This window comes from Brachionichthys hirsutus, chromosome 9, assembly GCF_040956055.1.
Source record: "Brachionichthys hirsutus isolate HB-005 chromosome 9, CSIRO-AGI_Bhir_v1, whole genome shotgun sequence".
Taxonomy (NCBI): Eukaryota; Metazoa; Chordata; class Actinopteri; order Lophiiformes; family Brachionichthyidae; genus Brachionichthys; species Brachionichthys hirsutus.
Genome location: NC_090905.1, coordinates 9,812,671 through 9,922,966, shown reverse-complemented (window position 1 = coordinate 9,922,966; position 110,296 = coordinate 9,812,671). Strand labels below are relative to the sequence as shown.

The window sequence follows — 110,296 nt, the reverse complement described above, 5'->3', positions numbered from 1 at the left end:
TGCTACGATAATGTGACATTAGACACACCACTTGAATAAAACAGCGTGTTATTTTACAGAGCTGATTATCAGATGACTAATGTAGATCTGATGTTGTATATTTATCGAGCTATTATGACGCTCCATGTGTAGAGAGTCTGGCTCTGAGGAAATGTGACACACCGGACTTGGGTGAGTTTCTAAACAAGGATCCAGAGGCTTAGGTGGAGTGTTCAGCTGTTTTGTCAAGTTCTAAATTCACTCAACGCATCCTCACATTGCCTTGGTTCCTTTAACGTTTCTCTATTTTTAGCCCATCTGCACCATCAGTAGGATGCTACGCATGTGAATGCCCATGTTTTAAAATCACTGGTCTTCTCCTTTGAAAATGCCCAAAGCGTTATCCCATAAAATGTATGTTCATCTGTGAATGCATGAGTAAAAACTATCCGTTCAAGCTCTTTCAGAGATGAGATCAGTTTAATGACACTAGGTAGCTTCTGTCCATCATTACCCTCTCTGTGATGACAAGTTGTGGTTTTATTTGGCCCTAATTGGACTGCACAAAGATTACCCTGCTGAGATTCACTGGACTTAATAGTGCTCAGTTACACATGTGGCTGTCTGTCAACCTGAAGCAAGCACAGTGCTAACTTTCTTTTGTCATGCTGTTTTGCGGGGGGGGGGGCACTGCACCGACGTCTCTTGAATAGGGTGAGCTCGAGAGGCATGGGATTCATATCTGCTGTGTAACGTGCTTTTTAGAGCTCGCGGCCACTGTGGGAGCAAAATGTCTCCACTTACTGTGGCGTCAGTAAATGACCTTGCATGGGAATACTGATTGGATTTCATTTCAGAGCAGAAATGCGTGGCTCAGTTGCGTTTGATCATGTTGTGACCTCTGAAGTGCAGCCGTGGCAGAAACGGTGGCCTAGGAGGTTTAGCACACTGACGGATATCGGTCAATATTGTATGGACCACTTGATTAAAATCTAATAGAGTGTGTTTAAAGGGCCATTTCAACTTCTCACCCACATCCTCATGCCATGTAAAGATGACTGCTTGTACTAAGTTTGCCTCTCCATCGTTTGCACACTCTAGCAAACCATCAAACACACGACGCCCGTTGTGTACATTTTGATCGCTTTTGATAGGTCTGCTGACGCTGGACGCAACTTGCTGCACATCGTGAAAGCCAAAGCTATCTTTGCCCCCCCCCCCCCTACTGACAGAAGGCTATTTTGGAGGTCAGTGTGTGGGGAGAGATATGTCAGCTGTTTGGCATTACACTCCATCAAAGCAGGAAAAAAAAGAGAAAGCCCTCCAGACTGTCCGCTTTGAGGACTGGGATGAAGATTGCAAAACCTGAGCATGCCTTCCTTTGGCTAAGCATTTGTTGTTAATCTGAACAAAAGTGTTGCCATGGTGACCTTTTCGCATGGAAGGATTTATTCTTTCGATAAAGTATTTCTCTAAAGCGAAGGTGGGTACATCACTGCATGTGATCCGTGCTGTTGGTGATTTCTCTAGTCGATCTATAAACTTTTTTTTGTATCATAAACTGAAAGTCACTCTCGTGGTTTTTTGAATTTGCCATATTTATTTGAATTTAATATTATTATTTTTTTTAAATATTCACTGTATTGGTTAAATTCGTGTGCCATCTTAGAACCAGACCTCTGAAGGTTTGTGATTTTGTCGAGTGACATATTGTGAAATATAATATTTGTCAATAGGTAATGAGATATAGCAACCATTTTCAGTCAATTTAGTAATTGTCACTTCTCATTGGTCTGTGTGCTGGTTTTTTAAGCTTCCCTGTTCAGTGCATGCTGCCTCTTATAGGTGGTATCATAACTGATGCTATGTTATGATACGCCAAGTGAGGTGGCAGCGATTCGTCTGCTCTTCATTACTGAAGAAGACTGGTATGCCACAGGGATCACACATATGAGAGTGACGTCATTTTTATCCATTCTGAACATGTTACTATTTTTGGGAGTGATAGTTACTATCATTATAACCCATAGAAGAATTCCTTTGGCACATGAAGAGCAGCTAAATGGCAGTTCCCTAATTTTCTGAATTATTGAAAGATGGTGGATTTATTGAGTACTATACTTTGAAGCAGCAGATAAAAACAGATATCAGATGTCCATTCAGTCGACCGAGCCCAAACCATTGCAAAATATGTCCTTTTCATCATGTAGCTGTAGTCTTTTGTGTTAAAACAGGTTTAGCAAGCAGGATTGACCGCTCACTCAAAAGAGCAGAAAACATGGGAGAAAATAGACCTGGAGGAATATTAGCTGCTGCAAGTGAGTGCTCCTCTTACACAAAGTTGTAAAAGTCAGTGTACGTCATGCACCATTTGAATCTCCGTTACTGTCTGTGTGCTGTGTGCCAGAGAACCGTCTAACGGTGGTGAAGGGCCTGGAGGATGTGGAGGTGTCTGAGTGTGAGCGCTGCTGCTTTGATGTAACCCTCAACCTGGCCTATATCGAGGGTGTGTGGACCAGAGATGGGCTGCAGCTCAAGTCGAAGCCCAACTGTCACATCAGCACACAAGGGAAGAGACACGCCCTCGTACTGAACAGGGTGGCTTTGGGAGATGCGGGCCTCTTCTCTTTTCAGGCAAATGGCATCCAAACCTCCGGCCGGCTCAGTGTCAGACGTAAGAAGACAACCAAGCGATCATCATGATGCTGTTGAGCCGATAAGCACTTTCCTAATATTTTTTTTTTTTCTGCAACAAAGCTTAGAAGTTTGATCATTTATTTTGGGTAATCCTTTACCAGCTAGGGACATCCGCATTCTGACAGAGCTGGAGGACGCTGAGACAGTGGAGCGTGAAGTCGTCAACTTCTTCTGTGAAGTGAACCAGGTGGACGTGGATGGTCGGTGGTACAGAGACGACTACCGCATTCGACCCGGGGATAACATCCAAATCAGACACCAGGGTACGAGAACAGCCAGTGTGTGTGTGTGTGAGCTGTTTGAGAGAGATGTCAAAAAGAACTTGAATTTGATTTATTTACAGGTAGAACTCACACCTTGATCTTTAAGTCTGTCAGGCCAGAGCATGCCGGAGATATCAGATTCACAGCAGGGCGTGTGTCATCCTATGCGACGCTCATGGTGAAAGGTGAGACAATTTATATCCCAATTTAAGGCAGATATTTGGAAACTATGTCTGACCCTTTTTTCCACATAAGGCCCAAACATCTGGAAGAACCACATTCCACACATAGGACACATCAGTGTGTAATTGCATTATTATTATCATTATTATTAAGGTTTATTCCTTCTTCAGAACTCCCAGTCCAAATCGTGCGTCCCCTCAAGGTCAAGATCGCCATGTATCGCCACAGGGGTCTTCTTGAATGCCAGGTGTCACGGCCAAATGCTCAGGTCAGGTGGTACAAGGACAAGAAGGAGCTCCTGCCAAGTAAGAAGTACCAACTAATCAGCCAGGATATCTTCAGGCAGCTGACCATCGATGATGTCTGCTCTTCAGACGAAGACACCTACACCTGTGTTGCAGGAGATGACAAAACCTCTTGTCAGCTTCTGGTGGAGGGTGAGATAAGATGCCGTCACAATCATCATATCATGTGCAAAGTTTTGCATTCGTGCAACAACACTCAAGATGCTTACTATAGTCACGACTTGTGTCAGCATTGGTGACATGTATTATGGCTGTGCATGCAGAGCAGGCTATCAGCATAGTGCAGGGGATGAACTCAGTGGAGGTGACGGAGCCAGAGCCAGCGTTGTTCCAAGTGGAGACCAGCCTGAAATCAGGGCGACCCCCTCATTGGACTTTGAATGGTGAAGATTTGGAGCCGAGCACAACAGTGTACATAGACAGGAGGGGCACCCTCCACAGCCTCTGTTTCGCCTCCACAGACAGCTCCATGTCTGGCCCTGTGCTCTTTGTAGCTGGCAAGAGCCGTTCCACTGCTCGTCTGACTGTCAAGGGTGAGCTGCCTCAACTTTGTCGGAGTGTGTGAAGAGATTTGAAATTGTCATTAAAGTGGATTTTAATTCATCATAATCAATACTAAGAATACATTTTACACTGGAAAGATCTGGATAAACATCTGGAAGAACCACACTCATAGGACACATCAGTGTGTAAATGCATTACTCTGCAGTTGGTTGAGCAGCTTCAAATCTCTCCTCCTGTAGAGCGGCCCCTTGAGGTTTCCCACCCCTTGGAGGATGTAGAGGCAAAGGAGAGCAGCTCTGTGACGCTGAGCTGTGGGTTTGCTCCCTCGCCCAGGGTGGTGCGATGGTTCAAAGGTCGCACAGCTCTTAAGGCCTCAAACAAGTACGGCATGAAGAGGGAAGGGAAACAGGCGAAGCTGACTATTCATGGCTTAACAGGAATGGATGCAGGACAGTACCGCTGCATGGCTGGGGGTTCACAGAGCACAGCACATGTCAAGATAGAAGGCAGGTTATAAAAATCAATGCAATGCCATGTTAGATTTTGCATTGGATATGCATTTAGATGTTGCTATTACTCTGTCTGATTATGACAATTTGTCAAAATTTATTTTCCCATAATTAAAGTACGAATGCTGAAGTTGGTCAAACACCTTGAGCCAGTGGAAATTGAGGAGGATGGCACTGCCACATTCTCATGTGAGCTGAACTACGTGGTCGCTGCCGTGGAGTGGCTCCTCAACAATTTTAGACTCTATTCAAACGCCATCACCAGAATCCAACACATGGGGACTATTCACAGCCTCACAATCAAGAAGCTGCGACCACAGGCGAGCAGACTCACGTTCAAAGCGGGGCTTCTGTGTGAGACAACTGCATTAAAGGTCAAAGGTCAGCTGGTGGTACATAACTGATGTATAAGATTGGGGGTTGTACGCTACCTATTTCTTTTTATTTTTTTGTCAATTCATTGTTCTCGGCTCCAGAACGCCCAGCAGTGTTTCTGAGATCTCTAGAAGATGCAGTAGGTGAAGAGGAAGGGGAAGTCTCCCTGCAGTGTGAATCCTCCAAAGAGAGAGTGACCCCTGTTTGGAGGAAAGATGGTACAATCCTGAATACTGATGATAAGCATGAGTTTCTCCAGTCTGGTAAGTCCATGGCACTGGTCATCCGTTCCCTGAGCAAGGGCGACGCGGGGAAATACACCTGTGACCTGGGCACCAGTCAGACCACGGCCAAAGTCACCGTGCGTGGTGAGTAATCAGAACAAAAGTTAGTCAGTTTTATATACTCGCAGTGGTCACATTAAAGTGACTGAAGCACTTGTGATAAAGTCGCATTATTATTGTATTTATGTACAGATCTAATCATCACCGTTGCTCAGCGCCTCAAGACAACATCTGTCCTGGAAGGTGAAGCCTGCTATTTTGATTGCCATCTTTCCCATGAGCTCGATGATGAGCCTTCTTGGAGCATCAACGGCCAGGTGGTAGTCTGCAATCACCGTGTACTGATGATCAACCATGGCCGCAAATATAACATGACTATGAGAGAGGCTATGCTCACTGATGCTGGAGAAGTGGTCTTTACAATTAAAGACCTGAGCTGCAGGACCATGCTCTTTGTCGCAGGTCAGGTGATCCTCAATAATAATGAATTTAAGAACAATATGTGTGATGCATGCGAGGATTGCTGTTTCTATTCTGTTTAGTTTGGCCAAAAAGCATGACTGAAAACATTCCCTCCTTTAGAGAAACCAGTGCACATCTTCAGGGACTTGATAAATGTCAAGGCAGTGCCGGGTGAAGATGCGGAGGTGAGCTGTGAGATCACCAAATCAGATGTCACCATTCGTTGGCTGAAAAATGGCCATCACATCAGGCAGAGCCCGAAGTACAAGATGAGTGTGGAGAAGTACCTGGCAAAATTGCTGATCAAGAATACCATCATCAAAGACTCTGGGGAGTATTGCTGTGAGGCCGGAGGCATTGCTTCACGGGCCAAACTGGAGGTCAGAGGTAAGCAAAGACGTTAATCAAACTTCGATGATAACCGTCTGCAACACAGTTCAGGGTCGACTCGTGTTTTGCCGTTTAGAACATCGACAGCGGCGCCAAATGAAGTGAAGAGAAGCTTGACTGAATGTTCTAAACTTTTCTTTCAGAGCTCCAGCACACTTTTGCCAGAGAGTTATGGGACACGAAAGCAGAGGAAAAGGGTAAAGTGACCCTGGAGTGCGAGACAAAAAGGGCAGTAAAGCATGTGACCTGGCGCAAGGGCATGATGGAGCTGAGGTCTGGTCGGAAGCATGTCATCAGGCAGAAGGGCGTTCTGCTGTCCCTGACCATCAACTCTCTGGAGAAATCAGACACAGATATTTACATTTGTGATGTCGGTACCATGCAGAGCCGGGCTCAACTAATTGTACAGGGTGAGACTGCAGGGAAGAGAACACTGAGCCTTACATCACTGTGCTTCAATGGGGCTCATTGAAATTGATCACTCCATCCGTTCCCTACTCCTCTCAGCTCAAAGAGTGTTGATCCTGGACGAATTGGAGGATGTCGTGTGTTTAGAGGATGACACGGTCACATTCGGGTGTCGAATTTGTCCAGATGACTACACTGGGGTCAAGTGGTATCTGGACGAGACCTTGCTGTACACAAATAGCCTCAATGAGATCCAGATGATGCCTGGAGGCCACCACACCCTCACCTTTAGACAGCTGGCACGCAAAGACACTGGCACTATCTCGTTTGCAGCAGGGGACAAGAGATCGTATGCATCGCTATTGGTTAGAGGTGAGGCTTTTGTCCAACGCGGAGTTTCATTGTGTGCTTTAAGTCATATTTCAAATGTTCTTGAAGCATTATCATCTCCTCTCGTGAAACAGAGCGGCGCCCCACCATCATTAAGGCACTAGAAGACTGTGAGGCTATCGAGGGCGGTGGGCTGACTTTGTCTTGTGTGACCTCCAAGCCATGCCACATCCTGTGGTACAAAAACTGTTGCCTGATGTGGAATTCCTCAAGGTATTTTGCCAGTCGCTCCGGCTGTGAGGCCTGGCTGACTATTCGGGAGGTCTGCAGCAGCGATGCTGGAGTGTATGAGTGCAGCGCTGGATCCGTCACAACCAGGGCGGTTGTGACTGTCAAAGGTAGAAATGATTTATTTAACCATTATCGCTGGACTGCTATTGCTTATTTGGGCCCATCATTAAATGCATTATGGGATTCTGAATTATTCAAATGTTGTAAATAAAATGTATATGTACGCATTTTGTGAGAATATTACTCTTTTTATAGCCATCCCAGCCGAGTTCACACAGCCTCTCAACACTATGGAGGCCAAAGAGGGGGAGACTGTGACTCTAACCTGTGAATACTCTCTGCCTGGGGTCCAGTTCCATTGGAGGAAAGGTTTTGAGAATATCAGGCCTGGAGACAAGTATGTGATGAAACAGAGGAAGACGGTTTATTCCCTAACCATCAGAGCCCTGAAGCCTCATGACTCAGGAGAATATTCCTGCCAGTGTAGAAATCACAGCACGACAGCAAGCCTAAAAGTGCACAGTACGTCTTTAGCTTTCTCTTCACACACTTTTCATACCGAATTTACAAATAATCAAGTATTTTCTTTTCTCTTCTGTAACCTTGCAAGATGTTTGGGGTGCACAAGTTCAATCCGCTTTGCACTACACTTTGATGTAGTGCTCTGTAGTAATGCCAACTCATGCACATTCATTTAACCGATAACATATATTGTGGTTGCAAATATTCCATTTGGCCTTTTTACAGAGCAGCAAATTCAGCCTGTTAACCTAAAATAAGAAATGAAAGTAGTAAATAAATAACAGTCGCTTTGGAGTCATTCGAGACATTTCAACGTATGCTGCTTTGCCATTTGCCCCCTCTTGTTTTGCAGCTGTCCCTATTACATTCATACAGCAGTTGAAGAACGTGCAAGCCGAGGAGGGAAACAACATCCTGCTGCGCTGTGAGGTGTCTAAAACTGGCATTCCAGTGGAGTGGAGGAAGGAACCTGAGCTGTTGAAGAATGGGGTTAAGTTCCAAATAAAGAAAAGGGAGGCCATCCTGGAGCTCCTGATATGGAAGCCTGTACCTGAAGACAGTGGCATCTACACCTGTGTGTGCGCTGATCAGATGACATCTGCAACCGTCAATATCACTGGTAGGACATGATGACCTATCAGGTTGAAGGTACAAATGCAATTTGTCAGTGCATCGTCATTGTCAGTAATCCTTGATATCACCCCTTGACACCTCAGCTCTCCCAGTCGTCTTCAAGCAGAAGCTGAGGAGCGTGCTGATTGAGGAGGGGAACACTGCAGTGTTCCGCAGTGAGTTGTCGAAACCTGGTCACACAGTGGAATGGAGGAAAGGCGGGGACGAAGTCATCCGGAATGGAGAGAAATATCACACGTGGCAGAGAGACACGCTGATTGAGCTTCGGATCCCCGATGTGACACCAGAGGACAGCGATACCTACACATGCATCTGTGGCGTCATCGAGAGCACTGCTACTCTGACTGTTAATGGTAGCCGACAGCATTTAATATTTCCACCGTTTTCTTTTATCTCTTTTGGTGAAACACAGAACATATTAATGAAGCAATTCGATTTACTAATCTTTGCCTTTCAGCTCTGATCATCACATTTAAGCAAAAACTGAGGAACCTCCAAGTAGAGGAAGGACACAACATCACGCTAAATTGTGAGATCTCTAGGCCTGGCTTCCCAGCGGAGTGGCGACTCGGAGGAGATGTGCTGGAAAATGGAGACAAGTACCATATTAAGCAGAGAGGCTCGGCCCTGGAGTTAATCATCAGAGATGCTGATCCAGAGGACAGCGGCGTCTACGCCTGTGTGTGTAGAGAGCAGAAGACAAAGGCCACTGTTAAAGTTATATGTATGTTGTGCGCGTTAAAGTACAGAGGAGGCAAGATGGTACTGCGTCCCGCCTTTCTAAAACAGTATCTGTGATTGATTCAATAGCTGCTCCTGCCACATTCAAAGTGGGTCTGAAGAGCCAGGAGGCTGAGGAGGGGGACAGCGTGACTTTATGCTGTGAGCTGTCAAAGAAAGGAGTCCCGGTGCAGTGGCAGAGACATACTCAGGTGCTGTCACAGGAAATATTTGGAGGAAAGTATGAGATGAAGCAAGAAGCGAAGATGGCTAAGATGAAAATTTTCAACATCCAACCAGAGGATGCAGGGAAGTACAGCTGCATCGCTGGCGATGAGAAAACCTCAGCTGAAGTCAAAGTCATTCGTAAGTTTGAATGTTGTGAAGATCAGTAGAGTATGCTGTATTCTTCAAAGTATTAGAGTAGATGACAAATTGTGACATTTTTTATGGCTTTTAGGAGAGTAGGAGCAGAAAAATGTCGTTGCTACCAATAGCGTACTGCAACAGATAGAGAAAAGTGGAATCATTTATCACTGAAATCAGGATTTTCTCATATACAGTGCTTCCGGTGATGTTCAAACGAGAGATCCACAGCCTCGCAGTAAAAGAAGGGGCGAGCGGAGTATTCTGCTGTGAGCTCTCCAAACCCGGCGCTCCGGTAGAGTGGCGGAAAGGCAGAGTCATCCTGAAGCCTGGACAGAAATACGAAATGAAGCAGGAGGGACGTATGACTAGACTTGTTATCAACAATGTAGAGGAGAGTGACGCTGGGAAATACACGTGCAAGACCAAAGACAGTAAATCCACCGCTGAGCTCACTGTCCAAGGTGAGGGAGGTCAAAAATCCCTCTCATGCCGTGTGTTGGATTTATTCTTTCATTGAACACGTTCTTCTTCCTTTAAAAAAAAAACATTCTAATGCAATCAGCAGAATCAGCCAAGCACAGACGTCAAAGAGGTCAGCTCTCATGTAGGAAAAACAATATAGAGGCCGTGGGTAAAGCACTGCGACTGTTTCATATCTTGCCATTTAATATGCTCATCATAACACCCCTGTGTTCCGTGCACTGTCATGCGATATGAGATGTTCAGGCAACATTTTGCACTCGGGTACATCCCCAACACACACTATATTGCCAAACGTATATGCTCGCATGCCTTGGTATGCATATGAACTTCAGTGGCATCTCATTCTAAAACCTTAAACTTAATATGATGTTGCCTCAGTCAGACAAGTGCCCTTTGCCTGGCAACCGTCATCTCTTCCGTCAGATTGCCAGACCCAGAAGAGCGATTCGTCCAGAGAACACATCTTCACTGTTCTAGAGTCTAGTTCCAGATTTGTCTACGCCTGTGGCCTTGGAAGTGATTGGAAGACCCAAATTCAGGGATTTGGAAAGCTGAGCAAATACTTATAGCAATATAGTGTACCTTAGTTATAGTAATGGCTCTCATCTTTTTATTGCAAGTAATATTACACGTTTGACCATTCTTTGATGTGGCATTCAAAAAGACATTTAAACTCACTGTCTATAACGGATGATCAAACAATATAATCCACTGTCCAGTTGTGAGCATTTCTGCCACATGACATTTGTTGTATCTATTTAACATTTATGTAATATTGTCTCTGATTTACAGGTTTACCACCAAGATTTAAGATGCCACTAGCGAACCAGGAAGTGATGGAAGGCAACACCGTGACTCTGCGCTGTGAGCTGGATAAGCCTGCCTCCTCGGTGGAGTGGAGAAAAGGAGCAGAGGTGCTGAAAAATGGAGACAAATACCAGATAAGAAAGAAGGACTTGCAGCTGGAGGTGAAGATCACTGAGCTCGAACTCGCTGACACTGGAGGGTACGCCTGCATATGTGGAGAACAGACGACTACAGCGTCGATTACTGTGAATGGTGAGTGTTGCGTAAGTCGGTTCAGAACGCACAGCGAATCAAGATGCAACCTAGAGTTCCTTTGTTGTTACCTCTAGAACGGCCCATCAAATTCCTTCAAAAGCTAAAGAACATTCAGGTGCAAGAGGGCAACGAAGTGACACTAAGTTGCGAGCTATCCAAACCTGACGCTCCGGTGCTATGGAAGAAAGGAGATGACGTGTTGGCCAACGGTGAAAAGTACCAGATGAAACAGAGCGGCTCAACTTTAGAGCTCCTCCTGAGGAAAAGTCACCCCGAGGACAGCGGCACGTACGGCTGCGTTTGCCATGACATAAAAACGACTGCCACAATCATCATCACTGGTGAGAGTCACTGGGCGTTACAATAACAAACATCTTGCTTAGATCAGTCGCGCATCTCACACAGTATTTTGTCCCTGCGCTATCACTCCTCAGCTATTCCAATAACTTTCAAGCAGAAGTTGAAGAATTTGGAAGCTGTGGAAGAGAGCAGCGTCATCCTGCGCTGCGAGCTTTCTAAAGCAGGAGTCCCAGTGGAGTGGAGGAAGGAGGCACAGCTCCTGAAGGAGGGAGAGAAATATCAAATGAAGCAAGAAGGCAGGCTGGCCGAGATGCTGATCAGAAATCTAACTCTAGCGGATGCTGGGAAGTTCAGCTGTTATGTCGGCAATGTTGTGACGACAGCTGACATAAAAGTAAGAGGTAAGCGTCGGTACCGCTTTTATGGTGATTTGGCCTCTTATCCACAGTAAGACAGAAATTTCCTCCAAATGGAATAATGAAAGAATTTCCAGTTTCAGATTTTACTTGATTTGTATTTCCTCAGAAATCCCTGTAACATTTAAAAAAGAGGTGGAGAACTTAGAGGTAAAGGAAGGGGACTACGGGGTCTTCTGTTGTGAACTCTCCAAACGTGGAGCCCCAGTGGACTGGAGGAAAGGCAGAGTTGTCCTCAAGCCTGGATACAAATACGAGATGGAACAGGAAGGACATCTCACTAAACTGATTATCAACAACATAGACGAGAGCGATGCTGGGAAATACACCTGCAAGACCGACGACAGCCAATCAACTGCTGAGCTCACAGTCAAATGTGAGATGGAGACGCCGCACCGGAAAAACACCTTTCTGACCTTTCTCATGTTTTGGAGAATAACCACTATTTGGTTGTTTTGTAGCCCCGCCGATCACTTTCAAGACAAAACTGAGGAACCAGCAGGTGGAGGAGGAGAACAGCTTGACGTTGACCTGTGAGCTGTCTAAACCCGGCCTTGCTGTGGAGTGGAAGAAAGGAGAAGAGCTTCTGAAGAATAATTTTAAGTACCAGTTAAAAAATCGAAACGCCGTCATGGAGCTGACCATTAGAAAAGCACAGCTGGAGGACGGCGGACTTTACAGCTGCATTTATGGTGACGCCAAGACCGTATCCGACGTCACAGTTTCACGTAAGGCAGGCTCGGAAGTACAAATGCGTGTTTTTACATTTTTAACTATCCAAAATATGGAAATTTTGACATGAAGTTAACTTTGTGATTGTATCGGGTTGAAAGTTGTCTATTAAAGGGGAAGTAGTAAAATGTTGCCCGAAGTGTTTATTGCAGAAAAACCTAAAAATCCAAAAGGGGCATCATTGACATGATAAAAAAACATAAAAATGAGCATGAACTTGATTTTCCGACAGCCATCCCCATCTCCTTTAAAACGGGTCTGAAGAATCAGGAAGCAGCTGAAGGAGGAAATGTGTCCCTTCGCTGTGAACTGTCCAGGACTGGGATGCCTGTCCAGTGGTTCAAGGCTGAGGATCAGCTCCATCACGGGGGGCGATACCAAATGACCCTGAGAGGGAATATAGCTGAGTTGCAAATAAAAAGCATCCAGCCTGAGGACGTTGGGGTCTACTGCTGTGTCCTAGGAGACAAGAAGACCACAGCTGAAGTAAATGTGAAAGGTATGATGGCCCTTTATTCTTACTCAGACCGATCTTCAACTAGTGTGAATTCTTGGACTGCTGATGTAAATTTATTTCACTCTTCTGGCTACAGTGATTAATTCAATTTTGTGGAAATTCCTTCGACGTGTTATTTTAGGCTGACAAGTTGTCTACTTTCCTTCCTCAAACAGCGGCTGCATCCGTGTTCTTTGAGAAGGAACTGGAAAATCAAGTGGTGATGGAGGGCAAATCCGTGCTGCTGTCCTGTGAAGTTTCCAGTGCTAATGTCCCGGTCACCTGGAAGAAGGACAACACTGTGGTGGAAGAAGGAGGGCAATGCATTATAAAAAAGAAAGGTCCCACACACAGCCTGGAGATAAAGAAACTTCATCTAGAGGATACAGGGGAGTACTGCTGCATCACGAGAGGCAAGAGGACCACAGCCAAGCTGATCGTCAGGGGTAGGCGGACAGTACAAGATAGTTCTACTAATATTTATTGTTTGCTCACAAGAAACGCAGCATCAACCAACCCAACAGATCATTTTCATTTAAGAGGTTATAAAATACATTCCATTCCATCTCCATTTCTAAAAATCCAGCTTTATAGCTTCCTCTTCCTCCACAGAGCGCGTGCGGATCGTCACAGGGCTGCAAGACAGAACGGTGACGGCGGGCGACGATGCCGAGTTTGTGTGCGAGCTGAGCCATGCTAATGTGAGTGAGGGTGTCTGGTGGCTCGGGTCCAGCCCCCTGCAGAAGAACGAGATGAACCGGATGACATGCCAGGGTTGGCAGCAGCGACTGGTCCTTACAATGACAACGCCGGAGGAGACGGGCACTGTGGCATTTGTGGTCGACGAGGAGAGGACCTCTGCACGTTTGCTTGTCGTTTCCAAGCCCAAAGGTCAGTAGAAACATGAGATGGAGAGCCTCTTTAAAACTCAGCAATAACTTGCAATTTCAGCTAAAGCAATTTCCTCTGAACCCGACTCTCTGATTTCAACTCGTAGTTTTATTTGAGGAGAAGCCTGAAGACATTGTGATTATGGAAGGCAAGACTGCCACTTTGTCCTGCACGACCTCTGATTTGACCTCTCCGGTCTCGTGGCGACGCAACCACATTCCACTCCAAAATAGTTATAAATATGAGATACGTAAGGAGGGAAAAGTGAACATGTTGCTCATCCATGATGTGGATCCCCTGGATACCGGTATATACTCCTGTGATACAGGAGATGTGCAGAGCAGCGCTAAACTCACTGTGACAGGTTAAAAATAAAGTTGCTTTCAGACATAGTGAAAAATATTAGATACGGTGACGTTTTCCCAATTCTAACCAAATGTCTCAATTCCACTGTTCCATTCTCAGAACTACCTCCATTCTTTCAAGAACAATTACAGAGTTTGGAGGTTGTCGAAGGAGGTTCAGCCTGTTTGTACTGCGAGTTGTCAAAATTGGGGGTGCCGGTTCAATGGAAGAAGGACAGACAGCCTCTAAGAGCCAGCAGGAAGCACGAGCTGAGGCAGGATGGCTGCTTCCTCCAGCTCCACATCAAGGAGCTCAAACCTGAAGACAGTGGCAGCTACTCATGTCAAGCTGGACACGCAGAGACCACAGCAACTGTGACAGTGACAGGTGTGTGTATAGGCAGTTAACAGTTGTTCTATGTTTGATCAGTATGTCTTTAACCACGGAGAAAAAAAAAAAGGCTGCTGGGTTAGGCTCCAGCAACACCCGCGACCCGGATATTGGAAGAAGCGGTCAGGAAAATGGACAAATGAATAAATAAATAGGTAGCTTTCTAAATTCCTTTTCTCAGAGCTCCCTCCATTCTTCAAGGCTGAATTAAGAAGTGTAGAGTCTTTGGAAGGAGATGCAACCTCTTTGCACTGCGAGCTGTCTAAGCCTGGAGTATCAGTGCAGTGGAAAAAGAACAAGGTGCCGCTGAGAGCAAACAGGAAATACGAGATGAAACAAGATGGCTGCTTCCTCCAGCTCCACATTAAGGAGCTCAAACCTGAGGATGGTGGCAGCTATTCATGCCATGCAAGAAACGCAGAGACCACTGCAGCAGTGCTGGTTAAAGGTCTGTGTTTTGGGAATTTGCATTGAAGATTTTAAAGTTCACAACAATGTCTAAGTCATTTCTCTTTCACTGTCATTATCTAAGCATTGTGAAAAGCAACATTATTTGATGTGAAATGGAACAGATATTATTAATCTTCAAAATAAGCAGATTGCAAAGACACGAGTGGAATTTCTTGTTGCTCATTAGTCCTTAATCCTTACATTTCACCCAGAGCTCCCGCCATTTTTCAAAGAGGTTTTAAAAGCCATTGAGGCGGAGGAGGGAGGCACAGCCTTCCTGCACTGTGAGCTGTCAAAGCGAGGAGTGTCTGTTCAGTGGAAGAAGAACAAGCTGCCACTGAGAGCCAGCAGGAAGTACGAGATGAAACAAGATGGCTGCCTCCTGCAGCTCCATATCAAGGAGCTCAAACCTGAGGACAGCGGCAGCTACTCATGCCATGCAGGAAGTTCAGAGACCTCAGCGACCCTATTAGTGAAAGGTTTCAATGCTTTCATCTCCTATATTTTATTTCTCAAAATGTTATTTGTGTTTCACTAAAACATCCCAGCCTGCTACTCCATAAATATTTTATATTCCACAGAGCACCTTCCATTTTTCAAAGAAGAATTGCAGAACGTGAAGGTTGAGGAGGGAGGTGCAGCCTCCTTGTGTTGTCAGCTGTCCAAGCCTGGCATATCAGTACAATGGAGGAAGAACAAATTGCCACTGAGAGCCAGCAGGAAGTACGAGATTAGGCAGGATGGCTGCCTCCTCCAGCTCCACATCAAGGAGCTCGAACCTGAGGACAGTGGCAGCTACTCGTGTCAAGCAGGAAATGCAGAGACCACTGCAACCTTATCAGTGAAAGGTTTATCATCTTTATACATCTTATTTAAGCTTTATGTGTCAAATGTAGTTTGTGTTTCACTAAAACATCCCAATCTGTTACTCCATAAACATTTTATATTCCACAGAGCTGCCTACATTTTTTAAAGAAGAATTGCAGAATGTGAAGGTTGAGGAGGGAGGCGCAGCCACTCTGTGTTGTGAACTGTCCAAGCCTGGCATGTCAGTACAATGGAGGAAGAACAAACTGCCACTGAGAGCCAGCAGGAAGTACGAGATGAAGCAGGATGGCTGCCTCCTCCGGCTCCACATTAGGGAGCTCGAACCTGAGGACAGTGGCAGCTACTCGTGTCATGAAGGAAATACAGAGACTACTGCAACTGTGATGGTAAAAGGTACATGGACTTTGTTAGGTCCTTGGAAAAGTTACAGAAATAACTGTCCAGTCTCCAATAATATGTTCGACAAAATATTTCTTATTTTCTTGTGCAGCTCTACAACTGGCGCCACCGAAGTTAGAGCGTCCCACAACAATGGCTGTTCATCCAGAGAGTGAAAGGTCTATTCCTCCCGAGCCCAAAATGAGAGCTACTCGGAAAGCATCTTTTACAAGTTTAGAAACAGATGTGGAGTCCGTGTTTGACTTAAAACAATCCATGTTAAGGGTGACTAATGAAGGACAAAGGGGCATCCAACCTGCAGGGTCTTCAAAGAAAGACTTTGTTCTTGTAAAGAATCCTACACAGCTGGAAAGACCTAAGGATGAAGACAGTGAGCTGTACAAGACTAGTGATGAGACAATGAGACTATTGGAGAAGGAAAATGAATTTGACTGGAATGTAAAAGAACGATCAAAGCTGTTGGAAAAGGAGTATAATGTTTACGTGGAGGCAAGACAGCCAGGGGGGAAGTTGGAGAAACTAGACAAGGTTGACCCATATGCAAATCAGGCAGACAAAGTTCTTGGAGATGCTTTATTTGAGCAAAATAAACAGCCGATTATAAGTTTGAAAAAGGAAAAAGAAGTTGCACTGATGTCTAAACAGCTCGGACAGACTTTAGAGAAAACTAATCCATCTGCTCAACCAGAGATTGAAAGGCCTGTTCTTCCAGAGCCCAAAAAGAGATCTAATAGGAAAGCATCCATCTCAAATTTGGAAAAGGATATTGAGTCCGTGCTTGACCTAAATCAGTCTATGCTAAGGGAGACTAATGAGGACCATAAGAGCATTCAGCCTCCAAGATCTATGGATGTAAATCTTTCAAAGCATGTAACACAACTGGAAAAGCAAGAGGAGAAAGAAAGTTCAGTGCACAATACAGCTGATATAACAATGAGACTATTGCATGGGGAAGATGAGGCAGACCGGAAGCTGGAAGAACAACCTAGACCAGTGGAAATGAAGGAGGATGTCTTCACGGACACAAGACAACTGTGTCTGGACAGCACAAGTTGGCCAGACACAGATCAGAGAGACACCGTGTTCGAAAAAAAGAGACATATGTTAATAAGTCTAGAAAATGAACATGAACCAGAGTCAAAACAGCCTGGAAAGACTTTAGAGACAGCAAAACCTATAGCTCATCCAGCAAATAAAAGGCCTGTTCCTCCAGAGCCCAAAAAGAGGGTCTATAGGAAAGCATCTGTTGGTTCAGACAAATATGTGGAGTCAGTGTTTGACACAAAACAGTCAATGTTAAGGGAAACTAATGATGAAGGCATCCAAACTGCAAGGTCTATGGACAAAGCTGATGCTGCAAAGAGAGTCACACAAGTGGAAAAACATGAAGAGAAAGACAGTGATGTGTACCGTACCTCTGATCAGCCAATAACACTACTGCAGAAGGAAGATAGGGTTGACAGGGAAGCAGAGGGACCAACAAAGCCTTTGGTTAAGGAGAAACGTATTTTCATGGACACAAGATATCCAGGAATGAAGTCAGAGAACTTGGTCAGAGTTGACCCTGAAGTAACGCAGTCCGGCAAGTTTCTGGGAGACACTGTGTTAGAGCAAATGCAGCGAAATGAAGAGATCTCTAAACAAACCGGACAGCATTTACAAAAAACAAGTAAAGCTGAACGAAAGGACGATCTTTGGAACAAAGATGCAGACGAAAAGCCTGATAAACCACTTGAAAAGTTCGTGAAAGAAGCACTAAATGAACAAAAGGAGTGGACAATAAAGAAAAATAAAGTTGATGAACCAGAACAGAAAGTCAGCAAACTGCCAATAAGAGCTGAGAAAACAGCATCAGCGGAACCAATTAAATATTATCCAGAGGAATGTGTGAAGATCATTGTCCAGTCAGTAGACTCATCTGTCAATGATTATGCAGAAGACCATACAGAGAGAGACCATGTGAGACGAGTGTCCACAGAAGCAGCGGGAAACAAAAAGCTATTGAATATAACGGGGGATGAACAGTCAAAAGGACAACCTGAGGACACAGAAAATGAGGCTGAATGCAGCCCACCAAAACCACCTGTGAGAACAAAAAGCAAAGCAAAAGGGGGGGCCGAAAACCAATATTCAAGGGACACAGACTCAGATCATGATGATCAGCAGCTGGCAAGAGTTGTAACAAAAACAATGTATGATCATCCGATTGAAGAGTCAACATTGTCTTTGAAAAAAGAAGAGAAACCAAGACCTGAGAAGAAACAATTGGTGACAGCAGACATTGAGGTGGCGGAGAGAACTAAGCATCCTATTAACACCAAACAGCCTGTCAAACAGTCAGCAAAACCCATCAGAAAAGAAGCTGAAGTAAATCAAGAAATTAAACTTGCAGTTGAGCCAATGAGAAGAGAGGAAGATCAGCATTCCGAAATGTCTGAAGACATTCCGCTTCTCTACATCTCTGAAGATGAAACTTTCCTAGAAGCACTGACTGAGACACTAGAGCCCCACAGAGATGTCTGGCCCACTGGTTCTGTTGTTGAAGGTTCGGTCCAGCCCTGTTCTCACCCTCCAATTCATGCACCCCAGAAAGAACAGCCCACAAATGATGCAACACTGGAGGCGAATGCCAGCGCTGAGGAAGAGCAACAACTCCAAGAGGCTGCAGTCAAGATACAGGCTGCATTCAAAAGCTACAAAATCCGTAAAGATATGCGACCAGCTTTTAAAGAAGTGTTTAAGAACCAGAGTGCAGATCTCCATGGTACGCTCACACTGGTGTGCACAGTGGAAGGAAAACCCAGCGCAGTCCGCTGGTTGAAAAACAGCCAACCAATCACAAAAGACCATCGTTGTCATATTGAGACTACAGAGAGTGGCGCATGTAAACTAGTGATTAAAAACGTCACCAGTAATGACAATGGAATCTATACATGCGAGGCGTTGAACAAGTTCGGTGTGACCTCCTACAATGGAAATATAACAGTCGTACACCCTCAGAAGCCCGCGGCGACAGTCCAGAAGCCTGTGCACCCACCACTCGCAGCCATAACTCCGCTGCAACTTGCTTATCCGAAGCCTGAGGCCCAGGCCAAGTCACAGACTCGCGACCCTCCTCGGGGTCCACCCCAGATGCCCACATCAGCTACAGATGCTGGGAGCTACGTAGAAAGTGTGAGCGTCTCTCTGTGGGAGGCCTACAACCTGACCGAGCAGCAGAGCCTGCAAGACAGGAGACGCTCCTCACTCATTACTGCCAGCTCCAGTGAGTAAATGCTCTTATTCTCTAACGTACTGCATATTGAAAAGTCAAGTACCTACAATTGTCTTCTTTCAACAGTGTCAAGTCCGTCTGATTACGAGACCGCTCCAGAGACCTGCACGGCTACACCGAGGTCAGAGGGCATAATTAGGAGTTTTGTGTTATAAATTATTAGTATGTTATTTGGTTGCAATGTTTTCATATTGTGCAGGGAATTGACAAAAGCAACAGACCAAGTCCCTGCCAGGGATGATAAAGAGCAACAAGCTACTGCACACCTTCCGAAGAAACTACTAAAGGTCAAAGGTCAGCAATGTTAATTTTATTTAAGCTCTGTTGTTTGACCGCTCCTGTCAGGAGACAAAAGATACCAAAGATGTCGTCCTGTCTAATTATTTAGGCCCTCATGAATGCAGACTGAGGACCGTATCTCCTAAACATCATCGGGGTCAGTCACCTTTGGCTAGTACCGGCTCTGGATCAGAGTCTGAGGGAGAAGAGGACGGACGAGAGGTACTGCTCTGTATCTGTGCACACCTTGTGCTTTATAAATAGTGATGTAATAATCTTTATTGTTACAAATTGCAATATTACTAACATTTTGAAAAAGCACCGTTTCCTATTTAATTGCATTGTACAGGCCTTCATTTATGTGTTTGCTTTTTTTTCTCTTTCACTTCAGATATTTGAAATGTATGTGACTCGAGCTGACTGCATTCCAAACAGTGGACGCAAGGACAGCTTTGTTCTGAAGGAAGGACAGTTTGTTGAAATCCTGGACTCTGTTCATCCTGATACGTGGCTGGTGAGAACTAAACCCACCAAAACTAACCCTGCTAGGCAGGGATGGGTGTGTCCGGCGTACCTAGAGAAGAAGAGAAAGGTATGGACTACAAATCCAGATGTCAACTCCTATACTGAGTAAATGTGTTATATTCTGTAACCTGAATCAGACACTGCGAGATTGTAATGTTGGATTGTAAATAGAGACATGTATTTCATCATTTACTCAGTATAGGAAGTTTTTAATAATACACAAAGCGGTCTTTTTGACAGGAGACCTTCTCACAATTGAGAACGCCTCAAGAAGATCTTGATGGAATTGGGTCAACAGGAGAAGAATACAGGAGAGCTCTGAGGTCCAAAACTCTGTATTTGTATAACTAAATGGGCAAAAACCTATTTTGACACTTGCTTTGGATCATATTAGTTATTTATTTTTAATGATATTTTATTTGGGTGTTTCATGCACTCATTATTTGCAAGTAATGTGGTTTTCATGATGGAGACTTTATGTTTTAGAAACAGTAGACAATAGTAGACAATAAATGAAAATTGCTACAGTGCTTCTAAATCTGCTTTAATTACATTCCCTTTTCCTTCAGCCAACTGATCCAAGGTCTGATTGACGGGGAAGAGGAGTTTGTAAAGGAGATGAAGACTTTCACTTGTCATCAGCTTCATCATTTGGACTCAGGCCAACACGTTCCCTTTAGCATCCTCAACCAGAAAGAGATTATTTTCAGGAATATAAAGGACATTGTATTTCTGCACGAGAGGTACAAGAAATGCATTCTACATGCATTCAATGCTCTTCTAAACGCTTTAAACATGCTGGACAAACATATCCCCTTAGAGTTCTCCTCCCCGGTCTGAGAGGCTGCGCCACGGATGATGACGTAGCCATGCATGTGATCAAGCACAGAGAGGACTTTGAAAAGTATCTTCACTACATGGTTGGGCAAGCACAAGCAGAGGCCAGCATCACAGACAAGCCTACCCAACAGTATTTCAAAGTACAGTACTCCCAAAAGTTGTGCTTCAATGAGAACATTGTGGAAAATAAACTGCTTACATTGATCTAATTTGCTTTTTTCTTTCTTCATTTATTGCTCATTACACTTCAGGAGTTAACAGAGTCTGGAAACCCCGACACTCATTCTATGGATGTCCTCACCTTCCTGCAACGACCAGTGGAGAGGATCCAAACATACCAAGCTTTGCTGAAGGTCAGCATAGAGTCTTATTTTTAATACGGTGGTTTGAAACCTTAATCAGTAAAGTTAGTTTGATGGACACAATGGTACTACGAAATGTAATTATTTAAAGGCTATATATTATGTTTAGCTATTTTCCGCGATCCCAAATAATTTTTGCATTAAGATATGTATATTTTTATGTTGGATATCTTTAGAATGATTTAAACTGGTTCTGCCTTCATTCATTGTATTTTATTTCCAGCTGATCTATTAAGTGTAAATTACGTTTTATTGGCAGGAGTTATTAAAGAATAAAGCAAAAAGTGGCCAGAACTGCTGTTTTTTGGAGGAGGCCTTCTCCATGGTGTCTCGTCTGCCTTGGAGGTCTGACAACCTGCACCAAGTGTCCCTCATTGAGAACTATCCAGCGCATCTAACCACGCTGGGGGAACCAGTGCGGCAGGTATCTTCAGATAGCAGCCTAGCTTTATGTTTCTAATCTGTCTGCTTTAAACAATACATTTTAGTAGTGATGTGTCATTTGGTTTAAACCAAAGGGGGAAAAAAATAAAATAGTGCCACTGCAAAATTGGATGGGATGGATGTAGAACTTGTGCCTATTTGTATGCCACTGGGCCATTTAGTCTTATTGTTCCGGTACTTTTGTGGTTGCAGAAATTTGATTGTCCAGTTGTCTAACAAAGGTCTGCTCTGAAGTGAATCACTTGCCATTTTTCCAGCTCTTAAAAATGCATGTTTTTCAGGTGATGCACATACTTTAGTTTAGTGCATCCACTATCAATCAAAATGCTTTTTGACCCAGCCTACATGTTACTTCACAGAGACATGCAGCAGCCATCCAGCTGTTAATAGTTGTTCATTTGCTTTTATACAGTCAAATTAAGTTGTTGGTAGAGTGAAACGTGAGTCAAAGACCCCCCATCGTAAAGTTGAGTGCTACAGAATTAATGCAATCTTTCTGCACCTTTTGCATTGGTCTGTGCTCAAAATATGTGACATTTAACTAGCAAAGTAGAGTTTCATGTCCTCGATGAAAGTGTAGCCTTGCAGTTCAGACCATGAGCTACAGATGGGGTGCACAGGGTCCTATAACTATGGAGCTACCCATAATACCCAGAAGATTATCAGCATTTAACAAGAATAAGAAGACATCAAATCACAATTGTTCTTCACACTGTATTGTCCATCGCCGTCTTCTCTTTAGGGATTCTTCACCGTTTGGGAAGAAACTCCAGAAATTACTACGACATCTAGAGAACATCAAAGACAAGTCTTCCTCTTTAAGGAATGTATTGTACTGTGTAAACTGAAGAGAGACTCCAGCAACAGTGACACCTACATTTTCAAAAACAAAATGAAGGTATATAATCTGTGTATTAGTATTGTATTAATATAGCCTTCGTCTTATCTTTTTTATTCTTGTTGTAGAAGTCTTTTTTTTTAAATTAACCACTTGATTGCACATTCAGCCAAATTGATGACAATTTCCATACTTCAGAATACTGCCAAAGGTCTCAAAGCTCATATCACTCACTCATCTTTGTCACTTTTGCAATCCACCCAGCTGAATGATGTGGAAATAAAGGAGACTGTGGGTGGAGATGAGAAGTCCTGGGGCTTGTGGCATGAACACAGGGGCTCATTGCGGAGGTACACACTGCAGGGTCGCTCCTCCCTGGTTAAACTCTCCTGGCTCAAAGACCTGAGGGAGCTGCAGCAACGTTCCAGCCTGCCATCGAACAGTAAATGTTTCATTCAAAGACAACAATATGCTGATGATGAATCTTCCCATTTGTTTTCAATTAGCAAGCTGCATTCATAAAATACCAATGGCAGCTAAAGTCTTGCATTAATTGCTGAGCCTGTGGTCTCTTGTCCAGAGACAATTTTTAATGATTGATGATCAGGCATCTTTTCTAGCGTAGGGATTGATTTTTACGTTTTCTATTCTGTGTTCGTGTCTCTCTGCAGGCCCACCAGTGTTCGAGACGCTGCTGTCTGACTGCTCAGCAAAAACAGGACAAACAATCAAACTGACCTGCAAAGTAACCGGGTTGCCAAAACCGGTGGTCAACTGGATCAAAGGTTGGCAATATCTTACACAAATATGTATGTAGCGTATGCACAGTGCTATCCCATAATGCTACCCACTTTTTCCATCTTTATCTTTCAGGGCTGATTGCGTATATGAATTATGTGCATGGTTGACTATGATGGTTTTGCTGTGACGATCTGATTGTTCACCTTTTAGATGGCCTTCCTTTTGAAGATGACCCCCACCACATCATCACGACAGACCGGTCAGGCACCTGCAGTCTTGTTCTGGACAGTCTCACTCCAGAGGACTCGGGACAGTATGCTTGCTGTGCTAACAGCTTTATGGGCAGTGCTGGCACTCTGGCTAAGGTTGTGGTACAGGGTAAGTCTATGGATGCATCTGACTGCAGAGAGTGAGACATATCGGTGTTATGGGCAAATATTCATGCTGTGTATTCACAGAGAAACTACACTACGACCACAATTCTAATTATCATTCAAATACTGCTTCAGTAAGAGCTCATGCATACTCATATGAATACTGTTGCCATTATTTTGATTTCTAATACTACGCTACTTGCTTATTAGGATTATTTCACTCATTGCTGTGTTTCCTGCTTTTCCATAGCATTTTTGAAATTGCTGCAGCTACAGAGATGAGTTCATTCACGAATGCAGTCTATTACTGCTACATCTTGAAAGTCACATTGCTGCCTGTTAGTGTGCATGTGCAGGAATTTCCCTTTGGGATTAATAAAGTAATCTGAATCTAATAGTGATAATACCGATACTATGAATATCACTAGTCTCTTGGTTACTATTCATCCCACTGCCTCTTATAGTCTATTTTTAATTATCGGGGCTCAGATAACATGTTGATGTTTTCCCGCTCCACTCCAGCTCCACCAAGATTTGTGTCTCGGCTTGAGAGTGCTTGTCTGATAGAAGGAGAAGATATACAGTTCACCTGCTCCACACTCACTACTCCTTTACCACGGATCAGGTCCTGTAAATCAGAGCAAATGTAGCTGTTGTAGGATTTTGTTGTTGTTGTTGTGATTTTGCGTATTTGACAGATACTTCTTTGGGTTCGGCAGGTGGTTGAAAGATGGCAAAGAGTTGACTGACCAGGAAAAACACTTTATCCATAATGATGCCCGGAGTGGGATCCTGTGTCTGACAGTCTTCAGTGCAACACAGCCAGATATTGGACAGTATGAGTGTGAGGTACAAACCCTTTTATGTAAAATCCACTTTCGGTATTTGTGACATCAGAGATGCAGTTCATCAGATATTTTCTTTTGTTTAGCTTTGGAATGAGTTCGGATGTGTCAAGTGCAAAGCTGGGCTATGCCCCGCTTATGTACCACCCAATGACATTGAGACTGACCAGCCGCAGGACTTGCCTCCTAAAGGTAGGACAGCCAGACCTAGTGGAGGTGAATATCTTCCACACAGGGTGGAAGTCCACAACAGGATTTTCCTGTGGACATCCCACAATTCATTAGTTGAGAGATGAAGCACATGCCATTACCCGGTTTTGCTGCAGCCCTCCTCCCTTGTGAGCCTGTCACCCATTCTGCATCACATCATCTCTGCACAACAAACTGCAGCACTCTGCATCATATCCACTTCCAGCCACCACCATTCATTCATTCATTCATTCTATTCAGATGATGTTAATCTGGCATTTTACTGACATTTTCCCATTTGACACATACCGGTACTCACATCATAAATCGTTCCAACTACTATGCTAGGTGTTACTTCATCCTCGAGGATTATGGCATGATGTGCGTTCTTTTCAATTATAAGAACTTTGTACAGTAACCTTTATGACCCGCATGTCATAAAGGTTACACTTTCTGCTCAGGGATAACTTTGGAGCAGACAAGGTCAGTTTCCTCCAATACACAGACAGTAGCCCAAAGGTGTCCCTAATCTTAGCAGCAGTAATTTAAATATAGTGATAATAGGCACTACTATTTCTCTGCTATAGTAAATAGTGGTTAAGATTCAAGATTCAAGACTCAAGATACTTTATTATCATTATGCGAACATAATAAAATCGTGTGAAGGCCCACGGCTTAAGGCACACATCATAAATATAATCAAAAACAAAAACTAAATTCTCTCTCTTAAAGAAACAATATATATATACACAAAGAGAGTGTGAATCACAGGCAATAGTGCAAAATAGCAGCAGCAGCACAGCAGGGCCGGCATAAAGCGTCCCAGATCGCTACAAGGGAACGACTGCTTTCACAGCCCGGGGGAAGAAGCTGTTCCTGAGCCTCGCAGTGCTGCTTCTTATTGTCCTGAACCGCTTCCCTGATGGGAGCGGGACAAACAGTTTGTGGCCCGGGTGGGTGGGGTCTGTGGCGATGCATCTGGCCCGCCTCTGGACTCTGGAGGTGTAAACAGAGCCCAAATCAGGCAGACGGTGACCCACAATCCCCTGAGCTGTCCTCACCACCCGGGATAGGTCCTTCCTGTCCTGCGCCGTGCAGTTGCCGTACCACACGGTCGCACTGAGACTGTTTGTACATGGTTAACATTTCTGTAAACAATGTCAGCAGTAGCTAAATAATAGAGTAGAATAGAAGTCCCGGATTCAATAGGATTTTGAGATGTAGATGGGACCGTGGATGATATTGTTTAAGTGGACTGTCTTGTCCCCATTTTCGTCTAGATATTTGATTCCGGTTCACCCTGTTTTCTGTTCCATTGTCTCTAACCTTTCTCCATCTTCCCTCTACTAGTCTTAAAGCAGGAGGTTCCTCACATGGACCATTCCATGCAAGTCATCATTTTCATGATAACACACAACATTTTACCCCGTCTCTTCTTGCAAATGCATGCCCAGCTAACTCTCCATTGCTACAAACACAAGATGGTCATGTGCTGGCCAGGTGTCCCCCTTATCCCCTGCTGGAGTGGGCATACGTCCATTCCTTGTTTGGTTAGTGGGGTTAGGCCCTCAAGACGCGAGGTAAGAAGAGCCTTACTGCACCATGAAGGTAAGGTAATGTATATTTTTCCCAAGATTCAGTCAAGGTAACACAATAATTTAAAACAAGCTATACATGATGAAGTGACGATGTGTTTTCCGTAGATGCGGACTCGGAGGGCTGGTCCACTGCCTTTGTGAAGAAATGGCTACAGACCGATTTCAGCACCTCTTCCATTGCTAAGATTCTTTTTCCTCCCGGACTTTCCAAACAGTAAGTGTCACAAGCAGCTGATGTTAAAAATAAAAAACATTTAATCATTTAAATCCATGGAAAAGCTTTTGTATGAATTTATGAAAGCATTGTGACGACCCCTGCGGGCAAGGTGTCCCCCGGAGTGGTGATCAGGGTCATTGACAACACCTGGCCAAGGTGTCCCGTTTATAAGCCGCCATGATCAGACACTAGGGTCGCTCCTTTTTCTACCCTTCCGTTTTTTTTTATCCCCAACATCAACCCATTCAGCTACCTGCAGCAGCTGTTCCTGGGTAAACTTACGCATCAGGAATCCCTCAGACGGAGTCCTAACAAACTCGGACACAGCCGCCATGACAGCCTGTCGGGTGGACAATAGAGATAATGTTCACACGGTAACCAGATGCACACAAAGAGGCAAATGTAACAAATGAACTCCACTCTAGTCTTCATGCGGTACTTACGCGCTATAACGCAGCGGGGCAGAGAGGCGACCTGCACACAGGCAAACGCCCCTAAATATTCCGCGCATGTGCTCCCGAGACAGATTCCAAAAGACAACTGACACGACAACTGGCACTACAGAAAAAGACAAGCTGACGCACCTGCACAAACACTCACTGAAACTCAACAGCAGACCGAATGCACACCTGATACAAATCAGCTGATTGGCGCACGCCGCATGGAATCCGCCAAAGTCAGTGAGAGCTGCCAAACACCAACGGGGCCAGCCAGGCATGGGAAATTCCCGGACGAGCCCCCACTTGTCACATCCATGACAAGAACAAGGAGAGACGCTGTGTAAAGGAAACAAAAGGGATTAATTCCAGACAACATTACTTAAATAGGGCAAAACGGGGGATCTATCTAAAATAGACAGTGGGGAAAACCCCAAACGAAACGTCTGCGAGGTTTATAACCTCGTCCAGGTGTTGTCAATGACCCTGATTACCACTCAGGGGATGACAAGGTGTGTGTGTGTGTGTGTGTGTGTGTGTGTGTGTGTGTGTGGGGGGGGGGGGGGGGGGGGTCACAGTATTGTATGAAAAACATAATTTACTCCGGCCCATCAGTACTATTTGATAATTCTCCATTCGTTTACGCTTATTTCTGTGCCCAGAGCTGAATGTGCTGCAGAAGAAGCCCCTCCTGCCTCACCACCCATGGCTCAGCTGCCACACGAGCCTCCTTGTTACTTCGAGGATGAAGAGGAAGAGATCTACATCTCGGAGTCAATGCAGGAAATTACAGATGGTATTCTCCTCTCTTAAAGATGGTAGTAAGACTCCTTTCAAAATGGTGTGATTTACTGACTGCTCCGATTCTCTGTTCAGCTTCTCCCTCCATTCAGGTACCGGCAGAGGACATGTGTGTAGAGCCTGGCAAGCCGGCGACATTTACTGCCATCATCACAGGAAGACCCACTCCTGAGATACAGTGGTACAAGGTAAGAGTACTGTGGATCATTGGCTCCTGATTGAAGCCACAACCCAACCCAAGCTTCTTTTGCATCTCATCATACCAAACACACCAAAATGCATATAATACATTTCAAAGGTCAAAATGAAGCACCTCCGTTGATTCAAATGTATAATAGTACTTTCTTCTATTTTATTTATTTATTTTAAAATGAATACAATTACTATTCTGCAAAATTAAAGAGGTTTGGACAGAATTTGTAGACCCGGAAGTTGTGTGTATTAAGTCTCCTCTGTGATTGAAGGATGGAGAGGAGCTTTCAGCCAATGAGAACGTGAAGCTTGTGCAGCAGGGTGCCAGATGTTCGTTGACCATCGTGTGCCCAGAGGGTGGGGACAGCGGCATATACACGTGCTTCGCTTACAATGACTCTGGCCATACTTCATGTCGGGCTCAGTTGACAGTAGAGGAAGGTGAGACACGGGCTAATGTGCATTAACATTTTATATCTATTCATTCAGTATTAATGTATGTATTAATCGGATATGGAAAATGTACTTATCACTGTAGCTTAGTTTTAAAGCATGTCTTATCATTATTTATTGTTATATTTAATATTATTAAGGGTATTGTATTGAGTTCAGTGGAATCAGAGATTTGTTTTTGCTTCAGGCCCACTGGAGTGTCAGGAGAGGGAAGTGGACCTGGGGAGGAGGAGGAAGTTATTCTCAGTTTATGATGTCCATGAGGAGATTGGAAGGTGAGGCCACACTTCATTCTGATTTAGTCCAACCTGCCCATGAATCCATATGATCGATGTCGTCTCTGTGTTTCAGGGGAACCTTTGGAGTAGTAAAGCGTGTCGTCCATAGGAGGACATGCGAAGTGTTTGCTGCCAAATTCCTTCCTCTGCGGAGCAGCATGCGGACCAGGGCCTTTCAGGAGAGGGACTTGCTATCTCGTCTGGCTCATCCAAGAGTGGCCTGCCTGCTGGACTTCTTTTGCACCAGACGCACGCTGGTGCTGATCACAGAAATGTATGTCTTTTGCTAAATGTGTTTCCCCCGCAGTGTTTTCAGTTTGCTGGATTCAATGTGTATTCACTTAGTGTTCTTCAACACCAACTCTAGGTGCTGTTCTCATGGATTGCTGGACCATTTATTTCAGAAAGGATCGGTCTCAGAGAAAGAGGTTCAAATGTTCATGAGTTAGCAACAATTTGTTTTTTTCCCTGCAAATATTATGAATGACTCTTTAATAATATTGAAAATGTCATTTCAGGTCCAGTCGTACATTCAGCAAATCCTCGAAGGTGTCGGTCACATTCACAGCATGAACATTTTGCATCTCGATATAAAAGTGAGATTTCCCGTTGATAGTATATTATCGCTATGATTTTTCCATCTACCGGTAGTTCTTAACTCCATCTTTATGTTCACTTCCTTTTAGCCTGATAATATCCTCATGGTCTATCCGCCCAGAGATGAAATCAAGATCTGTGACTTTGGCTTCTGCCAGGAAATGGATACTTCCAGACACCAGTACAGCTTGATCGGCACGCCGGAGTTTGTTGCACCTGAGATTATTCACCTAGAGCCAGTCACTTTGGCCACTGACATTTGGTGAGTGGAACTATTAATCTTGGGTAGACCTGAAGCAGACAGTGTACATTTTTGTTTTTTGTGTGTATGGATTCTCTTAATCTACAAAACATCGACAATGTGCAACTAAAAACAGTTTTATATTAATATATTATTTGTCTCTGTCAGGTCTGTAGGTGTTATAGCTTATATATGGTACGTAGAATCATTATCTTACATATATATACATTTTTTTTAATGTTGTTCCTAACAGTCTTTCCTTCATTTGACAGTCTCGTGTGCCGATGCCCTTTCGCGGGTGAGACCGATCGTGCTACTTTGCTGAGGATCGGCGAGGGAACCCTGAACTGGGACTCGCCTGACGTAACATGCAGGAGCCTGAAGGCCCAAACCTTTCTCCATATGCTCCTTCAGCCAGATCCAGAGTAGGGAACCTTTGCATTCACGCTTCCCTGAATCCACTTACACTCTAAATTTGAAAGTCATGAAATGTACAATTTAAAAGTTGTACAAAAATACACAATTCCTCTTCCGTACCTATGACAGTATCATTTCAATTATTCAAGATAATTGTTTATTATAGCAAAAAAAAGAAATAAATTCTGTCAGAAATACACTGTATTTGGCACTTTTCAAGCAGTTTTTCAAATCGATTGGATTCGTCTCTGAGCAGCAGCAAAATGATGCAATGATCAATTGAATATTGCCAGTATACCATAACAACATTTTTCAGTGCAACACAGAAGTCTTATTTTTCCTTTGCCTAGGAATCGACCAACTGCCTTTGAGTGCTTGAGCCACGATTGGTTCCAGGTGAGCTAATATGTGTTTTAATCAAAATGATCTTGTTGAAAAAACTGAGACTAACATCTAATCGCACAAAACTTCCTAACTGGTCAGGATGAACATGCAGGAGAGGGAATTGATGAAATCAACACAAAGCTATTGAAAGTCTTCATCTCAAAAAGTAAATGGCAGGTGAGTTACTTCTTGCACAGTCATTTATTGAAGCTACCTCTCTAGGAGGGAAATAAAGCACCAACTGGTTCCCTTTACTGTTGACAATCTTCCATTTCAATGTAAATACAAGACAAAGACGATATGTTTCTTCATCATCATATTTCTAATCTATCTCTCCAGCATTCTTTGACTTGTATTGGGTCAGTTCTAACACTGAGACCCATCCCTGAGCTGCTGGACGCTCCTCTCAGAGAAACCGCAGCGACCATACCGCGGGAGCCACAGGAACACAGCAGCACCTCTCTGAGCAGCGGCTCCTCATCCGAGTATGACGAAGCTGACTCTTGGGAGTTTTTCCAGCACTGCAGCCAGACTGAGGAGGAGGAAGAAACAGAGGAGGACTATGATCCTTTAATGGAGAGAGCACAGATCCCAGAACCCTTTGCCAAACTCCTTCTAAATTCAGAGGAGAAAGACAAAGATGAAGCAACTTTAAGGGATGAGGAGGAGGAGGAGATGGAAGGGAGGAGAAGTTTGGTCGAGCGGAGTACGAGCAGGCAGTCGGCTGCTTCATCGGTAGTGTCGTACCAAGAGACGCCTCAGAATGAGCGCAAGTTCAGCAAAGACAGTAGTCCTTCTCTTTGCTTATCTGATGGGGACGAGGGTTCAGGGAGTGAAGGGGGTCGTATCCCTCGTGGAGCTGTAATCCGAAGCACCTTCTATAACACCTCCCATCAGCTTTCACCCATGTCTGCCAGACACATGACATTACGAGGCAAATTCCAGGCCAAAAAACAGGAGAGAGGTCGAAAACCTCTCCGGAGAAGCTTTTCAGGACGTCTCAACGAGCCTCTTATCGAATACGTGGAGGATGAGACGGAGACAAATCGTGGTCAGAGACGAGCGTCCATTCAGCCATCGATGCAGAAGTCCTGTTCATTGGACAATGGTGTTGGGCTTGCCCACACCAACGTACCGCCTCACAGGAGGAGCAGGTCTCTTGACGAGTATTCACGACGATCTCCCAGCTCACCCAAACACACAAAATCGAGTGAAGAAGAAAGTTCTCAAAGTCTGAAGGAAGAATTCACAGACGATGAAGTAACAGGGAGAAACTTGTTGGCGATCCCAAGCCCCCAAAGACCCACAAGAAGAAGATGTTCTACCACACCAGCACGGGAGAGTCGCATGCTGGGTGGATCACCTGCTCCCACGGGCCTTCTGGGAAACAGACTGAGCCCCAGGTTAGATCTGGAGCAGACCGAGGGCGACACCTGTGAGGACTCCCAGGGGTCTCTTGCTGAGTCGTCTATTTTGGAGCATGGTGGCTCTGAGTCTTCGAGCAGGCTTGGCTCCTATGAGGAGCTAAGTCAAGGTCATCTCAGAGGGTACAGATCGGGAGAGAGTGACAGATATGATGAACAGGGGGCACCTCAAATTTCCCAATCCCCATGCTCATTCCAAGAAGTTAAACCCAGAGGCTCGTTTCCCCAAGCACCGCCCCGGAACCGTACCCGCTCCAACCCTAACTTGTCGAGAAACAACAGAGGTCAGCTGGGGACCCCCATGACGGCAAGCTCCAGTCCTAGCCTCTCTTCTCTCCAGGCTCCAGAGAGACCTCCGAGGGCCAGGGACAAGCAGGAGGGCTATGGACTCCAGAGGCATGCATCTGCTCCAGCCCTCGAACCCCAGCCACCTATGGGAAAGTCACCCAAGCTGGGACTGCTAAAGATTTTCCGCAGGCAGTCCTGGACTGGCCATTCATACTCCCATCTGGATGACTCAGAGTTAGGACCCACACTAGGAGAGATCATGAAGCCAGATACTCCTACAATGTCTCTAAGGAAGAAAATGAGAGCTTCAGCCTCCAGCCTGACCAAACTTTTTTCCAGGTCTTCTAGTAAGGAAGATGTGAGCAAAGGAGGTAAGTGATTGTAAAAATATTTTTTATTTTCTATTTCATATGATGAATACAGTTTGTCATTTAAACAGGTCCAATAGTAAAGGGGTCAACTCCCATCCCACCTGCAAGGGGGCATAGCACTGGTCTCGAGAATCCCAAAAAGAGGACCTCCAAACTCCTGCCATCATTTAAACTATCTGCATTCAAGAGAACAAAGGGTGATGATTAAACTACATTCTGTTCGTGTATTTGTGGTCCAAATTAGCCTGAATTCCTGTTGTAATAATTTTATAATCTTTTTGACTTTGTCATTTTGTTCTTCTGTACCATTTCCAGATCTGCCAGTACGACCCAATAAGGCTGAAGTGCTCCAGTTAGATGGAGGAGGAGTCCTGCTGGTTTGGAGACCAATCCAGTCTAGTGATTCCATCATCTACTGTGTGCAGTACTGTACCGAAGGTGGGGACCCGGAAATGATCCAGCAGTGTAGGAATAGGGTTAGGGTTAGTGTGGTGGCTTGTTTCCAAAGGAAAATAAATGTGAGGCGTCTATTTTGATATTTACTCTAAAATAATAATTATATATATATATATATATATAATCTGGTTTGTATATGTGGTCAAAATATTTCACGTGAGGAACCCAGTATGAATTAAATTCAGCTTTTGTATGACAACAGTCAACAACGAAACAAATCCCATCTGGCATGAATGGCGCTCGCGTTTCGGGGACCGCATCAGATATTTGTTACTCAATCAAAAGTTCAGATCATTACAATTCGTTGAGATAGTTTTACTGCTTTGTCTTCAGAAGACTTTTGGACCACTAGTCCAAAAGTCATTTTAGACTGGCTTCCTTGATACCACAGTTATCAATATTTTTACTATCTGAACACACACTACCTTAATACAGGAAGTAAGCTGAGCTGAGTCAAAGTTTGTAATAAATGTATTAATTTTGTCAGTTGATATAAATTACTCTCCAATAAGACTTCAATCGAGACAGTGTGTGTTTTATTTTTTTTCATTACAGTACTTTGAAACTGGCTTCAATATTTTCGCCCCTATCCTTTTATAATATCAGTAACATGCAGTAACTATAGATTTCATGCTAATACCTCACATAATGTTGGCGTCCTCAGGTGGGGAATGGACAGTCCTATCAGAAGAGGTGACAGACTGCTGCTATGTGGTGAAGGATTTGCCCAGAGGAGCTTCTTATGTGTTCAGGGTGGGCTGCATCACCAAGACAGGAGCAGGACCTTTCAGCGATGCTTCAGCACCGGTCGTGATGGCGACTCATCCTGAGGGCAAGAGCAGTACTACTCTCAGCCATGGCGTTTGCTGATGCACATGTTTCTATTCATTTTTCGATATTTTTTAACTGAGACCAGGTTTTTCAAATGTAGAAACATACCACATTGCCCCCCCCACTGGTTGATTTGAATAATTCACACATCTACAGCAGTAATTATATAAATACCCGATGTGAATATCCAGACAGGTACTGCACGGATGGCTGCAGTGTTTTCACCTGTATCTACTGTTTTACAGAGACTCATATTCCTCTCATCCAGACTGCATCACTGGGGTCAAAGACGCAGGTCGCTACGCCAGGCCAGCAGCGTACCCATAAACACTACAATTTTCTTGCAGAAATAAACAGGTGTGATGTTTAAGTTGAACATGCAATTCTTTCCACTAATTAACTAATATATGAACTGTGGAACTTCCTCGGTGTCAAGGGGGAGTGGAGCCAGTTTCTTCATTCATTAGAAACGTTCTTTCCTCGGTACTAATTTTCTATAAATTGCTGCCTTGCAGTGTAAATCTTCCCGTTTTATCTCCTTGCCTCTCAGGGGCTGTTTCAGTGTGATAACCCTGTGCCGGGACGTTGAGACTAGCCAAGTATTTGCTGCCAAGATCACCCCTTACAAAAGAGAACAGAGGCAGCCGGTGCTGAGAGAATACCAGCTGCTGAAGAGGCTTCATCACCCCCACCTGGTGCAGCTGTACACTGCCTACATCACCCCCTGCTTCGTGGTATTAGTGGAGGAGCTCTGTCCTGGCAAGGAGCTGCTCTACAGTCTGGCAGCAAGGTGAAGGAATGCATGGAAAACATGAAACATGAAATTTTTTATACATGGATTTACTTTTTTTTTTTTTACTGCAGTGATTAAGCTTGGTCGCCATCTGAATAAAAATCTATTAATCTGATCGTTATCCTGATTCAGATGTATTTCATAAAGGGTGTTTGCGTAACCTGTCAGTAGTTTTGGGTAATTCCTGACGTACTGCAGTTAGATGAAACAAATCTGTTTGTGCTCCTGTTAGAGATCTTTATGCAGAGGCTCATGTGGCAGAGCTGCTGGTTCAGATTCTGAGTGCGGTCGACTACCTCCACGGCCGACGGGTCGTCCACCTGGACCTGAAGTCTGACAATATGCTGGTGGATGACTGCAACCACTTGAAGATCGTTGACTTGGGCTCAGCTCAGTCTTTCACTCCTGGTCAGCCTCTCAGCATAGAGCACATCCATGGCATGTCAGAGAGTAAAGGTACTGGCCGTTTTTAAAAGACAATGTACAGTCTGGATTGATAAATAGTAAAAAAGATTCTGCCTAACAGTCCGAATTTAAAGAATTAATCATGCAAGTTTGGCTTTTAGTGTCTACCAGTAACATCACCTCTCTACAACAACCTTGCGTTTCCATTTTTCCAGTTTATATTGTACTTCCTAAAGCGCCGGAAATCCTGGAAGGTCAAGGTGTTGGGCCTGAAACTGACATTTGGGCTATAGGAGTTCTCTCTTTCATCATGTAAGTGCAGTGGTAAAGGTGGAATTGAGATAGTCAACCGTGTTTGCTGGATTAAAATGTTTATTTTAAAGTGACTTATGATGGTAAACGTCAAATTGGATTCCAATAATTCAGTCCAAGTACCGGTATTCTTTTTTTAACATAAATGAAAACCACATCAGATATTATTTTTAAATATCATGCATTCCTAATGCTTTATAACTACCTTCATGACCACGCATAATGTCTATTTCACTATATTTTTGACCACAAAACATTATAGTCATTATAAATCACGTAAATAAAGTTACGTAATTGTTGTTATAGTGCGTTACAAAACACGATCAATGCATTCCTAACGCAGTATAGATGTCTGTTTCTTGGTTTTAATGATGTCAGGCGACTGGATGTTCTTGGGTCGTGAGACGCTATCAGTGCTACTGACTGAGCTACTTTACACAGGTATGCTGCTCTTGTGCGAGTTTGTGTCTTTGAGTAATGCATGCAGTCTTTACTTCACCAGGTTGAGTGCCGACAGCCCGTTCCATGCAGAACATGGCTGGGAGCAAGACAAAAACATTAAGAAGGGAAAGATCCAGTTTGGACACTGTTACCCGGGTCTGTCGGAGGGAGCATTACATTTCATGAAGAGCAGCCTCAACAACAAATCCTGGTGAGTAGTAGTAGTAGTAGTAGTAGAGTAGTCTAAACCTGAATACATGGCTGTATTCACATCCATTGTGTTTTAAGTTGCATCACTTCCAGGCGTGAATGCATTTGATGTGACGTGATTACAGGGGGCGACCTTCTGCAGCCGAGTGTCTCCAGAACCCCTGGCTACGCGCCCATCGTGCTCCACACAAAGGCCGGCACTCTAAAGTGTGTTTCTCAACAGACAAGCTTAAAGATTACCTCAGGCAGAAGGAGGAGAAGCGAGACCAGGTCCGCACGAAGCTGCAGGGTCCCTTCTTCCAGTAAGGACAGCTGTACTGGTCTCTTCTGCATTATAGCAACACATTTCATTTCAGATGAATGTTTCCTGTGTGTCTCTTCTGGCTCAGCCGGAGCCAGGTCAGATTTCTAAAGATCTTTTTTCGTGTTCTCAGATTTTGAAAATGTGATATGTCTTAATGAGATTTCCGATTGTTTCAATGTGTATTTATCCCTTGGCTTGTGTACTGTATGTGAGTGTGCTGAATCTTTGTGCTTTTTTTAATGGAAATAATATAACCAGGGATTTGGTTCAGTTTTAGCAATAAGAGCATATGAATGCATAACTGTGTTATTCTTAGAAAACAAAACTTCTGCTTTGCGCCTCAGTATTAGACACAAGTTGGTGAAACATGATTTCCGTGATGTTTTTACTCATAGAGAAAACATATCATTTTTTCTCAGTGAAATACTTTATTTTGAAACTTGCTTGTTTAACCTTAAAGTTACAATCTATAATGTGAAATCAGTTGGAGTTCTAGTTTTCATTTCGGATGCTTTTGAGTTTCATCGTTCTTTGATTTGAGTTGAAAAATGAAACATGAATTAAACTGTGTCATTGACATGTTCTTTACTCCATTTTATTTGTATCCAAACACACACAGTTGTTTATTTTGGAATGTCATACATGCAGCGAACTTAGATACACTAGATTCTGATAATATTCAAATAATATGCAATACAAGAATATATATTAAAATAAGACCAATCATAAATACAGGCCAAAATGTTCGTTAGTTACTAACCGCTACTAACCAAACAACAGAGCGAAGAACTATTTGTTTTACGTGCTATGTGCTACGTGCTACGTGCAGACTGCTGGTGATGCTGGTAGAACAGACCAGCTGCAAACTTTGGGTCACGATGACCAAATGCTGCAGATCATTAGGCAAGTTTATTGTGCCAGAAATGTATAAGTTGATATTTTCACGCCTTGATAGCAACCATTGATTTGACTAACTAACACAAAAGCCTGTTCCCTTAGCCGTTTTCATGTTTCTCTTTTCTGTTTGGTCGTCATCAAGTCAAAAACCTCTGACCATGTAACAGAGAGCGACAAATCCTTTGTGTGTTTGAGTGTCGGTTCTTCTGTCCCTGAGCGAGACACACTGAGTTACTCTTTTCTTCTTATAATTTTGCTTCTTGAACTTTTTGGATTTCCTAAATAAAAAAAAAAGAGAGGGATAGTTTTACATTTTGGGTGTTTAAATAAATGGTCTCATGCAGACCAGAACATTTTAAACATAAAAAGGTCTATGCAACTGCTGCCAGACACCGTTAGCCAAGACAGCGTGATGATGCGGTTCTACTCACATCGTTCAGGATGTCTTTCAGCTCTTCGTAGGCCTTTTCTACGTCAGCATTGATGATAACAGCATCAAAAACGCCAGGCTCCTTACCTAAGAAAAACAATCAGATGAATCAGATGAAGTGTTTGATTCATCACGTCTGATTGGAACTGCAGAGGAACTCACTGAGCTCCATGTCGACGCGAGCTGCCTCCAGGCGTTTCTGTAAACTCTCCTCTGTTTCCGTCTGCCTGTCCCTCAGACGCTTTTCCTGAGGGACAATAAATGATGGGGCCATTATTTCATTCTTATCCTTGTATCTTGTTACTGGATTAAAATAAAATCTAGTTGAATTAAATTAAATCAAAAAATTACTTTGAAAATATGAAAAAGTAAAAAAAAAATATAGGTCCTAAATTAATTATAGATATATATTTGAAAGATTAATTTGGACTACTTAATAAGATCATCTGAAAGGCCCATTACATTGCATACATTTGTGGAGTTAGATTTTTACCAGGATCTCCATGGAGGGAGGCTGGATAGAGATAAAGATGGGGTTCAGGTCAGTTTCCTTTATCCTCTTCACTCCCTGGATGTCCACGTCTAAGATGCAGATTAGGTTCTTGGCTTGTACGTCTTCTACAGCAGCTTTACTGGAGAATTGACGGACTGTTACATTATAGATGTATACAGAAAACCCTTTCCACCAACCAGATCCACACATCACTGTGTGCACAGGTTTGAGGGTATTGAACTCATTAATCATGCTATTCTGTGCCTCTCATGTTCGGGTGACTAAGAGGTTTGTCAGACCGATTGAAGCCGCTCAGCCTTTGACTGCAGTGAGCATGTGCGATCTTCACAATAAGAGCACCGGATTACACATGAAGTGCTAAGCCGCAGCATTGCTCTTTTTGACGTAATAGGGTTAAGACGCCATCTGTGACCAGACCATTATATATCCTCTTTATGCCTGAGGGTTTTCTCTTGTATGTGGCAACAGTATTTATTTTAAGCTTAATATAGGACTGACAGCGATATCTGTGACAAAAGCTTTTTGTATATTCACTCACCTAAATATCACTTAACTACATACTGTATATGAAGATCCTGCCGGTAGGTGATGTTCAAGCATAATTACTTAAATAATTATATTAACTGGTGAACAACTAAATATTAGATGTGTATAAAAAGTAGAAAATTCAATGATTATGCTTCTCAATCGTTTATCAATCAATATTTACCTTGTCCCATACATGTTGCCGGAAAACTCAGCATTTTCAATGAAGTCTCCTTTCTCGATTCCCTCCTGCATGGCCTCCCTTGTTGTGAAGCGGTAGTCTGCAAGGTAAAACGTTGATAATGAATCCAGCTCTGTCTTGAAGACTTTCACAGGGGAAAAATATTGAAGAGATGATAACAATGTCATGAAAGATGACCTCGCCATAGTTTTGCATGATGTTCTCTGAACTAAATTTAGAACTGGGTGTTGAAATCACAAAAACATGCATTTTATAAGGGCAAAATAAGGCAATTCAGTACTTTTGTCAAGTAATTTAAAGATGCCATTACAATAACTGTCGGCGAGCACATTAGATCAGATCCGTACTGCAGGTCTTTATCCTCACATCAACAAAAAGCCTACATGGGTCTAAAAGAGCATGCAGAGTCTAAGAAACACGTGCTACAATACAGTCATTAGCATGACAACATGAACCTGCTCAGACTGAAGAAAAGGAAATGCTGGAGAGACTCTGAAAATGCCTGTGCTGTAAACAGATAGATAATAATAAGCATGAAAACTGGGGAGGAGAAGGATACTGAGGAAAAACCTGGAATGTTTCTGTGCTGGGTCAAAATCTGGTTTTGGCCCAGAGTGAGCAAAATCCTCTGCTGTGGTCGGTAATGGGTCATGCTAATAAAACGTGTGTCCAATAGTGTCCATAGGGTCAGAGTTTCAAACAGTGCATGGTTCCTGGGAACCGTTTTAAAGTTCAGATGATCATGTCCAATCCAAAACAGGATTTAATGAATGTGAGCCTTACTTCCGATTATATTAAAGGTCCCATATTATGAAAAACTCACTTTTCCCATGTTTCTACACTATTAAGGTGATTTTGGGTCCTTATCAACCCCAAAACAGCTAAATAAACCATGAAGTTAATCATTCGCAGTTTGCGTAGGTCTCTAATCGCCTCCTGAAACGTCTGGAACACATTTGCACATGATGTCAGAAGGGGCAAATGTGCGCAAGATGGGCGTGCACATGCGTGCGTGCGTCCCAGTGTCTGCGTTCTGCCCGTCCACGCTATACGGCATTTTCCCTGCATAAAGTTTATGTTTGGTGGTAATGTTCCGGCAAAAATGTTTTAGTGTGTGGAAAACACTTTGAGCGAGGCTGCTTTATGGAGCGGGAGATGGAAAGCGACAGACATCGGCGCTCCGTCCGCGTAACTGGCGAGGAAGCAGAGCCGAAAGGCGAAGCTCTCCATTTACCGGTCGATCTCCGTTCCTACCCTCACCTGTGGTCACGAGCTTTGGGTCGTGACCGAAAGAACAAGGTCGCGCGTAAACGCGGCTGAAATGGACTTCCCCCGTAGGGTCGATGGGCTCTTCCATAGAGAGCGGCTGAGAGCGGGTGAAGCGCGGAGCAGAGCTCGGCGCGTGTGTATGCGTGTGTGGGCACACGCATACGGCGCGACGCGTGTCCGTGTGTGTGTGTAGAGACACTCTACAACGATTTTACGCGCGACCGACTGTGTGCGAGTGTGCGCGCACACAAGGCGCGATGTGTGTATGTGTGTGTTTAGAGACACTACAATGCTTTTACGCGCGACCGAGTGGAAGTGTGTAAGCGCGATGCGTGTATGTGTGTGTAGACACTCTACAACGCTTTTACGCGCGACCGAGTGTGTGCGAGTGTGCGCGCACTTACACGGCGTGATGTGTGTGCGTGTGTGTGTGAGTGTAGAGACACTCTACAACGCTTTTACGCGCGACCGAGCGTATGTGTGCGCACACACACACGGCGCGATGTGTGTATGAGAACTGAGAACTGCGTTAACTTGTGGAAAAAGGGTATAATATGGGACCTTTAAGGGTTTGTCCATCCATCTTTTATCAGCCACAGGAGGAACCAAAACTCTTTTTCTGGACACAAAACCTCACAGTATGAGGATGGGAGTCACCAACGAGGCATAACAGGGGGCTATTTTCAAACGGGTTTTACTCCAAAGTGTCAACTGTCCAATTCTGATTCCTTTGCTTTTCTTTTATTTCCTGGTGTTTTTTGTGACATGACCAGCGACTGCGAGTTCATTGAAAGCATGCGGGGACGATGAAAGTAACCCCCGTCCCTCTGATCGGGAATCACACTGATGTCACCTTTATCTGTGGTTTCTGATTCATTTGGGCACGAAAATGAGGCTGACATTTCTAAGTCCTCAGAGGGGAAGGCGTCTGCTACGGGCAGTAAAGTAGCCCCCAGAAGCATGGGGAGCATGTTCAACCCTATGGAGAGAGCAAAAAGGCACAGACATTTATCCCTTTTATATCAAGGGAACTTTACAATAGGACAGAATTCGTGCAGTTCACTTGGGAGTAGTAGCAGGAAGTGCTGTGGGGATCATTACTGCGCAGGACACGATAGGTAGGGAATGAGGTACAGGTGCAAAAGGCAACCGCGGAGTGAGATTTTCCAACAGTAGTGTGACGCTGCGAAAGCAACAGCCCACAAATTAGACACTTCAAGGGTCCCTAACTGATTTGAACCAGAACTGCTGTACCTTTGCCGTCTTCCTCTCCTGGTCGAGGGTTTCTTGTTGTGTCTGTGTGGAGGAGACTTCATGATTAAAATCCAGAATCATTATCTGCTTTCAAAAAGTTCAATATTAAGTCGTTTACTGATGTGTAGCACATAATCTGTTAGGACATCCGCCTTAGCGAGTGTTACTTCTCCAACGTCGTCAGACAGTCTTTATCGTCGTTGATTCAAAGCTATTTACAAAGCAGACCATTTATAGCACAAACATACGTGAAACACTAAATCCAAAGACACCCTCATGCTCCCTCATCAGCCTCTTCAGCAGGGTACTCTTCCCAGCTCCGGAGGGGCCGCTCAGAACCACGGGCCTTGGTCCTGACATTGCTCTGAGACAGATAGACAGGTAGAGGAAGACAAAAAGGAGGAATTGTCAGGTTTGCAAAGCAGATTAAAACGTTTTCTCCATCCGTCCTTTTTCAAAATGTATTTGTAATTCTTGATTTTTGACCTTACATCAAGTATTTTAAACTCCTATTTCATGTCCATACCTACTGCAGTGCTAATGAAGCGCAGCAGCTATCCCGTTAACTGGTATAATATGAAGCGAGGCTAATCCTTTGAGCTTGTCTTAACCACTACCCTGTCATAATGAAACATTCCGACATGCACACAGAGGGTCAAAGCAGTCCTTTGCGCTTACATTATTGTGATTCCGATCTCCACTAATAATTAAAAGACACTTGGGGAAATTGTCCTTCCTATTTTCTTAATTAAAATATCAAAGGATGTCCATGTCCTAATTGCTGACTCGTTAGACGGCTAGAGACCCGGGGTTAACGTTAAGAGTGCCTGGTAATGAAGTCATGGCGGGTCAGTCACCAGGATTAATTGGATCTGGGCCCGGTGGCACAAAGGGTCCAGGACAGGTGGCCCATTTACCTGTGGCGCTAAAAGAGGATGATGTGTCAGGAACACATTTGAATAAATCCATTTAGAATTCCAATACAGAGATTTACTCAAAAGATGCCCAACCTTTCCCTTCAACACACAAGACATCGCAAAAATATTGATTGGCTGCACTTCCTGTTTAGGACAAGACATCACTAAACTTTTCATTTCAATCTTCTTTTCTTAATGCTTTTGACTTTTACCGATGTTCTCTTTTCAAAAAGAGTTCAGTTGTGATGATGATGCAAATGATTTATTACCTAAAGGCACCAAGTGACTATTATAGCCCATTCACTGATCAGAAAACCAAAAAAACCCCGATTTGATCAGGTCTCCCTTACCTTCTCTGTGCACGGTGTTGCGTTGTAGGACTGTTCAGCAGCAGCAGATTCTTCAGACACGCTTCATAATGATCTGGCTACAATGAGTGTGTGTGTGTGCTGCCGGAGTGATTCTGTGGAGCAGCTCATTGTCAGTATGAATTACCACCACCTCCCTTCAGCTCGATGACCAATCACATGAACGCCGGCGTGTTTGTAACTACTCGGCGCCATGTGGGCAGAGTAGAGGATTTATCATCATTTCACTGTTGAATGATGATAAAGGAGAAGAATACTAGTTTCCTACTTGTATGCTTGCATTTCTTTGTGCGAGTTAAATAAAACAAAAAAACAAGTGTGTATATATATACAAAATTGTCTAAAAGCACCGTTTCATTTATTCAGGATGTTTCATTTTGACCATTGCTCTTTAATTTTAATGCCACATTCACACACACACACACACACACGCGCGCACACACATGCCTGGAAGCAGCCCTCTACAGCCAAATTCAGTTAAGTAGCTTTGCTAGAGCAGTTAGAGGTCAATGCATTTTCTTACACAGTCTCTGCAAAACAGATTTTGACAAAGTGGATGGAATTCAACATGTAAAACCGAGTGCCCCCGGATTCTCACATTATCCTGCTTTTAATCATTATGAAATTGTGATATTTTACTTTCCCATGTGTTTTGACCTTGTATTGGCCTAAGTGGTCTTTTGTTCCTGACCTGGTAAAAGTTCAGAATAGAAAGGTTTAGTGTCCCACTACTCCGGATGAGCTGCGATAGGCTGCCCAAGGCTAATCCTGCGCCGACCTACTTCTTGATAGAATAACAAAATAAAAGTCTAACCAATGCAAAATGCTTCCACCCACAAACACCTCAATTCAATAAATGAATAATAATTTTATCCTTACTGCTAATGCCATTTTTAACACTTTATTGTAGTTACAGTAATAAAATTAGATTAAATGAAACTTTATAAAAACACATTAATGGCAAAGACAAAATGAGTTTAAATGCGACTAGATAACTAAATGTTTCTACATTTGCTACACAAATGAACTAAATGAAGCTGATCTCTGTACAGTAAATACCGTTGGGTTGCTCTACTATTCAACATCATATACACACATCAATTCAAACATACACAAAAGTATGTACATGTGCTTCTCATTTGATTAAACCCTTTTTTTCCTCTCATTAAAGGGTTACAAAATTGATAAATATTGTCCCAAAGCATTTTGTTTTTTGTTGCCTGAGCTGTTTACAGGTTTATTCTGATGTGGTTGCAATAGAACCATCGATTTTTGTACAGGGATGTGGTGGAAGGTAAAAGGTCACACTCATCCTTCGGATATACAACCGGAAGGAACAGGAATGGGTGGGGAGGAGGAGGTGGAGAATGGGAGTCTCTGACAGGCCAGCTGCCCACAAGTCCATCCCTAATTGGCTAAAATAGAAGAAACCCCTCCTTCTCATTTGTGAGTGGCTGCATCACAGGAAAACCCGCCTCAGGTCTCCGGGTGAAGTGATGGTGTTGCACTGAGGACACAACTTCTTTGCTCCCTAAAAAGAAAAGTGAAATGAGACATTCAAAACAATATGTAAATAAAAAAAAAGAAAACTAAAACGCCTGAGAATAAAAGTTTAATTAAAAGTATAATAATAATAATGGGTACAAGTCAACACAATATTTTACCAGTGTTCGAAGCCAACACTCCTCACAGTGAACATGCCAGCACTGGATGGAGGTGAGGGGGGTGGTGTATGTGTCCTGCAGGGAGAATAAAAGGCAATGAATCTTTGTGACCTGCAGAACCAAAAACTACCACTAGATGTCCACATGAATCGTTTAAAAAAGCTCCCTACAAAATTACGTTTTATTGAAATGGAACGTCCCGCTGGTTTGTTTCGTCATTTTTTTATTATTACACTGTTGTTTTAGTTGCAATAAATGCAAATACAATTAAATTGTTTTAACGATTCTTTGTTTAAATTAAAATCTGAGTGTCAAGAAAAAGTAATCGCTTTTCACAACATCTGTGCAGAGTATTCATAGGGAATAAAACTGAACTAATTAGCTTTTTCAAAGAATACTTTCACTCATGATCCAATAATTCTAATTTTAAATTCATCAGTTACATTTTTTTTTAGTATAAACTGTTAATAAATGAAATATATATTCATCAGAAGCTGTCCATATGTCATGGAAACATCTTGTATTGAATTTGTTTCTACAACATGAGGCAGAGGAAAGTAACATACAAAATAAATGACTTATAATGCATTTTTTTTTGTAGATCAATTGAAAAATCTCTGTCAGAGCTAGTAGGATTCAAAATTAAGATTTATTTTATTTATCGATAGATATTCACATGGAAATGTCACAATTAAATTTTTCCAGATACAAATGAGGGATGTAAAAAAATAAAATTAATTATATAAAAACATCTTCATCCCCATATTTATATTTCATTTGACAAACTGACCAATAATGTTGGGTTGAGATGTTAACACACAATCCCTGCAGGAATACCAGCAGTTTCTGCATTACTGCGCTCTTGTCTCTATTTTGTGTGTCTCCGCTGGGGATTAAATTTCCTTCTGTGCTCACCATGCAGATGAGGCATTTAAATCTGTCTCCTTTAGACAAGTGTTTCTCCAAATCCCGTATCCGAACTTTAAGTGCATCCAGGGTTGTCAGTTTGGAGTCCTCTGAGAGTCTGCACACACACACACACACAGATGAACAGTAAGAGAAGGGGAGATGGGAGAGTTAGCCACACACTGGAGAGTCATTTATAAATTGAAGACAGATTAAATTATTCGCTGGCCAACATGGATATTGAGCATGAAATTTAGCAGCTATCACATTGCCTGCATTCGCTGTCTCATTTATCATAGGTTGAGAGCATTGGTGGGGGATGAGGTGAGGTATTAAAGTCCTCACAGACAGACTCTACGTCCAAACATACAGTACAGGCAGGCTGCAATGCATTAAACGTGATGACATGTATGTGTCGCCTGTTGTGACCTTGATTGATGATGTCATCACATTGATCTAGTATTGTGCATCACGCTAGTAGGCGCAAGGGCAGCCAGGAATACAACACAGAATGCCCGGCAACCAAAATACAGATTCCAGTAAGGGAAAGCAGCCTCTGCTTCGCTCTGACTGATTGATTCGCACCTCACTCTCAGGATTTAGAAAAAAAATGTTGCTTCTCTTTACAGTAAATGTAAAAAAAAAACCTTTTCTCGGTAAGTCATGAAAATCTAATTCACACCCAGTGAACAGTGAGGATGTTATTTTGCAGTGTGAAAAGTGATTCAAAGGAACATTTTAAGATCTGAGTTACCCCAGAAACATATTCTCGAAACTTACATTTCAATCTCAGTATTTTTGCAGGTTTTGGGGAGACTGGCTGGAATGTCATCCGCTTTCTCTCCACTGCTAGTAGACGGAGTACCTGAGTGAACAAACGAGCAAATGAGACAAGTTTTATCTTATTTGTTGTATTATTATTATTATTATTAATTATCCTAAATCATTTAATTAATTCAGAGTTACATGAACTTACCATCGTTTGACCATTTGGAAAATTCAAGGTTCACTCTGGAGTCAAGCAAAGTGTTGCTGCTACCGCTGAATGAAGAGGACAAAACAGACATTAAAAACAAAAAAAACCAATGAAAATGACAAGGAACATTTTTAATCCATCTGGTGGGATACATACTTCCCTGTTGTCTCCTTGGAACTTTCTCCCGTACAGGGAATGACATCTGTCTCAGTGTATCTGAGGGCAAAGGTCAGGAAACACAGGACAACAAAAAGCTAACGGTACTTTATAACCTGTAAAATGCCAATATATATATTTATTTATTCAACTGTGAGATTACAGAATTCTTTTCCATATTCCAAATATTTTAATCATTCACAGTTTTCATCAGCGTGAAGCGGTCTCTATGCTAAACTCAAGTACACTCTGTGTATCTGTACACACTCAAGTACACACATTGTTTTACTGTTTACTGTTAAGGATACTGGGCTCTGCCGTACTCCAGAGTATCATCTCCATCCACATCCAGGTCTGCGTCGCTGTCTCGGCAGTCCTTGGACGTCGAGCTCACCACAACTCCACCTTTGAGACGTTTCACAACATGCATTTTGTTGGTGCTCTTGTGGAACATGTGCTTTTAAATAACAGTTCTCGGTTCCCTGGCTGCAAAAATGCTGAGTTTTAAACTGGATGGTATTAAGACCGTTTCCATCAGCCGCTCCTTACGCCTGTCAGTCAGCGTGTAACAAGTCTGCAGGTCAGATCTTCACACTCAGCCACAGGAAACCATCTATTTTAAACCTTCCTTCAAGGTATTCTGCTCCACAGTAATCGGGACTGAAAAGTTCAGTGATTTTCTAACTGTCACTCAGTCACATTAGTCACCCTTGCCTGAACAGGATCACACACACGGGTACCTTTATGGCACGCAAACACAATTTCATGCTTACCTTTAAATCCGCTGACCAGAGAGGTCATCTGTATCCTTTTCCTTTCATTCCACTCGTCCTCCAGGGGAACAAAGTCCAGTGAACCCTCCTAAAATACACACACACACACACACAGTGTCATTGTCTTGGTGAATATGTCCATATGCCTGCCATTGCCTCCGGTCACATCGCTGTGAACTAGCGCTGGTAGGGTTTTCACATCAATACACGGTGAGATGCCAGTGATTCTGATGCAACATGAACAAAAGCAATCAGAGTCAGAGGCGTTTGGACCATCAACATTCTCTTAACCCTTTCGTTTTCATCTCTGACGAAATTCAAATGTAAAAGATCAAACATTTTTTGTCGTTCTACTTTGAAGAAAAACCCCAAAAGTACCTGTCCCTCTTCTTGTTTCCTCCTCTTCAGCTTCCCGATCCTGACTGGAAACAAGCAGAGGAAAGAGAGTGATGAGTTTTTAATTATAACGCATATTATTAACTTTAACACTTCAGTTCGTCTCTTTTTTTTATGAGGTTGGGAGTTCTCTTAGTCGCACTCTCAAAATTGTAAATCACCTTCTTCCACAGTTGAATAGCACGCCTTGCATTCTGTATTTGTATTTCATTTACACAAACCTGCATGTCTGACTGCAGATAAGAATGAATTAAAAGGAATCAGGGGCTTGTTCTCTTAAAAAAAATCCTAATGCTTTGTGCAAAATTTAAATTTTTATTCGTCACACAAAAGGTGAAACATGGAGGAAGCTAGAAAGTTTCTAATGTAAGAAACAGAAAAAGGCCAGGGTCAATATTAACATGAATAAAGTGGGTGAGGAAAGGGCACAAAGGGCATTTGGATGACGGTGGGGCTTTCTAGCTTTTCTGGGTATCGAAGTACACCGTGTTCTCATCTTAAATTTATAGAGCTGTGCCTTCAAAGTCTCACATCCGTTTCCGGATATCCATCCACAATAACATATTAGTGTGTGTGTGTGTGGGTGTGTGCGTGTGTGTGTGTGTGTGTGTGTTATTGTAGCTGCACTGCCCTCACAACTCCAACTGTTATCTATAATATGACAACCATATTTTTTTAGTTGTGGATACAAACTTGTTCCTCCCATTACCATCCTGTCATCCCTCATCCCCTTTACTCCCCCTCCCTGATATAGGAGTCAGCACGGCAGGACACCTGCACATCCACTCCCACCGTGGGAGTCCCACTGTGACCCGGCTGACTGCAGATTGCATAAGGGGACATTACATTTTAGGGCCTTCTAATTCCTGCTGGATGGCCTCCACGGGGGGAGGTGGGTGGACACACACACAGGAAAAGAAGAGGCCCGGTGGCCGTGACCCGATCTGAACGAGCATAATGAGGGTTAAAGAGGCCGCCATCGATGAGGAAGAGCTCATCAAACAGAGGGAGGAGCGAGAGAGACAGAGGAGGCCCCTCTTCCTTCTCTCTTCTTCCCATTCCTTCCTGACACATATTTAGAAGCTCATTATGCTGTCCTGCATAAAGACCCAATAAAGGCTAACAGACCTCGACAGCGCAGTTTGAAGAGTCCGCAAAGAGCAGCAATAATAAGGAGTGAGATCTCAGCCCCAGCGGTGAGGACTCTCTGCAGGTCTGTGTCAGTGGAAAATCACTATTACATCACTAGTGGCCGGGTTTGATGCCGCTCAACTGGCTCTTGACTATTTAACCGTATTAATTAGTTGATTTACTCGTCATTTCTTTTCAGCAGGCCTTCTTGCTAAAGGGTTTATAAGTTACAAGCAACGGCTTAATTATTGGGTTCTATCATTTCCTCTGCCTCACAGATCATCAAATCGCTTTTTACTTGCAACTTACACCTGCACATAGTTAGGAAGTTTAAAACATCCTGCAGCCTGTAAAGTTAACATTATAGAGATGGTTAGTTAAATTACAAGCCCTTTATGATATAAAGAGGAGCTGCTGGCTGATGAGGATGGAGGAGGTTCTCCTTGGTGTCTTACCAGCTTGTGTGCAGTCTAGGTGGGCTCCTGCGCTGTGGGGGCGTAATGGGGCAGATTTGACGTAGCACCTGCACCAGCAGAGGTCATCGACTGTTAACATATCAAGAAGTCAAAGTTCAAAGGTTAATCGCTCCTCTGCTCGTGTGGGCGCTAGGCCAGCGGAGATGTAGAGGGGAAAGGCGTGATATCTGAACAGCTGCTGAGGCGGTGGGGATGAAACACAAAAATGGCCACATCAGTGTGAACAAAGGCGTGAGAATGTCGGGAGAGTCCACACCGCACAGCAGCGACACGACAGCTATCAGACTCTGCATGCACTGACGTACCGTTTAGCCTGGTGTGTCTGTTGGCACGCACACGCAGAAACGTCTGTAACAGATACACAATATCTTTCATTCACCTATCCATCAAAGCAAATTACTTCTTTCACATTGCAAGACATTAAAATGGAACAGGCATCTTTACTGGACAGCCTTCTGAACATGTTCCCGTTACTTTGTGCGTTTCGTCTCGTACACATTTAGTGTCCATCCTGAGAGAAGGATGGCTTCATCGTCGTTTTCCTGAAGGCATCTTTTTACGCAATGTCAAATATCTTTCATGTTTTTTCAGCTACAAATGAAATTGCCTCGACCGGATTCCAGACGGACCAGTTTAAGCGAGCGCTTAACACCGAGTCACTGGCACTACACCAGGTAAAAATGTTTTTTACGATGTCGTTAACCACTAGTAGTTTGGCGCTGTGTATTAGTGCACTAATCAAATGCACAACTGAACACATTTCGTGATGATTACAAACTCCTGGTGGAAAAACCAACACCAAAAAAACGAACAGAAAAGTAAATCCTCCCTTCAGCATGATGCATTAATTCCTATCTGCCCTAAGAGTCTAGCATATACACTTCTGCTTTGGCTTACTCCCTATAAATTTGATTCCCAGGAAATGTGCACACATATGATATGTGCAGCAATTTGATTTCGTAAATCTGAAACTCCTGATCAGCCTTCCCTGGTTCGTGTTATTTCCTCAACCTCACCTGGTATCGGTCAGAGCCGGCATCCTCAGGAGGTCGAGGGGGCGATGTGGGAGAACCCGCCTCACGCTTGATTAGGAGAGCGAGCGAGAGAGACTGTGGGGGGACAAAGACGGTCAGCAACAGGATGACGGCCCCGGCGCTCACGTCAAACTCATAAACAATAACAACTGTTTACCTTTGGCGTCCTAATGAGGGCGTTTTGCTGCACGGCTGTGGCACTGCAGAGAACAGGAGCAAATAATGCAGAAACTCGTGTCTTAGACAAGCTTGAAAAGCAAACACACACATAAATCAGCTTCAACATGTCGCTGTGAAATGTGTAAATAATACATATTCCTTTAAACGTCACCTCGTAAATAACCTTTCATTGTGTCTGAATTTGTATCGGAGTTTTCTTCCTGACACAGATATGTTTTACACTCATTCACTCGTGCACTTTCTCTCCCCCTCTCTCTCTCTCACACACACACACACACACAGTCCCCGGAGGCCAAGTTCAATTTGAAACCATTACTGTCCATGGAACGGTCGTTAAGCAGATTTGGAGTGTAATGTCTTTATTGGAGGAATCATTCTTCTGATCTAAGCAGCAGGTAGTGTGTGTGTGTGTGTGTGTGTGTGTGTGTGTGTGTGTGCACCTCTGGTTCTCCTTTGTATGTTTTAGGCTGTGCGTGTGCATGTGTGTGGAGCTCAAAGCAGCCATTATCAGGACATTATCTGCCCGCTGTATGATTTGTGGCCTACAGGCCGGAGGCTGTAATATGAAATATGTTGGGAACAATGAGGCAGCTTGTAAACACGGCACGCAGGTGACAGGACAGGCAGGAGAAACCACTTGGGAATACTGGAGGGAGGAAGGAGCATCTAGCTGCAAAAGCTGTCAGCATTAATTATTACCTGAAAGTTGAATATAAAAAAAAGTCGGAATTGCAAAACAGAAAGAAAATTACAAACAGATCGACTGAAAATGAGAAGATGTGAAAGCTATCGATAAACCACCTGAGGACATAACGTAAAATACAAAGATTTATTGACTTATAAAGTGAAACCGAGTGAAATGGGAATGTTAAATGATACCTGATTTGTATCTGAGCGAGTTTAGTCAGCTCCTGCTCCATGTGGTCTTGCAGCTCTCCCGGTCTCAGAATAGTGTGGCAGACTGGACATACTGGAGCCTGAGCGTCATAGAGACACTTCAGCTTGCCTGAATAAAAGGAGAGAGAGTTTTAGTCATAAGGAAATGAACTAAATGTCTCCGACTAAAAATGCATTATAAAGAGAATTAATGCAGCATTACTATTCTAAAACACTTCATTCAAAATCCCCATTTTATTTTTTTTAATATATATTTTCCTTTTACGGTAAGTAATTCCTGAGAAATATACATCTATATCTAAACTATGATGCATAAGTCTGTGTAACTTCACTCCAAATATCTGTGCACATGCATGTGCATCCAGATGGCAAATGGCATCCAGACAAAAATACTGAAATACACAGATTTGTCATTACTTTCATTAAATAAAGAAAAAAGATGAGCGGGGCGGACTCAAAGGTTAACATTGGACTACATGACATCATGCACCTCTGGAACACCTGCCCTCAAAACTCATTTAAATCAGAACATTTATGAGGTTGAGAATGGCCGTCAATGCGTGGACAGGAAACCCATCTGTACTACTGATAGACAGAGACAGTAAAATAAGGTTGCACACAAACACGCACACGCACCGCTATGGCCCCCTGCTGTCAGTGTGCTGACATCATAGTCTGTCAATAGGGAACATTACCCAGAGGGTCGCTCGGCCCATTGGGCCCCACTGATGGATTACTGCCATAAGCAGCCAGCTGGGAGCTGGAGGAGCTCGACTGGATCAAGATTTTACCTAGTAGATGAGGTGATTTACTCCTGAAAGCCATCAATCACATGCAGAGGGCTCGTTGGCAAGATGCACCTATTTTCTGGAATCCGCACAGTCGGGGGGGAAACACATGACAGTCCTGTCAAACAGTTTAACACTTTATATTTAGACACAGAGAAGTAACAGGACGCCACATCTCAGTGTGGATCACAGTGGAGCGAACGTTTTGACGAGAGTTTAATCCAAGCACTTTTCCCAGCTGCACTCCAAAGTGAGGTCTGATGTAAAGTTGGGCAAAATGGCCTCTAAATAAAACATAGGGCGGAAGAGAAAGCAGAGCCGGGTGTCCTTGGAAGAGTGACAGCTCTCTTCGTTTTACCCCCGCCCTCCGCTCTGCCTTTTTTGCATCCTCTCGCGAAAGCCTAAATGACTTTTCCCGACATGCATCGAACGTTCCCCGGCTTTCTGCGCTCCGCCGCCCGGAACATGCAGGCATCGGTAAACAATGAAATCTCTTGGCTGAAATTGAATTTATAACCACATTACCCGAACAGATAACGTCTCTGAATGGCGCCGCGATAAGAGCAATGGGATTTGATTTTCAGGTGTTTTATTGGTCCACTTTTTGGATAAGGCTCCCTCCTCCAACTACAGCCTCTCCCCCACCCTTCACCTCTGCTCCACACAAACATCAGATTTAATGGTGTGAGAGAGGGCATGCATGGATAATGGTGTGTGTGTGTGTGTGTGCGTGCGTGCGTGCTGGACTCTCGTAAGTGACAGTTGTTCATGTGGTGGTTCATGACCATCTTTTTACACGTCTCCATCCCCCTGCTGGCCTGTGCCCCCCCACCCAAATAAATTCTGTCAGTATCAGTCAGCCTCAGCCCCTCTTCAGCCTGGGAGGTCTCAGACACACAACAGGAGGGCTGTAAAACCTGCCTATGAGCCTTCCTAACTGTTCCCTCACTACGGCAACTGGCTGGGATGAATTGACTGTGCTGACTTTGATTGGCCCACCGCCGAATGGATTCCCTGTGTCCCTGATTGTTTCCTTTTTCTGCCTTTGTGTCTCGCCAGTTCAGGACCTCCTTCCCTGGATTCCTAGCCTTTGTCCAGCTGCTATTTGGTCTCTTCACTTGCTGATCCCACTTGGGAAGTGCACGTCGGCTATATCTCCTGTTTTGCTCCAGTAAAATAGAGTGGGTCGATTTTTGTGGTCGCTTTAAAATTCAATAGCCTATTTCAAAATCATCTCACAGCAGTGCCTCCATGTAAATCTAGGGAACAGTTTTCATTGTAGAAAACGACTTCACATATGTGGTACAATTTCTACCGACCCTATGGATTTAAAAATAACCCTTTCAGGTAAAAGAAGCACACGGCGCGCTGACAGAGACATCCTCATCTTCCTCATGTGTGATTGATGGTCAAATCCAGTTTCTGTTGTTTTGCATCAAGGCTGTCCCACATTCAGTGCTCACCACAGAAGCCAAGATCAGGATACCGCTGACAAAATCCTCAAAGCATCGAGTCCCCCCCGAGGGCCTGGGTAATGGCTGATGCCAGCGCCCATATGACGGCTGCCAGTTCTGCTGATGCGGACAGAGCGGAGATGCCTAACGTGACCTTTAGTGAATGCCACATCACATCAGGTCCGGATGTCACCCGTTGACATTATGCTGGGGCATGAAAAGGCTGTTCTGCAGGGAAGACACGGTGATGAGCGTCCCCCTGGTGACAAACCTGTGGACACGGTATAATTCTGATTGACATGAGGAGGACCGGATGGCTTTGAAAGACAGGGGACATACAAGCAAGCACCCGTGGAGGGTGTGGCGCTTGCTTTGTGTAAACTGGGTCTCGTTTTCTTCCTTGTTCATTAGCGATAAAGTGCTGAGACAAGTCACTTCAACTGGCATCATTATCCCAATCATCAAACAATTCTCTAAGCACATCAGAAATCCCTCTATAAAGCCATAACAAGGAAAGACTCTATATAACCAGTAGGCATGTAGCATTAGGGGAGTGAAGTCAATGCTTGGCGGCTCCAACGCTGGTAGTGGGTTATGTAGGCAGGTCCTTGGCACAATTTCAGAGGAGTTGGAGAGCTATAAAAGCCAACTGGCTCCTGCCACACCTGTACTCCACCTTATCCCGCTGCCTGCTTCCTATTTAAAAGCATCGCTTGCAGGATATTAGTCAGGGTTTTTTGCCGTCTGTGAGGTCGAACTAACGTCTAAAGCAAAGGGGGGTGGGGGGGGGGGGGAGTATACGGGCCGCCGTTTGTTTTTTATTGGGGAAATAATGGTCTATTGAGAAGTTGGGTATTTAATGAGCAACATAATAGGCCCTGTACTAACACATCTGCTACGAGCAGTCATTTCCTCTGCTTTCAAAGGCTGCAGCTCTTGCCTTTGAAACAGCAAGTCCACTTGCCTTTGACTTAGTACTCCAAGATATCTGCTTTTTATTAATTGCAGAATTGCTACACCGGTAATAGATGAAAAACAAATGTGCTGCTGGGATCCAGGTTCAATCCAAACCTAGTTTAATGGCAGAAGAAGGTACACGCACTTCCTCTCGTGGCTTGACCTCAAATCTCTAACTGTCCAAACTAATTCCAGCATCCTTCAAAAATATCCCCCCTACTCTGCAATCAATTGTGTTTAATGTATTAAAGACACTCACCACAACCTTTGGCCCTTGCACAAATCAATGCCTCGTTAGACCACTAATGATCATTCATTGACTAATAAGATCTGTATCAACCTCTTGTAGCACATTGATTGGCCTTTGGCCCCTGTAGCGCTCTCTGCATTAGATGGACACAGTGGAGATGGCAGCTCTAAATCCCGGGGAGTCAGATGATGAAAAAGATCCTGCTGGGAATGGACAGGAATCCTAAACCCCAAATAGACTCATTCTGAAGCGCCTCAGGCCGAAGCCCTTTTCTTCTTCCCTACAGATCAATGCACATAACTTCTCTGACCACAGGTCAATCAGCGCACAAAGCCCTAATACCTCTCCCTTTCCCTATTGTTCTTTCTCTCTCTCGTCTTCTTCTGTGGTCTCTACAATTGCTCCATCAGGTGCAGGCGTGGCTCAGCATGCATGTGTGCAATCATCTCATCGACAGAGAGTGGACTCGGGAGCTGCGTGACTGTGTCCATGTGTCCATATTCTCCTTCTCAGGGCCAGAGGGCAAAGATCGGACCCTGCCTCTGCTTTGCTCCAGCCAATCAATCTGGCCCTCATTGAGATGCAAGGTACAGAGATCTTTGACGGTGACATACAGATCGCCGGGTGGGTGTCGACGTCAGGGCCAAGTTAGGGCTGTCCTTGCCCCTAACATGGGGCTAATTAAATGCAGCCCAATGCAAATATCTTAAGCAATGTCAAGTCTGTCTATTCCATCCTTTTTCCCTTCCCAGTATCCGTTTGACTGCCATGGATGAGGGGGATAGATTGTTCCACCTCTGTGACGCCTCGGGACATAATAAAAGCAAGTTGTTTTTTGTGTGAGGCTTCACTTACTTTCCTAGCTTACTAATCCAGTCCACCACAGGAACATTTATGTGCCTCCAAATGTTGAAAACGAAACCAAGCTCCTACTCTGGGCAGCAAATGTCAAATCCAGACTGTGACATCTGCCTGCTGTTTGCTGTCTGTCAGTCATGTTGGATCAAGGAGCCGCTGACGGCGGACAGCGACAGAGCCGTTCACTGGCGGCATGTCACTCACTCCGATGTCATCAACCTGCATTCGCTGGAGAGACGGAAAGACAGAGATCCAACTCCGTCACCCTGTATCCTGCTGTCGGGACAAGAACCCGTCTCAGCAACACTTCAGAGAATCAAACGCCATCGTTTGACAAGTTAATAATATTGACTGAGGACGCCGTTTCGTCGCATTGTGCACGGCACTCCAAGCTGAGAAACACAAAGATCGCTCATTTACATGAGGATATACTGTACATATATCCTCCACCAGAGAGCGAGAGAGAAAGAGAGAGAGACAGAGAGAGTAATCAAGAAGCTAATAAACAGATCATGATCCCTCATTAGAAGATAATTAGATTGTTTCCAAAAATATAGATCATCATTACCCGGACCACTGATTAATACACATTAATAATCTCTCTCTCTCTCTCACACACACACTCTTCCTGTCGCTCTTATTATTTCTCTCCTTATCACTTTGCTCTCATTTTCATTTCCCCTCTCGCTCTCTCTCTGAATTAGTGGCTAATAAGGAGAAAACGAGACGATCGCTCTTTTGCCTGCATCAAGTGTTCAGCTTTTGTAAACAGTGTGTGGAACTCACTGATGAGTGTAATTAACACACCCTCAGCAGTGGTACTTGATCGCCTGCAACAACCACAGTTCTTACCTTAATACTGATCCCAGACCATTTCCTTACAGAAGTGGCCCAGCAAAGTTCACGTTCAGCAGACTCCACTGAACGTGAACTGCTGGTACTTCAACGTTATTCTTCTCCAAGCAAAATCAATCAACAATCAATTGCACCTTATTTCATTTATTTCAACTCTTTCGATAACGAGCGAGGTCATCTACAAATTAAATATGAACAACTAAATCCTGTCACACTAAACAATACTGATTCAACTTTTGTAAAATGGGTGAGCCGGTACAGGGTAGCACAAGATGGGTTTTTGAATTTCACTGCATAGGTGTATAAGCCACAATGGGAAGACTAAAAAAAACAGCTAATACCAGTCAGCAGCTTCATATGAAGGAGACTGCACGAAGTCCAGGACATTCTTAGAGGCTCTTTCTCTTCGAGAGAAGGGTTTACAATTCCTAAAATTCCATGGAAATACCAACTCTAAATATTTAGTGTTTTACAAACAAGTCTCATTCTCCGACCTAAACCCTCGAAACAAACATCACTCTGAACACATACATTTTGTATTCCAACCTTTAATTTGGGGAAGCTGATGAACACACAAGGACACACAGATCCTTCAAACAAGTATCCATTTTTATGACCCAAGAAGCCTCGCATTGATCGCTGATCACAAAGCACGAAGAGCTCAGACCAGTCAGAACTTGTTGACACCTCCCCACAGCATCCCTCCCTCCACCCTCAAGAGCGGGCAGCGTTACAAATAAACCACCTGTACCTCCCACTTCTCCCCCAGATAAGATCTGATACTGTCAGAATAGTGTGTCGGTGGCTGCTGGTAGAAAAGCACCACAAGCACCTGGCCCTCTGTGATGCGCCTGTGTTTGGGTTTGTCACACTTCCTAAAAGGATGTTATTTAGTCTGTCTGGGTGAGAGAACAATAATAGCAGATGAGGATGGTTTTAGTTTCAAATAGCAGAAAGATATGGCTGATTGAGCTGCTTATCTCCAGTAGCTCACATTAAAGGAACGAGGAATCCGGGTCACTTGAAGCACTGGGGTTCACAGGAATGAATTAATTTCAAAGGGTTAATAATAATAATAATAATAATAATAAACTGGGAGATTTTTTTTAAGTATCTGTGCAGTTTGTATGTTCTTTCCATGTCCACGGTAGAGAATGAATGAATGAATGAATGAATAAGTCACAGCAAAAGAAGAAGCTGGATGGCTGTGGTTCAGGAGGTAAAGTGCTCATCCACTTATTGGAAGGTTGGTGGTTCCGTTCCCAACATCTCAACAAGTCGTGGAATTCTTCATCAAAATACCAAACCCCTATTTGAACCCCCTAATGCTTGGCTGAATGGTGACATTTATTGTAAAGTGTTTTGAGTGGTGAGTCAAGTCAAAACGATAAAGGTGCAACACGAATACGTTTTTAAAGACTCATACAGAAGCAAAAGCACCAATAAATCTGAGGAAAATTATTTTGATGACACCAGCATTCAAGAAATCGCGTGTCTCCACTGTCTGCAGTCTGCAAAGGGCTTCTTGTCACCGTCTATTGTGTGGTTTATGTTTTACACGGCGGAGAAAGGTGAACAGTAAATAAATGTTTCACACTTGTTGATGTTGTCTTTCCACAGATAAAGGGTCCAGCATCCCTGGATGCTCTGTGAGGTCTCCCAGCACCAACCTGACTGCACTGTCCAGACCTGGAGCCTCGCTGAGAGGAAGTTATATTGAACTTCAATACATCGACTGAGTGGATAGACAACCCATCAGACAGGAAACCGCTGTGCTGTATTTCAGCGTTTGACAAAGTACAAAGAGAATCTCAGTGGGGAAAAAGACACATTGGAATGCTTTGTCTGTGTGAAAGTGGGATTGTGGTAAATCGTGTACAAACATATTTCTAAGTGGGTAAGTGCTCATGCGTGGATCATTTACACACACACACTGCTGTGTAGCCCCGGTGAGCGCAGCACAGCGTGATCCCCGTCGATACGCCCCTACAAACTCCCCCCGTCAGCAGACACAGGAGAACAAAGCGGCCTGTGGCGGTGCCAGCGGGTGTAGATCTTCTCCCCTGTGTTGTCGCTCAATGAGGTCGGGCAGGACCTGCTCACAGTTCACGCTCCTCTCCTTGACTGATCAGGAGCTCTGAGCTGCAGCTAATGAGACTGGACCCTTTCCCGTCTGAGGGACCCAGAACGGGCCCACCCAGACTAAATCTATGTAGAGTTCAGAGTCCACTCGGAGCACAAGGAGCTGGAATTCCAGATAAAACTCATTAATAGTGATTATTGGTGATGGGCATTATCAGTCAAACAGCATTGTAGTCATTTGCTTAATAGAGAGAGACATATTAGGACTCTGTGATATGGAGGTTGTAATAAAATTTAATTTATTTAAAAAATCAGAACACATGCAACTTAAATACTGCAGTGATGCCATGCAAACTCCAACATTTTAAATAGGTTTGACTAAAACTGATATTTTAAAGACATTAATATTTTCCAGGGTGGATTTGAGCAATTTCTATTTTAGGGAAATTCAATGCGAACTATTATTATTCATGTAAAATTATTGGATTCTAATTTGCCAGGTTCAGGTCAAGAATACTTCATCGTAGCACCCAGTGCAGCACTTCCTTCTTATTAGAGACAAACAAAACACACAGGATGACAACAGAATTCTAGCTGGAAAAAATAACAATATTAGCCAAGCATATCATCTGTGAAAGTTTATTTAAAAGTAAGTAAAACCAACTTTATATTTGAAAACACAGTGTACTTTAGGGGACAACCATAACTAGCATTATTTTACAGTGAAATATCGTCTTCGTGTTTTTCTTTTATAAAAGAATTTCATTTGTATTTATTTTTTGAAGTAGCTGCACTGCTGTGTGAAAGCCAGCTACAGCAGCCACTTGATGCGTTACTGTACAATGGTGTAATTTACATTGAAACACTCCCTGGCATGCACCCCAGAATCCGCCAGTGATTGATTTGTAATTGTACTAATAGGGTCACGACCGAGACAATAGCAATGTGCAAAGCTCAGTTCTGGCTCTTACTCAGCATCACACACTCACAGCGGGCCGGCTGAGCACTGCATGTGTGGTCTGTGGAGACAATTAGCACAATCTCCATACTAATGGCAGCCTGTAATGGACACTGCTGGGCCTGCCAGCCATTGTGTATGTGATCCCATGAGCTTGCATGCGTGTGTTAGGGAATGTGTGCATACTCGCATATTCTGCGTTGTGTGCCTTCCTGTGTGTCTGCCTGCATTGTGGTGTGTATGTGTGTGTGTGTGTGAGAGAGAGAGAGAGAAGCAGCAACCATTATTGCTGGGGTAGAGCAGCCCCTCCACCCTCTTTGCACACAGCTCTAACCCTGATCAACTGCCACTCATTAGCACCATAATAAAGAGTTGAGACAACAAGTAAAAGGTTATATACTGCTGAACGGCTGTTTTCCTATCAATTACCCGGCCTGTGATTTATGGCCCAGACTCGATGCTATTCTCTGAGGAGAATTGGGGGAGTGTTTACACCCTTGCACAGCAGGGGGTGAGGGGTCAGTCCTGGTAAACTTCGACCTCTACGCCGAGGTGCACCATCAAGACCGATGGGAGTTTGCAAAGCATCACTGGAAGTGACTGAATAGATGATTGGATTTCTTTTAGGATGCATGTTTAAGTGATCTGCCTTATATATATATATAAACACACACTCTGTGTTAAATGCTGATCTCTGAGCGTGTGATATATATGGGAGTCAAAAGGGAGTAAATATAGTGATACAGAATGAGTCTAATTGTTTAGTCCTGTTCTCTTGTTCACATTGGATTAAAGTTCAACAAATTAACAACACATTTCATTCACCCTTATTGAACCACTGAAATGTGTTCAGCTGTCTGACTTGCAATGAGCATGGGTGAGCTGCTGTGGAGCATGAATGAGGCAAACAGATATCTGACCAACATGCACCTGCTGTACGTTACATATATGTGTGTAACTTCCTGGCTGCAATTCAAGGATGCAGGATTGCGTGGTCCGTCTGCACTGCTCCTCAGGAGCATGTGTTTAACCCCAGCATTTGGCCTTCCTGGCCTCCCTATCTGCCTGACTGATTTGTTGGACTCTGGGGAGTGAGGGGGACTGTGTGTGTGTGTGTGTGTAGGTGTGTGTAGGTGTGTGTGTCTTTGTCTTTCCTAATCTAATGAAATGGTGAATGAGGAATCCCTTTCTTCCTTTCGTCTTTATTTTAGATATAAAGTAATTAGTATTATAGATTTTATTTTAGCCCAAATAAGCGGCTCTGATCTTCTGCTATGCTTCCACAGTTTGCAGATGTCTGTGGAGTTTCATCCAGGTCATGGTAGGTCTGAATGTTGAATAAAGTCAACTGGACTTGCAGGAAAAGCTTGAAGAAGTTCTGAACAATGTAGAACTGATAAAGCGCCTTTGATGAGACAAGAAACTTCAAGCTTTTTTTTTTTCTACAAGTCCATTTGAATTGATTCAACATCATGACCCAGTTTGCAGACATTCTCCATCGGTCTAGCGTTGAGCTGCTAACTGCTGTGTCATAAAGTCGCGATAGATCTATGCTGAAAAAGCTGCAAAGAAGGGCCTGTCAGGGTACCCCCCTTCTCCTCTTTGTGTAGATAACGTGCTGTAGATCTCGGCCGATGGCATCGGGCAACGTCGGAAGAGACAACAGCTAAACTCATTTAAATCACCAGAAAGCTGCGGGCTTCGACAGCCAACACTCTGAAAGGTTTCAGCATTCATAAGCAAAGATTGTGTAACTTTCACAGCAATAAAAAGGAAAACTACAAGACGAAAGTGCTTCCACGCTCACGTCTCTCCCAGCCACTATAAACTAAAGGGAGGGAGGTAAAAAGCCAAAGAGAGTTTCCCCCCCTGCCAGGATGAAAGCATCTTTTACTTGGGAGAACATTAGGAGAACAAACTACCATCACAACAGGAGGGGGAACAGTCATCCATAGCGTGCTCTCACATCAAACGCAGCCACCATTAGTATTGTAATGCTTCCTCTCGGTGTGTTTGAAATCAAGAAGAAGACTAACAGTGTGGTCGCCGAGAGAGGCTGGGAGCAGATGTCGCTTATCCGGTAAGATGGAGCTTCAAACAGACGGAGCAACGCTGTGATCGAGCTGAACGTTGCTGCCAGGAGTTCAGTTTCTCCTCTTTCACAGTTCCTTTTTTGAGTCTATAAAATGTCTTGTAACCTTGATTGGAAATGAAACAGATTTTTTTTTTTTTAAAGATAAAAAGAAAATCCCCCCTCCCCATTTATTTGTATTTAACTTTCCAAAAAGTCTTTTTTTTTTGGTCACTGTGGATGCTAGATGGTTTAATCTGTTTTGCTTCTTACAAAAAGAAGTCCCAAACCAAAACTTGTTCACACCCTTTCAACACTTCAGTTTTCTTATTAGAGTTTATTTATGGCCAAGCAAACCATCACAAAATCACAACCGCAAAAGCGATACTGAACATGTGGCACACGCAACGGCCGATCCGTCTAATGCACATGCAAGTCGGCCCGGTTTAGAAGTTTAAGCTCCGGGAATAATAGCAGGCATCAGCTACTATATGTGTATGCATGAGTATTGACTGCTGCTATTGATCGCTTGTGGTCTGTCAGTGGGATGTAAACACCGCGTCTTTCAACGGGAAGCTCCTCTCAATACGAGCAGCCGTCAACGGCTCCACGGAAAACACCCCCCGTTGTCAAATCAGCACACGCTGCTAGAGTATACAATCTAGAGTCTCTACATGTGCACCTGTGTAAGTGTGTGTGTGTGTGTGAGAGAGAGAGAGAGGGAGGGAGAGCTGTCAATTTACTGTCCAAACTTACATGTATAAAAATAAGCGGATGAAGAGTATGTATAAACAGACCTGCTGGACAGAATAAACTGATTTCCTCCAAAAGACGGCTCAATCACGCAACGTTTCATCGTGCATTTATTGTCTTTATATATATGCAGTAATAACATCTCAAAACCTTCTACCTTAAAACATAACATGTTCCTTCATGCCTGTAAATATGAGGCTTTTATTTAAGTCACACAGCATATTCAAACTTTACTATAGAGACAGTGCAGATGGCAGACATGACGTGCGTCTTTGTTTCACCGATTCTGCTTTGGAGCTGCACCAGACCGCTACCATGGAGGACCCTCTGAGCACATCTGGTAGGAAACGCTCAGGGCAGTCTTTACACCGAGGTGTTCTGGTCCCAACAAGAGAGGTTTCGGGGGTCCTCGTCTCATTTAACGGCACCATAACAACCCAAATTCTGCGACGTTGAAGTGTTTTGTTAAGCTTAAATTCCTGCGGCCAAATTCAGCACTTGCTGAGAATACGTTTTTTTTGTTCCAACCTAGAAACACACAGTTTTGAGTTAAATTAGTATTGTAATTTTTTATACCACCAAATGTCGCAAGCAGCCAAAAGTACAATGAATACCAAACAGTAACCCACAAACCCGAATGGTCAAAATAAAATAAAAACGAAGCATCACAGAATGGCAACTGTAAGAAAAGATTTACAATTGCAATTTGCATTCGTGTGTAAATTTTCTCAGAATTTCCAGTTACATTCAAAGTGAGACAGGAGGTCGTAGCTGTCACCATAACATGGCAGGGGGGGGGTTACAAATCTGGAACACACACACCACAACATCACGATTTTAACGCCTCATCCTTTTGACATGTTTTCATTCATCAAAATAAACTACTTATTTTCTGCACACACAAAAGGGAAAAGAGGGAAGTGAGAAACTCTACTTCAAGCTCTATTAAACAGCTAAACTGACAGCAACACACAAGAGTGCAGCGTGTTACAAGGAATCACAGAGCCCTCCGACATCTGGCTCCACTTACCACAACTCTCACTTCGCTTTGCCACCGCAGCAAGATGCAGACTCACTCACACACACACTCACACACACACACATACACACACACACACACACACTCCACTCAGCATCTGGCCACAGTGTATTTTGCCACTCCACTCATCAGGTTTCCCCAACTGGTGTGCCTGGTAAAGAACCATTTTAGGTCCAGCTCAGGCCTGGAGCGGAAAGCATCTCCCAGAGGAAAATAAGCATGACTCGCTCCAGTGAAGACATCTGCCCTTTGAAAGCAAGTGGGGCTGTTTGAACAGCTGTCAGAGCACGCTGCGCATCTCAAGCCTTCCCTGATGAAACAGAGGCATCCTGGGAGTGAAAACGTACAGAGACAAGGCAACGCTGAGGGAACAGAAGGAGGTGTCCGCTGACAATAGGAACAGGTGCCCTGCCTGCAGGTTACAAAGGGAAGCTGCGTGTGAGAAGGATGACGGTGGCCGGTCACTGCACTCAGACCCGGAGAATAAATGTGACACTTCCTGCAGATGCAAACGAGAAGTGTTGAGTTGTTCAGATGAAAGCAGATACGAGCATTGCTTCATGTCAGATAGGCAGCACAGGAAAGTCTTATTAAATCATGCCTTCATCAATCCATCCATTATGATGGAGGTATGGTTTATCCACACCTCTAGAAATAATGCACGGAATGAATCCATGTTCTAAAGGTCTGCTTTTTGTAACCAGTTTCTTCTGTTTTTTCAAATCTAACCTAACAAGGAAGTCTCAGATGCAGACCAAAGCGCTGAGAGGAAAACCGTACAAAAAAGGGGAATACGCACGACCCCAACACAGAAGGCCATTTCAATGACGGGAAACCTTTAAAAGGATAAGGTGAAGTTTTTATTTTTCCGTGTGTACTGGAAGTACTTGTTCCGTGAGTACTTGCATAGCTCGTGCAGCAGTACATGAGCAATAGACGCTCGAGAAGCCCAAGAGGATTTCAAGCTTAACACTCGAGACTTTTGGTCCTGAAGTGACTGTCTGTTACCCAGTGAAGAGGAACAAGTGTATGTCAGACTTACACAAGTGCTGGGAGCTCAATTGCATTAAAGCTCTTAGTTTGCCTGAGCTCCAATCTAATTGGATAAAGCTGGAAAAGCCGCTTCCAATGTGTGGAATCCATTTTTTTCTTTTATTCCCCAACCTGAGTTTTTGTGAGGAGAGATGCCCCCCCCCCCCATGTTCTATTCCACCCAATCTTTTGTCCTTGTCAACATTCCCCAAATGAGATTCCAAAAATCAGGAGGTGAGGGGAGCATGCATGCTCGAGTGCACGGAGCAAACATTGTCAGACAGACACACCTCTCCACCAGCATGTTGGCTGGCTTCTGGCTCCTTTCCTGTCCTTATTAAAACTCCATATTGAGATTCCTTCCTGCCAGTCCGCCTTCCTGGCCCCGTCACTCAGCCACCAACCAGGGACAAGAAGCGCAAGTTTCAACAAAGACGCGCACATATGCACGGAGACACAAACGGCACACAATTCAAACTTTTCTAAAGGCAACTTGTCCCTGCTCCCTCCTTTATGTGTGGGATGAAAGTTTCCTTTAGGTGATGTGTGCGAGAGCGAGCATCAGTGTCTCCCCCCTCTCGCCTTCACTTCTCTCCATCTCTGCCCCCCCCCTCCCGTCTCATTGTCATTATTTTCGATGGTGTCCCCCTCTGATCTGCTGAGCCTTTGGGTGCTCTCTCTCCCCTCTCTCTCTTTCTGTCTCTCTCTGGCACCTTTCATCTGTCAGACGCTCCCCTTGGCGACCGCCACTGAGGGGGTTTGATTTCCCATCATGCCTAGCATTGCCTCTCTGACTTCGGCTCCCCCCGCCCCCCCTTTTCCTCTGAGGCGAGTATTGTGCCCCCGCATCGTTGGGCAATTATCCCCAGGAGTAATGAGGAGCGTCTCTCCCTCCACGGCACACTGACTGACACCTCTCCCACTCATTTGTCAACAAATCAGAAGGCTGGTGTGGGTGGCCATATTGAGCCGAGGGTTTTCGTTGGGAAGCTTGGGCTGGGGCGCATCACTGCGTCGCGCTCTCTCTCGCTCTCGCTCTTTTTTCCATCCTCCTCCATCCCTTCGTCTCTATCTCTGCCACCTCGTTATCTCTGACAGGGTGTCGTTCGTTCTAACGCTCACTCCTCCTGTGTCAGCCCTCCACACGCTTCAATGTATTCATGTTCCTCAGCCGCCAAGGAAAGTCTTACTTCCAATAGACCTGATGGTCACATAGAGCTAATGATCACTAAGCTGAGCAAGTGACACCGTGCAATTTCATCTGACTTTGTGTCAAAGTCTAACACAGGCAGTCCCTGTAAACACTTTGTCCAACTCGACGATGGAGACTAGAAAGGCAAATGGAAACTATTTTCGGATGAGTTCTTACTCATAAAGGTTCCTTTGCCTTTGTCAGATCGGTCCAGCGGAGGAAGACGTATAATTGTGATCTGCCGCGTCATGTCACGGTGAGCCAGATCACTGGTGTACCAGTTAACGCTGAACTAATATGCATTGTAAGTGTGTGTCTGTGATTACGGTGTGTGTGTACTCACTGTGCTCCTTGCGCTCCTCTGGGCTTGATAAAGCCTCTCCATCAGACAACAGGCCGGACATGGAGAACAGCCTTCGCCCCGAGTCCTCCACAGCTTTGAGGGAGCCTCCCGGGGAGCCAAAGTCAAACTCCTTCCCCTCCACCTCCGGAAAGCAGCTTTTCAGCCTTTTGGCAGGTGTGAAAGCTGAATGGTAAAGCCCTGACTCCCGCTCCTCTTGTGGAGAGGAGAAAGGTCGGAAGGCCCCCACTCCACTGTGGTTGAGCATGCTCAGGGTGGAGCAGTCCAGGTTTGGTGGGGTGAACTGCGGGTGCAGGTGAAGCAAGGATGCTGGGAAGTCTCGGGAGGGAAAAGTACCTGACATGGGCGCCTGGCGCTGATACATGGAGGTGAAGGTGTAAGAAGCTGAGGGGAAAGGAAGGTGGAGGTCCTTCTCCACAGAGACGGGGACACCGAAGGGTCTTGGAGCCTGGCAGGGGACGGAGGCGTCCCGACCCGCTTCGGCAGTTGAGGCGAGGACCATCAGGGCAGGGGAGGCCAGTGGAGCTGGTAGATAGGAAGGTCTGTCCATCTTGAAGGGGCGGTGGAGGTCCATTCACCTCCCTGTCTCTGGTCCTGAAGAGAGGAGGAGGACACGGACAATCGGAGGATGGGACATGAAGAGTCATGACAAATAGTTTTAAATTATGCTCTTTTTAATTTGACATAAAAAAAATATTATTGTTATTAATTTGAGGCTTTTAGAAGGAAAATAAATATTTCTTTTTGCCAGCCTTACAGGTTGTTGTTTTTGTTTTTATGATCCAAAAGTCAAAATCAATACCTTAATTTTGTGAAACACAACGAGATGAATCTGGGGCCTTTCGGCACATAAAGGTTTTGGACTAATTTCAGTACTAATTGTTTGGTACAGGTCTGATAATAATTAGGGTGGGATAAATTGCCAACAAAACATGGAGGAAAATAATGTTCAGGAAAATCCTGAAAACCTGATGGAGGAAAAAGAGCAAGTCCTTTTAGATCTTCTCTAATTAATTAATTGTCTCAATAAATCAGCAAACTGTAAACAGTGTCTATTAAAAACACATTTAAGTATCCCAACATTTGGGTTTTAAAACGTGAAACAATTATCTGCACAGAAACATCCGGCAATTCGTGAGTTTGATACATGTTTTATTTATTTATTAATTACAAACATTTTAAGAAAATCTACTTTGCTGAATTAGTTTGCGATGTATAGCTGAGATTTAACAAATTTAACAGTTAATAAACTAAAATAAACCTTGTTCTTCTGATTCAACACTTCGGTCGTATATTATTAAAATTATAAAAAGAAAAAATAATATGCCAATTATTATTATTAAAAGACAAGTCAGCGCAATTCATGACTTTAAAACAAAATAATAGCGCAAACATCGAGCTTTGATTCCGTTATATCCCAAAAATGTAACATTTCCCGGTTTGTTTTTACATCGTTTAAAACCCGACAAGTTTTCCAGCGAGTGCGTAAAAGTTCCCTCAAAGCCTCGGACGCGCTAATCAAAGAACCAATTAATCAATTAGAACGGATCGAATTGTTATCGCTTGTGTTATTATCGTCGCACTTACCTTGGACGCAACACGAGGTTTAGTTTCGCGTTAAAAAAAAAAAAGAAAAACGAAAAGAAATTCTCACTCTCCTTTAACTTTTGGAATTTCACAGCGACACTTTCCTCTGGCAGCGCAGAGGGAAACGCGCACGGCTTTCCAGCGCTCCTCCAGATGTTGCGGGAGTTCGCAGCGATTTGAGGCTGAGGCGGGTGAAGTTCAGTGAAGTACAGTCGCCGCGTCTCCGCGGAAGGATCGAGGCATCAGTGAGTGAGTGGACTGGCTGCAGGTCGGTCTCTGTAGGTCTCTCGTTCGTGCGCTCCGCGTGGCAACCCCCCCCCCCCCTCCTCCTTCTCCTCCTCCTCCTCCTCCTCCTCCTCCTCCTCCTCCTCCTCCTCCTCCTCCTCCTCCTCCTCCTCCTCCTCTTCACTTTCCCTGCCCTCTTTCTCCCTCTTCCCTTATTCCCACTGAGACAGACTCATTCAGATTAATGTGTTCCAGGGAGGCAAAAGTAAAACAGCAAAGACACAAACAAGTTTTTGTTGCAAGGTTTTCCAACCACGTAGAATAATGATCTTGACTTATATCAATATTTTGAGGATGTAATCTCCCAAACAAACCCGTATTGGTAAGGACATACATGAAGCACCATACGAGGAACTTTCCTCTTAAAAACCTACTTTTGACTGAAGTTATTATCCTCCCTGTGACGCAGAGATCAGTGGCTCCACGGTTCTCTCAGCACGCACCGTCTCCAGCCGGCGTGACTGACACTCGGGAACATTCCCTTTTGATGAGACACAATGCGAAGCAATGGTATTATTATTTGTCACAGATAATCCGCTTTCAACGCTGACACGTTACACGCTGCCTAATACCCACATTATTCACATCTTATTTCCGCCTCATCGGCAGAAAGCGTAGCGCAGAGTTATCACAAATCAGCCCAAATCACTCTTAATTTGTTTTTATCGGTATTGGTATTGCTTTAAAGAGTTTTTGAAATAATGTAATTGAAATAATTCCTTATTCCCCCGAGCCAATCCGGAGGCTTTACACTGCTAATCTAATGTGACACGCAATTTCCGTCTCTCAGACGATTGCTTCCCCTCAGGTCCCTGTCTTTAATGAACAGCCATTTGGCTGTGAGCCCGTGTGTGTGTGTGTGTGTGCGTGCAATCAGAGAACAAGAACGGGTCCAGCGATAAGAAATGAGTGAATATCGCAGTCAAGAAACAAGGGAGACAAAAGCTGTAAATTAGAGCGTCTACTGTGCCACGACAAGGGATAATTGGGATATAAAAATAAATAAATATTGACTCTCCTGTCTAGATAATATCACCGAAGACCGAGGAGACCCATGATTTAGGCTGGACAGTTCATCTGACCTGCTTATCCATAGTGTGATCGCTGAGATGGAGTTTCCTGCGTGTGTGTCACCGCTCCTAAAGACAGCCGAGTCTGGCGAGAAGATGGAGGGCCTTTAAATGGGCACGTAAACCAGAGGCTGGACTGACTCTAACAGTCGAAGTCACTATGGGGGAATGTCACACATGTCTTCCTTGTGACAAAGCAAGGTCATTACTCCACTTACAGAGCATGCTCTCCCTCACAGATTGTTTTCAGGTTAGACAACCACTTGTCACCACACACACACACACACTGTCAAAGGCACAAACGTAGTCCAGGGTGACACAAGACCGAGCTGTGAAAGGGCTGGAGAGGTTTGGTTCATTATTAATTGCTATAAATGCTGTTTATTCCCTTTAATGGTAATAATAAAAAATAAAAAAAAGAATTCACTGGCTGATCAGTGAACACGCTCACTACAAGTGGCTCCGCTGATGTTTGGATTTTTTACTTCTACCCTGTGCCCCAATTTGCCTGCTAGTGGCTGTGGGTGCTTGTGTGGTTGATGACGGGTGTGTGTCCTGCAGGCCCAGTGAAGTGTTAATGATGCCCCCACTGCCTCAGCCAGGTTATGGCACAGGGGCCGCTAGCCGCCCTAGGTAAACTGGATGGCTCTCAGAATAAATTGCCACCCGAAGCCACGCAGGCTGGTCAGCCAGCCAATTACAAGGCCTGCCCGCTCAGCTGAGCATGATGGGATACGATGTTAATTGTGCATCTTCATTTTCTGGCAGAAGGTGAGTCACTTGGCTGTCGTGTTGACTGACACGGAGCGTGGCATGTCGGCCATGCTTTGATTCAGGCTCTTTTAGCGTGCTTTGTTTTATATATAGACATGTAGAGATTACACACAGTTCTAAATCGCTTTCGAGCAATTCTAATTGTAATATTTTAATGGAATTATTTTTTTTTTTTACAGCATCGTTTCTGCGGTCTTCAGTGTAATTCCCAACAAATGAGAGATGAGCTGAAGTCAATTAAATCCAGACGATGAGAGTTAGCCACTTCTTTTATTACGATACCAGAGGCCATCAGCCGAGTCTGTTAACTTTCACCACATGTAATTGGAGTTTTGAACAGTAAATAGTCACATCTTTATTTTTCTTTCCTAGTTCTTGTTTCTGGGGCATCTAGTAAACTAAGTTACTGCAGTAAATCTCCTCAGACCAATTAGTGATGATTACCATGAGACTCACAATCTCCAATTATAGCTGATTGCAATCAAAATATATAACATTTTCCTAATCGGAAACAAAAGACTGAGAAGATAAATATATATATTTTTATTTTAGCGCCTATTATTTGCTGGAATAGCAGCACATAAATGTGATATCTCAGAAGGTGCAGCAGCAAGACAGAGGGGTCGAGCAGGATCCTCCCAGTGGCGGTGATGAAGACTGCTCAGTTCTCTGGAGTCAGTTGGGTAGGAGTCGGGTGGTGAAGGGCAACGTGGAGACTGCGTGGTAGTAGCGGTGCTATGGAGAGAGAGGTTAGCTACTATATTAACATAGGGAGAGACAGCGCCAGAGCAGCGGCAGTGAGAGCGAGAGAGGCCATCGACCAGACCGCTACAAGATGGAGTGGAAGGCAATGTGTGAGAGATGAGCTCTCGGACATGTGACAGTGCATGTGTGCGTAGGAAAGAGAAGTGTGTGTGTGTGTGTGTGTGTGTGTGTGTGTGTGTGTGTGAGAAAGAGAGAGAGAGAGAGAAATCCCCAAAGCAAGCAGTGAATGTGAGGAGGAATACAGAGAGGTGCATTATGGTCTCAATCATTGATCGCTTCCTCCCAAGGGGCTGGTGACTGAACCCCCACCCCCAAACATCACCACACACACACACACACACACACACACACACACACACACTTTGGTATTCTGCATGTTTGCAAATTCACAACACACCCTTGATACTGTTTGCTTGTACTCAAGTTTGCTTCAGTGCTGAAAACTTAAGGTGTACTACTCAAATGAATAAGATGTTTGAGAATGTTTACCTACACAAGTGTTTTGTTCATACATAAGACGATAGCTAAAAAAAGAAAGAAAACACACAGCATATCATCATCTTTACCCTTTTTGAAATAATTGCATTCCAGACCTCTGCGTGTCTTTACAGACCAGAAGCAGGAGCCTCACCGCAAGGCGAATAGCAGAGTGCAGTAACAGCCGGCATCGTCACCTCGCCACTGCCACTTCATCCTACACACATAAACACAATGCTGCCCACCACCAAACATCACACCCTGTCTCATCCCTTCATCGCCGCCTCACCCATCCGTGCAGCCGGGGGCCTCAGTCCTTTCTCCTCTCTCACCGCCACGAGGCTGACACTAATGTGACACTCTGGAAAATAATTACCAACAAACGCACTGCTGACTGCAAACAGCTCGCTTCCCTCAGTGGACTGTCACTAGTCATTAGTCTGAACCCTGGGAGAGGACAGGACCACTTGTGGGGGGGGGGGGGGCATACCACGGGGAAGGAGGAAATAAAGGAGAGGAAGGGAGACCTGCCAGGTGAAATGGATATGATCGGCTTCCCAGTTGTACAGCATGTAGAACAGAGTGTGGTGAGGGCTGTGTGTCTGGGTGGGTTGGAGTCAGTTCTTCTGCTTCATCTTCATCATTGGCTGGCAAGTTTGCGGTATATTTACTGCGGCTCAGCCTCAGCAGCAACACCTTGCCTATATGTACGCAAAGGAGTCCTAAAAGAGTGAAACAACTTGTTCTCCAGCATTGACTTTGCAGCTCTGAAGCATTTTCAGGGATCTGAGGGAGGAATCAACGCTGAAAGGAGCGCCTGAGACAAAATTCAAAAATCTGTAGCGGAGAAATATTCAGAAGTAAAACGAAGAAAGGCTGTTCAGGCAGAAAACTGTTCAAGCAGCAATTTCAACACAATTATCCAAATGCCACAGGGTACATCAATTCTTTGAGCGCTGACCCCCCCCTCCTGAACAGCATTATTTGAGTTGCCTCGAGGGGCAGCAGTGCCAGTGATTAAATATTTTTAGAGCTTCCACAATGGCCAATATTAAAGTGTCTTAATACATCTGCCTTCCTATTTTGATTGGTAACTTAACCCCTGACTTCTTAGCAGAAAAGGCCTGTTCTCAGAGCTATTGTCACCAGGCTGGAGTCTAATTCGTCTATGATTCAGGCTAATGAGCTGGTAATAGGTCCTATGTGTGCACAGATGAGGAGGATATTGCAGTGTAATGCAGAGATGAGGAGGAGGAGGGCAGGGGTGGAGTGTCCCATTGTTCAATAACGGGAGGCCGTGCGGTTCGATCTGCAAGCAAGGAACACTTTCCTCTCTTTTAACCTACAGCAGGGTTTTCATCGACTGATAGTTTCCACGTAAACAAGCCGCCCCGTGCTGAAATAAGAGTCACAGCAAACAAGAAACAGGGAGTTAAAGAGTAAGCGAATGTGTGCCCGTCTGTGTGTCACCCAGCCAATTGCTTGATCCAGCCTTATCCTGAACCATGAAACCATAGTGCATGACACCCTTCTATGCGCGGCACAGATATGGCCATTCACTGTTAGCACAGAGATTTGACAAGCCAGACTGCTCTCACTCAACAGCCCGGGTCAAATGGCTGACTGTCACAATCTTTTTATCTTCCTCCCCTTCTCCATTCCACTCGGCGCTCCCTCCTTCTACTCGCCACTCTGTCGCCCAATCTCCCAACTTTGCTTGTTCAAATTGACAAATTCAGCCAGCGACAAAAGAATAAATGGAAGCGAAAGAGGAGACCCTCTGAAGGGGATAATCTCGGCAGAGGAACAGCCGTGGTTGACTGAGAGACAGCCAGGTGAACACACATGCATTGTAAACACTCAAATGTAAATGTTTTTCAAAACTATCAAAACTGTGTCAAAGATAAAGCATAGAGGAATAAAAAAAAAACAAGAGTTAACAGAGGTTGGGGCTGAGATGGAATAGAACATAAATCATTGTAATTTTATTACTCTCTCTCACCTCCTGGAAACACAGAATTTTGTTTTCTTAACTTTCTTAAGTATAATTAATTAGTGGGAGAGATGAGTATAATGAATACTTCCATGGGTGTACTCTATATTATAATTACTGCCCTGAGTGAAGACCATTAAGGACAGTGGTGTTCAGTGAGGAGATGTTTTTGTGAGGCTGTACTTTTATTTGTATATTTCACACAGTATGTTGTTTTGGGATATTTTGCTGATCCAGTTGTGTAGAAAGAAGCGTATCCACGTGCCGATAACAACAACGAAAAGACGGCATGGAATTTGTTTCTTGGGTCGCTGCTATGGTGCGTCAACACTGTATAACTATCTCCCTCTCAGCCCCATGAAGCCCATTCATGCACCGTGTAGCTTTTGTGTGTGTCAAAATTCTAATCACCACACATTTACAAGCCCCCCCTCTCCCCAAACACACGCACACACACACACACACAGAGTCTATTGGTGTTCACTCAGGTAAAGGTCTCTCAGTTGTGCTCTGTGAGTGGCCTCTGCTCAAACAGATCAATAGGCACTGGCATGTCCCTCCACCAGCCAAGAGAAAACAATTAAAAGCCATCGATCCTGTGCCAGGCTGCGCCATGAATATGCATGTGTCCTTGACCTTCCCTTGGAGAGGAGAGGAGAGGAGAGGAGAGGAGAGGAGAGCTCACTATGTTCTCCTTTGTAATCATAACCAGATTGTGGTTAAAATTAATCTGAATTGTTCTTCTCTGTGAATCCCTTCAAATCAACTCAATTCTTGCCCCCCCCCCCCCAACCAAAGCATCACATTAAAGCTTGCTAAACCAGCTGCTCTTTTGTATGCCGGTTTCAGGCGGCGGTTTCCCTTTTTTGAGCCATATCGGGAACGTGGCTCAAGCGGCCCCACAACAAATGCCCCCTACAGCGCTCCCACTGCCCGCATCTCGTCTAATTACAGATGTGTGACATGCACATAAGGAACGTCTACGTGTTAGCACATCACTGTGCCTGTCCCGACACATCCTGTGGTCACAGCAGCAGGGCTGCCGGGGACAGCCCGGCCCTGTACGCCGTCACCAGGGATTAGCATTAGCATGCTAACATGACCCTCGAGGGAAGGCTGCGTTAAGGGTCAGGTTGACAACTGTCAGCAGCCGGCTTTAATTAGCTGAGCCTGTTCATCGTGGAGCCACGCTAAGGCTGGCTACATCCAAAGTCCTGTTTACAAAGAATGCGTTCCAGGCGGTCGCAAAAAAGGATCAGGCGTTCTTTTGTTTGACGGTTACTGAGAGGATTCGCTCCATCCTCTCCCCCCCCCCCCCCCGATCCAGTGTCTTTTTGCTTTACGTCAACGGCCAACCGCGTGAGTGTTGATATGTCACACACTGTCTGGCTGCTAACCTGACAGCATCACGATAGCGTTGTCACATGCAGGCCTGAGGAAGAGGTGAGAAGCAGAGTGCGGCGAGGAGTTGGAGTGTATCGTCAGTCAGACAGTGCATTATCCAGCTGTTCTGTGGCTGTCTACCTTTTCCTGTGCTGGGGTAATGGGAGTGTCACACACACACTAGCAAGACAGTCGGAGTCTCCCTATTGAGCTGAGAGTTCACATCCATGCACACCGCCTGCTAACTGACTGCCAGCGCTGTCTGCCGAGGATGTCCTGTCTGCCCCACAATGACTGTCAGCGGCAACCTGGGGGCTGCCTGGCGTGACTGTCAGCAACTGGTCACAAGGCATTTACCTGCTGACAGAATTGCAATTAGTCCAGGGAATGTTGTTCTGGGAGAAAGAATAAGAGAGATAGAGGGGGAGCGAGGGGGGGGGGGGTCAGGAGGGAGACATATAGGACAGGAGGCAAAGAAAGACTGGATAGATGGAGAGTGAGAGGTGGGGAGATAGAGAGTAGAGAAGGTGTGTTTTGGGGGGGGGGGGGGCAGTGGGGGGAGGTGAGAGGAGATGCGAAGCGAACAGCAGTGCAGAGTGACGAGCTATAGGAAGGTAGGAGAAGACTGTCAAGAGTGGACAGGTCCGTCCCTTTTGTGTGTCTGTGTGTACTTGGATACACAAACCTAATGAATGTCCCCAGTCGCTTCACGCGCAGCCATTCCCAGAGACCAACTGGAATATCTGGTTCCTTTGTCTCGTCAGAAAGACGGATCTTTTCATACGTGACTGATTTTCAGCACCACGGACAGCGCTGTTTCTCTACTTTCCTCCAAACTCTGGCTCTCATCAGCATCTGCTAACGACCTCCTCCTCTTTGTCTGCCAGCTAGTAAAGCTGCCTTCTTGCCTTTGACTCTCCTCTCTCGCCGTCCCAGACGCTCTTTGTGTGTGCTCGCTGCCTGATAAGAGAGTGACGAGGGCTCCTCCCTGGCCCCCCGAGGGAGAGACGGAGCGTGACCGAAACTGTAGCTCCAAACCAAACACAAGTGGAAATTGGTCTATGGGCCAGGATCAATAGTGAATTAGTCAGTACGCTGGTTCTACGGAGGCTTTTGCAGCTCTGATCTGATGATCCATAGTAAGAGGCGGCGAGTGGAGTCCAGAGACGAGCACAGAGGCAGCGAGTGTTTCATGGTCGTGGCGGTATCCTCTGGTGACCTACTGAAATTGAAATGTCTCTCGAGAAACTTTATACGTATAGCAGGAAGTGTAATAGTCCTCCTCCAAATTCCCAATTCCCAGGAAGTTGGTGTGAATTGGTTGACAAAATATTCAACTCGAGCATCGGATAGCTTATTTGTATTCCATTTCTTACAAACAACCCCACAACTCTGAGCATGTGATTGTCAATAATAATAAAATAGAAAAAAGACAAAGAGCAACATCAAAGCAGTAAAGGTTTAGGGTTGGAATGGAATGAGTCAAGCTCCATGAATGGCAGGTCCTCCAGCCGACCACACCTCCGTCCTGAACGCGTGTCTTTTTTCTCAGAAAAAAAAAGTCTTTACGGATTCAGTGGTTTCCTGTATGATTTATAATGTTAAGGTAATCTGGATAGTTTCATTTCAATCACAGACAAAGAAGAGCTAGTAACAGTAAAATATAGAAATCTGTGTCTCGTCCTCTGAGGCCACGGTCATCGTCTGCGGGTGTGTGGCGTCGCTGAGCGCCAACATGCTTCTTGTGGTGCAGGTGTGAGTGCTGCACTAAATTAACCCCTACTGTTCATCACTGCCTGTACTGATCCAAAAGCCTCTGTGTGTGTGTGTGTGTGTGTGAGAGAGAGAGAGAGTAGATGTGTGTGTCTGTCCAGAGATTAATGGGTAGCAAGTCCTGATGGATTGTCATAATCACAGAAATGACACCACACACACACACACACAGAGTTAACCTCTATCGCATTAGTAATATCAAGCAAATATTTCCATTTGTTGCTTCAGGCAAGTGCACGTACACACGTGTAGACACACGTGTGGACACACACACACACACACACAATGTAAACTTTCTGCACCTGGACCAGCTGACGGAAAGGTTTGCAGAGGTGAACGCGTGACCTGAGTAGGTAGAGATCATCTTCATCTCATCTCTCTTGAAGTTGGTGAAATTGATTCATGCGATTAGGGTTATTAGGGTATCTCTGTAACCTCAGGCAGGAAAGACAAACAAAGAAACACACATAAAATGCACCTCTTCCCTCGGTCCTACGTGATGAACAGACGTAACAACGCACGTTGTGTTGTCTCTCTGCCCTGGGTGTTTCTTTCAATGGATTCAGGCTTTACTGGGTCCAGAGAATCACATTAATAAAATCCTATTTTGCAACACAAACAAATGCAAAGGTGTGCATGCCTTAAAAATACATGCACATTCTCACACTAGTAGTCTGATAAGGTTGCCTTATCGGGAATGAAAGGGGAGGAAAGAGAATGGCGGTAGCTGTGTGATAATGTCTTTCACCAAATCCCTTCCCTGTCACAGATTAAAATGCCGACTTGGAGAGCATTAGCAATCTTTCTTTTTCATCTGTCTTCCCCGCCTCCACCGGCCCCCGCTGTAGGGGAGTGCCTTCGGATTTCTGGGCCAATCTATTGTCACAGGTCTGCCATACATACAAGGAGAAGTCAACCTCAATCTGATAGGCCATTGTCTTATTCTCCCCATCGCTGATTCCTGCTCATAGTATTGATCGCAATGCTGTCCCTCTCATCACTTCGCTCCATGCGATGGAGTGTGTTTGTGTGTCCGTTTGTGCTCGTGTCAGTCGCTCTGATGGTGGAAGATGTGGTCAGTTCCCCCACTGGAGGTGTCTCCTCGCCGGAGAAAACTGTCCAAATTAGGACATTTTCCTGCTATTATCCAGATAGGTGTCTGGGTCGCATGTTGGGACTAATCTGGTCATTCCAGGTATCCTGAGATCACAGAAGGGGCGACGAGCAAGCCGCTCCAAGCTAAGTGTGACACTGCTCAGCCACCTTCCCAGTAATATCCCACCACCACCACCTTCACCTCCTCCGCTTCACTCTTGCGCCTCCTCCAGCATGCCTCACAGGCCCGTCTGTCACCCCTCTATAATTATGAGGAGTGAGAGTAATGTGTTGCAGTATGAATAGGATTGTCGGCCTGATTGTGATGTATAGGCTTTCATTACCATGTCCGGGCCTGTGCCCTTCGCAATGTAGGAAATCCTATTTAGGCCCTAATTTGGGAGCCTCCCCGACCGTCCCGCCTGATAGCAATCACACGCGGTAATTGTCTGCTGGGGCAACTGACAAGAGTGGAGGCACAGACACAGAGAGGGAAAGAAAGAAGAATGGGAGGAGGAGGGGGAGGCCCTGACAATGATCTATCTGCATAGTTTGGTACATTATTCAAGTCTTCCTCTGCACAAGATGCACGTTTTTGTGTATATTGACTTATTTCCAAGTGATTTGTTAGCAACGAGGGAGACATCTGTGTCAAATATTTGACGTGATCCTGCAATGGAGGGTTTCCCCTCTTCCCTCGCTTCGTTCTAGAGGTACATGGCTAATTGGCTGAAGAGGCCACGCTGACTTTATAATCATGATTTATGAGACAATCTTCACTGGGCATCGTGTGCTCGACCCTGATTTGACGAGAACATGTAACCAGCCCTCTAGCAATCAATATTTGTGCAATATTTGTCTAAGTTGTGAACTTTTTTTTAAATATTTCATTAGTTCTTCACACAGACATGTATGCAGATCCGACTCCATTTACAGGCTTGTAGATAATGAATGTCTAATTGAATCATTTAAATACTGTTTGCCTGCAGGAGGGCCTTTGCATTAAATGTTTGATTGCCCTCATATTAGCTGTCATTAATCCCCTCTGCTCTTAATAAGGACTTTATGAGGCTTTCTTTGAAACTTCTCATCTAACGCACTAGGCCCTTTGCATAATTAAGTAGAATATTTAAAAATATGGAAATGAAGAAGCTCTCCTGATTTGACTAATGGCCTCGATGCCACATAATTCTAATTGTAGGCAAATCTTTGCATTTTCCCTTCTGCATTGGGTCATGCTCCATTAGACTGGGTTAATACAGGTCAGGAGAGTTAACTCTTCCGTTTTTATGTCCAGCTTGAGTCATCTTTTAATGCCACGTGCAGCTTTTGATAGAATTTCTGACACCTGCTACTCGCCGACACAAGAGGTAAGACGCAATTCGGCTCCGTCGGTGATATACAGCACAGAGTGAACTTTTGACAGCCATTACAAACTGTCACTGCGCCACAGTGGGTAAGAGACACACAATTGTCTCTGTGTTTATGGCTTAACTGATCCTCTTCTGCCTGCTACTCCTCTAGTCTCTGTGCTCTGCTCTAATCTCTTGGTGGATTTTACTGGCCCAGGATGACAAATGGGAAGGAGAGGCCAGCCAAGCGTGGGCTCTGTGGAGAGGCTCAGGCCGTGGGTCTCACTAAGCCCTCTCAGCTCGCCCCGGATCGTCTCTGACATGGCCTCCACTAACCCCGAGGATGAAGAAGCCACCCTGATCACACGCAAACTCGGGTATGTAAACAAGACCATGTGTGAGTCCACATGTATGAGCACACACGCAGAGCTCTGATTAGTATGCTACACCCGATCGCTTCTATAGCCGGTATCATATCTCATTTTCCCATGGGAGGGCCAGTCCAAACTTTTGACTGGTACTCTACGTACGCCTCCAACTTGTGACACCTCTGAGCTGCTCCAGCAATCCAGAGCAGGTATTTCTGAATGTCAGCTCAGAGCCCTCTGTCACCAGATAAAACCCAGCGAGCTCTATTTAAAATACGCGGTCCAGCTCAATAAGAGCATGTACTAAATGATTGCAATGTAATGAGTGGTGGTGCTGTCCTCGGAGTTGCGACACTGACAGCGCATGAGAAAGTAATGCGTTGAAGCCCCCCCGCCCCTTCCTGAGTTTCACTCCTTGCTTCTTTGCGCCCCACTGCCTCTCAGCCACGGGATCAGCTGCAGGCGCTAATGAAACGTCAGTCAGGTAATTGCAGCTCTGGTGGTGGCGGGCCGGCCAGGCAACCAGTCAGCCTCTGCGGGTGATGACATCAGGACAACAGCAGATACAGAACCTCAGCAACCCCCTATGAAGAAACTGCTCCAGGACCCAGCGGGGTGTAAAGTGTTGCGTTTAGGCTAAGTCTTCTGATTTGTGTTAGGGAGAAATGGGAGCAATGAGTAATAAGGTGTGTTCTGGGTAACTGAGAGGTCAACTCAGCCAGAGATTGGTGACCAGCATGGTGGTGAAGTTGCTGCGACAGAGTCAGAGGTTAAAATCCTTTGTTATTGGACCCCAGAGTGATGCTGACCTGCTCGGCACCCCCATTGAGTTATGGGTAATGTTTAATTCCCTTGCCATGACAGCTGTGGATCCGCATGGTAATTGGATTTTTTGTGTGTGTGTGTGGCGTTGTGCTGGTGCAGATGAATAGAGGGACATTTGCAGAGGTAACTCTGTCACGTTTAGTTTAGAGGCCTCTCTGTCTCTCACTGACAAATCGAGTCAAGCCGGTTGGTGTCTGTGGGCTAACGGGAGAGCAGAGGTTGTTTTATTTATGGCCATGGAATCTCAGGTCTGTTCTGAGTATATCACACTCTGCTCACCCCAATGTCCCCGCCCCCCCTTTCTTTATAGGGCGGTAATAATAATAATTTATATCTCTTGTGTGGCCTACGCAATGTTAGCATTGCTCTGTAGCCAGTTAGTTTATTAATCGCCGGCGTTTGTTCGTCTGTCTGTTTGTCCGTCTGTTAGCAGGATAACTCAAAACGTTCTGGACAGATCTTGATGACATTTTATGGATTCAAAAATATTTTATCAACTCTGATTCACTTTTACTTTTAATGGTTGGTGTATAAAGATACCAAAAACAATTTCGAACCTTTTGATGATGATCCAGATCACCATGTGGACGGTGTAAATCTAATTAGGAGGGGAATGAGCTGCTCAGCAGAGCTCTGCGCTCTCTGAGTACTTTTCTAGTCAATACTATTTATTTGTATAGCTGTAATTATGGCTACTGTACATTTCTGTATGTTTCTCTTCTTACAACCCTTTCCACACACAAAAAAAATCTGTAATACTTGGCATTGTATGTAATTACAGAAATCATTGATGTTTTATCTGCAGTGGGGTCTGCATATATTTTCTTCTTTTAAAGATTAAGGATGAAATATTTAACCCCAGCGTCTCTCGGGTTACCTTTGGTTCATTCGATCTCCGTATTTGACAACACAGGAGGAGTCTCCTTCCGAAAAGCCTTTTTCTTTTCCACCCCCCCCTGCCTCATTCCTTTTTTCAAGAGGACACCTTGAAAGGCACCAACTCCTAACTGGAGATGCTCCTGTGTGCAGCACATTGCAGAGTAATAGAAAGTCTAGATTTCATTGCACCCTCTGTGCTCCACTCCAATCCACTCTCTTGTGCCTCCTCGGGGCTTTAATGTGGGGAGTGGACAGTGGGGTTAATGCGTAGCTGTAAGCACTGCTTAGCACCAGTGATTGGGTTTGTGCTGCAGCAAGCCCCCCCCCCCCACCAGCAAAAATCCAGTGGAAATGACTTTCGGTGTCCAACCCTTTGGGCAGGGATGATTTTTTTTACAACCTTTCTATTCCCGTTCTCTTTGTTGCAGGTTGGGCACCTCAGAGGATGCAGGTGAATGTGATGTGGAGCAGTGATTAAAAGTTTTCAAGGTGACCCGAAAAGTGACCTAAATACTGGAGGAGGTGAAAGTCAAAGAGAGCGACGGAGCCCAGAGAGGGGACTGGAGGTGAAAGTCTGGACATTTGTTCCGACCCACATGAAGCATGCTTTGTCCTTACACTTCTATCGAACCATTTCCGGCTCTTATCCGTCGTATAGTAACCGGTGATCGCCTCCGACATAGTAGCTGTGAAACAGCTAGGAGGAATTGACAATCTAATCATTGTCACATCAATGACACATTGACGCCCTCAAGGCATGATGCCTCTGAACAGGGATCCATCGCATCTACCGTTACCTACATCTTCCTGCCTCGTGGCCCCCCCCTGAGAACGCATCCTTTCCCTTAACTGTGCATTCAATCACCACCACCAGCAGCAGCGGCCTCTGGTGTGGCCGGGCAGCCCCTCGACAGTGACGTATGCCAGCAATTAGCCTGGATACAGTTCAATTATGATAAACAGCCAGCGCGCCTCTTAGGCTGTGATTAAAACCTCCAACCGGCCTTGATAAAGAGATCCCATCTCAGTGCCATCACAGCCACATTATAAGACACTCCAGCATGATGTCCTGCCTCATGCTTTTCACATCAGAGTTGCAGAACTTACACTGTAGACCGGTGGGGGGTGGGGGGGGGGGTCTTCATCATTCACACATGGCCGGTGACGCTTCCCTGCTCACCTATTTTCAATTTAGACTCGCGTTTATTAATAACCGCCACTGTCTTGAAGCCCATCTTACAAGATACCTGCCAAATAACTCAAGGTGGGTTTAGATATCGAGAGATACGGGAGGGAGAAAGAAACCCCAGTTTTGATAAATGGATGAGCAGTGATGAAAAGAAGATATCAGAGGAGCCTGAAAGGAGAGAGAGAGGGAGAGTAAGGAGCAGAGCATTAATCCAACAGCAGACTGGAAGAGAGAGAGCAAGAATAAGAAACAGAGAAATCAGAGAGAGAGAGAGAGAGAGAGAGAGGGGAGGAGGAAGCAAAAGAAGGATCGCCTTTCGGCTGTGTTCTGTCAAGGGAGAAATTACACATTTACGGAGGTTTTCTCAAGCAACGACGGGTTCCATAGATCAAGCCACTGGATTTATGAGCCAATTTTCAACATGAAATATAGACACTGAGAATCCATTTTGCCCATGTTTACTCGGCTTCTATCACTCGGTGCATGCGGATGGTTTTATGCCTCCAGCCTGAGCAGCGCTTATTAGAGTCGTAAATGAAGATGTTTGATGATGCAGCGTTTAGTGACGTGGTCTCACCTGTGACAGCAAAGAAGGGCTTCTGGAGTTAACAAAATCACACCTGGACTTTAAATTGGTACGGTGGGATTAGTGCATTTATTCTTATTTGGTTACGGAGGACGTTAGAGATAGTTAACCTTCACAGCTGCATTCAGCTTACACAAACATGCATATGCAAAACGCACCATATCATATAACTGCTATTACCATGTAAAGGCACACGCATAGACACGGATCCAGGATCGGATGCCTCCCTCTGTGCAGGTGGGATAAAACTAGAGCGCTCACTTAGTTCGGAGTTCTTTGCGGATACTGCCGCGATCCAGATCTTGTAAAATATATACGTATTCAATTCACTCACGAAAATTCAGTCATAAAGGGATCCGATATCATGGAAAATGTCTTCTGGATCTGATCCAGAATGAGGCCAGGAAAACTTCTTAAATGTTAATATTAAAACCACATTAGTGAGGGTTGTTGTTGTTGAACTGAGACACACCTGTTACACATCTCACCTGATCAGCTCCTGCCTCTCTGGACAGTTCTCTGATAGAACATCCTCTCTGTTTCCTCAGTATATTTCAGGCTCTTTCGTTCTTCGTGTCGCCGCGTATTCCCTAGTTCTATCTTTAATACCTGAGGAAACAGATCCAGATGAAATCTGAGTACATTTTCACAACCAAATATTTTTTGTTTTTGGACACTTTCAATAATATCTCTCGTATCTTCTGTTTCTGCTGGCCTTCACCAAGACACTGTGGAGTTATTAGCGGACAAACAGATTTGTTGAATCCACCATTACTGAAAGCGTGCTTTTGGTGAATAACTTCTAAACTAATAATTATATCAATGTGAATCAAATTACTAAAGGTTTGTTTTCATGGTTAAGGAATCTAAAAATATAGATTAAATAAATGTAGGGACATTATTATTGGTGTAAATCACAATATAGGGAGGCTGAAGTGCTCGGTGGAGGTCTGCGATCTTCTGAGTGCTTTCCTAGTGTATTATTTATATATTTATATATAATACACAGTATTCACAGTATTACCATCCTTTTTTTTTTTACAAACTTGATTGTAATTTGCATAGAAATTAAGGCCTAAGTAGGCTCGACCACATAATTGACATGCAATTAGCATTATTATGGTGAAGGGATCAAACGCTGTTTCATTGGCTGTGCCAACCTAACAATTATTACTGCTTAATTATCATATTAATGAAGTCATTAGGTGTCACTTAACTTCAATGACAGGTGAGGTAACAATATCATGATCCTACAATTTCCCCAGCAAGTGTGTATTCAACACTAATTAACTCCAAGTCAATCTGAGAAAAGCTACAACAGATTGCTTGAAATGTTAGAGACCACCATAATAAAAACATTCAGCAATAAAAAAACAACAACGACGTTTATTGAATCATTGACTTAAGCATCTTCAAGGTCAGCGGAGGACAAACAACATAAGGCCTGGACAAAACATGGAAGTCCTGCCTGTGAGAGAGCAAGCCTCATTCAATACGGAAAGAAGTGAGAGGTACTTGAGTGTCAGTACTAAAGGCTAACACAAAAACACATTTTGAGAAACACTATGGTATTATTAGGCTACAAAATCCTCACATGGGTCAAAATGAGCTTCGTAGATTGCAGTCCTCCCACTCCCAGGATCTTCTTTCAATCCACTTCATTTCAATTACCTGGTCATTCCCGCCTTCTTCCCAATGTCCCGTTTTAGCTCAGCTTGGCAATTTACAGTTGATCTTGCCTCATCTACAGCTCAGCAATGAAGGAGGCAGGGAGTGGAGCAGTAATGAAATGAAATGTCACTCAGTTGCTGCTTTTGTCACAAAGATGCTGGGAGGAGAAGGGGAGGGGTCGGAGAGGAGTCATTGATGGGTGAAAACTTGTGTGTTTTCAACGGGTAGCATTTCTGTTCTGCTCTCCCGCGTCTGTTTTCCACAGAGAAACCAACACACGCCTTTGTCCTCCACCCACTGGTGCCCTCTTCCTCATCAAGGCTTCTTCACCTTTTTCACTGAAGATGAGCTGGAGGCAGACTCCCTCCGCTTGCGCTGCAAATGTGTCACATGGAACAAAACAATCACATCACGGTCCGACAGGGATGTCCTTCCGTCTGCAGTGAATTGGCATTTCTCAAACGTGTTTGCTCGAGGCCAGGAAAGCTCTCCTTACACAGTAAATGTGTTTCAATGAATAGCTTTCCAGTACGTCGTAAAAACACACAAAAAAACAACAACAGACGAGTGCCGCCATCAAGTCGAACAGTCGCATAGGTCTTAAGTCGACGACCCCCTGTACATCAAAATTCTCACGCGATTTCCTCGTGGCTGAAAGACTTCAGGCCTCAGCTGTGCAGACTTACCGAGTTGGGGGTGAGTGGTGCTCCGACAACATCAATGATCTGCTCCTTGGCTTCTACCTTGATGTCATCAGCACTGGGCCAGGACAGGGCGTCGCTCCCGGGAGTGCATAAGATGGTGCTGTTGGCAGCATTATGATCCCCACTCGGTGTTACGACGGACAGTCCAGCCGCCGTCATTCCACCAGATCCACCGCCAGCCTTCAGCAGGGCTTCATAGCGGTGACGCAACATCTGTTGCTCGTACTCGCAATTGCTGTGGGCTTGCTTCAGCTCATACAGCAGCACGAGGTCGCTGCGCAGCTCATTGAACATCTGAACAATTTCCTCTGTGGGCATCGGGTTAAGATCTGGATCCAACGAGGAACACAACAGCAGAGGTGAAGGAAAATGAGACATGCGTGTGTTGACTAAAATACCACAAAAATGTTTTACTAGTAGAACGCAAATAAACGCTGAACACACGCACTTGTCCCCAAACCACAGCTGGCTAATTATAGAAAACCACACTTTCTTGTTTTCTTTTTGTACCCGTTTTAAAACTGCATGTAAAACAGTAAATTCTTTTTAGTGATTGTGATTCACAATAATGAGAAAGATCTTTCGACGTAATGAAAACACTGTGACCACTAAATTAAGGGTTCATCCATTCCTATATTAGACGTCTGCTGTAAAATGTAAAACTCAGAAATGATGGCAGGTTGCTACGGTTTATTCAAACATACCCACACCGTGATCCATCAGGATTTGCTCAATGGCCTTGATCTTCTTCTGGCCTACCGAGCTTGGTAGTTTCATCTGAATAACACACAAACACACACAAGGGTGCGATTCAGGGTGCTGGAGATACTGAGATAAACAGCCGCACCTCTGGGCTTTTAATTCATTTGAAATACACTTCAGCGGGCCAGATAAAAATGTCTTTATCCGCTGAAGTATGTCTGACTGATTAGCTAGAGGGATACTCCACTCCTTTAGCCATGTTAATGTATTTTCCATTGAGAGCAGCAGCTCCGCATCAGTCTTGAAGATGAATAAGAGTCCTCCTGCTAGGTCTTAAAAGATATTAGCAAGTTGCTAAAGTAATTAATCATCTCGCTGCCAATTAGATTCTGTTTACCTAAACTAAAGATATAGCTGGACTCAATTCAAACATGTCGATTGCTCTGATATATCAGTCACAAGTTTAAAATATTTTCTTTGTTGTTGGAGATGTGTGTTTCTCTTGTTTTAAAAACTCAGTATGCAGTTATACTCACCCTCTGACTGCGCAGTGTGACTCCTGCAGATTTGAAGTCAGGGAACTTGATACCTGCCGTCTCCGGAACAGCCTAAAGAAGACAAAATAAACAATAAGAGGCCAGAACTTGGCAATGACAACTCGACATGTTTAAATTGCTATGATGGGATTTCACAGACACACAAGAGCCTCCTCAGTTCCTTTGAGACACGGCCGCTTAATCAGAACATTAAGAATAACTGATACAAATGACTAAGCTCCAACACAAATAAGCCATTTCAAAAATAAACATTTTAAGTTTTTGCCCCTAATGATTTAATTGAGTATATATAATATAATGGTCTTTTTTAAGTACAGTCTCGATTTATGCTTTACTTGTTTACCAATTTATACTTTTGTACAAGGTTTTTCATACCGGTTTTTCAGTTTCTCTTTTTTGTGGGAGCTTCTTCTTGGAAACTCTCTTTTCAGCTCTCCTTAATTCCGTGGTTGTGTCAGCAGCTTTAATGAGTTTCTGCAGGTCCTGGGCTTTCTTCTCCCGCTCCTTCTTTCTGGTCTCGATCTTCCTTAGCTCCTGAATAAGATATTCCTCTTCTGCCACCTGCAGGAAAAACAAGAGAGGTACAGTCTTAATATTGTCAGAAATTTCCCCCCACAAAAGAAACCTTACTGTATTAATAACCACTGTTATGTTTCATGGTCAATATGGCAAATCTTGTCTAGGCTAAAAACAAAAACAAAAAACAGTTAAATCTAAATATAACTTAACAGGTTACTAACTTGTTCAGGTGTGCGATTAAAGAGTTTCTCCAGTTGCTCTTTACGGCGCCTTTCATGACCGGCATCAAAGATATAGATCTTGGGGTCTGTCCCTGAAGCTGCGCGAACCTTGGTCAGTTTACCACAAATACTATAATATCGTTCTTTCAAGTCCTCAACAGATCGTTTCTGAAAATCACAAATAGTAGAATATCATCATAAACATGAGCTTCAACAGACAGTATTATTGCATTTATAAAGAATCTGTGAAAAGTAGAGTAATGTAGACATAACTAACTCATCGATTACCCTGTATTGCTGGTGGTCGTAACGATCATGAACGACTACGAAGCGCAGGTCAAAGCGCTTACACAAGTCAAACAGGTGATCCGTCTCTGCTTTAGTCCAGCCATCGTCATGGAGATGCACTTGATACTCCTGTTCAGAATACACTGGTACCTGCACAGTCTTTAAATACAACAAGGACAACAGAAAAGTTACAGAGAATGAGGTTAAATAAATAAATATCCATCTTCTCTGCTTGTATCGTAGACTAATCAGGCTGAAGCCATTCCTACTTTGTTGAAACGAGCAAAAGGGTAGTCCTTTCCCTCTTCCGCTACACGTCTCCAGTGGTGGAATATTGCCCCATCCCTGCGAGCTGGATTGGTGAAGGGCATCCACTTCCAGGGGCGCACCTTTTTACAGCCCAGTTTGGCTTTGACTGTCCTGTAGCCCTGAGTGGTATCACTCGGCAGCAGAGGGGGGGCATCTCTGTGGATTAACAGGAAACATATAGGTAAAATCAGTTTAATCTATTTTGTAAAGTGACCACCACTCAGTCTGTATACTGTGACTACTGAAAATAACAACTGAGACTTATGCTTTGGTGACTCGTAACTGAAATACGTCTACACAATTCTAGCTCCATCTCAAATTCCATCAAAAACGTATCATTTAACACAAAGGGGAATGTCTCCTTAGTCAATGTCAACATTTGCACAGGAAATAGGGAAAGCAATTTGGCTAGAAATTTGTGATTTAATTAATTTGCATGAATAATTTCCAGGATAATTGTTCATTTTAAATCTAACCATCCTCTGAAGCATTTATACACATGCTTCGAATCAAAACCTCAAAGGAAATGTAAATTACATACAACAACATAAAACAGTTCCATACTTTTTATCTGAATAGAGGAGAGCGTAGACCTCTCGATGCATCCCTTCAGGTCTCTTGAAGGTCAGAGTTTCTGCCGCCTTCTTCGCTTTTTTCTGAGGCAGGTAACAGAGAAATTATTTCTATATTTACATTGCTGGAGACTTTGGTAATACTGTCAGGCAGGAAACCACAACATATGGCATGTTTCTGGAGGTTTTAGTCTAATGTGATTTGTGTCGCCTCTAAAAGTGGGGTCAACTTAGCAGCTGGTGAATACGGGAAATAAGAGGGAAAGCATCATGATGTGTATCTTCAGATTTCTCACCTTGTCCGAGTTGATGAAATCCTTCTTACTAATGGGACCGTCATTTTCTCCTCCAGTCAACTCCAAAATATCCCTGACATCAGCACCAGTACCCATGTTATGTATATATTTTTTATTATTTTCAATTAAGGCTTCTCACAACCTTTTAAATAATAATATCGTTCCTGCATTGACAGCCTCAGTCATCGGGTAACCCGTTCTGTAGCTCCCAGCTAACAGCAAACGCCAATTATAAATTCTAATTATATTCTATTCTGGTTTTATCCTCAGCCGCAAAAAACAATACACGATTTTACGATACTTGTTTTCGTAATATTACCATTACTATTTGTACTGTAGCTAAAACTTCAGAGACAGTTAATAAGTACTATCAGAAGCTATTGTTAGGGCGACATGAGAAGCAATAGACAACACTTCCGTCCCTGCTGATGACGCCATGACCATACTCCTCTAGGTTAATAACTGACTATCGCCCCCGTTCGGTCTGGAGACGATTTACAGCCTAAAGCTCAGTTAATTATTTGTTATATCTACACATTTAAAAACACGCTCACAGAAACTGCTTTAATTTAACTTTGTTATTGTATTGTGTTATTAGTAATATTTTGGAACAAACAAAAAAACACTTGCGTTGTGATTACCTTTACTTTGAAAGCAATCACCGGATATAGATCGTTCGCCATTCCTCCGTTGTTATTGGCCAGAGGGCACACAGTCTTCTCTCCGCCATTTTCTTATATTGGTGTCGCAGAAGTGGCCGGTGCATATAGAACTAGGAAAGAGGTCGACAATCACTACTTTTGAAGACTTTGTATCGTTAAGATAATAGTTTATTCTAAAACAGTCTTAGTTACGCAAGAAGATGTCTACCGAGCAAACAGACAATACCGGCGACAAAGTAGGCCAGGCTCTGCAGCAGCAGCCGCCGCCGCCGCTACAGCAGGGGTGAGCCTGTCCATAATGGTTTCTTTGTTGGTGCTCGGCTAGCTTTAGCTGCTAATCCAGTAATGACTTTAATGTGTTCCACTGGAATATCGTCTTTCACTAGTCTTAAACGAAATTGGCCCTTAGTTGCATGTCGTTTAGATGACTCGGTTCCCTTTTATCAGTGCGCATTATAAATGTAGATACACGTCAGTACTGTATTAATAAAGCTTTTATGGATACCAGCGCAGGCCTGCTGGGCTTAAAGAGCGGCCTTTACATGAGGCCTAAAAAATCTTTTCTCTGTTTATTGTACTACAAAACATGATTTATTAAAATTTAATGAACCCGTTTCGTGTTACATTGAAAGAATTAATCAAACTTGTGGTTAACTAATTTTGGTTTCCATTACATCAGTGACCAGAATTTGTGCCAAGATTATGGCGCAGTATCCAAGAAAGTCACGCTTCCCATTTAATCCGAGTTTTGTCGTGACATACAACTCGTTCTCTAATGGGTCTACAGAAAGCTTTCATTTACTTTGAGGCCTCTGTCGGCCTCTCTTGTAAAGCCATTCCTGTAGTATTTAAATACTCAAAGGTGAACTCACGAGTACTCCCATCATTGACTTTTGTTTTTATACAGCGAAGTGAACGGGAAAGCCACGCTTGACTTGAACGCAAGCAGGAAGGAGAGGCCACTGAAGAGAGGGGGCGGTTCCCGCTTCGAACCTTACGGAAATGTGAACAAGAGATACCGAGTTTTTGTCAGCAACATTCCATATGATGTGAAATGGCAAGCCCTGAAAGACCTGATGAAAGAAAAAGGTAAGCTTTTTTTCGTGCGAGGGGATTTCTGAATTTCCTCTGGCCATATTGTTGGCAGCGTCCAGGGCCAATTTGATGCACTAGTGCAGCTCTCAAGCTGCGAGAGCATTTCTGCAGGGGCTGAAGTTGTGCAGAGCTGCTCCGAAGAGATGTCTTCGGAGTTATTTGGAACTACGATTTTGGATGAGGCCCCTTTTTTATATTTGTCTGGTAAACAGGGAGTTGCTGCATGATTGCACAAGTGCTGTGGACCTGGGTGTCAGGCTGATCAGCCATTCTTCATTGATCTTACTCAAACCGTTTGTGGATCCTTTTTTTTTTTTTTTGTGAAGTGGCTACTGTGAGAATAAAACCGGGCCACTAAAGTGAAAATCCATCCATGTGATGCTTCTTCAAGAAAAGCTGGGGGGGGGGGGGGGGCTGGGCTATGTTGCCTTGAAACTAAGACCAAGATAGTCTCAGTTGTAACATGTAATTAAAAATACAACAGGCTTCATTTTTGTCTGTCATGTTGCAACGTGTCCAAGGAAACAACTTGGGATGCAGCGACTGAATTCCAGCAGAAACCTTTAGAGGTCCTTGATGTACTATGTTTACATTTGTTGATTCCAACTGAATGTCTTCAAACTTGTATGGTTATTGGTTAGTGATCGATGCATCATAAGTTACGCCCTGAAATGGCATTTATTTGACGTGAAAGCATGTGTTTAAGGTGCAAACCTTTCCCAGAAGGAGTGTCTGGTATTTCTTTTATGATCACTGACTGTGGAGTTAAATTGCATTTTCTTTTTTTAGGTATGACCTTGACAAGCAGATGTGTTTCTCAGCAGATCTCCATGTAGTGCCAAACACAGCTATGTGTTGGATTTTCTTGGGGTACAGGTCTACAAAATGAAGCAACTTCTTATGCAGTGTCTCACAGAGGTTTGGTTATTGAACAGGAACATGATTGGGAATGGGGACAGGGCTGTGTGTTTGGCACAAACCTGCGACCAGAAAACGGACGGATGGGATGTTTGAATCAAAATTTTAATATTGTGCGTTTCAAAAACGGTTCCATTTTAAGAACATACTTGCAGTTAGAGAAGTTTCTTTTCCTTAGTGGCGTTCCCACATCCAGATTATATTTAGTTTTCTCAGGCTCCACTGATGGAGGAAATGTCTTGAGGTTTAAAATGGCAACATTGCACCGAGGAAGGTTCGGGTTTGACAATGAGCCGGATTCCGATATTGAACGGGTTTTGCTTTCTTGAAATTATTTGCCAATTATCTCAAGGAAGAAGGTGGTGTCCGTGGCGTTATATACAAATAGGAAGGCTGATGGCCATTTCAACCATTGTCACGCTACAGCTTTTGGTGTTTCGGGAGAAATTGGAAAAGGACACGCTAAGAAGTCTGTTTTTTAACACCGTGAGCTTGCTTTTTGTAGACCTGTACCATATTGAGTTGCTGAAGAGGTGCTGGGGAAAGGCCCAGGACTGGCAGTCTGTGGTCGCTGTCACCGGCCCCCCTTCTTGTGTTTCTCCTCTAAACCCCAATTGTTCTCCTGGCTTCTCTCCCCTTGGTGTGTGTCATCTCTGGAATCTGATTTGTAGTGGGTGAGGTAACGTACGTGGAACACTTAATGGACGCAGAAGGCAAATCCAGGGTAAGTGAAAACATATACAAATAAAAATTTGAATAATCCTAGACAAACCTGTGTTTGTCGGCTTTGGTTTCTTTATTTTCTCATTGTTGGGGGAAGTGTGCCGACTCGGGAGCCTGGTGGAGTTTGTGAGATGGTCACATGCCAGAGGCGTGTTTATTTGGTGTCGTCTGTGGCACTTGAGGGCATCTCGAGGGCGGATGTTCTTACAACAGGGCTTTAGCTTTCCTTTGTAGTCAGTCGTGTGAGTGCAGTAGCTAACGATGTTCCTTTGGTCGCTGGATTTGTTTCTCAGGAACCAAAGAGACTCGTCTGCTAGCGGTTGTTACAATGCTGATAGATGGTGGATAACGATAACTCGTTCTATAGAACTGCCTCAGTAGTGGAGAATCCTACCTCACTGTGGATTTTCTGCCCGGTGGATGTTGGAAAAGTCGCTCTGTAATACTCACTAGACTTGCCTGCTCTGTGTTAGTGAATGGGGAGAATGTGAAATCTCGTGCTTATAATGTCAATTGGAAGAGTTTGTGGCCAATGCTGTGATCTTACGACAGGCTATTATTGTGCATGAATTCCACTTCCAGTTAATGCACCCATCATGGGCCATTGCCTGTTCTAATTTGTTCTTTACTCCCTTGTGGTAATGGCCTCTTCTGATGTCTTCAATCAACAGGGTTGTGCGTAAGTAGTTTTAATAGAATTGTAAAGTGATTATAGAAATGTTGTGAATTAAAATTGAGTTATGATTAAGCACCTTTGATTGCTTTCACAAGCTGTACCGTATATTTCTGTCAGTGTTGTTGAATTTAGGACTGAGGAGCTAATGAAGAAAGCAGTGGAGAGCGTCAACAAGCACAGCTTCAATGGACGACCTTTAAAAGTGAAGGAGGTAGGAGCCACGGCGAGAAAACGCAGCGAATGGTTTCAAATGGTTTCAAATGGTCGAGGACTTTGTGAACACCTTTTTCATGCATCTTGTCAGGACCCTGATGGTGTAATTGCTCAAAGAGAAATCAACAAGTCTCAAGTTGGAGGCCCGCAAGGAGGCCATGGTGGAATGGGGGGAATAGATCGAATGGGGGGTATGGATCGAATGGATCGAATGGGGGGCATGGATCGAATGGGGGGCATGGATCGCATGGGGGGCATGGATCGAATGGGGGGCATGGATCGAATGGGGGGCATGGATCGAATGGGGGGCATGGATCGAATGGGGGGCATGGATCGCATGGGGGGTATGGATCGAATGGGGGGTATGGATCGAATGGGGGGCATGGATCGAATGGGGGGTATGGATCGCATGGGGGGAATGGATCGCATGGGGGGAATGGATCGCATGGGGGGAATGGATCGAATGGGCCCTGGACCAAACGGCCCCATGGTCAGCATCCCTCCGAGCCTGATGAATAATCCCAACATCCCCAATGAGGTCATCCACGGTCTCCAGGCTGGAAGGATTGGCAACACTGTCTTTGTGGCAAACGTGAGGCTTCCAGACTTTTCCTTTACCATCCATGAAAGGGAATCATTTATTGACATGTCCAATGTGCATCTCATAGTTTTCTCATCGTTACGTTCTTAGATGTTTTTCAGTATTGCCATGTCTTCTCCGTCTGATTTGTTATACTCCTATAAAGCAAAGAAATACGAGACGATGGAGCATATTGCATTTGAAACTTATTAAATGAAAAGTATTAATATTTTTCAGCACAGGTTAGTGTACAGCTGTGATTGCAATTATATAATATTGATGTTTGTATCAGACGCATTTCTTGTTGTTCTTGTGCTCGCAGCTTGACTACAAAGTAGGCTGGAAGAAACTGAAGGAGGTCTTTTGCATGGCGGGCGTGGTGGTGAGGGCCGACATTCTGGTGGACAAAGACGGGAAAAGTCGAGGAATGGGCACGGTGACATTCGATATGCCCCTTGAAGCGGTCCAAGCTGTCTGTATCCTTTTTAATGAAGTTGACTTGTTCAAAAGACGTAAGTGTGTGAAATTAGTTCTCTGAACACGTCGTGCAAGCTTTCCTTAATGACTTTACAGCTATGCTCAACGGACAGCTGCTATTCAACAGAGTCATGCATGTTAAACTGGTATGTTATCTTTCACTGTTTATGCATTGAAATCCTAAATGGAGAGTTTTGTTTGAATCATTTAATGTTTTTTTTTGGCAGGATGAGAAATCCATGCCCAAAGATTTTGGACCTCCAGACAGAGCGCCGTCTCTTCCCCGTAAGCATTCACACAAACTGCCTGCATAGTCAGCTACGTATGTCCACCCTGGGGCTTGAGTGGGTCCTCCTGATAATGCTAATAGTAATCGGTTAGAGACGCCCATGTTTATCGAATATTGTTCCGGATGCAAATGTCCTGTTGAGACCGTAAATGATGTCTTGGCCCAGGTGGCTTGAGCGGCATTGGTTTGGGCTTAGGACCTGGTGGCCAGCCAATTGATGCTAACCAGCTCAACAGAGGTGGTGGGGGAATGGGCAGCATGGGCCCCGGAGGTAGACTCAAGTATTTTCACTTAGCACGGCAATTAAAGATGGCGGTATAAGCGGTGTCTTATGGCCATTGTTCTTAATTGTAGGAATGGACGGAATGGGCTTCAGCAACATGGGAGGTCGCATGGGAGGAGGAGGAGGAGGAGGAGGAGGAGGTGGAGGGGGGGCAGGAGGTGGAGGTGCAACACCAGCAGCAGCAGGAGGAGGAGGAGGAGGAGGTGGTGGTGGAGGAGGAGGTATGTACTTAAGATTTCCAACAATGTTGGCATGTACTGTGAAAGCAGTTAATTATGTGATTATTGATTATTTATACGGTTCTAGCTTCATTACTAATTTTTAAATTAAGTTCCCTGTCATCATGGAGGAGTTCAATTTCTCAAGCCGTCAGTCTGTTTCCAGTTGTGCCCCCTGGAGATATGAATCTGTCCTATGTTCTAGGAATGGACAACTTCGGAGGGGTCAACATGGATCGTTTCGGTTCTTCTGGGATGGGGAGAATGAACGGTAAGGATGCGTCTGTGGCGCGAAGCGTGGAATGCGTTCCCGCTTTGCAGGCCGTTTCTAACGGCTTTTATCTCTTGCGTTGGCAGAGATGGACCGTGGGATTGGTGGCGCATTTGAAAAGGAGTTTGGGCGAAATGAAATGGGAATGTCTCGCAATAATTTTGGCGACTCCTTTGAAAGAGGAATGGGTTAGTATTTTCACCCACTGAGATCCTGCTTTGCAATGTTAGCTTGAACTTTACCAGCTGAACCATCTTTTTTCTCTCTATCGTTTTTGTTTTCTGACTTTAACAGGGAACTCCTTGGGTATGGATCGCATGAACTCCGGAATGGACCGCCTGGGAGGCAACATGGATCGCGCGACGGGGATTGACCGGATCGGTATGGACAGGATGGATCGCGGGTCTGACATAGACAGGATGGGTCCTGGGTTTGACCGGATGAGTTCAGGGATGGATCGACTGGGTTCCAGCATGGATCGACTGGGACCCAACCTGGACCGGATGAACACCAGCATGGACCGCCTCGGCCCAGCTGGGTTTGACCGCCTCGGCCCGTCTGGCATGGACCGCATGGGTTCTGGCCTGGACTATAACCCCCCAATGGGTATGGATCGCATGGGCAACACCGGCCTCGACCGAATGCCCAACAGCTTCGACCGCATTGGCTCCACCGGAGGGCTCGACCGCTTCTCCTCCGGCGGCCTTGATCGCATGACCACCGGCATGGATCGGATGGGGGCCGGGGGCGTTGGTCAGTTTGATCGCTCCTCTGACTTGGATCGCGGATTTGGTGGCAATTCCTTTGGAGGAGCTGGTGGTCCTGGAGCTGGGGGAAGCAATGTGAGGAAGGGATGCCAGATCTTTGTCAGAAATGTAAGTGTTTATGGTCAGCACAGTGAGACCAACGTATACATCACTGTCCTCGTGCGATTCTAATGAATTTAAAATTGTATTTCAGCTTCCATTTGACTTTACCTGGAAGATGCTGAAGGATACCTTTAATACATGTGGTAAGAGTTGCCCTAGATGTTTTTATTATTATTTTTTAAATGTAAAACGTTTTTTTAAATGACTTAATCTGGGATTCTTCCTTCTGTAGGCATGGTTCAATATGCTGACATTAAGATGGAGAATGGCAAGTCCAAGGGCTGCGGTGTGGTCCGCTTCGACAACCCTGAAACTGCCGAGCGTGTCTGTCGGACCATGAATGGGTACCGGCTGAATGGAAGAGAAATCGATGTTAGGATTGATAGGAACGCATAAATTTGTTTTTTTCTGCTCCACATTTGGCAGTTTGATTAGTCTCTAATGTCCAAACAGTCTCTCATCTGAATTGTCTCAAAACAGTCATATTATTCCTTCATTTGAGTTGTTGGATACTTGTAACTGTCGGAGTGTTACTTTAGCTAGTGGTCTGTAGTGGAGAAAGTGTTTCAGTTCATTGTTTTATTGTAGAAAAACTTTTTTTTTAAGAGACGAAGTTTTAATTTGTTATACTACACTTGGCATTGCCTTTCTTCTGTAAGATGTTTTGGTAAATAAACCTCGATAATTGGAACGCCTTGCCTTGTGGTATTTTTATTTCATTGCCTAGAGTTATTGATCAGCTGATCAGCTCCTGGGTTCCTGATTGGCGTTTTATCAGTCACGTTTTTCCTGACATTAGATTTTGTTTGAGAATTTGAATTTACTCTTCGTGGTGCGTGTGCCTTTTTAACATCCGCTTCATCACCGCATTGAACTAAGAGCGCGGGGTTCTATCTTTATCTCATAAAGCCGTCCTCTCGTGCAAAGTCAACACCGGAAGAGCTTCTTCACAACCGGAAGAAGGTCATGCATATCGAATTCAAGATGGCGGCCCCCTTGTGTCGGTGTTACCAGGTGAGCTTCAAGGCTTGAAAGTACGGAAACTCACTGAAAAAATAACCATTACATTTTTTGACCGGTCGGTGTTGTCCAGCTGCTAGTGCTACAAGCCACAGTTAGCGCTAACATGCTAAGCTAGCTGTCCAGCCTGTGTTGGAACGCAAACACGTAATGAAACCTTCGTAGTTAAATGTCAGGTTGGTGAACTGGTAACGTGTTTGTTTCCAGAACGATGGTAATCTCATTTATTTCTCCCGACGCTTCGACGAGGTTTTAATGGCGTGTGCAACATTGAAGTGTCTGGATGGTTGCTGTGCGGTTATCTGGACTGTCTGTCCGCAGATATGCGTGAGAAGAAGAGGCTCGGTGCCATTCCCCCTCTCCTACCTTCTACCGAACAGCAGACTCCATGTCTTCAGGGTTCCTGCGTGTTCTTTACAGGTATGGACGGCTGATAAAGACTAACAGCTGGGGCCTGAAAACCACGGATCCCATCCTCTCTCTAGCAGAATTGGTCAACAACGATTCTTAGTGAGTTGTGCCAGTGATCAGTGTTAAACGATTTAATTTGAGCCCAACACATGGATCCGTGTAGTAATTACAGTAGATCTGTAGTGTAGATTCTGTTATTACACTGTTAATAAAGTGGATCACTTCTCTATGACTATCTGCTTTAAAATACAATCCATGAGATTGCATTGGCATTTATATACTTCTATAGAAAATGAATAATCTGCGGATTATTAAGTGTTAAATACGAAGCACATCATTCTGAGAACTCGACATTTGGTGATGCCTTCTACTGTCAGTTAATAGATGCATTAGCATGACGATTATTTGAACTGCTACAGATTAGGAGTAAATTAATCTCGTGTATTTTTTTATTAATTCCATCAAGTTACCCCAGACGCTGCAGGTTCGGCATTTGTCAGGGGAGAGAGGAGGCGGCAGGAAAGGCTTCCTGGGGGAGTTTCTGGACAACTTAAAACAGGAGCTAAACAAGAACAAAGAAATGAAAGAAAACATTAAGAAGTTCCGGGACGAAGCCAAAAAATTGGACGAGTCGGATGCGTTGAAGCAAGCCAGAAGGAAATACGTTAGTAGCGACTACACACAGCAGTTCTCTTTGTGGTGATGATAAAACCAGCAACAGTTGTAATCTTAAATCACACCTCCATCTCTCTCCCAGAAAACGATCGAGTCTGAAACTGTGAAGACGTCAGAGGTTCTTAAGAAGAAGCTGGAAACCCTCTCTGAAACGGTTAAAGAGGTAAATGTGACGTGTATCGCATTGAATCGTGCTCTTTATGACTCTGCGTGATGCGATGGATTATGGTGTGTGTGTGTGTGTGTGTGTGTGGGGACAGGGCATAGAGGAGGTCAGCCGTACAGACATTGGGAAGAGAATAAAAGAGGGGATGGAGGAAGCAGCCAAAACCGCTAAGACCTCAGCAGAGAGCGTCTCAAAGAGCGGGGAGATGCTGGGGAAGACCGGCGCGTTCAGAGCAATATCACAGGTCGGTGCGCTCGCGTGTTTCCTTCTGCATGTTGTTCAGCGCTGTTAGAGAAACATCCGGTCGTCTTCCGTTCACCGGAACTGTCGGAGGTAGAGGGTGAAGTAGAAATACTATAAACACCAGTTTGTCCTTCCTACAGGGCATGGAGAGCGTGAAGAAAGAGATCGATGACCTTGGCCACGCTGGCCCTTATCGGCCTCCTCGCAGGCTCAGGAAGAGGAGCGAGTTCTCCTCTAAGGGGGCCGGAGATGACGGCAGGGTGTTTGAAGCCAACGAGTACGTGAGTTCGCCCTGCGGTTAAGAGACGGCTCGTGTCAGTCACGTCGCCTCGGTCTAATCATCGGCCTGGCTTTAATATCTGGTCGCGTATCGAGGATCTGAACTGTTTATGCCACAGACAAAGTTTTGCAAGTATTTTTTTTTTCTGCAATGAGAGCAACTGTTGCGTTGTAATAACGTGTTTTAGAGTATATGTACGATGTCGCGAGCTTGAACCCAGTCTTTTTTTTTTATTTAAACATCGGTCTGTATATCTGTACGGAATGTTAAACCTCAGTACTGGGGCAGCACGGAGGACAGTGTCTCTGGATCGTCTGCTTTGTGTTTGTCAGGGACGCGATGGGCGTGGTGCTCCACAGGGACTCAAAGTGGTACCAGCAGTGGAAGGACTTCAAAGACAAGAACGTGGTGTTCAACAGTGAGGGCTACCGTGCACCTGCTTCTGTGTTTGTCGGTTGTTAACGCATGCTTTATGATTCTATTGTCATGTTTAACCCTCGTTAATTGCCGAGTAATGATTTGTTTTTTGGCCAGGCAGTTTGTGTGTATTTGTGTTATCCACGTCGTTGCGTTTGTCCTGTATGCTGCGCTGACATTAAGCTCTTGTGAGATTAAATAATGTATAGCAAAGTCACTAGACTGCAAAATATTTCAAGATTTATTTCTACCTGGATCATTTCCAAAGTGCCTCTTATCTTCCAGCTTACGACTTTCCACAAATAAGCATTTGCTGAAAGATCTGGTGAATAATATATGGGTTTAGGGGGGGGGGGGGGGGTAAGGTGATTTATACACTTGCAACAATGTGATGACTAACGAGGTTCCAGACAGGCGAAACAGATGATGGGAGTTACGGTTCAGACTTGGGGCAAAGTCAGCTGGTTTTGCTGCTGCTGATTTCCATATGTATTTTGCAGCATCATCACTTTTTACTCCTCCCTAAATATTAGGGTTGGGCACTGAACCAGCTCAGCACTGTTCAGCTCTAAGTCATATGGCTTCAGCACATCTTTCACCCGTTGTGTGTGTTTCTGTTTCATCACATTGTGCATGCTCTCTTTATGCGTTGGTATTTAATGGACTTGTTAGTTTTCAGCTGTTAAATGTTAAATAGCATGAAGCTCAGACGGCCTCTGGGGCTCCAGTGTTTTAAATGATGCAGTGGGGAAGGTTCTAAACCAGCTTAAGTGTGTGTGTGTGTGTGTGTGTGTGTGTGTGCGTGCAAGTGATACACAACAACCTTTCACTTAGTCTCAGTTCTAGCCTTTGAATTCCACAAATATTCTAACTATGAATACAAGAGGATTTTTTTTTATCAGAGATTTGTTTGTGTTTGTTCTCGTGTGTGTCTTTGTGTGCATTGCAGGATTCTTTGACATGAAAATGAAATATGATGAGAGTGACAACGCCATTATCAGGGCATCTCGTGCCGTCACAGACAAGATGACTGACCTCATAGGTGAGAGTTGGATCCCAGCAATCGCAATCAGCCTGTAACAGACGCAAAGGTTAGGTGTACCTCAGGGTATCTGGACGTAATTATTCGTGCGGTTTATTCTAGCACTTGTGGATATTTTTGGGTCGGTCAGTTTTTTTTTTCTTAAAGTTATTTTATTTACTGATATTAAATCAAGTAAGAGATGAAAGAGACAGCGAAGTAAAAAAACGGTGCAGATTTTACAGTGTCAGCATATTTACGTCAGGATAAAGCGACACACAAGCAAGGAAACGGCTGCTTCAAGCAGTGGCATTTGGGAGACTGGTAGACATAATTCATTATTGCGCCCCCCCTTTGTATCGGTCCTCATCTGTCTGCATTTTGTGTCCACCTGTGCTTAGGTGGGCTGTTTTCTAAGACGGAGATGTCCGAGGTGCTCACAGAGATTTTGAAGGCGGACCCATCATTTGACAAAGACTCTTTCCTTAAGCAGTGTGAACGCGATATCATCCCCAATGTACTTGAGGTATGAGAGAGCAAACGATAGCACCTGTCTGTACACAGATTACAGTAGCAGAGACTTCATTGCGAAGGATCAGTGTGATTGGGTATCGATCGCTTTTTTTTACGTTTGCTGTTTGCTTCTGCACCATGCAGGCGATGGTCAGAGGGGAGCTGGAGGTTTTGAGAGACTGGTGTTATGAAGCGGTAGGACTTTTCTTAGACTGAGTAACTACACTATGCTCAGCCTGGCCGTTCTGTATTTAATGTCTTCTTTTTCTTTAGACATTCAGCCAGCTGGCTCACCCGATTCAAAAAGCTCAGGCCACGGGGCTTCAGTTCCACTCCAAGATCCTGGACATCGACAATATTGATGTAAGTTTCCCCAGCCTGAGCTAGTCAGAAAAAAACAATCATTTGTGGTTGGAATATATATATTTTTTAAAGCAAATTAGTTCAAACAAAACAGTTTGGGCGGTGCACATTGACTTTGCTGGTGGTTATTTTTACTGCATGAGAATTCCAGCCGTGCTGACAGCTCTTATTTCATCAAATTGTTTGTGTTGACCTGCAAAGATAATTAAGAAAATATGCTGTTAAATTTTACAGTGAAGTCAGGTAAATGAGTGTTTTGTCATAATTTGCAACCAGATCAAGGAAAGTGTCTTGTTTCTGTTTGTGAACCTTTTTAAGATATGTTTGTAACTCTGCGTTTGTAATTATCTCTCTAACCGTGACAACGATCATTCTTAAATGCTTCCTAAAAATCCCATTTGTCGTGTCATTTTAAGTAAGCTGTGAATGCATTTCCCCCTCCAGCTGGCCATGGGGAAGATGATGGACCAGGGTCCAGTGCTGATTATCACTTTCCAGGCTCAGTTAGTCATGGTGATCCAGAACACCAAAGGGGAGGTGGTGGAGGGAGACCCGGTAGGTTACGCTTATGCAACCGGAAATGAAGAAAACAGTCGATTTGATGAATGTGACGTACTTGATCAGCTACCTCCAACTGTGTGGATGCTAAACGAATCGCTAATATTAGCTTCAGTATTTAGTGCGTCCTTTATTTAGATGCTCTCACGACCACTTTGACTGCCATATTAACTGGGCCACAGTTAAATTAAGGAAATCTTGTAACCTGTGACTTTGGAATCACCGTCCCCGTCTCAGATGAACAAATAGAAAGATATAAACTTTAAGGGCACACTCAAATTTAAAGGGGATATTTGTCTGTATCAAAGTCATAAGAATCATGAAACAGTTAAGCCCGTTTGTTCCTATCCGTTTTTTGTCCTCACCAGGAAAAAGTACTCAGGATGATGTATGTGTGGGCTCTGTGTCGAGACCAGGAGGAGCTCAACCCCTATGCTGCCTGGAGACTCCTTGACATCTCTGCCTCGAGCACTGAGCAGATCATCTAGGACTCTTTTGTACGTTCAAACCATTCAATGCCTGCCTGGGAGAGGACATTCTGTGCCTGCACACACACCCCGGACCTTGCTGGGAAGAAATCTGGAAGAGCAAGACACGTTGAGACGAGCGAACAGCCAACTGGACTGTAGTTTCACGTCACAAGAGAGATATTGTGGAGCAGAGACGCGTTGCTAAACGCTTGGTGCTTCATGTTAAATTTTTTAATGCACTAGCTTTGTTGTGTGTGTGTCTTACATTTATTTTTGTCTTTTCTTCTGACTGCCACTAGGGGGCAATAGATCACCAACAGTTCTGATAAGATATTTGTTTGAATGGCTCTCTTTCGAATGAAATCAATATAATTTAAGGGATAAGTCTGGTCATCTCACTTCAGGTTCAGCTGCTCAGTCGTGAATGTGAGAAAAGAAAAGCTGAAGATTTGGTTTGTAACTGATAAAGTGCAGCCAGAGCATCGACTTGTTTTGAGTGACACAAAGATAATCTAATTTATCTTGACCTTTAGAGCAGCTATTTTCCTTGTGCAGATTTAATGTTGTTTATGTTGTATTTGTTGACCATTCATCAGTGACTTGTTTTCAGGTAAAGTTGATTTTTTTTCTCGAATTTCTGTACTTTTCTGTTAGATGTCACCACCTCCAGTTAAAATATCTGATTTTCTATCTCCCTGATAATGTTTCTGTACATTTCTTTTGGTCACTTTTAAAGTGCTTCACCCCATTAAGTTCTTTAGAGAGCAAATTAAATCTGTCAAATACTGGTGCTGGGTCTCTGTGGAGAGTCCATGCTTCATTTAGGACATGTGCTTCACTTACAATGTGTCTGATGAGGCTCAGAACAGATGGTGGGATGTAGAGCAGCACGCGGTGTTGCATTACTTTAGACTCGTCTGCTCTCGCACAGCAGGATTGATTACAGCATCTCTGGTTTGGGGGTTTCCTAATTAGCAAGCGTGCCTCTTGCGGCTGTTTGTTTGGATGCTGTAGTGTATGTCTTTACCTACGTAGCTCAGTGGGGCCTCTGTTCCAGAGCCATCCTGGGTGATGGATCCTCTCTGTCGCCTGGCTCTGCTGAGGCTGCAGCTTCCCAGTGTAGTGCTCATCGCTCAGGATGCCCCCCTTCACACTCAGCCAGCTCACAACTCGGGTAATCAGAGGAGCCACTCTGGAAAATTCATCTCTGGCTGGCGTGGTCTGCTGGATGCCGCCTGATGAAGACGAGATGTGACTAACGCGTTTGCATCGCAGGATGTGTCCGGTTAATTTACTGCCTGTGGAGTTTGGTAATCAACTTGCAATCTTTAAATTTACTGGCTGACGGACGCCATCGTGTTAAACACTTACTCGTCTTTGCTTTTTGTTTAAGTTATGTTATAATATTCCCTGTCACTGATATAAAATCATTGCACCTGGAAATATTGTCAACACTGTTTTACTTTGAAGGCACACATTCAATTAAAAACTTACAATGTAAAAAGTAATCAATGTGGTATGTTTGTATTTCTTAAGTTGGAGAAAAAAAGATTATTCAACAGTCAAGCTTGAAATGTGATGTAAATTGTATTTGATTAAAAAGGGGTTGTTATTCATGTGAAGGTAGAACGATCTATGACGATAAACTTCCAGTAGATGCCTGGGAGATGAGTACTTAATCCATGCATAAAAATTATTGATTTAGAAATGTTACATGGATGTTAAATTTAAAAACAAAGTTTGATGCTTTAAACAAGCACCATCCTCAATAATCCTTTACAAAAATCATTCTAATGCCCCAAACTAAACAGAGTATTGACCTATTCTTAGATAAATGGCCTCTCTGTGGAGGTTTACAGTGTCTCACCCACATTTCTGTATGAATTGCTGAGATCCTGACTGAACGACCAGTCATGATGCACACACAGAGAATACAAATATCACTGTCTGAAGAGCAAATAAGGTAAGAGCCACGCAGCTGGCTGCGGCTGCTCTCAGGAGTGGTGCAGGGTCAAATCCCAAGGAAGTCGATTTTCTCACTTGACGGGTGGGTGCTGATGTCCTGTCAAGGCCCGCGATCCAGGTCGGCAGCTTCAGCAGGACGAACAAGCCGTGCGGCAACAGCTCCAGAAGAAAAAAAGCTTTCTGACTGGGGTTCTGTTCCCTACCAGCTATGGCTAATGCTTACCGGTACATGTTATTTCATTTCCATTAACATTTCCTAATTTTCATGACAAATGGGAACTTTCCAACATATCAAATGTTGCATGTTCTCCCCGTGTCTGCGTGGGTTCCCTCCGGGTTCTCTGGCTTCCTCCCACCACCAAATGCAGCTTTTCGTTTAACATCCGCCCTATTTCCTTTGTTCCATGTCGACTGTCTAATGCCCCATTAACCGCGCTGTCCTTGAGCTCGCCTGGGACCGAGTCCCATTAGGGGCAATTCAACCAGCAGCGTCTTGTTCTCCTGTTCTCCTTCCATCTAATTATCTGTTTTAATAGATTTAGGCAAAATTAAACAAGGTTAAATGTATCCTGTCCTGGATCTGGTTTTATCAAATAGAAGTATTCTGCCAGGAGGTAACAACATGCAGTACATCTCACTCGCTCTGAGGCAAGAAACAATTTCCTGCATCAGATGTTTTGAGATAGACGCAACGTAGCATGACATTCACTCGTGATAATATGACTTATTCACTAATAAATGTTGTTATTCCGCGCGCAAGCTCAGTGTAGATGCAAAATCACCATCGGATTCACGACACGTGTGCATCATTCTAAATTGACAGGCTCGTGCACGCAATCTGCAATCTGCATAAACTAGGCCCACATTTCCCTGTTAAAGGACGTCCATTTGATCAGAACGAGATTGACAAAGAGCTTTGAAGTTGAGAGAGATAACCCCAAGGATCAAAGGAAGAAATGAGGCCTATTGTTCTTACTTGATCTTAAGTTGGCTGGTACAACTTTCGGTTCTTCCTTATGCAGTGAAAGTCTTTCGGACAGAGCTGAAATGAAGGTCACCTAAGTGTGTGTGTAAGTGTGTGTGTGTTTACAGATGCCGACTGACCTAGATTCTCCAGTGCAGTGAGGCACTGTACCATCATTGCTAATTCATGGCCACCCTCTGATTCATGCAGGACAGACAGCATGAGGAGAGGTCACTGTGTGGTTTCTGTGTTTCTTTGAATGTGTGTGTGTGTGAGTGAGTGTGTAAAACACTTTCACAATCACCAAAATCAAATTTTGATGGATTCCTTTGTGTTATTTCACCAACACTACCATTAAGTTTAATCAAAATCTCGATTGCATAGGGTTAAGGGAATTGAACCGATGTCCTGACTTCACCCCTCTATCAAGATATACTCCATATCCCGCATTGGTTCTTCCCATGTGCCCAAATCATTCTAGGAATCTTTGTGAAAACCTCATTTGAACGGAGGCTGAAATCAAATTAGATAAAACTATAGCTACCTGAATAAATATCCCCACACCTTTAATTAGAGCCAATCCACCTCAATGATGTTTGTTGTAAGAACTGAAGACAGTGGTTTTATGGTTTCACAACAGTGAAATGTAATGTACATTCTTTTGTCTGTAGGATGATATGACAGAAGAGATGGAGCATCGTATACACCTTTGGCTAAAAACTGTTCACTAATAGCTTTTTTTTGATAATAGACTTTTGTTTGGGGATATTGGCTCACATTAAATTACATTTTCTCTTAAAGGTTATCCTCTTCATCTTTTCATAACGCTCCCCTTGTTATTGCAACTGGAACCTTGTTCAAGAATCTAATACTGAGGAGCTTTGTTTCTTCCTATGAAAGTCAGCAGTCAATACCCTTATCTCATTTTCATATATTGCTGCAGTCTCAGAAGATAAGGCTGCGATATCAAACAGAGAAGGGAAGCCAACTCTAAACATGTGCTATGACAAAAAAAATCACTTTAACTTTAATAAAAATGAGATGTGAGTGAGAAGTCAAAGTACTTGTTTAGCATCGGTAATGAGTAGCAGAGCAGAAGACAAATTCATGGACGGTCAGGTGCGCCTGTTCAACAGTAACAGTGAAATGTGGACAAGTGGCAGGACGTGCTGGACGTGCTGGAACGCTGAGATCAAGCATTACGGCAGAAACAAGGGCCGATGGCTCTCACAGACAGATCTGTGTGCCTGCATGCAATGGCGCTGATAAATACTGGATCATACTCAGCACAAGAACACAAAGGGCCATTCAAGGTCATGAAACTTACTTTGACATCGATAATATATATATAATACAATATAAATGTTCCAGTTAAGATTAATTACAATTAAAATATTACTTATTTTACAGCATTTCTTCACATCCACTCATACTTATGATCGCTTGTTATACTCCACTCTTAAATCTCTGACATTAAACACTTCAATTTCATTACCCCCCCCCACCCCACCCCCCCACCCCACCCATCACCCTGCTCCCATCTCTTTATCCAAATCTAATTCGCTGTCCATCCAAGACACCATCAGCGAGCCCATCCTAATTACAGGGAGCAGATTCCTTATGAGAACGTCGAAAAAGATTCTGCTGAGAGGAGGAAAACCAATGGAAGCAAATGCTGTTTCTATTGATCAGCCAGTGTCTTGCCCTCCTTCCAGCTGGCTGTTCTTACTGTTCCTGTATGGAGCTCTAATATGTCATAAGATTTAGTGGCCCTGCTGGCCGTATTAACCTCTGCAAGATGAATTTCAGTAGACAGCGAGGAGAAAGCATGGCTGTAAATAAAGGAATAAAGGCTCTTAAGCAGACACATATAGCTTCGTTAGTTGTCTGCAGGAGCGTCAGACGCAGTCATTGACGCCTGGCCCACACGCTGCAGCGAGCGCCGAGGGCGCATGATACGAAATTCACTTTAAAGTGTGCACTGAAAACAGGCAGATCAACAAGTGCACAAGGCAAGAGGTATGCAAGCAACTGATCATAATAAAGTTATTCATTTGACTCATATGCTGAATGCTTTTCTCTATAGCCTCGTCTCACAGGCCCTGAGGTCCAAGGCTGCGACAGATCAGACCACCTCCAGCGACAGCTAGTCTATAGGAGTAAATTAGATCAGGGCTGAGGCCCAAGGAGAGTTGGACAGGGTTTTTGGTACTGCCCTGCTAGCCTGTTGGCTTTTGCTGAGTTCCATAGTGGGAATAATGCTTACAATAACGGAACACTGGTTATCACGGTTCAGATAATAATGACAGTCCATGAAAGGCAAAATGTGAATGATATTTGATCACATGAGTATATTTTCCCAGTGATCCCACACACCCTACATTTGCCATTGGCAAGGATTGAAGGGGTCTGCTGGTGTGTGTGTGTGTGTGAATGATTGTCTGTCTGTCTGTGGCCCTGCGATGAACTGGCGGCTTGTCCAGGGTGTACCCGGCCTATTGCCCGTTGACTGCTGGGATAGGCTCCAGCACGACCGGGCAACGGACAAAGCGGTTCTTTTTTCAACGATGACTAATTTGTTTCATAGTTAGCCACAGGCATGCTAGTTATAATCTCACAATGATAATACCAACATTAGCAGGTATTACATTTATTATTGTCTTTTTTTTTTTTGCATGCTGATCTTTGGTAATTCAGAGTTCTGAAAAGTTCATCAAGTGTTTATAGATCAAATTTAGATCAAAATCATATCGATCCAGCCTGACGAGGGCCAATAGGTGAGGAGTATTTCCGGAGGCGTGTTTCTCTCTGATTGACTATGACCAGCGGGTTAACAAAACGGGGGAGAGAATCTGAATAATAACTTTAAGTAAACCCCCTTCGCTTTTTCAATCTGCCATATATTTTTTGACCGATGAAGAGAGCAGAAGCCAATCTGAATTTTTAATGAGTCCCCTTTGAGCCCAGCACACTGTCTGGTCTTAGAATGCCTCGAAGGCTCAGCGTTGTTGTGCACTTGCCTCACTTCACACAATCCCTCCCAAAATCCCTGGCCCATAAATCTCTGGAAGACTGCCTCTCATTCGTGGCTTTCCTCAGGTCAGGTCGAAATGATTTTCAGCTTAACATCAGGTGCCGCCAAAATGTTTCTAAATCTATTCAAACTACATCAGCAGTGATCCCTAAGAACTAAATAAAGATGTGTTTTAATGTTGTAGTCTCGTCGTAGACAGTGTGTTCAACAAACCTTCTTCTCTGTCTCTCCTTCCTTGAATTAAAAAAAAATCTTCTTTACCACGAAATGGGACTTTTTCAAGCTATGATTAAATTTTAATTTGATGGAATTGATATTTGATAAATGAAATGATGACTTTTCGAACTCAAAAAGCACTCATAGAACGCAGACCTCCCCCGAGTAGCTCATTCCCCTCATAATTAGATTTACACCGTCCACATGGTGATCTGGATCATCACCAAAATGTTCTAAATTGTTCTTGGTATCTTTATACACCAACCATGAAAAGTAGAAGTGAATCGGAGTTGATGTGTATTTTTAACAGATTTTTGAATCCGTAAATAGGGTTTTCAATGTTAAAATGTAATATTTTATCCTGACCTCATTATGGATCTGATCTGGATGACATTCGGTGGTGAGTTAGAGGTCCCTACCCTACATGGCTGTGTCAAATTCCATAAACATCGGTCAATAATCAACCGAGATATTGAGTCATTTGATGTCAGTGAGATGAGTGGACATGTTTCATCTGAGTTTCGGTTTCATTTTCTGACAGAGCTGTGTGAGACAGAAAAGAGGGACGCTGTCCTGCAGCATCTGTTTGCTAATTTGACCAAAGACTGTCACGGATTGTGGAAAAAGGGTACAAACGTCAGTGTTTTTGTTTGCTTTTCTATTTCTCCCCTTGGTGTGTGTTGGAGCTGGGCGGAGCCGGAGTCACCACTCACCGGCACACCTGCCAGCCATCAGCAATCAAGCCACAGTCACTCCACTCTGGATATAACACCGGCCCAAGCGGCAGGTTGTCTGCTTACCCACGTCTTCCTGTTTTTTTTGGGGGGGGGGGGGTTCCGTAACTCCTCTGGACCCAGCCTCGCTCCGTTTCTGCAGACTCACCTGTATAACCTCTGGACATCTCCCAAGACCCAGCCACTTCAACTTTAGTAAAAAAAAAAAAACGTTTGTTTTTGTCTCTGCATTGTGGGTCCAGATCTCAGTTCTTTCTGACAGTAATATGTGACCTTTAAAATCACATCAAGCAGCTTAAATTAAGAGGACGCTGCTTTGCTCCTGTACAGAGGGGCTGTTAACTCCGGTTGCATAATTAAACGTTTTATAAATAACTAAGCCCATGTATTTATCTACACCACACTCTCCCAGGGGACAGAAAATAAATCCTCAGAATGCCCTAACCAAGGTCAGGGTTGAGCTAATGTCTCATTAATAACTAATTTCTATTATGCTATCGTGGGTGAATGGAGAATGAGTCTCAAGGTATTGGTGGATGCTTGTTCTGGTGAATGGGAACATCCACCCATTTCACACTTCAAGGTCTGTTTAGGGTCATTTTCATTGCACACATTGCATATGTCAACAAATGGTGCAAAGCTGTTGTGGCTTTGGAACGACCTTCCGTTTGCGCTGCGTTCAGTTGACTCTGTCGACACTTTTAAAAGGCAACCCTCATTTTTTATCCAAGCTTTTGTTTAGTTTCTTTGGGCTGTTATGATTTAATTATAGTTTATTCCTTTTTTGTATTTGTATGTTTTAAATTGTGTTGTGAAGCACGAAATAACATTTACTTACTTACTTAGGTACTTACTTAAAAAAACATTTGGGGGCTTAAAAAAAGATGTCACTTCAGTCAGCATCAATCTACAATAAAAACTACCCCCCCCCAAAAAAAAAAAGGAATCAGGAGGTGTGAAAACAGAAATAAGTGATCAGACTTCAGCAGGAGCGTAACACATGCTGCATGTTGTTTAGATCACGCCAGAGCTTAACTGCAAGGTTTTGCTGTCATGGATTACACACACACACACACACACACTTTTACATCTCCTCCTCACAGTCACGCTGTATGTTCAGACCTTGAAACTACCTGGCTAGAAACTTTAGAGTAATTAAACAAAAATAGAGTATCAAATGGACCATGAAGCATGGACAGTGAGGAGGAGCTGGTTGAGGACTGACAGGTGAAGAGGTGTGTGTGTGTGTGTGTGTGTGTGTGTGTGTGTATGGACTGGGATGCTGTGATTATGCGGGGGTGGCGTACCAGGGTGAGGCTGTTGAGCTGTGTGATGAATGTGGCTCCAGAACAGGGACTGAGGTGGAACAATTATATTTTTACCAATGAACTCCCCCGCAGCCTGAGAGAAAGCGCCTGGGAGACGTAGCCTCGACTCTCTGTCCCCTGACAGCAGAGGACACAGAAAGTTTTCCTTATACTTACAAATACTGCATAACCAACTGCTGAGTTTAAGTAGAATTATTCTAATTGCTGCATTAAAAAAAAGCATGAAAATCTGTTTGTAGCACACATCTCTGCTTTATTTACTTTGCATTTGTGACATGCCGTGTTTTGATTTAGCAGAAATATATATTTAGTGAAGTCATATTCAAATAATTAACAGTGAGTCTTTTTTTCCATAAAAGTAATGTTAACTGTTGATCTGAGATTTATCAGCATGACAGAAATCACTTCATTGTGTTCAAGCTAATGATTGAAAAGATGGAACAGAGCTCGAAATACATGGAAAATATTAGAAGAAGCTAAATCCTGAACATGAAAAGCCTCCAAACTGTTTCTAAGACACAGCACAGAACCAGACACATTCACTTTTCTAGACTTCTTGAGAAATCACAGCATTAGTGCTAAAAGGAGGAAAACAAGGGGTTCAGATCAAGC

At 44.0% G+C, this 110,296-nt stretch overlaps 6 protein-coding genes and 1 long non-coding RNA gene across 7 annotated transcripts; 4 read left to right on the top strand and 3 right to left on the bottom strand.

Moving 5' to 3' along the window:
- Nucleotides 1–2,257: 2,257 nt before the first annotated feature.
- Nucleotides 2,258–36,754, top strand: obscna (obscurin, cytoskeletal calmodulin and titin-interacting RhoGEF a). The gene is given in 76 exon segments (XM_068743548.1): nucleotides 2,258–2,297; nucleotides 2,387–2,653; nucleotides 2,778–2,939; nucleotides 3,020–3,124; nucleotides 3,293–3,559; nucleotides 3,691–3,960; nucleotides 4,171–4,437; nucleotides 4,558–4,821; nucleotides 4,917–5,183; nucleotides 5,292–5,561; nucleotides 5,682–5,948; nucleotides 6,095–6,361; nucleotides 6,459–6,731; nucleotides 6,824–7,087; nucleotides 7,236–7,502; nucleotides 7,855–8,121; nucleotides 8,219–8,488; nucleotides 8,593–8,859; nucleotides 8,946–9,221; nucleotides 9,419–9,685; nucleotides 9,790–9,816; nucleotides 10,500–10,766; nucleotides 10,844–11,110; nucleotides 11,204–11,470; nucleotides 11,595–11,861; nucleotides 11,947–12,213; nucleotides 12,450–12,716; nucleotides 12,890–13,159; nucleotides 13,326–13,604; nucleotides 13,711–13,968; nucleotides 14,070–14,336; nucleotides 14,521–14,787; nucleotides 15,002–15,268; nucleotides 15,371–15,637; nucleotides 15,744–16,010; nucleotides 16,108–18,576; nucleotides 18,610–19,281; nucleotides 19,357–19,411; nucleotides 19,490–19,584; nucleotides 19,679–19,791; nucleotides 19,961–20,161; nucleotides 20,335–20,417; nucleotides 20,664–20,837; nucleotides 20,915–21,074; nucleotides 21,186–21,287; nucleotides 21,556–21,720; nucleotides 22,483–22,638; nucleotides 22,843–23,020; nucleotides 23,250–23,363; nucleotides 23,530–23,697; nucleotides 24,216–24,318; nucleotides 24,413–24,542; nucleotides 24,625–24,730; nucleotides 26,431–26,539; nucleotides 27,642–27,775; nucleotides 27,856–27,968; nucleotides 28,245–28,413; nucleotides 28,613–28,700; nucleotides 28,777–28,977; nucleotides 29,071–29,131; nucleotides 29,222–29,299; nucleotides 29,390–29,562; nucleotides 29,710–29,736; nucleotides 29,814–29,966; nucleotides 30,309–30,354; nucleotides 30,442–30,519; nucleotides 30,682–32,425; nucleotides 32,494–32,622; nucleotides 32,750–32,863; nucleotides 33,546–33,713; nucleotides 33,958–34,069; nucleotides 34,263–34,502; nucleotides 34,738–34,961; nucleotides 35,126–35,222; nucleotides 35,725–35,874; nucleotides 35,999–36,754. Coding segments are annotated over 76 exon segments (18,468 nt in total). The 3' UTR covers nucleotides 36,180–36,754.
- A 565-nt stretch (nucleotides 36,755–37,319) lies between these two features.
- Nucleotides 37,320–41,628, bottom strand: guk1b (guanylate kinase 1b). Its single transcript, XM_068743547.1, has 8 exons — nucleotides 41,517–41,628; nucleotides 41,269–41,310; nucleotides 40,868–40,993; nucleotides 38,728–38,824; nucleotides 37,998–38,136; nucleotides 37,667–37,751; nucleotides 37,506–37,591; nucleotides 37,320–37,352 (listed from the first exon to the last, which is right to left on the bottom strand). The coding sequence occupies exons 1-8, from the start codon at nucleotides 41,626–41,628 to the stop codon at nucleotides 37,320–37,322; spliced, it is 720 nt and encodes a 239-aa protein (XP_068599648.1).
- A 2,384-nt stretch (nucleotides 41,629–44,012) lies between these two features.
- On the bottom strand, nucleotides 44,013–66,366 carry rnf220b (ring finger protein 220b). Its single transcript, XM_068743307.1, has 15 exons — nucleotides 65,775–66,366; nucleotides 51,125–51,251; nucleotides 50,223–50,265; nucleotides 50,048–50,140; nucleotides 49,337–49,379; nucleotides 49,011–49,100; nucleotides 47,407–47,450; nucleotides 47,029–47,116; nucleotides 46,564–46,660; nucleotides 46,256–46,315; nucleotides 46,100–46,158; nucleotides 45,904–45,988; nucleotides 45,133–45,241; nucleotides 44,218–44,292; nucleotides 44,013–44,084 (listed from the first exon to the last, which is right to left on the bottom strand). The coding sequence occupies exons 1-15, from the start codon at nucleotides 66,364–66,366 to the stop codon at nucleotides 44,013–44,015; spliced, it is 1,677 nt and encodes a 558-aa protein (XP_068599408.1).
- Nucleotides 50,569–55,403, top strand: LOC137899283 (uncharacterized). The gene is made up of 3 exons (XR_011105641.1): nucleotides 50,569–50,640; nucleotides 55,002–55,178; nucleotides 55,344–55,403. It is a non-coding gene; the product is annotated as an uncharacterized lncRNA (long non-coding RNA).
- Nucleotides 66,367–83,576: 17,210 nt separating the features above from the next.
- Nucleotides 83,577–88,161, bottom strand: dmap1 (DNA methyltransferase 1 associated protein 1). The gene is made up of 10 exons (XM_068743056.1): nucleotides 88,033–88,161; nucleotides 87,729–87,820; nucleotides 87,125–87,320; nucleotides 86,856–87,014; nucleotides 86,568–86,735; nucleotides 86,203–86,388; nucleotides 85,807–85,878; nucleotides 85,273–85,345; nucleotides 84,551–84,897; nucleotides 83,577–84,239 (listed from the first exon to the last, which is right to left on the bottom strand). Exons 1-10 carry the CDS (start codon nucleotides 88,126–88,128, stop codon nucleotides 84,180–84,182), a joined length of 1,449 nt encoding a protein of 482 aa, XP_068599157.1. The 5' UTR covers nucleotides 88,129–88,161; the 3' UTR covers nucleotides 83,577–84,179.
- Nucleotides 88,162–88,749: 588 nt separating this feature from the next.
- hnrnpm (heterogeneous nuclear ribonucleoprotein M) lies at nucleotides 88,750–95,997 on the top strand. Its single transcript, XM_068743055.1, has 17 exons — nucleotides 88,750–88,977; nucleotides 89,602–89,783; nucleotides 91,379–91,431; nucleotides 92,102–92,109; nucleotides 92,224–92,317; nucleotides 92,411–92,579; nucleotides 92,781–92,911; nucleotides 93,222–93,375; nucleotides 93,473–93,522; nucleotides 93,604–93,661; nucleotides 93,832–93,936; nucleotides 94,020–94,106; nucleotides 94,390–94,437; nucleotides 94,524–94,625; nucleotides 94,732–95,312; nucleotides 95,398–95,449; nucleotides 95,539–95,997. Exons 1-17 carry the CDS (start codon nucleotides 88,895–88,897, stop codon nucleotides 95,700–95,702), a joined length of 2,121 nt encoding a protein of 706 aa, XP_068599156.1. The 5' UTR covers nucleotides 88,750–88,894; the 3' UTR covers nucleotides 95,703–95,997.
- Nucleotides 95,998–96,290: 293 nt separating this feature from the next.
- Nucleotides 96,291–101,461, top strand: timm44 (translocase of inner mitochondrial membrane 44 homolog (yeast)). The gene is made up of 13 exons (XM_068743760.1): nucleotides 96,291–96,320; nucleotides 96,648–96,746; nucleotides 97,204–97,401; nucleotides 97,495–97,575; nucleotides 97,673–97,822; nucleotides 97,962–98,098; nucleotides 98,434–98,519; nucleotides 99,468–99,560; nucleotides 99,941–100,065; nucleotides 100,197–100,247; nucleotides 100,326–100,415; nucleotides 100,860–100,970; nucleotides 101,342–101,461. The coding sequence occupies exons 1-13, from the start codon at nucleotides 96,291–96,293 to the stop codon at nucleotides 101,459–101,461; spliced, it is 1,371 nt and encodes a 456-aa protein (XP_068599861.1).
- The last annotated feature ends 8,835 nt before the right edge of the window (nucleotides 101,462–110,296 follow it).

Excerpts from the sequence above, each read along its gene's own strand:
- rnf220b (XM_068743307.1), bottom strand. The coding sequence starts at position 66,366 with ATGGACCTCCACCGCCCCTTCAAGATGGACAGACCTTCCTATCTACCA. Across the intron at positions 50,141-50,222 it reads CCCTCATTAGGACGCCAAAG|TCTCTCTCGCTCGCTCTCCT; the intron begins GTAAACAGTTGT and ends GTCCCCCCACAG. Across the intron at positions 47,117-47,406 it reads GGAAACAAGAAGAGGGACAG|GAGGGTTCACTGGACTTTGT; the intron begins GTACTTTTGGGG and ends TGTGTATTTTAG.
- dmap1 (XM_068743056.1), bottom strand. The coding sequence starts at position 88,128 with ATGGGTACTGGTGCTGATGTCAGGGATATTTTGGAGTTGACTGGAGGA. Across the intron at positions 86,389-86,567 it reads TTAATCGCACACCTGAACAA|GTGGCAGAAGAGGAATATCT; the intron begins GTTAGTAACCTG and ends TTTTTCCTGCAG. Across the intron at positions 85,879-86,202 it reads AAAGAGAAACTGAAAAACCG|GCTGTTCCGGAGACGGCAGG; the intron begins GTATGAAAAACC and ends TGTCTTCTTTAG.
- hnrnpm (XM_068743055.1), top strand. The coding sequence starts at position 88,895 with ATGTCTACCGAGCAAACAGACAATACCGGCGACAAAGTAGGCCAGGCT. Across the intron at positions 88,978-89,601 it reads CCGCCGCCGCTACAGCAGGG|CGAAGTGAACGGGAAAGCCA; the intron begins GTGAGCCTGTCC and ends GTTTTTATACAG. Across the intron at positions 93,376-93,472 it reads TGAAGCGGTCCAAGCTGTCT|CTATGCTCAACGGACAGCTG; the intron begins GTATCCTTTTTA and ends ATGACTTTACAG.
- timm44 (XM_068743760.1), top strand. The coding sequence starts at position 96,291 with ATGGCGGCCCCCTTGTGTCGGTGTTACCAG. Across the intron at positions 96,747-97,203 it reads TTCCTGCGTGTTCTTTACAG|TTACCCCAGACGCTGCAGGT; the intron begins GTATGGACGGCT and ends AATTCCATCAAG. Across the intron at positions 97,402-97,494 it reads AGCAAGCCAGAAGGAAATAC|AAAACGATCGAGTCTGAAAC; the intron begins GTTAGTAGCGAC and ends TCTCTCTCCCAG.
- guk1b (XM_068743547.1), bottom strand. The coding sequence starts at position 41,628 with ATGTCAGGACCAAGGCCCGTGGTTCTGAGCGGCCCCTCCGGAGCTGGG. Across the intron at positions 38,137-38,727 it reads GGCAACATGTATGGGACAAG|TAAAGCTGCTGTAGAAGACG; the intron begins GTAAATATTGAT and ends TCAATTCTCCAG. Across the intron at positions 37,353-37,505 it reads TGAAAGACATCCTGAACGAT|GAAATCCAAAAAGTTCAAGA; the intron begins GTGAGTAGAACC and ends TTTTTTATTTAG.